General features: G+C 37.9%; 10 protein-coding genes and 1 long non-coding RNA gene across 14 annotated transcripts; 2 read left to right on the top strand and 9 right to left on the bottom strand.

The window, feature by feature from the left end:
- Positions 1 to 2,673: 2,673 nt before the first annotated feature.
- LOC126799292 (coniferyl alcohol acyltransferase-like) lies at positions 2,674 to 4,607 on the bottom strand. The gene is made up of 2 exons (XM_050526464.1): positions 4,191 to 4,607; positions 2,674 to 3,636 (listed from the first exon to the last, which is right to left on the bottom strand). Exons 1-2 carry the CDS (start codon positions 4,605 to 4,607, stop codon positions 2,674 to 2,676), a joined length of 1,380 nt encoding a protein of 459 aa, XP_050382421.1.
- A 49,561-nt stretch (positions 4,608 to 54,168) lies between these two features.
- On the bottom strand, positions 54,169 to 55,497 carry LOC126797208 (uncharacterized). The gene is made up of 3 exons (XM_050523874.1): positions 55,109 to 55,497; positions 54,842 to 54,886; positions 54,169 to 54,287 (listed from the first exon to the last, which is right to left on the bottom strand). Exons 1-3 carry the CDS (start codon positions 55,495 to 55,497, stop codon positions 54,230 to 54,232), a joined length of 492 nt encoding a protein of 163 aa, XP_050379831.1. The 3' UTR covers positions 54,169 to 54,229.
- A 489-nt stretch (positions 55,498 to 55,986) lies between these two features.
- On the bottom strand, positions 55,987 to 60,329 carry LOC126799289 (protein HIGH CHLOROPHYLL FLUORESCENCE PHENOTYPE 173, chloroplastic). Its single transcript, XM_050526460.1, has 13 exons — positions 59,673 to 60,329; positions 59,365 to 59,577; positions 58,991 to 59,195; positions 58,806 to 58,881; positions 58,518 to 58,653; positions 58,317 to 58,421; positions 57,897 to 57,977; positions 57,477 to 57,566; positions 57,314 to 57,379; positions 56,763 to 56,819; positions 56,593 to 56,670; positions 56,473 to 56,520; positions 55,987 to 56,363 (listed from the first exon to the last, which is right to left on the bottom strand). Exons 1-13 carry the CDS (start codon positions 60,282 to 60,284, stop codon positions 56,292 to 56,294), a joined length of 1,839 nt encoding a protein of 612 aa, XP_050382417.1. The 5' UTR covers positions 60,285 to 60,329; the 3' UTR covers positions 55,987 to 56,291.
- Positions 60,330 to 60,681: 352 nt separating this feature from the next.
- On the bottom strand, positions 60,682 to 70,961 carry LOC126799285 (histone acetyltransferase HAC1-like). 2 transcript variants are annotated; one of them, XM_050526455.1, is made up of 17 exons: positions 70,644 to 70,961; positions 69,841 to 70,148; positions 69,528 to 69,636; positions 68,963 to 69,260; positions 68,400 to 68,888; positions 66,472 to 68,213; positions 65,341 to 65,637; positions 64,967 to 65,245; positions 64,457 to 64,585; positions 64,086 to 64,286; positions 63,838 to 63,980; positions 63,430 to 63,742; positions 63,047 to 63,186; positions 62,570 to 62,648; positions 62,085 to 62,477; positions 61,436 to 61,653; positions 60,682 to 61,333 (listed from the first exon to the last, which is right to left on the bottom strand). In XM_050526455.1, exons 2-17 carry the CDS (start codon positions 70,032 to 70,034, stop codon positions 61,222 to 61,224), a joined length of 5,136 nt encoding a protein of 1,711 aa, XP_050382412.1. In that variant the 5' UTR covers positions 70,035 to 70,148; positions 70,644 to 70,961; the 3' UTR covers positions 60,682 to 61,221. The 2 variants fall into 2 exon arrangements, with proteins under 2 accessions (XP_050382412.1, XP_050382413.1); XM_050526456.1 differs by having other exon boundaries at positions 68,984 to 69,260.
- A 6,303-nt stretch (positions 70,962 to 77,264) lies between these two features.
- On the bottom strand, positions 77,265 to 82,125 carry LOC126799290 (uncharacterized). Its single transcript, XM_050526461.1, has 11 exons — positions 81,600 to 82,125; positions 81,390 to 81,492; positions 81,121 to 81,244; positions 80,704 to 80,766; positions 80,425 to 80,463; positions 79,827 to 79,907; positions 79,676 to 79,723; positions 78,759 to 78,809; positions 78,605 to 78,673; positions 78,143 to 78,388; positions 77,265 to 77,905 (listed from the first exon to the last, which is right to left on the bottom strand). Exons 1-11 carry the CDS (start codon positions 81,889 to 81,891, stop codon positions 77,654 to 77,656), a joined length of 1,368 nt encoding a protein of 455 aa, XP_050382418.1. The 5' UTR covers positions 81,892 to 82,125; the 3' UTR covers positions 77,265 to 77,653.
- Positions 82,126 to 82,777: 652 nt separating this feature from the next.
- LOC126799284 (uncharacterized) lies at positions 82,778 to 106,497 on the bottom strand. 3 transcript variants are annotated; one of them, XM_050526453.1, is made up of 47 exons: positions 106,251 to 106,497; positions 106,092 to 106,169; positions 105,542 to 105,654; positions 105,149 to 105,242; positions 104,774 to 104,811; positions 104,503 to 104,571; positions 104,159 to 104,220; positions 103,537 to 103,741; positions 102,860 to 102,928; positions 102,698 to 102,777; positions 102,349 to 102,498; positions 101,565 to 101,628; positions 101,120 to 101,221; positions 100,823 to 100,960; positions 100,611 to 100,738; positions 99,687 to 99,837; positions 99,140 to 99,235; positions 98,892 to 98,993; positions 98,487 to 98,545; positions 98,243 to 98,345; positions 97,451 to 97,624; positions 97,251 to 97,367; positions 96,847 to 97,127; positions 94,651 to 96,203; positions 93,460 to 94,559; positions 92,904 to 93,032; positions 92,679 to 92,828; positions 91,775 to 92,341; positions 91,635 to 91,706; positions 91,066 to 91,506; positions 90,748 to 90,934; positions 89,904 to 90,663; positions 89,701 to 89,817; positions 88,558 to 88,831; positions 87,992 to 88,105; positions 87,833 to 87,916; positions 86,879 to 86,929; positions 86,622 to 86,798; positions 86,218 to 86,534; positions 85,804 to 86,142; positions 85,648 to 85,711; positions 85,034 to 85,180; positions 84,379 to 84,483; positions 84,015 to 84,125; positions 83,829 to 83,933; positions 83,678 to 83,747; positions 82,778 to 83,499 (listed from the first exon to the last, which is right to left on the bottom strand). In XM_050526453.1, exons 1-47 carry the CDS (start codon positions 106,345 to 106,347, stop codon positions 82,796 to 82,798), a joined length of 10,308 nt encoding a protein of 3,435 aa, XP_050382410.1. In that variant the 5' UTR covers positions 106,348 to 106,497; the 3' UTR covers positions 82,778 to 82,795. The 3 variants fall into 3 exon arrangements, 2 of the variants coding, with proteins under 2 accessions (XP_050382410.1, XP_050382411.1); XM_050526454.1 differs by having other exon boundaries at positions 90,748 to 90,931; XR_007672605.1 differs by lacking the exons at positions 82,778 to 83,499; positions 83,678 to 83,747; positions 83,829 to 83,933; positions 84,015 to 84,125; positions 84,379 to 84,483 and having other exon boundaries at positions 85,126 to 85,180; positions 85,648 to 85,727.
- Positions 106,498 to 116,748: 10,251 nt separating this feature from the next.
- Positions 116,749 to 119,057, bottom strand: LOC126799294 (uncharacterized). Its single transcript, XM_050526466.1, has 6 exons — positions 118,958 to 119,057; positions 118,778 to 118,853; positions 118,547 to 118,687; positions 118,393 to 118,466; positions 118,160 to 118,297; positions 116,749 to 117,045 (listed from the first exon to the last, which is right to left on the bottom strand). Exons 2-5 carry the CDS (start codon positions 118,823 to 118,825, stop codon positions 118,162 to 118,164), a joined length of 399 nt encoding a protein of 132 aa, XP_050382423.1. The 5' UTR covers positions 118,826 to 118,853; positions 118,958 to 119,057; the 3' UTR covers positions 116,749 to 117,045; positions 118,160 to 118,161.
- Positions 119,058 to 119,282: 225 nt separating this feature from the next.
- LOC126797207 (uncharacterized) lies at positions 119,283 to 121,879 on the top strand. The gene is made up of 2 exons (XM_050523873.1): positions 119,283 to 119,603; positions 121,550 to 121,879. The coding sequence occupies exons 1-2, from the start codon at positions 119,484 to 119,486 to the stop codon at positions 121,877 to 121,879; spliced, it is 450 nt and encodes a 149-aa protein (XP_050379830.1). The 5' UTR covers positions 119,283 to 119,483.
- On the bottom strand, positions 120,503 to 121,248 carry LOC126799295 (uncharacterized). The gene is made up of 3 exons (XR_007672606.1): positions 121,216 to 121,248; positions 120,924 to 121,069; positions 120,503 to 120,776 (listed from the first exon to the last, which is right to left on the bottom strand). It is a non-coding gene; the product is annotated as an uncharacterized LOC126799295 (long non-coding RNA).
- A 5,014-nt stretch (positions 121,880 to 126,893) lies between the features above and the next one.
- Positions 126,894 to 128,560, top strand: LOC126799293 (mannan endo-1,4-beta-mannosidase 4-like). The gene is made up of 5 exons (XM_050526465.1): positions 126,894 to 127,238; positions 127,361 to 127,555; positions 127,659 to 127,781; positions 127,895 to 128,100; positions 128,176 to 128,560. The coding sequence occupies exons 1-5, from the start codon at positions 126,894 to 126,896 to the stop codon at positions 128,558 to 128,560; spliced, it is 1,254 nt and encodes a 417-aa protein (XP_050382422.1).
- A 177-nt stretch (positions 128,561 to 128,737) lies between these two features.
- Positions 128,738 to 136,426, bottom strand: LOC126799286 (homeobox-DDT domain protein RLT3). Its single transcript, XM_050526458.1, has 17 exons — positions 136,201 to 136,426; positions 135,531 to 135,905; positions 135,283 to 135,341; positions 134,799 to 135,167; positions 134,664 to 134,726; positions 134,371 to 134,584; positions 134,143 to 134,243; positions 133,950 to 134,036; positions 133,739 to 133,870; positions 133,422 to 133,562; positions 132,721 to 132,843; positions 132,159 to 132,617; positions 131,237 to 131,638; positions 130,523 to 131,137; positions 129,887 to 129,991; positions 129,583 to 129,802; positions 128,738 to 129,428 (listed from the first exon to the last, which is right to left on the bottom strand). The coding sequence occupies exons 1-17, from the start codon at positions 136,265 to 136,267 to the stop codon at positions 129,409 to 129,411; spliced, it is 3,552 nt and encodes a 1,183-aa protein (XP_050382415.1). The 5' UTR covers positions 136,268 to 136,426; the 3' UTR covers positions 128,738 to 129,408.
- Positions 136,427 to 141,909: the final 5,483 nt, after the last annotated feature.

The raw sequence follows: 141,909 nt of genomic DNA, 5'->3' as shown, positions 1-141,909 counted from the left end.
AATAAAGGGTATCATAAACGGAATTAGGCAAACCACAATCTAAAATCACAGGGAGAAACCTTAAGACGAGGCAAAACCCAAATACCTGTTCGCCACCGCAAATCGGTTGGAAATAGAAACTCATCAGAGACCCTATCTCTCTCTCTCTCTCTGACACCTTCGAAGGCTTCGATCCTCCTTCCTTCTTCTTCCTCTAGAGCTCATCGCTGAAAACTAAAGTTATGGTATTCGGGGTAGTCTGACGCCGAGAGGCCCCCCAAGGGTGTTGATAAATAATCTCAAAAATACCAAGCGACTCGTAAAATCGCGTGCTTAATCTACTACATCACTCTTCTTAATTCTTACTTCTTAGGGCAGCTATTTTAAGTAGTTAAAAATAATGGCTAAATATCAGTTTTAAGAGGTGTATTTTAGTAAAAACTATATTTAGTTTTTAAATAGTTTTTTCTTCTTTGTCTAGTTAGATTTAGCTATATTATTTAGTTAAAACTATATTTAGCTTTTAAATAGCTATTATGTTTGAGTCCTAAGTTATCCTTTTAAATTTCAATTTTTTTTTTTCAAAATGGCTATATTGTTGGAGATGCCATTACATATAATATATATATATATATATATATAGTTCTTATCCAGAGTGAAGTTCTAATTTTGACACACTTTTCGGTCAAATTTTTTCATCATAAGCGATTCAATATTTAGGTATATTATTCAAGATCATTTCTACAAAATTTCATCCAATTTGACAATGGTTTGAGCTTTCAAAATTGAGATTTACACGAACGGTTCATGTTGAACAGTTTTAATTCACTCATTGATTTGATCAAATTTCAATACCTTAACGATGTCCGAATTAGATAAAATTTTGTATAGATGATTTTGAATAGTATACCTAAATATTGAATCGCTTATGGTGAAAAAATTTGACCGAAAAGTGTGCCAAAATTGGAACTTCACTCCGTAATTTCAGAGTGAAGCTTCACTCTGGATATGGACTGTATATATACAGCCCCTTCGAACAAGAGAGCTTTTTTTTTTGTTTAAAAAAAGGATAGTCCATTCACCAACTTTTCAATTACATTTTCACATCTCTACCGTTCAACTTTTAGAGTCTAATGTGTGGATCACATTTGTAAAATTTCAGCCAAAGTTGTGATCGTTAAGGTATCAAACTAAAGCAATGGAAGCACCAAATCTGTCAAACATAAACCGTTCATGCTTATAAGTTTAAATCTCAATTTTGAATGCCTTAAACATCTCAATTTTAGCTGAAATTGTACATAGGTAATTTTTTTACGCATTAGAATCTAAATGATGAATGGTGTAGATTAGGGGTGGGAGTTGGTATCGAAAAAATAGTACCGAAACCGACTGTTTTGTACTAAATACCGACGGGTCGGGACAAATCGGTAAAATGTCTTCATCATGTACCGAACCTAATACTGACATTTTATAAACGGTACGGTTCGGTATATGTATAATTCGTACCGAATGTATAAAATATATTAAATATATGTATTTTCAAAATTGTTTTTAGTTTTTTAGGTCTACATTGTACTTTTAACGACTTAAAATGTTAATTTATATTAGCTAATAGTTATAAATAGATAGAAATACATGCAAAAGTGTACAATTTTACCAAACCGAACCCATCCCGAATCGATATGTATGGGTTCGGTTCGGTTTAGTATTAAGTTTCAAATTTACGATCCCGAACCGAAATCGAAACTGAAACCGAATAAATTATCAGTATCGGCCGAATCCCGAACCGAACCGTACCGGTCCCAGCCCTAGTGTAGATGTTGAAATGTGATCAAAAAGTTGATCAAGTAAGTTATCCCTTTAAAAGACCTAAAAATTGATCTCTTTGTGGAAGGACCTGATACACACACACACACACACACACACATAAATATCAGTTTTATCATTAACACAATTTATTTTCTTTATACATGTAATTAAAATCAAACTCGAGCCGTACGGCCTATTTAACTTTACAAACTCGAGCCGAATTGGCTAAAAGCGAGCCGAACACGAGCGGCTCGAACCTACGTACAGTCATAATCTTGAGATTTAACTCTAATTAGTATCGATGAGATTTTGATACAGACCTTAAAAATGAGCCGAACTTGAATAATAACTATTCGGCTCATTCGACTCGTTTACCTTAAGAGCAAGCTCGGCTTGTTAAAAGCTCGGCTCGTTTAATTTTACAAACTCGAGCTGAACGGGTTAAAAGCGAGCTGAACACGAATCGAACTCGAGCGGCTCGAACCTACTTACAGTCCTAATCTTGAGATTTAACTCTAATTAGTATCGATGAGAATTTGATACAGTTATATATGGGAGTTTCCACACTTCGGGTCTTACTAATTCCACTACTTGTGACGACTTCATAGTTGGTTCCAAACTATTATTTTGATACACTATTGAACTTACTGGAGTACGTTCGACAGTTTTATTCAGAAGTAAATACAACAAATAATTACATTAGTCTTCTCTAACAATAGTTTTCATATGAGCTGATGAGAAAACAACGGGGAACTCTATCGACGAGGGTCGTACGTTGGAGCCGGAATTCAAATGCCTTACACCTGTCAGGCTAGGGCACCTTATTTTGCGTTGAGTAAAAAGCTGTAAGCTTTATTTTCCTTTTCAAATTATTTTCTTTAGAAATTAATTAAGATAATCAAAAGTCAAGGGCTTGAACACATGACCAGCTTCCTTCTCTATCACATCCAATTGCCCTTTCAACATGTGCATGTAAACAACCCAGTCCCCATTCCCCACCGGACTCGGCATCGGCATCACATACCCGGAACTGCCTCCCCATGGAAAATGGTACGACCCAAACACCGGTGCCCCCCAACCGAAATCCACCTTACTAACCGGAAACCTTTGCCCGGAAGACACCACGAAAGCAGGCCCCTCTTCGATCTCGTTGCAGTATATCTTGGCCAAACCTGGCACCGGGCGGTGAGCCTCCACCCAGTCTAGCACCCCTAAGAAATGTTCTTTTGTCACCGCAAATTTCAGAAACTCGTGAACTTCATCAGCTACCCAATTCAGTGACCTTTCATTGAGCTCTTGTATTTTCTTACCACCGAATGGTATAGACAAGACATTGCCAAAGTAACTAGCCATTGAATCACTGTCATCGGCTAATCTTGTCCGTCCGTCAACTACAATCCCCATCTTGCATAATTTGTCGACATCGTTGCCGCTATGGCTTCCGGCAACCACTTTCCACAAAAATGCAGAAAACGACTCCAGCTTGGACCTTTTGAAACCATTAGAGCTGGCAAGTGCTTGGAGCTCGATAAGGTGTTCGGCTGTGACGTAGTATATGCGACTGACGATGTGGTCCTTAAGATCCTTGGCCTCCATTTTGGGAGGAGGAGGAGGCAGAGATGTGACTGGGACGTACAGGTCATCTAGGGAAGGGTGGAACTGACCGGGACGTCGAGGGTTTAGAAAAGAACGACGGAAAGAGGGGATCTTACTCACGTTAGTGACTGGCGATTTTGGGTTGGCCATCTGCGCCCATGAGACGAGAAACATGTTGGCTGAGTAGGCGTCTGCAATGCGATGGTCAAATGTGCATGCCACCACCATCCCTCCACACGTGAATTCAGTTGTCTGCAAATATTTACATTTCAACAAGAGAAATTTGATCGATTAGGATATTCCTTCAGCGAGAAGAAACTGGACGTGAATACAATATTTTGAGTAACTCTTGGATAGCGATTGCGACACTTCAATATTTGCATGCTTCTCATTGATTGTTTGTGTTCGATCGTATTCGATCTATAATGTATGTCCAAAATAAAGTCCGTTTTAGGTCTTCGTTTAACTATTTTTGGAAGTACACCTTATACCTGGCTATCCCTAGCTACTTTTGAATGCCCTAAAGATTCAGTGTAGAACGGAAATTAATCCTAATTTTTTTTAAAAATTAATTAAGCAACTATATTACTAAATGTAATATGATCGAATAATACTGTCATCAATTTAGTATCTATATTAACACCCTCGTATATATAGTCTGGTCTGTTGGGCTTTTCCGTTGTTATACTATTCTTGTAGCTGGTTGTGCTTTCCTCCTTAATTCTTTGGTCAGTTGCTAGACATACAATGCATTAAAAGAGAATCTTAATTAAAAGGTAATGAGAGGTAACAAGAGTCGGATTAACCTGGACAGCCAGCACTCCACGCTTCATGTTGGTAACCAATTTGCCTTCAATGCTCTCATCCGGGTTATAAAGGTTGAGTTCTTTAAGTTCAAGGTCAGAAAAAGCTTCTGTGAAATCAACCCCACGGTTGTTGCACAAAATCTCAGGCTCCCCAACAGAGTTGGCCACCACCTCACCGGAAAAGGCATAGTATGTCACCAGGGCTTGGGCCAGAGCCTTCTTCAGAACGCTGACCCTGTCCATTGCCACAGAGGGGTCGCTGTGGTTCTTGTAACAGAAGAACACCCCCACATTGAGCGGTGGCAAAAGCAAGTCGAGGTTGGAGAGAGGTAGCCTGTGCTCTTGCAAAGGCAGTGCAGGGGTCACCACGTCTTGATTTCTCGTACTCACCTGGAAGTCTCTGCCTGCATCAACCATGTTTCTTTGTTATCTGCTAGTTACCTTTGGTTGGTTTTGATTAATTTGGTGTGGGAGGAGGACACCAAATTAGCCGTGAATTTATAGACAGCACTTGTAGATTGAGTGGGGAAGTTTCCTGAAAATATAATGCTAAAACTCACACTCACTATCATTGATAAATATATGTACGTACGTGTTCGTTCTTAAATGAATTTGGTGATCACAAAATCACGTTGGTAGCTGTTTGTAATTATATATACTTGTTTAACATAACATATATTTAATTTGATGAACAATTTCTACAATAGAGCAGACATGAATTAGCGTAAATATAATTCCATATTCTGTTTACGATCGAGCAATTAGGGCTAGTTTATTGATAAGCTGGAACCTTTCTTCATGATGTCATTCTAGTTTCATGCGTGTATGAGGGTAAAGCAACCTAATTTTGCCAGAAGTTATGTGAAAACAAGAAAATAGTTAGCTCACTTTGGTTTCACAATGTACCAACTTCTCACCATCAAAAAAGAATTTTGCACCAACTTCTCAAGGATCTCTTATGCCTCTTTGGACAACTTCCCAAATTTAATTTTCTACATCTTACTCGGAGCTAGGCGTGATTACTTGCATTTACAGGGGTTGGTAATCGATCTAGTGATTTGGAACCTCTAATTACTATCTTTATTTTTCATAAAGTTGGTCATGTTTCTTTGTTATTTGCTAATCACGTTTGGTTTGGTTTGTGAGGAGGACACTCACTACAAGAAATATGGACATCGCCCACGTCGTTGGATTTGTGGGTATTGCTCACTTTCCCACGTAATTATGTGGGCATTGGGGTTGCCCCACCGTGCAGCGACATTTTCTGATTCGTCCGTATTACTCCCGTGGTTAATGGCCAATTGTATCACAATATCACATATCCAAAGGAGTCGTGAGATTTCTCCATCAATGGGACCCACCCACTATGCGAGTTCTTTCGTGGCACCATTAATATATTATTTAAAAAAAAACGATTGATTGCCCTGACACCAGAATCACCAGATTTTCATAAACTATATGAAACTATATAACAGTGAAATTCTCATTGAACCCATCAAATATAAATATCATTCATACAAACACAACCTAATTAGCATCAAACGCTCAAACTCTAACCTTGTTAGCTTGTCTACTAACAAATAAGCTAATCCATAAATTCTTGAGAGAGCAGGCCATCAGCTATTGTGGACATACACCAATTTTCTTTCACTCACAAACCATTGATTTCACTTATCTTTTCTGCAAATTTAAACAGAAACATTCATCATGGTATTTATTATTTCTAGTTTGTGGCTGCTTGCAACACATATGAACATCTATTTTAAATTTAACTGTAACTTACATCAATCTTCAAGTGTTATTGATATTTAAAACACTAAAACCGAGCTTAGATGCAAGGACTCACCTGCTATTTCAAGTTCCGATGCTTAAGCTGTTGGCAACTGAATTACTACAAAATTGACAAGCCAGAAAACTCTCTATGTAAGCTGTTACTAATGAACTAGATATTTGGTATACGAGTAAGGTAAATAGAATTACTGATTAAATATAAACCTTTCAAATGTATCTTAATAGGCAATCAGATTAGTTGAAATTTTTTAAAAGAACATAACTATTAATTCACATACAAGTAACTGGAGTAAGCGATCATCAGTGGCAAACTATCATGTTTTTAGTATATATACACCTTTAGTTGAAACATGTGGTCCAAATACCTTTAGTAAAGTCATGTCAACAAACTATGAATTCGCAGCTCCTATCAAGAAAAAAACTATGGATTCAAAGTAAAGTAGAGATGAGTAAATAATTGCAAACTCAAGTCTCTAGATGGTTGTTGAACAATGCAGACCGATTTTACCTCTTATTAACCATTAGAATCACACTTTCAAACTTTACTATCAATAAGTGGTCAATAAGTAGGCATAATTTTATTGACCTGTATAAGGGTATAAAATTTTCACTACCTTGAAGATCATCGGCGAGATTCCCTGGATATATTTCTTTAAGAGATGGCAATATTGCAGGTATACATGTCTGAAAAGCGCCTCAGCAGTTACGTTTTGCCAATGGCGATTTACTTGTATGTGCACGATATCAAGTTGAGATGAAAGTGCGAAAACAGAATTGCCGAAATTTTTGCTCCGTTGAGGCTGTGTAATTGGTTTTTGGGCAGAGAACAAGTGGAGATGAGAGATATATTAATTGATGTATAATATTCTTTTGGTTTAGCCCACTTTTTCCATCAAAATGTGGTCGGATAGTTAAGAAAAAGATTAGCAATCCCATCGAGTTGTCTTACTTTTTATCATTTTCAACTCCCTACGGAAAGATAGTGAAAACCCGGGATAATATTTTGGATGACGATGATTTTTAACATTATGTTTATGTAAAAGCTTTCTATGAAAAAAAAACAATGTCTGAAAAGAAAATTAAGAGATTATAAACTAGAAGCAGGATGACAAAAATACATATTGCATAAAACTGATTTGTACTTATTCTTACTACATAGAAGTAAGAACAGGACACTGAAACAAATTAATCTCAAGTATTATTGGGTAATGGTAAGATTTAGCATGGTAAACACGGCATAACACAGAATCAAAATTTTCACAAGGAACAAAAATGAAAACTATATCATATCTCTCTGATGACTCATTAAAATATGGAAGGTCGTAAACTATAGCGTAAAATTAGAAAGCATGAAGAGGTTAAAGATCCACATAAGCTAGCTATTAGCACTTTAATTCTAGCAAACCACATTACTATAAATTAACCAAGATGACAAGAAAATAAAGCTAAACAGTCTAAAATATTTCCTCCACCTCCTCACTACTTGTTAACACCATAAATAAAATTTGGAATCACCTGAAAGTGGAAGACCACAAGCAAAGTGAGGGCATATGAATTGAATGAACCAAATGTAATACCCTGAAATTTAGTATTTATTATTTAGTACTCTAAGATTATATTAACTTAGAATTAATTAAATTTTTCTTCTAATATTTCTCTTTAGAAACTAATGATGCTAAGGTACATATTTTCAAAGATAGAAAATTTCTTTTTGTAAGTATAAGACCACGATTTGAATACGTTAGCTCACATTCTTGCGTATACTCGATAATCGAGTTTAAGACTAATATTAATAGTATTATCTTTTATGCATTATATTAGTATTAGATAGTGCAAATATATTGAAAACCTTATGAAAAGGAATATAGTAATATACTAAATTTCTTTACTTTTTAGAATAACACATATAAATGTGTTTGTTATATATATATATATATATATATATATATACAGTCTCTATCCAGAGTGAAGCTTCACTTTGAAATTACAGAGTGAAGTTCCAATTTTGGCACACTTTTCGGTCAAATTTTTTCACCATAAGCGATTCAATATTTAGGTATGATATTCAAGATCATCTATACAAAATTTCATTTAATTCAGATATCGTTAATGTATTGAAATTAGATTAAATCAATGAATAAATTAAAACTGTCAAACATGAACTGTTCGTGTACATCTCAATTTTGAAAGCTCAAATCATTGTCAAATTGGATGAAATTTTGTAGAGATGATCTTGAATAGCATACCTAAATATTAAATCGCTTATGGTGAAAACATTTGACCGAAAAGTGTGTCAAAATTGGAACTTCACTCTGTAATTTCAGAGTGAAGCTTCACTCTAGATAGGGATTGTATATATATATATATATATATATATAATCTTTATGCCAACATGTTTTGAACTTAACTGATTTAATTTTATGTTTTACCCCATCACACTTTTTTTTCTTTGCCAACAACCACACTAACTAACTAGATCATCACTCAATATTAATTATTGAGAATGGTATGTGAGAATTGAACTTTTGTGTTCCTTCTTGGCCTATTTATAGTTGTAAACTGCCTCAAGTTTTCTTCACACTTCAAAATCAGAAATCATGTAAGTCTAGAGTTCCTTTAGGTGATAGAAAACTCAACCATCCAATGTTTCTCAAGCTAAAATTCTAACATTCACTCTTTCTCTCTTAAACAAGTTTCTTCTTTACTAAAATAATCCAACTTTGGATCCATATCAAAACTTTCATTTCACCCATGAAACTTCAAGGTGAGTACATCTTGCATTCTTATAATCTTTTGTCTTTTAAGATTTATCAAAGTGCATAGCTAAGGATAAAATGGAAAAGACCATGTTTTGGCAAGAGTTATATTTTCGTATTTTAGAACATCTGAGTTTGTCTAAGGTAAAAATAGCATTAAATTCCTCATGAAAAATGTATCAATTTAGGCTTTTGAATCACTCAAAAAAGTTTAGAAATAAAGAAGTTATGGTTAATCAAAGTTAGAGTTAACAAACTCACTGAAAATCTTTTGTAGCATTTACAATTTTAAAAACTCATATCTTACTCATTTCTTAACCATTTTTCACAAATTTTATATCAAATTAAATTATAAGACATCTACTTTTAATCTGGAAAGTTTCAGAAAAAATTATAATTTTTTTGTTACAAGTAGAATATGTAGACATCTAAGATGATAACTTGATGATCAGTTTCTGCAATACTACTGTGTTTGAACCTTTTAGAGTCAATGACTTTGAACTGGACTGTATGACTTATCATATTGGATTCCTTAAGAAAAATTATTGACCATAGGCTCCTCACTTTCCTAATTTGGACGTTTATTAATTGAGTTATCGATATGGAAAGTTGACGGATTTTAACACTATCATTTGAATGCCAATTTCTACTTTGGACAAAGACTTTCCTTATTATAGGAGAAATTACTACTAATCTTTTGACTACTAACTAATATTATCTAATTACTTTTAATTTAAAGTACATTTACTTTATTTGCATATTTATTTTCAAATTTATTAACTTGTTTATTTCATGCATACATTGAGTTATTGATAAATATTTATATCTTGGTGTAAAATTATATATATATATTTTTTAGTATTTAAATATTGTCTTAATTACTAAACTTTGTGATATTTTATTGACGTTGAGTTGAAGGTGTAAAACCGGGTGATTAGTACCACCTCGTGCTTAAGTGAATTGCTAGTAAAATTGTTTTGTGCTTTGTGAGTTAGCCTTGGGCCCTAGTCCCTACAGATAGTGCACTATTATACTCATAGGAGAATTGACCTTTAGTATACATACTTTGGTGTTGGCCTCGGTATGCTGAGGCTTATCCGTGTTTTTGGTAAACGTGAACTCTAACATGTGACTTTGTGATTAATTACCAGTTTTTTTGAAATTCACACAATTGATTGAATATATTAATGATGATATGTATATCTACATGCATAAGTAAGAATTCGTGTGACCAAATACATCTGGTTCTTGATACATTTTACTTGGTTATTCATATTTGAATTTCTCATTAGCCAAATTATTATAACAATGTATTATGTACTTACTGGGTCTGCGTTACTCATGATGCTACACAATTTTATTTTCAGGTAATGAGTAGATGCTTGGGGAATGAGATGACTCTACTAAATAAAATGATGATTTTTCTTCAATTATTATTTTAAGACAATAAATATGAGACTCATGTATCTTCGCTAAATTTTAGTATTTCTAAATCCGCTGTATTGTAAAATAACTCTGATTCTGTTTCCTAATAAAAGTATTATTCAAACATATATATCTATCAGTTTTATTCAGGAAATTTTATTGGTTTTAAGGTCACACCTCTAAATTCGGGAACCATATTTCCATATAATACTTATCTCGGATTTGGGGGCGTGACACCAAATATGGGATTCTTCATGTTTTGTGATTTGCACATTCTTTTACCTACACAAGCAAGAGTATATCATATAAGAACATTTCAAAGAACATTGAAATCTGATTTGCTACAATACTATCATACCAAGTAATTGAATTATGTCTTGTTTGTATTGGTGAGTGCCCCAATAATTGTATTAAAACTTTCAAGCCGTATGTAATTGGTTTAGCTCACTGTCTGGATAGTATCCTAATCATTGACTACTTAAAAAAATAGCTATGTAGATTACATTGTCTCAAGTCTCAATGCACCATAAGAAATGAAGAAGCAATAAGCAATATGTATGAACATATATACCTTCCATATCTTTATCCACTCTATGGCCAAAGACAACTGCGCCAAAAATGCTTATTTGGAACCTAATTGTCCGGAAATTCCTAAACCACATTTACAATTAGCCACATTTACTCACAACGTTCATAAAAAAGCTATACATTTTTCTTCAAAATAAACAAAACAATAACGAAGTGAAGAGCAATAGCAAAGTTTGCATTTAATTGGGTGCTAACACAATAGAAAAGTTGTTCTATTTTGTGGACCATTACTGTGTTTTCCTGAGAAGACTTTGTGAAGCATGGAAAATGTTGAGTTGTAATAACACTTCCATGTGTCATGATCTTCTTTTGAACAAAGCAGAGACAAAAGTAAACTATTAGCAACTACAACAAGACATAGATGCAATTGGTATGTCAAATATAAACCATAGCAACAGAGAAGGCGAGAAACAACATCAACTTTAAGCTGAGCATCAACCCCATTCTCACAATTTATGAACAATTAACTAAAGTCACTAATTACATCACAAAACAAACCCAATGTGATCAAAACATTCATCTTTTCTCATTGCACATAAACCTTACAATCCACAAAAAACTGAATCCCAAATACAAAACAAGAAACACTCACCTGCCCAGTAATCCTACTTAACCCATTAAAAACCCTGTTTTTTCAATCCGAGTAGAATCAAAATCTGAACAAAACAGAACCAACCGTCCGGCGACGTAGATTGAGGCGAAGGTGGCGAACATTGCGACTAGAAGAGTGGGAGGAGGCGCGTTCGATTGCCGGAGAATTCTTTGTGTTTGCTATCTCCAATAGCAGTATCTAAATTCAAAAAATTGAGCTATTTCTAGGGTTTACGAAGCCATAGAAAGGAGATGTGTAGAAACTGAAAGAGAGAGACTACCTATTTGCAATTTACTAAGGGTTCTTAGCACTCACGAATTCACTGTACAATTGCAACATAAAATTGTAAATATTGCGATGATACCCACATTTTGTCCCAAAACGTGACGATATAAACATTTCAGAGGTGGGGGTTGTATACCCACAGTGCAAAACAGTAATTTCTCTCACGATTCATCTAATATATGTGCCCAAATTGTGGCTTTTGCCAACATTTTTTGTAGTGACTATACGAAGCAGTCAATTCATAGGCAGCATTTACGTACAATCCCATAATTTCTAACAATATAATGCAGAAACTCACTGTATGTAAGCACTCAAAACACAAAAATTGTTCATGCATCGTTCTTACAAATTACTGTAGTTATTAGACTTAATTAAACTAAACGATCAGTCGATCACATATCGTTTGATGAACTATGTTTATAAATTATGATGCAGGCTCTATTAGAATCTAAACAGGGGCTTGGTAGAAAATAGCTAAAACGGAAAGAAACTAAAACCCTTAAGTTAGAAGATTTGAATAAACTGATTTTATTAAACTTCAAAAACTGAGAAACTAACATAAGCTAAAACTTCTTAAATAACCTAAACTCAACTACTCACAATAAATACTCCTAAACTACTAAATCTTTCAGCTAAATACACATAAAATAAAAGATAATAATGACTAACACAAGTCAAGAAAACACATTTAATGTAGTTGGACTCTAGGATACTTTTTAGAAGCCAAGAAAACACACTTAATCTAACTTTTAGACTTTCCAAAGAAATGCCGATTGCTTCATTCTCCCGGGTTGTAGAAAACTCGTCCTCGAGTTCACATGATTTAAGTCGGATTCATCCAAAAGCTCGTAATGTCGCCATCATAACTTCTTGCTTCTCCTTGTTTCCTGTTCATGTTGATAAGTAACATCTTGCTATAGGAGGCACATAACTCAAACCTTTCATGAAACTTTTGTGATGCACTTATATCTTTCGAGAATAAATCCAGCTCCAAAATGTCATATAACCTCTTACTTGCACTTGACTTGTTATTGATTGAAGTTTGTATAAAATGATCCCAAAATAGATCATGATATTGAAATTCAAACATAACAGAGCATGATATTGCTTGTGAAAATCCAATTGTACTTCCATAAACCAAACATGCATTATGATTTATACCTTGTTCATTGGGCAAAACTTTCACACCCAAATCAATTGTTTAGACATCTTGGAGAATAATAGAACTTCTTTTGAAAATTCGAACTCTTGCTTACCATTTTGACATGAATCATCGAAATTGTTGTCATGAAAAGTTTCACCAACAATCACATTGGTTATGTCAAAAACTTCAACATCAAGATATCATCGTAGATGGGTGGAGAATTCCAATCAACTTTAACATCATTTTCATGCTCAATTTCTAACTCAAAAGGAAACCAATGACATACCTTCCCATTTGAATCCAAAATGATTTTCAATATTTTCTTTGACCTCTCCTTTAATCATGAGCTGCATATTCTTGTCCAAACGGCTGTTGGAAGATCGCCTACAGTCGGATGACTTGTGATTTGGCTTTCCACATTTGAAACAACGAAGCTTGGATGCATTGTTATGTCCCTGCTTGACTGGTCTTGAAGGATTTGTACGATTTCCAGTTGTTGCGGGTGAACTTTAAGCTCCAAATTTACCAACTTTTGTAGATCCTTGTCCCTTGTTTGCTGGTTGGTGGATTTCTAGGTTGGTGTTCATCTCCCACCATCGATCGGCCTGAATAGGTGGCTCCCGATGCGGAGCGCGCCCATGAAACAGGCTCTCACACTTGCTTCTTAGCCATCATTCTGTTCAGCAGATCTTGCAGCTTCCAACGCAGTTATTCTTTGAGTTAAAAACTCCACTTGTCTCCTAAGTTGCTCAACTTCAGAAGTTAGCTGCCTACCTTGCCCTCGTCCAGCCATGGGCTCTGATACCGGTTGATGCAGGCCCTGAGATGTTAACTGGGATTTGGTAGAAAATAGCTAAAAGGGAAAGAAACTAAAACCCTTAATTGATTCTATTGAACTTCAAAAACTGAGAAACCAATATAAGCTACAACTTCTTAAATAACCTAGACTCAACTACTCACAATAAATGTTCCTAAACTACTAAATCTTCCAGCTAAATACTAATAAAATAAAAAGATAATAATGACTAACACAAGTCAAGAAAACACATTTAATGTAGCTGGACTCTAAGATACTTTTTAGAAGTCAAGAAAACATACTTAATCTAATATTTAGACTTTCCAAAGAAATACTGACTGCTTCATTTTTCCCGGGTTGTAGAAAACTCGTCCTCGATTTCACATGATTTAAGTCGGATTCATCCAAAAGCTCATAATGTCGCCATCATAACTTCTTGCTTCTCCTTGTTTCTTGCGTCATGTTGACAAGTAACATCTTGCTATAAGAGGCACATAACTCAAACCTTTCATGAAACTTTTGTGATGCACTTATATCTTTCCAGAATAAATCAAGCTCCAAAATGTCATATAATCTCTTCTTTGCACTTGACTTGTTATTGATTGAAGCTTGTATAAAATGATCCCAAAATGGATCATGATATTGAAATTCAAACATAACGGAGCATGATAATGCTTGTGAAAATCCAATTTTACTTCCATAAACCACACATGCATTATGATTCATACCTTGTTCATCGGGAAAATTGGTGCAGACATCTTGGAGAATAATAGAACTTCTTTTGAAAATCCGAACTCTTGCTTACCATTTTGGCATGAATCATCGAAATTGTTGTCATGAAAAGTTTCACCAACAATCTCATTGGTTATGTCAAAAACTTCAACATCAAGATATTCATCGAAAATGGGTGGAGAATTCTAATAAACTTTAACATCATCTTCATGCTCAACTTCTAACTCAAAAGGAAACCAATGACATACCTTCCCATTTGAATCCAAATGATTTTCAATATTTTCATTGACCTCTCCTTCAATCATGAGCTGCTTATTCTTGTCCAAACGGCTATTGGAAGCTCGCCTACCGTCAGATGACTTGTGATTTGGCTTTCCACACTTAAAACAACGAAGCTTGGATGCATTGTTATGTCCCTGCTTGACTGGTCTTAAAGGATTTGTACGATTTTCAACTGCTGTGGGTGAACTTTAAGCCCCAAATTTACTAGCTTTTGCATGTCCCGGAGCGCGCCATGAAACATGTTCTCATAACTTGCTTCTTAGCCTTCATTTTTTTCAGCAGATCTTGCAGCTTCCAACTCAGTTATTCTTTGAGTTAGAAACTCCACTTGTCTCCTGAGTTGCTCAACTTCAGAAGTTGGCTGCCTACCTCGCCCTCGCCCAGCCATGAGCTCTGATACCGGTTGATGCAGGCCCTGAGATGTTAACTGGGGTTTGGTAGAAAATAGCTAAAAATGAAAGAAACTAAAACCCTTAACTGATTCTATTGAACTTCAAAAACTGAGAAACCAACAAAAGCTACAACTTCTTAGATAACCTAGACTCAACTACTCACAATAAATGCTCATAAACTACTAACTCTTCCAGCTAAATACACATAAGATAAAAGATAATAATGACTAACACAAGTTAAGAAAGCACATTTAATATAGCTGGACTCTAGGATACTTTTTAGAAGACAAGAAAACACACTTAATCTAACTTTTAGACTATCCAAAGAAATACTCAATGCTTCATTCTTCCCGGGTTGTAGAAAACTCGTCCTCGAGTTCACATGATATAAGTCGGATTCATCCAAAAGCTCGTAATGTCGCCATCATAACTTCTTGCTTCTCCTTGTTTCCTGCGTCATGTTGACAAGTACATCTTGCTATAAGAGGCACATAACTCAAACCTTTCATGAAACGTTTGTGATGCACTTATATCTTTCGAGAATAAATCAAGCTCCAAAATGTCATATAATCTCTTTTTTGCACTTGACTTGTTATTGATTGAAGCTTGTATAAAATGATCCCAAAATGGATCATGATATTGGAATTCAAACATAACGGAGCATGATAATGCTTGTGAAAACCCAATTTTACTTCCATAAACCAAACATGCATTATGATTCATACCTTGTTCATTGGGCAAATTGGTGTAGACATCTTGGAGAATAATGGAACTTCTTTTGAAAATCCGAACTCTTGCTTACCATTTTTGCATGAATCATCGAAATTGTTATCATGAAAAGTTTCACCAACAATCTCATTGGTTATGTCAAAAACTTCAACATCAAGATATTCATCGTAGATGGGTGGAGAATTCCAATAAACTTTAACATCATCTTCATGCTCAACTTCTAACTCAAAAGGAAACAAATGACATACCTTCCCATTTGAATCCAAATGATTTTCAATATTTTCATTGACCTCTCCTTCAATCATGAGCTGCTTATTCTTGTCCAAACAGCTGTCGAAAGCTCGCCTACAGTCGGATGTGTAATAACCCGAATTTCATTATTAATTTCTTGTAATTTCATGGAGATTAATGAAATGATATTTTGGTTATATCCATATTCTACGTTTTTTTTAAATAGCCTTCATTCGAAGTAGAAATCGGTTCGAGAACCATTAAGTCGTTTTTTTTCGATTTAATGCAGTTGACTCAAGAGTTGGCTTTTTATTTGTCGCTCGTTTCAGGAAACTTCATTCGCAAAAGTTTTAGAGCTCGTCAATACGAGTTTGTAGACACGTGACACGCTTTATTCAGAAGTCGTATGAGCAAGATTTTGTTAATGGAAGGTGTGTTTGGAAAATGGGTATAATGGGAAGAGAAATAACTGAAAATCAGATATTTTCAGTCCCATCTCTTCTTATCCAACCCGAGCCATTCTTCTTTCATTTACTTCTTCATTTGTCTGTTCTCTTCTTCTCCTCCCAAACCGACTCCTTGTCTTCCACATTTGCTGAAGCCTTTATCTATTCCTCTCTGGAAATGGGAATAGATTTTATGGACTTTGTGACATGTTTGCCTAGGACAAGGAAAGGGCATGATGCAGTGTGGGTGATTGTCGATAGACTCACAAAGTCAGCACACTTTCTTCCTGTGTCGATGAAGTACTCAGTAGATGAGTTGGGTAAGCTGTATGTGAATAAGATAGTGAGACTTCATGGTGCACCCGTTTCCATTGTGTCGGATCGAGATGCACGTTTCATTTCTAAGTTCTGGGGTAGTTTACAGAAGGCTTTGGGAACTACCTTGGATTTGAGCACAGCTTTCCACCCACAGACATATGGGCAAACAGAGCAGGTGAATCAGGTGATGGAGGATATGTTGAGAGCTTGTGTTCTTGACTTCAAGGGAAGTTGGGAGGAGCACCTGAAGTTAATTGAGTTTGCTTACAACAACAGTTATCATTCTAGTATCGGTATGGCACCATATGAGGCTCTATATGGTAGACCATGCCGATCGCTTATCTGTTGGGCAGAAGTTGGTGATAGGGGACTCATGGGTCTAGAAACTGTCCAGGAGACTTTGGAGAAGATTTCGATTATTCGAGATAGAATCCGAACTGCACAAAGTCGGCAGAAGAGTTATGCGGATTTAAAGAGGAGACAGGTCGACTTTGAGATTGGTGACCATGTGTTCCTCAAGGTCTCACCGATGAAAGGAGTGGTGAGATTTGGCAAGAAGAGGAAGTTAGTCCCGAGGTATGTTGGGCCATTTGAGATTCTGGAGAAGGTGGGAGATTTGGCATATCGACTTGCCTTACCTCCTAGCATGTCGGGGGTGCACAATGTCTTCCACATCTCTATGTTGAGGAAGTATGTACCGGATGAGTCACATGTGATTGATCACAGCGTCATTAAGGTAAATGAGAATGCCACATTTGTTGTAGAACCGGTACGCATCTTAGATAGATCAACCAAGAAGCTTCGTAGGAAGGAAGTAGAGTTGGTGAAGGTGTTGTGGAGTCACCATGACGAGGGTGATGCCTCTTGGGAGTTAGAGGCAGACATGAAGGCTAAATACCCGCAGTTGTTTGAGGAATAGGTCACGAGAATTTCGGGACGAAATTCCTTTAAGGGGGGGTAGAATGTAATAACCCGAATTTTGTTATTAATTTCTTGTAATTTCATGGAGATTAATGAAATGATATTTTGGTTATATCCATATTCTACGTTTTTTTTAAATAGCCTTCATTCGAAGTAGAAATCGGTTCGAGAACCATTAAGTCGTTTTTTTTTCGATTTAATGCAGTTGACTCAAGAGTTGACTTTTTATTCGTCGCTCGTTTCAGGAAACTTCTTTCGCAAAAGTTTTAGAGCTCGTCAATACGAGTTTGTAGACACGTGGCACGCTTTATTCAGAAGTCGTATGAGCAAGATTTTATTAATGGAAGGTGTGTTTGGAAAAGGGGTATAATGGGAAGAGAAATAACTGAAAATCAGATATTTTCAGTCCCATCTCTTCTTATCCAACCCGAGCCATTCTTCTTTCATTTACTTCTTCATTTGTCTGTTCTTTTTTTCTCCTCCCAAACCGACTCCTTCTCTTCCTCATTTCAGATTTTCTTCTTCTCCCTCAGTCTTCCACTTCCAACCTTGCAGCAACTGTCACTGGGCCTGTGGACATCACAGGACAGAGCTGAGCCACTGCCTTGGAGTTTCAGTAGATCATACAGCCACCTGGGTGGTGTTCCCGGTGAGCCTAAGGCTCAGGTTCACTTGGAATCAGCCTTGGCAGTCCCTGGAGCTGTGCCACTACCTGAAACTTAAGCTTGCAGTTACTCTTTCAAGGGGAAAGATACCATCTGCAACTCCAACAGCTCCTTGCCCTTTTTGGGTAGTCACTGAGGTAAATACCTCTTCCATTTCTTTTATCAATGATTTAGATGTAGTGGTGATGTGGGACTGTGCTGGTTTTGTGTTTAGATAGTGAGAGTTAGAGTCATGTGGTGTTCTTAGTGGTAATGGTGAATTAATTGAAGGGTTTAAGGGAATGCATTAAAGGTGTTTGATGGAATTCCTGTGAGAGATTTTGATATAGTGGAAGTAGTTAGGCCACTGTTTTGGTGTTTTGGGTAGTGAAGGGGTTCTTTTGGGAAGTAAGAGAAGAAAAGGGTGAAGAGGTTGGAGTGGATGCCACTAGTGTGTGGCATGGGTGATCTTAGTAGAATGCTGAAATTTATGAAGTGTTTATTATTTGGGTTGTTTTGGTTCATTTTTACTAAGTGGAGCTTTGTTTAACTTAGGTGCTTGAATTGCAAACAAATGTTTGACTTGTTGAGTTAGAAGTGGAAGCAAGCATTAAGGTGAGTAAACTTCACGTTTGGTCTAGTTACCTTGGCGGTAACTAGACGTGTGAACTTGTAATTTATATATTCTTACTTGTTGTGTGATTGAATATAAATGTGTATATATTTGGTGATTTATATACGTATATCTAAATGGTAATATGATATGCATATATTTATCACTAAGTATATAAAGCTATTATATTTGTGAAATATATTGTGTATTTTTAGTTGGTTTTCATTGAATTGTGGAGGATGGGACCGAGTGGGAATAAAATGTACCTCTCGGTAAATTGGAGGTTTTTGGATGGAATATTTGTATAGTCGAAGTGCTTATATGTTGTGTGACCGGAAGGGAAGAAAATGTACCTTCCGGTATGATTATTGCGTGTGTAGCTTTGTGGGTTGTGGTGTTCTCTTTGTGGCGGCCTTATGAGGCAAAAGACTTTGTGTGAGTTGTTCTGACTTAGTGGCGGCCAGTTTGGCGAAAGAAAATGAATACATATGATTTAGCCTTAGCGGAAGCCCAAGTGGCAAAATGTATTTCAATGTTCTGCATGTGTGGCGGCCTTAGTGGCGTAGGCATATGTCAGAACCACTCCTTGGCCGGTTGTGGGGATGATCATCTAGAGCTCTAGTATTACTGCAAATCTTCTGGGTGCGACTTGAGGGTCGCATTAACCCAGAATGTTCTGCATGTGTTGCGATGTGATTGTGAGTTGTGATTATGCTTGTGTGACAATATGTGGCGTTGTTGTGGCATTGGTTGCGAGTTGACGTTGTTAGCGTTGTGATGATAATGTTGTTTTATATATATTTCGGAGTTTAGAAATATGTTACATTATCCTTGAGTATTTCTTTTAGTTTACTCATACCAGCTTTGTAGCTGACCAGGTTTGTGTTTACAATCATGGTGTACCATTAATGGTGCAGGGGGTAGTACTGCAGGTACTTCGCAGTAGTAGAGGAGGAAGGAGTGAGCAGTGTAATAGCAGGGTGCTGTTTCTACTTCTGTTCATTTTCCTATTTTGGTGACGACTTGTGAGAGTTGACTACTGTACAACTTACAAGTGTATTTACGTTTTGTTACAGTTTGAAATCTAAGTGTTTTGTTAAACTTGGATAAGATATTCAGCTGATGTAACGTAATTTCATTTATTGAAGTTATATCAGAGTGCTAGCATCCACAAATTCGAAATTTTACTGTTTTGAATTTAGGGATGTTACAGGATGAGTTGTGATTTGACCCTCCACACTTGAAACAACGAAGCTTGGATGCATTGTTATGTCCCTGCTTGACTGGTCTTGAAGGATTTGTACGATTTCCAGTTGCTGCGGGTGAACTTTAAGCCCCAAATGTTTACCAGCTTTTGCAGGTCCTTGTCCCTTGTTTGCTGCTAGGTGGATTTCTGGGTTGGTGTTCATCTCCCAACTTCGATCGTCCCGAATAGGTGGCTCCCGATGCGGAGCGCGCCCATGAAATGGGTTCTCATAACTTGCTTCTGAGCCATCATTCTCAGCAGATCTTGCAGCTTCCAACTCAGTTATTCTTTGAGTTAGAAACTCCACTTGTCTCCTGAGTTGCTCAACTTCAAAAGTTGGCTGCCTACCTCGCCCTCGCCTAGCCATGAGCTCTGATACTGGTTGATGCAGGCCCTGATATGTTAACTGGGGTTTGGTAGAAAATAGCTAAAAGGGAAAGAAACTAAAACCCTTAACTAATTCTATTGAATTTCAAAAATTGAGAAACCAACATAAGTTACAACTTCTTAGATAACCTAGACTCAACTACTCACAATAAATGCTCATAAACTACTAAACCTTCCAGCTAAACACATATAAAACACAAGATAATAATGACTAACACAAGTCAAGAAAACGCATTTAATGTAGCTGGACAATATGATACTTTTTAGAAGTCAAGAAAACACATTTAATCTAACTTTTAGACTTTCCAAAGAAATACTAACAGCTTCAAATTATATTTAAACACTCAAAAAATTAGTAAATATATATAAGTAGATAGGCTTGCACTAAAAAAAAATTGAGCAAATGCCACAAAGTACTAATAACATCTTATGGGTCAGCCCGGCATCTATCTTCAGACAAGTTAGGAGAATTATCGCATAACTCAAAAAAAAAAAAAAGGAGAATTAACACAAAGTAGTTCGTGATTTTGAGACAGCTACAATATATGAGCAGGGATAACGAAAATTAATAAGGGTAATTACAATGAACTGAATTCAGTTGCTTTAATTTGTGGGGAAAAAATCTACTTATTACTTACACCCGTTTTGTTACTTATGCATTAACAGGGTTGGTAAACGGTGGTCATGTTGTAATCTCTCTTTTCCTTTTTTCTAGTGATGTAATTTAGTTGGAAAATGCTAACCCCAAACATAATTACATTTTTGCACAGAATTTTAACCCCAAACATAAAACTTTGAGAAAAAGAATCATGAAATACCAACATTTATTTAAATTCCAAGGAATTTGAGACTATCCAAACACACTGTTAATAGTCTAATGCAAATGATGCTTTTTCTTGTTGAAAATGGTGTTGCACTGTCACAACTCTGAAATTTCGAATGATAAAAATTTGAATTGAAGTCATGAAAATTATAAAACAATCTCAAATATATTGAAATCATCTTATAGTAATAATGTATCGAACTGAGTTTACAGTACGACTCAGTCGACTTGAATAATACATAACCAGTTTATACCTCAAGTATTATAGCAAATGAGAATGTAAAATTCACTCAATCCTCACCACAAACAGAAGAAAGAAATCTTCAGCAACCTTCAAAGTAAGCCCTCCAAATCTGCTAATCCCCATCTGCAAAACTATCTCATACATCATCGAATTGGTGCACCGGGATTGTAAACACAAATCCGGTAAGCTTTTCAGCCCGTATGAGTAAACTAACATTATAACATACATCCCATACAAATGAAATATAACATATAACATCCAAAGACAAGTGTACTCATAAGACACTGGACAGCCCATCTGGTTGCCCAATATTATTTATAAATATGTGTACTCATGAGACATTAGGCAACCCATTTGTTACCCAATATCATTGAAAAACATAAGTACTCAGGAGACCCAGGTACCCATCCGTTATCCCTCATGTAGTACACCGGCAGACAGACTAGAGCTATAATTGATCGTAACTGACACCCGCCAAGGCTTGGTTCTGATTTAATGCCAACAACGTATGAAGACCAGAAAACGTTTTAACAAGACTCAATGTTAAAACCACGTACAATATAACAATCAACACATGTTTATGTACTACAACTAAGCGACTCTTGCACAACCATATAAATATAGTCACCACAATATAATCTCATATTTGAAATGAAAACCATAACATTATATAATATAGAAACCCATATATATGTATCATATTTACCATTTTTGTACACATACACAATCCACTATATTTTATAGATGTCACAGTTCACTCTTTTTAAGAAATCGTAATTATGAGTCACGTCAAGGGTAGAATTGTCATAGTGAGATTTACTCACCTTATTTACTGCATGCAACTTCCACGACACCGAGAGCAATTCCCTCAGGTGACGATTCATTACAACTAAATATTGTTCACGAAACATTGTTCACAATTTAATGTCCACGGAGCACTGTTCACGCGTCGCCTCAAACGGCCACGCGTGGGGCTCACGTGCCACCCACAGTAGCCGCGCGTGACCTCACACACAGCCCCCAAACCCAAATTTTTTTCTTCCCTGCACTGTCCTAGGCTGATTGCCTAGCCCCTGCAGCCCTCACCTACCCCCACGCGCCGCCACAGACGGCGGCACGCGCACCACCACCATCTCCGCCCAAACTTCACCAAATCAACAAACATTCAACATCAAAGATGGAGATCATGAGGAGGAGATCACAATCATACCTTTAGTTCGCCTCAATTTGGTCGGAAACCGCCGGAATTACCGCCGCAAGATCCCAGATCGGGGAGAGGAGATCGGAACTGAAATGGCTCGATTCGAGCTTCACCGCTAGTGGATTCATGCCTAGGAGGAGGGAGGACTCGCCGTCACAGCCTTGAGCCCCTGCGTCACCGCTACAATGGGTCGAAGCGTCTCGGCCATGCGATTCTAACGACACCAGTGGTGTCGTGCATGGTGGCCAGAGGAGAGAGATCGGAGAAGAAGAGTTCGACGAAGGAGGGTCAGGTCAGGGAGAGGAGAGAGAAGCTCGGGGGAAATTTTCTGATTTTGGAAAGTTTCCAAAAATATCCTTTTATAGCCTTCTAAGATCGGAAACCAACTTCCGTTGATAATAACTTTCACATACGACATTCGATTAAGGTGTGTCGCGTGTCCACGAACTCGTATCGACGAGCTCTACAATTTCTGTGAATGAAGTTTTCAGAGACGAGCAAAGGAATAAAAGTCAACTCTCAAGCCACAGAAAAGTAGCGTTTTTCAATTTAAATTTCCAAAATCAGTTTCGTTTCGCCTGACATCGACGAGAAGGCGAAAAAATGTGATTTACTCAAATTACCAAGTTTAATAATTTACAAGAATTATACGAATTTAAACCCAAAAATTCAGGGTATTACAAGCACTTTGTTAATCGGTCATAATGTATCATATACTGTATTAGGAAGTAGAAAAGCTTCAGTTGACCATAAGTTAGTCTACAAATCAAATGGCATGGAATTCTTGATTGTTTTTCAATAATAAAGTGCATGCACTATTATATATATATATATATATATATATATATATATATATATATATATATATATATATCTATACGAAAACAATTCTCGTGATACGATTATTAATGAATATAAATTAACCATGTTCTATCAAGACATTCTATGAGAGATCATTAGTTTTGTCAAATTCACTCGCATGTTTTATAAATCTAAACCTCAACTTATTCTTGATTCAGCTAGCTTGTATCAGTAAATCGTATACAGACATAGTAGGAGTGAAAGCGAGGTTTGGCGAGCGCCGCTTATCTCTAGGTTTCCACTCGCATGAGATCTCATGATCATTGGTCTCCAATTTGGTCCTCATTTTGGGAAGAGGAGGCAGAGATGCGACCGGGACGTACAGGCCGGTCATGTAGGGAAGGGTGGATCTTAGCTTCCCGGGACGGCCAGGGTTTAACAATGAACGACGGAAAGATGGGATCATAGTGACTGGAGTGGAGTTTCTTGACCAAAAAAAAAGTGACTGGAGTTGTTGATACAGTTGGCTATTTTTGCCCATGAAACGAGAAACACCTTGGCTGAGTTCCTGAGTAAGCATCTGCGATGCGATGGTCGAATGTGCAAGACCACCATCCCTCCACACTTGAGTTCAGTTGCCTACAAATTTTTACATTTCAACAAGAGAAAATTGATTAGGAAGCTCCACCAATTAATAAGAATACTGAAATGAATAGTTGAATACAATAGTTTCAGTAAGTTTTCCATATCAAGCGTTATTACGACACATAAATCTTACGTGCTCATCGTGTCCTGCATGTGTTGATTATGTGTAATGTAAATATGTCCAGACTAAATATATTAAGTCCGTGAAGTTTTTCAGTTGCTATATAAGCTGCACATGTGGTTCTTAAATACAAAATTTTAAATCATGCTCGTTAGATCGATGAGGACCCGGACAGCCAGAACTCCATGATTGTTCCCAATCTTGCCTTCAATGCTCTCATCAGGATTTAAAGGTTGAGCTCTTCTGGCTCGACGTCCGCAATAAAGCTTCAATAAAATCAACCCCACGGTTGTTGCACAAAATCTCAGACTCCCCATAAGAGTTGGCCACCACGGCAGTGACGGCACCACCTCCACAGAAAAGTCGACGTAGTATTTCACTAGGGATTGGGCCAGGATCTTCTTCAGGATCCATACTCTGGCCGCGGTGACCAAGGGGCTGCAGTGGTTCTTGTAGCAGAAGAACACTCCTACATCGGGCTGCACTGCTCTTGCAATGGCAGTGCTGCGGCCACTACTTCTCGCTTCCTCATACTCAGTACCCACCTGAAATTTTCTGCCTCCAGCCATGTTCCTCTGTTATCTGCTTGTTACGTGTGGTCTATTAGTTTGATTTAGTTTGTGATGAGGACACTGGTCAGCAGCAGTGGCGGAACCATGATTTAGATCTTGGGGGGTTGAGACTCAATATATGTAACGACCCCAAAATTTCGAGCTTAAAAACACCAAATAATCTCAATTAAATCGAAATCATTAAAGCGTAACAGCGGATCACATCTGAGTTTAAAATATAACTCAGTTAAGCCGATTATTACAAACCCAAATGATAATTCAACATATAACAAATGGGATTGTATAATCCTCACAACAACCTCACAAATAAAATCACACCAAATCACACACACAATCCACGCTGGAACCTCACCACGACTGGATGCGATCGACTTCGAGTCCTCGGGTCGTCACTCAATCACCACTACTCAGCACCTGCGGAAGTATCCCCTACACCATTGAAATTGGTGCACCGGGATTGCAACACAAACCCGGTAAGCTTTACAGCTCGTATGAGTAAAATATTAAAATAACTCTCGTCTCATCAAAGACACAACTCCAACAACACAGTAAATGAAAATCATGAGAAAACGAGCAACCCATCTGGTTACTCTAAAACTTTCACAAAATGGTAACTAATGAGCGCTGGTACACGTCCGTTACCCCTCACTTAGTATACCGCTGATGTTGGGTAACCACCCGCCACCCAACATCCAAAACAAGCTGAGTACCCATGATCAGATAACCACCCGTTACCTCATGCAGTACTATGGCAGACAGACTAGAGCTCTAACTGTATCGTAACTTTCGCCCGGCCAAAGGCTAGGTTCCGACTTGCCTCACATGTACAATAATCTCACATCATATTGTACCACACATCACGTCCGAAGACAAATCACAATATTTCACATTTTCCGTGATAAATCATGTACAATAATCACACATCATATTGTACGTTTTAAAACTTTCATGATATATCCACAATAAAAATCATAACAGTATATTATATAGCAAACTATATATATTCGTACTTATTTACCATTTATACAATATATACATAGTCCACTATATCCTATACATGTCATATTTCATAAACACCTGAAAAATTACGTACGATAATCTCACATCATATCGTACCATTTAAATCACATACTCATGCACAATTCTCGTCACTGAAATGACTATTTTCAATGAATTAATAACAGTACGTAATTTAATGAACTATATATATAATATGTACTTATTACCATTATACTATATATATGTAGTCCACTAAATTATATACATGTTATAATTCATTTGATACACACACTTGCAAAATGTTGAATCACCACGAGGGTAGATTCGTAAGTTCAGTGAGATTTTACTCACCTTATTGACTTGAGCGTAATTCCTCAATTTCCGATAATAATCCCTTTCCTCGATTTAGCGATCACCTTAAAAAGATAAAACAAGTATTTAGAATCGCTTCGTAAACCTTTAAATGCCAAAACAGTAATATACTGTTACTGTTCAGCAATTTTGGTTTATACGAAATTACTGTTCACTATTCACGGTTGCTGTACAAATATACGATTTATACGTATTTCTGTACGTATAAATACTATATACGTATTTCTGTACGTATAAATAATATATACGTATTTCTGTACGTATAATTATTATGTACGTATTTCTGTACGTATAAATATTAAATACGTATTTCTGTACGTATAAATAATAATACGTAATTCTGTACGTATAAATATTAATACGTATTTCTGTACGTATAAATATTAATACGTATTTCTGTACGTATAAATATTAATACGTATTTCTGTACGTATACGTACGATTTAAATGTAAACACAATCTCAGTAAATAAAATTTACGAAATTACCCTTTTACAAATTACTTTTTACATTTACTGAAAGTAATTTATAATTACATTTACCGAAGGTAAAAATTAATTACATTTACCGTAGTAAATAAAATTTACATTTACATTTCAGTAAATTACCAAAATACCCCTATCGGAAAACACTGTCGCACCACCGCACGTGGCGGCGCGTGGGGTACACGCGCCACCCGCCGGCAGGCCGCGCGTGGGGCACACGCGCCGAGCCCAGGGACGGCGCGTAACACGCCACCGCCGCCCCATTTCTCTCCCTTTTTCTCCCCTCTTCTCCGCCACGGCCTCACGCCGCCCCTAGACCCTCCCACTTCCTCACACGCGCCGCCTAAGGCGGCGGTACCCCTCCATCCTCTCCGACCTCCGATCTCCACCAAAACTTCACAACAACACACCAAAATTCAACAACAACATCTCATCAACAAACCTAGGCTATCCTCACCTCGATCGGAGCTCGAAAACCACCGGAGTTCGGCTTGACACGGTGGTGGAGAACGCAGAAACTTGGAGCGATCCGTGGAGCTCCGGCACGACTCGAGTGGGTGCGTCCTCCTTGGGGTTGCTTGCAGGGGTAGGCGCGGTGCCTCCTAGGCCGGCGGTGAGGGCCACGTTGCTCGGAAGGCGGCGGATCGGTGAGAGTTTCAAAGGGTAGGGAGAGTCGGGAGAGAGAGAAGAAGAGAGGGTTGCGAGTCTAGAGGGTGAGGGAGGAGCTCGGGGTCGAGAGGGAGAGGGAGGAGAAGGAACCGAGAGAGAGAGATGAGAGGAAGGAAACTCGGGAAGGAAGAAGAAGGAGAAAGAGAAGAGAGAGATCCGAGAGAGAGAGAGGGGGAAAGGAAGGAGGGAGGCGGAAGTGAAGAGAGATAGGGTTTTCTAATTATGGAAACCCTAATCTCCAAAATGTCCTTATATACTTGTTTCCAAAATCGGAAACAACTTCGATCGTTAATAACTTTTACGTACGTCGTCCGATTAGAACGCGTCACATATCCACGAACTCGTATCGACGCGCTCTACAACTTTCGTGAAGGAAGTTTTCGCAACCGATCGACGGAATAAACGTCGATATAAACGTTACGGAAATGTAACGTTTTTAGAATTTAAACGTTCCGAGAACGTTTCCGTTTCTCGTTTAATAACATCGCAACCAAACACATTCATTCTAATTAAAATTCGAAATTTTATAGAGTTCGAATCAAACTAATATTGTTCGTAAAATTGGGGTTATTACAATCTACCCCCCTTAAAGGAATTTCGTCCCGAAATTCAAGCTCACTCAACAAACAACTGTGGATATCTGGTCATCATGTCTGACTCTAGCTCCCAAGATGCATCACTCTCATCATGGTGACTCCACAATACCTTGACTAGCTCCACGTCTTTCCTCCGAAGCTCCTTTGTAGACCTATCCAAAATACGAACCGGTTCGACAACAAATGTAGCATTTTCCTTCACCTCAATGGTGTTATGATCAATCACATGTGACTCATCTGGTACATACTTCCTCAGCATGGAAATGTGGAAGACGTTGTGTACACCTGACATGCTAGTAGGCAAGGCTAGTCGATAAGCTAGTTCGCCCACCTTCTCAAGTATTTCAAAGGGTCCAACGTACCTCGGAGCCAACTTTCCCTTCTTGCCAAATCTCACTACACCTCTCATAGGCGAAACCTTCAAGAACACATGGTCACCGATCTCAACTCCACATGTCTCCTCTTCAGGTCTGCATAGCTCTTCTGTCTACTCTAAGCGGTCCAGATTCTATCTCGAATAATCGAGATCTTCTCCGTGGTTCCTTGAACCACCTCTGGGCCCATCAGTGCCTCATCACCAACTTCGGCCCATCAGATCAGAGGTCGACATGGCCTACCATAAAGTGCCTCATAGGGTACCATGCCGATGCTGGAATGGTAACTGTCGTGCATGATACCCACCCAAGTACCTTATTTGTATCGGCAACACGATAAGGAAATCTTAACTCATCGAGTTCACCACCACCACCACAGAATCACCACCTTGGACTAAGAATTACTCTCAAACAGTTCACCAGAGAATTGACTAATATACGCAAAAGGTTGTAGAAAATTCTACCACCACCACAAGGGAGAGATGCATCACGCATTCTACCCCTCTCATCAAAACTTACCGTCGAAAATTAATTTCAGCTTCTTGCTTCCCTGAGTGGTGTGCCACAATTTACAAGTCAGACCAAGGTGGTATTTATCCCACAACGGTGAAACATGAAAATTAAGCGAATTTACAGCGCAAAATCCTACAAGACCGCGACCGAGATATACTTTACCCCCTGGTTCATACATGCCTCCAATTCATGACATACGGTCCCACACCAACGCCCCAGTGGCATCATCTAACATATTGATTTCCCCCACCGTCGTAGTACTAAAAAGTTCTGCAATTAATTCAACAACAGAAGCTGGTTATTGGGTCTATTGTCTCCTCCAAAATCAACCCAAAAATGGTTGCTACACCACCACTCTAAACAGTTGTTTCTTTACTTTCATTAAGAACTTTCATGGCCGACACATTCGGCCAACATAACTTCTCTGCGAACAGTAATATAATTGATTACTCTTTATCGTAGAATTATCCCCTGTTGAACACTTCAGTCAACTTCACCTTATCCAACAATAAAAATCTGATGCATAGAAGGAAGAAGGGCATCTAAGTCTTCCCATACTAACACCACTTGCACTTGAAAAGAAAATTTAGTCCCCAACCATTTCTTTACCAGTTAGACGGTATTTGTCACGACCAAATCGTTAAAACATCATTAAGCTAAGGTCATCTCATACCTTAACTTCGATAGAGTCACTTCACCGCCATTGCGTCTCATTTGGACCTGTGGCATTGTGAAGTTCCAATCCCCAACACCAAAATATTTAAATCCTGAAAGATCGGCATTCTCAATTAAATGCTCATCTAGCAAAATAATTAATTCATATCGCCACATTGAGATTTCTCCATCACCTTATATTTCTCGCTTAGCCAAGAACAATGCGTAACATCAATTGTCTATAGTCGAACCAAAACAAGTTTGGAATGTCACGTCGACAAAAAGTGAATCTCAATTCAATAATTGTATTACCACTTTATGGACGTATCATACGCCCTACCACTCTGTTACCAATAGCGTTAGAGATGCTAGTCACGAAAATTTTCGTTAACCACCTCCAACCTATGGTCTCCACATCTCTAGATTAGTTGCATAACTAAAATCTAGTCCTCAACATTTAAACACTGAACATCCCTCAACATAGGGTCAACGCTCTCCATCAAGTCTCCTTGACAGTTCTCTGTCCTGATAGGAAACTATATACTCAAACCTGTTAGCATTCCAGTATCTGGATCGCATGTCAAACTCAGAGAGTATTGTAGCCTCTCTAAACTGATCACGCCAGTCATTAAGTCTTTGAATTCATTTGTCCCATCCATACGGCGTCTTCGTTATAGGTGCTATAACACTGTATCTCCGGAAACGTCTCACTTTACTCAGACATCACAACGATGTTTGTGATAGCTACTTCAGATCCCCATACTCAACATATGCTATGACTCAAACTCTCATGGCATTATCCGACTCGAGTCAGAGATACGAAACTCTGGTTTCCTGAGTCTACGAAAGAACCCACCATGTCAAAACAATCAATCACCGCGTATTGCAGCCTCAACCAATCGATTCCTCAGATCACCTTATCACCGAGTACTGCGGCCTCAACCAATCGATCCCTCAGATCACATCACAGTGTGGTCCGGAATCACTATCAAGTAAGCAGAGAACTCTTTACTTCCGATCATAAGAGGATAAGCCTTTCATTGTCTCCAATTTCGAGGAACACTCCAAAAGTGAAATGACACATAAAGAGTTTCCCATAGGCGTAGGAATCACTCCTAACCCCTCCACTGCCAACTGTCAATAAATGAATATGGCTATCATCCTCTTTTCTAACTCAGAGTACTCAATCATCACCACGTAGGTCCCAATACTCCGAACCAATGGTCCGCTACCATATGATCCAAGCGTCATGAAATGGCAGCACTAGCAGCTCACTCATGTCCTTGATCAACCTCAACACACGACTATCGTCTCTAACGATAGCAACAAGATCAACTTGTCTTTCCAGTGGAGCAGCCTACTCAAAAGGTTCTCCACTTTGCGGACTCGGTCTGCAGCCCTAACTCGGCCTCGACCTCTCGTCTGTCCTCGGTCCTGTCCACGGCCATTTTCCAATTTCATCACCATTCAACAATCAACACTCAGTCATACATGTGAAGTCTCGAATTCGACAAAATAGATCCAACCAATATCAATCATGAAATTTCAGAAGAAGGTGAATCATCGGAGTATCGTCACAATACTCTCTACATGACCAAACCATAAGGTATGGCTCCTAACACTCTCGCGTACCCGACAACATATCTATACCGAGGAGCATGTGATGGGAGCCCGCCTGCAGTCGGATCATCGCTCCTGGATGGTATTGATAATCGCCAAATACGCACTTAGGCTCTGATACCAACTGTAACGACCCCAAAATTTCGAGCTTAAAAACACCAAATAATCTCAATTAAATCGAAATCATTAAAGCGTAACAGCGGATCACATCTGAGTTTAAAATATAACTCAGTTAAGCCGATTATTACAAACCCAAATGATAATTCAACATATAACAAATGGGATTGTATAATCCTCACAACAACCTCACAAATAAAATCACACCAAATCACACACACAATCCACGCTGGAACCTCACCACGACTGGATGCGATCGACTTCGAGTCCTCGGGTCGTCACTCAATCACCACTACTCAGCACCTGCGGAAGTATCCCCTACACCATTGAAATTGGTGCACCGGGATTGCAACACAAACCCGGTAAGCTTTACAGCTCGTATGAGTAAAATATTAAAATAACTCTCGTCTCATCAAAGACACAACTCCAACAACACAGTAAATGAAAATCATGAGAAAACGAGCAACCCATCTGGTTACTCTAAAACTTTCACAAAATGGTAACTAATGAGCGCTGGTACACGTCCGTTACCCCTCACTTAGTATACCGCTGATGTTGGGTAACCACCCGCCACCCAACATCCAAAACAAGCTGAGTACCCATGATCAGATAACCACCCGTTACCTCATGCAGTACTATGGCAGACAGACTAGAGCTCTAACTGTATCGTAACTTTCGCCCGGCCAAAGGCTAGGTTCCGACTTGCCTCACATGTACAATAATCTCACATCATATTGTACCACACATCACGTCCGAAGACAAATCACAATATTTCACATTTTCCGTGATAAATCATGTACAATAATCACACATCATATTGTACGTTTTAAAACTTTCATGATATATCCACAATAAAAATCATAACAGTATATTATATAGCAAACTATATATATTCGTACTTATTTACCATTTATACAATATATACATAGTCCACTATATCCTATACATGTCATATTTCATAAACACCTGAAAAATTACGTACGATAATCTCACATCATATCGTACCATTTAAATCACATACTCATGCACAATTCTCGTCACTGAAATGACTATTTTCAATGAATTAATAACAGTACGTAATTTAATGAACTATATATATAATATGTACTTATTACCATTATACTATATATATGTAGTCCACTAAATTATATACATGTTATAATTCATTTGATACACACACTTGCAAAATGTTGAATCACCACGAGGGTAGATTCGTAAGTTCAGTGAGATTTTACTCACCTTATTGACTTGAGCGTAATTCCTCAATTTCCGATAATAATCCCTTTCCTCGATTTAGCGATCACCTTAAAAAGATAAAACAAGTATTTAGAATCGCTTCGTAAACCTTTAAATGCCAAAACAGTAATATACTGTTACTGTTCAGCAATTTTGGTTTATACGAAATTACTGTTCACTATTCACGGTTGCTGTACAAATATACGATTTATACGTATTTCTGTACGTATAAATACTATATACGTATTTCTGTACGTATAAATAATATATACGTATTTCTGTACGTATAATTATTATGTACGTATTTCTGTACGTATAAATATTAAATACGTATTTCTGTACGTATAAATAATAATACGTAATTCTGTACGTATAAATATTAATACGTATTTCTGTACGTATAAATATTAATACGTATTTCTGTACGTATAAATATTAATACGTATTTCTGTACGTATACGTACGATTTAAATGTAAACACAATCTCAGTAAATAAAATTTACGAAATTACCCTTTTACAAATTACTTTTTACATTTACTGAAAGTAATTTATAATTACATTTACCGAAGGTAAAAATTAATTACATTTACCGTAGTAAATAAAATTTACATTTACATTTCAGTAAATTACCAAAATACCCCTATCGGAAAACACTGTCGCACCACCGCACGTGGCGGCGCGTGGGGTACACGCGCCACCCGCCGGCAGGCCGCGCGTGGGGCACACGCGCCGAGCCCAGGGACGGCGCGTAACACGCCACCGCCGCCCCATTTCTCTCCCTTTTTCTCCCCTCTTCTCCGCCACGGCCTCACGCCGCCCCTAGACCCTCCCACTTCCTCACACGCGCCGCCTAAGGCGGCGGTACCCCTCCATCCTCTCCGACCTCCGATCTCCACCAAAACTTCACAACAACACACCAAAATTCAACAACAACATCTCATCAACAAACCTAGGCTATCCTCACCTCGATCGGAGCTCGAAAACCACCGGAGTTCGGCTTGACACGGTGGTGGAGAACGCAGAAACTTGGAGCGATCCGTGGAGCTCCGGCACGACTCGAGTGGGTGCGTCCTCCTTGGGGTTGCTTGCAGGGGTAGGCGCGGTGCCTCCTAGGCCGGCGGTGAGGGCCACGTTGCTCGGAAGGCGGCGGATCGGTGAGAGTTTCAAAGGGTAGGGAGAGTCGGGAGAGAGAGAAGAAGAGAGGGTTGCGAGTCTAGAGGGTGAGGGAGGAGCTCGGGGTCGAGAGGGAGAGGGAGGAGAAGGAACCGAGAGAGAGAGATGAGAGGAAGGAAACTCGGGAAGGAAGAAGAAGGAGAAAGAGAAGAGAGAGATCCGAGAGAGAGAGAGGGGGAAAGGAAGGAGGGAGGCGGAAGTGAAGAGAGATAGGGTTTTCTAATTATGGAAACCCTAATCTCCAAAATGTCCTTATATACTTGTTTCCAAAATCGGAAACAACTTCGATCGTTAATAACTTTTACGTACGTCGTCCGATTAGAACGCGTCACATATCCACGAACTCGTATCGACGCGCTCTACAACTTTCGTGAAGGAAGTTTTCGCAACCGATCGACGGAATAAACGTCGATATAAACGTTACGGAAATGTAACGTTTTTAGAATTTAAACGTTCCGAGAACGTTTCCGTTTCTCGTTTAATAACATCGCAACCAAACACATTCATTCTAATTAAAATTCGAAATTTTATAGAGTTCGAATCAAACTAATATTGTTCGTAAAATTGGGGTTATTACAATATATCATGTTTGATTAGTATCAATCTTAGTAACAATTGACTTCTTTAAAAAAAGAAATTAATAAAACAATTGAATAAATTAGCACTCACTGATAATTAGGATAATTAGTTAGACGATAGCCCTGTTATTGTTAAACTCTGGAACAATTTTGAAAAGAAAGTTCAAACTAGCAACAAGCCTAAGAATCAGGGTGGTTCTACTGACAATTCACACCATGCTGCTTCTGGTGGTCCTTCTCCTGCTAAGTCAAAAGTCATATCCTCAAACTTTGCCAAGGATCATAGAGCTCATGTGAAAGATGTTTTGAATATGTCACGTTATGTTGGCTTTAATATTGCCAAAAAGGGAATCAATGTGAACAAGCAACCAAAGGAAAGATAAGCGTTCTAATTCTCAGTCCAAGCAGATTGACCAAGTTGTTAAGAAGCTTTCCTTTGACAATGTTGGTTCCTCTGGTTTTGGCGATGGAATCGCCGCTATTTTTGGTCATAGTCCTCTTGTACAGGCAGGTGATGATTCCACCTCTTTTAATCCTCTTGTTTCCAATGGTAATGATATTATTACTGATGACACTACTTCTTCTATTGTTGATGCAATTAATCATGCAAATAGACTGGTTGATGATAATGATAAACTACCTTCCCGTGATAAGGAAGGTATGTTTGATGATTAATTGGTTTATGCCAACCTCCTCCCCTCTTATTTATCAATGATGAAGTTCATTTTCTGGAATGCAAGAGGTGCTGGCAGTGAGGGCTTTAAGTCTGCAATTGCGGACATTGTTAAACTTAATTCCATTGATATTCTTGCCATTTGTGAACCTCGTGTTCCTTTCTCTAGATCTTGTGATGCCCTCTTTAAGCTTGATTTTTCTGATGCTAAGATTGTGGAAGCTAATGGTTTTTCTGGAGGTCTTTTTTGGCTTCTATGGGATAAAAACAGGATTTCGGTTAACTTTATAAATAAAACATCTCTGTCCATTTCTGTTCAGATTTCTGCTAATAGAAAGTCTCCTTGGATGTTGAATGTTATTTATGCTAGTCCCACTCACTTTGTAAGAGCCTATTTGTGGTCTTATCTTGAAGAAATCATGGCCTCTACTAATCTTCCTTCTGTGGTTATTGGAGATTTTAACGAGTTAGTCTCTGCTGCTGACAAAAACTATGGTTCTCTTTCTGGTAGATTTGGTGGTCTAAGAGATTGGGTTAATAATAATGCTATGATTGATATGGGTTTTTCTGGTTCTTGTTACACTGGAGTAATAACATGATTAAGGAAAGATTAGATAGAGGCTTTTGCACTTGTGACTGGAGAGCTGCTTTTCCTGAGGCATTCATTCAACATTTGCCTAAAACCAGGTCTGATCATTGTCCCATTTTACTGCAGCTCTCTTCTAATACATGTGTAAATAGAAGACTGTCTCCATTTAGATTTCAGGCCATGTGGTTCAGACATGCTCGATATTCAGATTTTGTGAATTTTACTTGGAAATCTTTGGAAGGTGATTTTCCCTCAAAAGTCAAAAATATTGCTTCTGCTTTGTCTAAATGGAACAAAGAGATTTTTGGTAATATTTTTTTAAGGAAGAAAATGCTTCTTGCTCGAATTGGAGGTATCCAGAAAGCTTTGGATAGATATTCTAATCCTTTCCTAGTCAATCTTGAAGCCGATCTTATAGCTCAGTATGATGCTCTACGTGACCAGGAGAACTTTTTTTGGAAGCAGAAATCCAGGGACAATTGGATTCAAAGTGGGGACAGAAACACTAAATTCTTTCACCTTACAACTTTTGTAAGAAGAAGGAGAAATAAAATTGAGGGTCTTTATGATATTGATGGTAAGTGGAGTTCTGATGCTTCTACTATGAAAAGTATTACAGTTGATTTCTTCCTTCAGCTTTTTTTTCAACCCAGCTCGGAGGATATTAGAGTTACTAATCCTTGGCTTTTTCCATATATCGATCATGAGATGTTTTCTAATATGTGCAAGCCTGTATCCCTTTTGGAAGTCAAGAATGCCCTCTTTGCTATTGGAGGTCTAAAAGCTCCTGGCCATGATGGATTCCCTGCTATCTTCTTTCAACACCATTGGCCTGTTTATTCATATGAGATCTTCAAAATTGTTTGTGATGCTTTTGCTACTTGCTCTATTTTTGCAGATCTTAAACACACAATCATTGCAGCATCTGGTCAGTCCCAATCAGGTAAGCTATGTACCTGGGAGAAACATCTCTGATAATGTTATGGTTGCGCAAGAGATGTTGTTTAAATTCAAGAAATCAGTTGGCCATATGGGTTTTTTTGCTTGGAAAATTGATTTATCTAAAGCTTATGATAAATTGAGTTGGAATTTCATTGAAATGGTCTTATATGAAGCTAGATTTCCTCATTCTCTGGTTAAGTTGATCATGCAATGCATCTCTTCTTCGTTCAAAGCCCAAAGAGGTATTAGGCAAGGTAATCCTCTCTCACCCTACATATTTGTTCTTTGCATGGAAAAACTATCTCACCTTATCCAGTCTTCTGTGGATGAGGGTCATTGGAAACTTGTGAAAGCTTCTCAGTCTGGGCCTTCCATTTCTCACTTGTTTTTTACTGATGATCTTATGTTGTTTGCCGAAGCTTCTGAGCACCAAGCCTTTATTTTGAAATATTGCCTTGATACTTTTTGTTCTTTATCTGGACAAGCTGTGAGTTTTGAAAAATCTCTTATTTATTGTTCTCCTAACACTGGAAAGTTACTTGCCAACTCTATTAGCAAAGCTTGTGGATCTCCTCTTACCAATGATCTCGGGAAATACTTAGGAATGTCTCTTATTCATTTCAGGGTTAATAAGCACACTTATGATGCAATTGTAGACAAAGTGCAGAACAGGCTTGCTAGTTGGAAAAGTAAGGTATTAAATATGATAGGTAGACTAACCCTTGTCCAATCAGTCACTTCTTCAATTCCTAATTATGCTATGCAAACTGCTAAATTTTTTGCCAGCCTTTGTGATGATTTAGACAAGTTAAATAGGAATTTATATGGGGTGATACTGAGGCCAAAAAGAGAATTTACTTGGTCAACTGGGACACTGTTTGTCGACCTAAGTTTTTGGGTGGCTTAGGATTAAAAAAACTCTTGATATGAATAAGGCCATGTTGGCTAAGGTCAGCTGGAGAATGTTTCAGAATGATAGAGGTCTTTGGGGTTCAATGTTTGCTGCTAAATACCTTAAATCTGGTAGCCTGTTTGCAGATGATTTTAAACCTCCTTCAGATTGCTCTCATGTTTGGAGGGGCATTATACATGGGGCTGATTTGCTTAAGAAAAATTAAAAATGGCGTATTGGTGATGGTAAAACTGTTAAATTTTGGACTAATCATTGGTTATCTTTTGATCCTTTGATTAATGTCGCTTTGCATCCTGATAGAGATGATTTAAATGCTTTTGTAACGACCCCAAAATTTCAAGCATAAAAACTCAAAATTTCAAAGTCGTTAAACACCAAACAAGCTTGATGAAATCGAAATCATTTAAAGTGCCACAACGGATCATCTCTGAGTTCCAAATACAACTCAGTCAAACCGATTATTACAAACCAAATTTATAATTCGACATTACAATATGATGGAAAATGTAATAATCCTCACAACTCTCACAAAGCTCATGAATAAATTCACTCAAATTCTCACACAAATCCATGCCAGAATCTCACCACGAACAGGATACGAACAACTTCGAATCTCCGGAGTCGTCACTCAATCTCCGCTAATCAACTCCTGCGGAATTATCCCCTACACCATTGAATTGGTGCACCGGGATTGTAAACACAAACCCGGTAAGCTTATAGCTCGTATGAGTAAAATGACAATACAGTTCGCATATCAATATATACGAAAAATCACAATCAACAATATAAATGCCCTCATGAGTCAATGGACGGCCCATCTGGTTGTCCCAAAGAAATATGAAATAAAACGCTCATGAGAAATTAAGTAACCCTTCTGGTTACCTAAATGCATTTATAATACGGGTACCAAGAACGCTGGTACACATCTGTTACCCCTCTCGTAATACACCGCTGATATTGGATAGCCACCCGCTACCCAACATCCAAAACAATCTGAGTACCCATGAGCAGATAACCACCCGTTACCTCACATGCAGTACTACGCTGATATTGGGTAACCACCCGCTACCCAACATCCAAAACAATCTGAGTACTCATGAGTAGATAACCACCCGTTACCTCACATGAAGTACTATGGCTGACAGACTAGATCTCTAACTGTATCGTAACCTTCGCCCGGCCAAAGGGTAGGTTCCGACTTGCCGAACATGTACAATAATCTCACATCATATTGTACCACACATCACGTCCGAAGACAAATCACAGTATTTAACATTCTCCGTGATAAAATCATGTACAATAATCACACATCATATTGTACGTTTAAAACTTTCACGATATAACCACAATAAAAATCATAACAGTATATTATATAGCAAACTATTTATATTCGTATTTATTTACCATTTATACAATATATACATAGTCCACTATATCCTATACATGTCATATTTCATAAACACCTGAAAATTACGTACAATAATCTCACATCATATTGTACCATTTAAATCACATACACATGCACAATTTTTTGTCACCGAAATGACTATTTTTAATGAATTACTAACAGTATGTAATTTAATAAACTATATATATATATATATATATGTACTTATTACCATTATACTGTATATATGTAGTCCACTAAATTATATACATGTCGTAATTCATTTAATAAACACACTTGCAAAAATGTTGAATCACCACGAGGGTAGATTCGTAATTCAGTGAGATTTTACTCACCTTATTGACTTGAGCGTAATTCAACAATTCCCGAAAATAATTCCTTTCCTCGATTTAACGATCACCTTGAAAAGATAAGAAAAGAATTTAGAATCGTTTCGTCAACCTTTAAATGCCGAAACAGTAATAATCGGATACTGTTCAGCAATTTTCGGTTTTACGAAGTTACTGTTCAGTGTTACTATTCACGGTTACTGTACAAATATACCATTAATACGTATTTCTGTATGTATAAATATTATGTACTTATTTTCTGTACGTATAAATATTATATACGTATTTCTGTACGTATAAATATTATATACGTATTTCTGTTCGTATAAATATTATATATGTATTTCTGTACGTATACGTACTGTTTAAATGTAAATACAATCTCAGTAAATAAAATTTACTAAATTACCCTTTTACAAATTACTTTTTACATTTACTGAAAGTAATTTATATTTACATTTACCGTAGGTAAAATTTAATTACATTTACCGTACGTAAATAAAATTTACATTTACCGTACACAGTAAATTACCAAAATACCCTTCTGTCAAAAACTGTTCACACCGCCGCACGTGGCGGCGCGTGTGGCACACGCGCCGCCTCCGGCAGGCCGCGCGTGGGGCCCACGCGCCGAGGCTAACCACGGCGCGTATCACGCCACCGCCACCACCAAACTTCTTCTCTCTTCCTCCCCTACCTCCCCACTGCCTCACACCGCCCATAGTCCCCTCCACGCTCCCACACGCGCCGCCTAATGCAGCGGTGTTCATAACTCTCCGATCCTCACAAATCCAAACCAAATCCTTCACAAATCATCCACAATCCATCACAACAATCACACAAGGTTAATCCTTACCTCAATCAATGTTTTGGACCGTCGGATTCATCGGAGGAGTTCCAAAAAAAATCATCGTGGGGGCTCGGGTTCAAGGCGAGGCGATCGCTGGCGTCGCCGCTCGAGGCGAGTCTCTCCGTAGGTTGATTCGTGTCGTGGAGGGGGAGAGCGAGCTCGTGGTGGTGGCGTCGGGCTCCTGCGATGCCGGCCACGTCGAAATCGACTAACCCGAGGTCGAGCTGCGTCGGCGTTCCTCGATCCCCGCTCGGGGTGCGTCGCCGATACTACCGGTCGCTGCGTCGTGGTCTCGCGGTCTCCGTGACACCGGCGGTGTCAAACACGGAGGTGGGTGAAGGGAGCTCGTCGGCTTGGAAGGAGAGGGTCGGGGAGAGAGTGAAAGAGGGAGAAGGAGGGAGGCGCGGGGTGAGGAAGGGAGAATAGGGTTTCTGAAAATGGAAACCCTATTCTGATTGATTTGCTTTTATACCCCTTTCCAAATCGGAAACTAACTTCCGACATTAATAACTTTTACGTACGACGTCCGATTCGAACGCGTCACATATCCACGAACTCGTATCGACGAGCTCTACAACTTTCTGAAGGAAGTTTTTGCAAACGATCGACGGAATAAAAGTCGATATATACGTTGCGGAATTGTAACGTTTTTCTTATTAAACGTCCCGAAAACGTTTCCGTTTTTCTTTTCAAAACATCGCAAACAATCACGTTCTTTTTAGATCGAACTTCACAACTTAATAGAATTTAAATTAAGCAAATATTGTTTGGAAATTTAGGGTTGTTACAGCTTTTGTATGTGAGTTTTGGAATGGTGATTGTTGGGATATACCTAAGCTCCTCTCTGTGATTCCTCAAGACATGGTTAATTCAGTCATCAATGTTCCTACTGGTTTTTATGATAGTTCCCAAGATTCTTTGAATTGGGGAGCTACTTCTAATGGTTGTTTTTCTGTGAAGTCAGCCTATTATTCTCTTTTTGCTTCTATCACTCCTAATTCCCAATGGAAGACCATCTGGAAATTCGACATTCCACCTAAGTTGAAAACATTCCTCTAGACCCTTTTTTCACAAGAAAATTCTTACAAATATTCAGAGAGTTGCAAGAAGATTTCTACTAGTGTTCTTTGTCCAGTTTGCCATGCAGCTGATGAATCCCTTTTGCACCTTTTCATGGGAGTGTCCTAATTCAATTAGAATCTGGAGAGCTTTCACTTTGCCTGGTAATGTTTCCAGAACTCTTACTCTTGATTGAGATGCTTGGCTTTTTGCTCACTTACATTGTCAAACTGTTATCAAGGAGAACATTAAGTGGTGTAATATGGTTCATTTTCATCTGCTGGTTCATTTCGAAATGGAGGAATAAGGTTGTCTTTGACACTGCTTTTTCTATGCCTAATTGTTTTGACAAGTTGATTTGGGATTATGCCCTTGAATGGAAAAGAGCTCAAGTTCATTCCAATGTTGATGCCTCTATATCTAATTATTCCATGCTTTCTTGGAAAATGCCTCATACTAGTTATGTAAAATTGAACATAGATGGTACAAGAAATTCCAATTCTGGGAAAATTGGTGCATGTGGTGTGTTTAGAGATCACACTGGTGCTTGGGTGTTTGGATTTCAAGTTATTCTGGTGTTGGCTATATTCTTGATGCTGAAGCTTGGAGTCTTCTTTATGGGCTTAAACTTGCTTCAAAACTTAATATGTCTAAGCTGCAAATTGAGTCTGACTCTGCTATCCATGTTAATCTGTTGCAAAGCCAGAGTCTCCATCTACACCCTCTTGGCTCTTTGCTTAATGGCTGCATGAATATTATGGCTAAAATGGATGATACTAGCCTTATTCACATTTTCAGGGAATCCAACATGACTGCAGACTCTCTTGCGAAATTTAGTATCAGTCATGAACTCGGTATTATCACCTTTGAAGATCCTCGTGCTCATGCTGCTCAAGCCTTTCTTGATGACCTGTGTGCTACTATTCTCTCCAAAAGATCTAGCGCCTGCTATAGCTTCTAGTTTGCTTTTCCTTTTTGCTTGTGTCTCTTAGACACCGATTGTAACAAAAAAAATCCATAATTTGAGCAAGATTTATGTATTTCTTTCTATGAATCTGGCGTAGTTATTACACATTAAGTACTATTTGTTCTAAATTATCATCTTTAATTATTCCTTCCAAGTTATTTGGCTTTGATTAGGGGGCTTAGTAAGGGAATTAACATAACTTTCATCAATTGTATAAGGTATATACCCCTTCAAGCTTGTATGTAGTTCTGCCACTGCTAGCCAGAGTACTGAATTTATAGGCAGCAGTTAACTAGTTGAGCGAGAGTGGAAAAATAGTTCTAACAATATAAGGCTAAAACTCACACTCACTGTCATTCAGGGTTTTGTGTATAGTCACCTACCTGCATCAGCTCTATTCCCGCTGCTCTCCCCGTGGTGTGGCATGCAAGTCCATCGTCGGGCTGAGGCGTGCAGTGGAGGGGTTTTTTGCAAGTTCACTATGGCGTCTTGTGTCGATTTGCGGCGGGGTGCAAAGATGTCTTGAAGCGGCTTGGTTTTCCAAGTCGGAGAAGTGGTGACTGGTTTTCGGTGGGACTGATGGAATCGGTTTTCAGCGAGGCTACCTTTCATCGGTTTCGCTTCCTGCACTAGTTGGAAAAGTAGGGCGGCGTCGGACCTAGGCGTGGCCAAATCAACCCGGGCTCTCCAAGTAGTGGCCTCTTGATTAAGGTTTGTTTTTCGCTATGGTGGAAGGGCGGGTTCGTCTGCCAGAATTGATGCAACTTTGATTATGGTCGGCGGAGGATCTCAGCGGACCTTATGGCGGGTCTGGGTGTAGTATGGTGGTTGAGGCTATGGGCCAGCCTATTGGGCTTTTCTCTAAAACCTAATAGATTGGTTTCATTCTTATCCCCTCATATTTCACTTGGCCTTAGCACAACTTTGTCATCCTATGATTCTAGTTTTGAAAAACATCCAATTTCGAGTATCCAATTGCTGTCATAGGCTCGAGTTGGGTGCTTTGACAATTCTAGGGTTCATAGAGTCTATTGTTGTTTTATTTTTGCATTTATTTGCTAGTTATGTTCGCTTGTTTTGGACGTTTTAGTTTTCTCGAATTCTAGTTATTGCGCTAGGTACTTTGTTTATTTTCCTTAGTTGGTTAATTAGATTTGGTGTGGCATGTCACATCAATTGCTTGACCCTGTGGTTATATGGCTTTTACCAAATGAACTTGATTGATTCTCCTTAAAAAAAACAATCATTCATTAATTTCTCTCAGAACATCTTCCTTAGAGGGTCCCTTAATTAAATGTACGTGTTCACCGAATCACACTTGTAGAAGTTTGTAGTTCTATTTAGTTACTAATTGTTACAAGTAATTAGATCTTCCATTAGTTCCATGGGTTGATATTTGTTTAATTAAGATGATTGGACAAGCTATCTCTTGATACATAAATTTTAAAATGGACCAGAAACTATTTTCCTATATATATATATATATTAATATTTGTAATTCACGAACTATTCTAGGAAATGGATGTTCAACTCATGGTACAAGATATCATCGAAAAGAAACTCATTGGTACAACAAGTATATCATAATGTTACTAATGTCGAGTTCACCGTTGTATGAATGCTAGCAATCGGGAATATATCAGGCATTGCATTTTTCGTAGACCACACAATGGTTTCTAAACGAACGTACTTTTCTTCTTATTTAATTACTCGATCTCTTACAAAAGATTTGAAATTAACTGGTCATCAAAACTAAATACGTGATTAATCACTCTCACACAACGGAACATATTCTAAATCAGCTCGACTGTTTAACCATTCGCATCCAATTCCGTACGTGCATGCATGGCGGGCATGGCTTGACATATTAAGCTCGAGTAACTGAAATATTAACGAGTGCCTAGGTAAGTCATTCCACTATCAATCGTGTGTTCCATTTTGTGGTGTAATGTATCGAACAATATCTACAATTAATAGAACATGAATTAGCGTAAATTTTATGTTTACGAGCAATTAAGGGTTAATAAGCTAGCTGGATCATAATTTCTTTAGGATGTAATTCTGCTGCCATATATGATAGATGCAGGTTAGAGAAACCTTTTATCATAAGTGAAAAGGAGCTAGCCAACTACTTTACCTGCTTGCACAAAGGTGATAAGGACCTGGTTTCGCAACCCGCCTGCCTCCCTTTGATGCTGCTTCGCCTCTGATGACTGGGACTATTCTTTTATATATGCTTCGACTGTTTTGCTCCATCTCTTGTTCTCGGAGCTCTATTTTTACTTTCTGGTCATGCGTGCTGGATCAGTGGATCTGTCTCTTTTGTTTTAGGCTTTTAGCCCTTTGAGTTTGTTAGCTCCTATCTTGCTTATTTCTATTTTTGCTTTGTTGGCTTGAATATTCCAAAACAGCTACCTAAATTGTTTACATATTAACTATGGACTGGTCATCATCACAATGTAGCAGCTGGACTTCGAATTTTCCTTCAGATGTTTCTAAAGCTATTTAATTTGATAATGCTGGTTCAGACTGTATTAGAGGCTTTCAGTTGTACGTGTTGTAGTAATTTTTCCATCGAAGAAAAACAAAAACTACGGACTGGTTTCGCAATCTGCCTGCCTCCCTTTTGAATTTTTTTCTATAATTGCCGCGTCCCCTCCCACAAACTTGGACTTGTCTTTTATGCTAATTTGAAAGTATATATGAATGTTTTAGTCTCTCTTGTTCGCTTAGCTCTGTTCCAACTTTGTTTTGTTGGTTTTGATTATTTCAAATCAACTACCCAAAACGTTTAAATATCAATTAACATAGTTAAACTGTTTGTAATAGCAACTTTGATTTAATATAGAATTATAGACTAAATTACGGGACAAAATGACGCAATGCAGGGTCCATATTCCATAAGCATGGCATAATTACACTTAATTTCACCTCACTTATTTGGTCTACAATTCTCGAAACCTATTTCAACAACAGAGATAATTATAGCATCTTCAAAAACACAAAATCATAGGTCAGAAGAACAGAAGTAGTCGGCTTCTAGGGTTGTTTTTTCCTAAACCTAAATTGAAGGACTGTAACTTTTTTTTTCGATGGGCAAGGACTGGAACTTGGTGAGTATGGATGATGCATATGTCAATGCATTTGAACCTACGTATGTAGCTAGGTGGTCAGCGAAATGAAGTCCCAAGCGTCGGAGAGGCAAGACATAAGACACGTGTTTATCATCTGGTGATAACAGACATGCAATATTAATCTCGATCACTAGCTTATATGCGCCAGTCAGTCCAACCACAAATTGAGGGCGAACGCAGTCACGAACTGGCCTGGATCGCAAAAGCATCAAAGGAATTGATGATATGGGCAAAACTGAAAGCTCAAGGGGAGGTCAAGGAGAACTATACTCCCCAGGAAGTGCAATCAAAGTGATCGGCGAAAAAAAAACAATGGAATTGATGGAAGTTTCATGGACGTAGGTCAAGGAGTTGTACTCCCCGGCTTACGCAATCAAAGTGAGCAGTAACGGAGAAAACCAAGACGAGAAATCGTCGTCGGAGCGACCAATGAAGACCGTCAGAGACGGAGATGGGAGTGGTAGAAGCAACAAAGGAAGTGGATAAGATACTGGAGAAGCTTGCGGCACACGCACCCGGGTGTTCCTGCTGATGCTTTGGACAATGCGCGGGAGTTCTTGGAGAGTGTTGTCAAGGACGCGACCGGGGCGGCGCGTGGTAGCACCACGGAAGCATTGCACCGCATCAAAACTCAACTTGGTGACATGCTGCCCCAATCCTCTCCGGAAGCCACCAAGAAGGTCGACTCCTGTTAACACCTCTTCTTGAGGGGACATTTCCCAGCGAAATCTCCTCTCATTCCGGTTGTCGGACCAGCAGGAGGGGACCAAACTGGCATGACCTGCCACATACTTTCTAGCTTAAGCGTGGTTGTCGGCGCGGTCCAAAATAGCTCGCTAGACCAGTAAATGCACAGTGTTCATACACGTTTTTCCACATCGGGAATAGAAAATTTTACTTTGACCAATGCACCTATAAAGACCCGCCAGAAATCTCTTAAAAATTGTAACGTATTCCTAAGTCTTTAACTCTCGAATTTAAATTTTGTATCGGATACTAACTTAAGCTTCAGAGGGTCAAAGACCGGCACACCGCTGACCTTTTGACTTGACATTTTGTGTGTGCAGATCACACTGAGTTGAAACATTAGAATACAGACTATGAGTGCAGGATTCCCGAATTTAGCACCCGTAACAACTCCCTCTTGATTGATAACTTTCTCTATATTCATGTGTTGTTTCGATATGCTTCCCCAGTCATTTATACTCCAAATTCAGTAATTGGTTGTTTTTTTTTTCAAGTCGTAAACCGACTTCGTACATCGAGGCTTTGACGAGCAAGCAGGTTATCAAAACAAATCGTCAAGGCTTTGACAATGTTGTATTCTATTTTACTAGGGATTGAGGCCTCACATTGCTGCGGCTTTGTGTTAATGTCAATGTTCATATTGGAATACGTTATTAGGTAAAAAGCATACAAGTTGCAGCGGAGTTTTTGAACATAATATATGGTATTGTAAAATTAAGCTTCATACATATTTACCGGAAATATATGTATAAGTGAAGTATGTAATAAGCATTGATATTCGATTCCAGTAAATATATCTATGCGGTAACTTGAAACATATATCTTCTACTTTTTGAACCATCATTAAACATAGAAAAGGGGCGCGACATTCCTTAAAAAAAACAGAGAGAAGAGATGCAACACTCATACACATCGATTTCATATTTGATGATTTTGATCTAACATGTATATATTTGAGAGTATGCAAGAAAGGAGCAGAAAACTAAAACTTCCCAGCAACGTCAAAGTAAATAAAAGAAATGTGAAATTGTAATTGGGCACCAAATTTGGTAACTAATAGTGGGGGCAAAATGGAAAATACAATGTTTCCAAATGAAGTAGATGGCTGAGGAAGAAACCCAGATTGACATGGAAGCTCCAAGATGGAGAGCAAAGTAGTTAGAGCAAGAGCCGAAAAAATTTATGACGCGTGTTCATCATTACCGAATTTATACATAGGTCAGTGACAAGTATGTGATTAAAATCAAAATAAGGATAAAATTGTAATTTCACATAAAGGTTATAAACAATAACATAAATAGTGTTTGTCAAATTAATATATAGTAAATTTATTTTCAATTAGGATGTTGTATTCTATATCCCATCCACCAATCTCTACTTATCTCGCTTGTTACCAAGACTTGCAATTTTTTTTCTCTTTTCCCTTTTATTGGTTTTGAACTTCTGATCAGTACGTCGGCAGAACCTAAATCACTGTTACTTGAATAATCAGTAGACATACTAAATTACTAATGCAAATAAGCATTATATCTACCAAAAGATTTTCTAAGTCATATGAATCATTTGTGAATCAAATATCTACTGTATCAGTACCTAATAAAGTGCAGGATGCATTGAGAGACCCAAAATGGAGGAAAACAATGGAGGAAGAGATGGAAGCATTACAAAAGAACAATACTTTGGAGCTTGTATCTCTACCGCATGGCAAGAAAACTGTGGGATATCGTTGGGTGTTTACAGTGAAGCATAATCCAGATGGGTCAGTGAGACGGTATAAAGCACGCCTAGTAGTAAAAGGGTTCACCCAGACATATGGCATAGACTATGATAAGACATTTGTGCCTGTTGCAAAAATAAACACTATTCGGGTATTGCTCTCCTGTGCTGCTAGCTTAAACTGGCCACTTAGACAGTTTGAAGTTAAGAATGCATTCCTTCATGGAGAACTTACAGAAGAAGTGTACATGGATCTTCCGCCGGGGTAAGCGGCCGCTTCTCCAAGTAACTTTGTATGCAGATTGAGAAAATCTTTGTATGGTCTTAAACAGTCACCTCATGCTTGGTTTGGAAGATTCTCACAATTCATGAAGAGAATTGGCTACAAACAGAGTAATTTAGACCACACATTATTTCTCAGACATCAACAAGGGAAGGTAACAGCCCTAATTATATACGTTGATGATATGGTAGTTACTGGGAATGATACTGTTGAGCTGGATAGATTACAAAAACAACTAGCCACAGAGTTTGAGATGAAAGACCTAGGTACACTCAAGTACTTCTTGGGTATTGAGGTAGCCCGGAGAAGTGATGGTATCTATCTGTGTCAGAGGAAGTACATCCTTGATCTACTAACAGAGACCGGTATGCTGGATTGCACTCCCATTGATACTCCTATTGAGCAGAACCATCGGTTAGCAGAATATCCAGATGTGCTTACTGAAAAACCTCGTTATCAGAGGTTAGTTGGACGTCTGATTTATTTATCACATACCAGACCAGATGTTGCGTATGCAGTAAGTGTAGTGAGTCAGTTCATGCATAATCCCAGTGTGGACCACATGGATGTTGTTGTAAGTTCATGGTACTTAAAGTCAGCTCTAGGGAGAGCAGTAATATTCTCTAATCACAATAATATTCTTGAGGTTTGTGGCTTCACGGATGCAGATTGGGCTGGAAATATAACGGATCGGAGATCTACATCAGGGTACTTTACTTTTGTTGGGGGTAATCTTGTTACAAGGAAGAGTAAAATACTTTTCCTCTTGGTATCAGAGCAGTGCTCTGTTTTTCTGGGTTCGGTTTTTGTCAAAACCCCAAAATTTCGAGCATGAAACTCAAATTTCGATGTCGTGAAAAACACTAAAACAATCTCAATGAATCGAAATCATTTTAAATGCCACAGCAGATCATCTCTAATTTCAAAATACAACTCAGTTAAACCGATTATTACAAACCAAATTATCATTCGACATTATAACAAATGGAAATGTATAATCCTCACAAAAACCTCACAAGAAAGTCACACAAAATCCTCACACAAGTTGGAACTGAATATCTTCAAGTCCTCTGAGCGGTCCGTCAATTCCCGCTAATCCACACATGCGGAGTTATCCACTACACCATCGAATTGGTGCACTGGGATTGTAAACACAAACCCGGTAAGCTTTACAGCTCGTATGAGTAAAAACAACAATAAAACTCGCATATCAATATATACGGAAATCCACAAAAACATCAAATATAAATGCACTCATGAGTCAATGAATGGCCCATCTGGTTGTCCAAAATATGAAAATGAAAGTGCTCATGAGAAATTAGGCAACCCCTCTGTTTACCCAAATGCATTTATAATACGAGTACTAATGAACGCTGGTACACCTCTGTTACCCCTCACGTAGTACACCGCCGACATTGGGCAACCTCCTGCTACCCAACATCCAAAAAATATGAGTACTCATGAGCCGATAACTCATCTGTTACCTCACATGCAGTACTCCGCCAGACAGACTAGAGCTTAAACTGTATCATAACTTTCGCCGGCCAAAGGCTAGGTTCCGACATGCCAAACACGTCCGAAGACATAAACACGTCCGAAAACAAAACTCGTCCGAAGACATCAAATCACGTCCGAAGACGAAACGTTTTAACAAAACCATGTTAAAACCACATACAATAATCATCACCTCATATTGTACCAATTAACTCGACATGCTCAATATATAATTCTCGTCATCAAAATGACATATTCATAATGAAATCATAACAGTATATAATATAGAAAACTATATATATATATATATTCCATCATATCATATACATGTCGTAAATATGTGAGATTTTACTCACCTTAACAACTCGAGCGTAATTCCACAATTTCCGAAGGTAATTCCTTTCCTTGATTTACCGATCACCTTGAAAAGATAAGAAAAGAATTTAGAAGCGTTTCGTAAACCTTAAATGTCGAAACAGTAATAATAAGTTACTGTTCATAATAATCTGGTTTTATGAAATCACTGTTCACGGAGTACTATTCACGTATTTACTATTCATGTATTACTGTATAAATACACATCCATTACGTATTCATGTACGAGTACATACTGTTTACGTATTTCTGTACGTATGAATACTATTCAAATATAAATACTGTCTCAGTAAATAATAATTACTGAATTACCCTTCTGAAATTACTTTTTACATTTACTAAAAGTAATTTACATTTACATTTACCGTACGTAAAATAAATTTACATTTACAGTACGTAAATCACATTTTTACATTCAGCGTCGTAAAAATAAATTTACAAATTTACAGTGTTGAATCACTGTACACGCGCCGCCGCACGTGGCGGCTTGTGGGGTACACGCGCCACTCGCCGGCGACCGCGCGTGGCGCTCACGCGCCACTCACTGTGGCAGCGCGTGGGGCCCACGCGCCGATCCTAAAGTCGGCACTTAGTACGCCACCGCCGCCCCCAAAACCTTCCACTCCTCCTCTTCTTCCTTCCCACGGCCTCATGCCGTCTCCTACCTCCTCCACGCACCCACACGCGCCGCCTAAGGCGGCGGCATCTCCGCCAAATCCCTCTGATCTCCTCAAATTCGAAACCAAACAACCACAAATCAACAACCAAACATCACAACAACCTAATTAAGCTAACCCTCACCTCAATCAAGCTTGAAAATCACCGGAGATGGCTTGGGTGCGGCGGAGGAAAAATGCAGAAATTGGAGGCGTTGGTGGAGCTCCGGCGCGGCGTGAGAGAGTGCGTCGACCTCGGGGTCGCCTGCGGGGGGGGGGGGGGGTGGTGCGATGCCTCTTAGGCCGGCGGTGAGGGCCACGTCTCCCTGAGGAGGGAGATCGGTGGTGAAGCCGAGAGGGAGAGGAAGAAGTTTCGGGGAGAGAGAAGAGAGGGAGGCGGGGAGAGAAGAGAGAGAAAGGGTTTCTAATTATGGAAACCCTAATCTCAAAAATGCCCTTTTATACTCGTTTCCAAAATCGGAAACTACCGACGTTAATAACTTTCACGTCCGCCGTCTGATTCGAACGCGTGATGTGTCCACAAACTCGTATCGACGAGTTCTACAACTTTCATGAAGGAAGTTTTCGCAAACAAGCGACAGAATAAAAGTCGATACTCACGTCGCGGAAACGTAACGTTTTTCTAAATAAACGTTTCGATAACGTTTCCGCTTTCATTTCTCTACGTCGCAAGTAACTAGATGTCGTTTAAATGAATTTCACAAATTTATAAACTAAAAAAAAAGACAATTCCATAAACGTTCCAAAAAATCGGGTTATTACAGTTTTGCAGTTTGTTTTTCCGGTGGGTGAACTAGAGGAAGCCAAGCTTGCTGCCACCCTCCCTAGAGCTCGTCGGCGACGTTAGCAAGCCACAGGCCTTGCGGTTCGGCGACATCAGCAAGCCGGTTGCACCGCTGCAAGCAAATTCAGTTGGTATATCTGACTCGTCCCCTGGCCATGCTCCCTGCTCGTCCAGGCTCCTTCCCGGTCTTCCCCGCCGTGCTCTTCCTCGTGGGACTGCTCACCTGACCTCCCGACGTGCTACTCCTCGCGGGACTGCTCTGATCTCCTCGCCGCCTCGATCTTTTCCTCGCGGGACTGCTCCTGCTCACACCGGTGACAGCTCGCTCCACCCGAGATCTCCTCTCGTTTCCGCCGATGCGAGCGTTCCACCGGCGCCATCTCTATACTCCACCAGAGCCGCCGCGTCCATCTCTCCACCAGCGCCGCCACATCAAGCCGCTGCATTCGCCGGTGAAATCAGCGCTGCCGAGCTCCAGATTCGGATCCGATACGCTCGGTCCGGCCCAGCATCAACCTGCCCGGCCTGGCCCAAATTAGACCCGGCCCAAATCTGACCCGACCCGGATTCTAGACGAACCGGACCCGACCCGGCCCAAAATTGGTATTCTTGATTGTCAGTGTAGGTTCACCGATAGTGCACGTGCACCCAAGATAGGTTTATATCAGTTTTTTGGTAATTCCGCTGTATAATTCCTGATCTTTTCAAATTTCTTTTCAATGAGCTCTGAAGACGCAACTGAAGTTCCGAAATTTGAAGTATTTGTCAAAATTGGTATGGCTTTAAATATTTCTAACTTTGTTGGTTTTGATACATGGATTATTGATTCGAGTGCGTCTGATCATATGACTTATGACAAATCTTATTTTACTGTATTGTCTCCTCCACCAGTACCCTATGTTACTAATGCTAATGGTGAGGCATTTCCCGTATTAGAGAAATGGTCAGTTCGTATTACTCCCACAATAGAGCTTCACAATGTGCTTTATGTACTTGTTTTATCTCATCATTTGATATCTGTTCCCCAATTGAACGCTGACGCTAAGTGATCTGTGACATTTTTTCCTATGTATGTGATATTTCAGGATCTTCTCACCAGAGAGTTAATTGGTCGGTGGTATCTAAGGGGCCGGTTGTTTCATCTGGATCAGACATATGTGGCGGAGAAACCAGGGGCACAGTCTCGGACCGCTTTAATCTCCACTTCTGACAAGTTAAGTGAAGTTTGGTTATGGCATTGTCGCTTAGGGCATCCATCTTTTAGTGTTATGAAAAAATCTATGCCATCTTTGTTCATTAGTGTGGATGAGTCACTTTTACTTTGTGAAACATGTGTTTTGGGCAAGAGTCATCAATCTAGTTATTCCCCTAGTACTTCTAATAAACATATTATTCCTTTTCGAATTAATTCATTCTGATGTTTGGGGACCCTCCAAAGAGTCTATTGTGTCAGAGATGCAGTATTATGTGTCATTTATTGATGATTGCACCCGTCTTTTATGGATTGTTCTCCTGAAAACTAAAGATGATGTTTTTCCCGCTTTTCAAGCCTTCTATACCACTGTCCAAACACAATATAATGCCACTGTTAGAGTTCTTCGTTCTGATAATGGGGGGGAATATGTGAATCATGTCTTTCAGGAGTTCCTTAACACACATGGAATTGTTCATCAAACAACGTGTCCTTATACACCTGAGCAGAATGAAGTTTCTGAAAGGAAAAATCGTCACTTACTTGACATGGCTCGGTGTATTCTTTTTAGTGCCCATATACCCAAATACTTTTAGGGTGATGCTGTCATAATTTCCGCCCACCTCATTAATCGTCTTCCCTCTCGTGTCCTTCAGGAAAACGTTCCATATGAGGTGCTTGCATCTCATGTCTCCTTACCCTCTTTTCATAATCTTCCTGCTCGTGTTTTCGGTTGTGTTGCTTTTGTCCATCTTCCAAAACACCAGAGATCTAAGTTGGATACCGAGGCCTTTGGTGATTAAAACTCAACACTTGTGAGGTGGCTAAGTTAGGACAATATCGGTACAGTTGGTCCACGGGCCACACTTGTCGCTGGTATCAGAGCGGGTCCCTCTCCAGTCGCGCTTCCAATCTGTTGTGGGCCCGAGTTGGGTGCCACTTTGTCATGGGCCCAAGATGGGTGTCATTATCATGTCATCGGAGAGTTTCCGATTGGATGGTCACCAAGTGTCGTTGGTTACTGGACCTTGGTTTATTTCGTCCCAGTATGTGGGATGTTAATCTGTCACGTGTAGATCTAAAAATTAGGTTGCACGTGAGGAGGCGTGTTTGAGAGAAGAGATCTCACATCTAAGAAGTGATAAAGAAAATAAAGCTTATAAGTGAGTGGATAATACCCAATTGTACCGAGACCTTTTGTGATAAAAACTCAACACCTGTGAGGTGGCTAAGTTGGGACAATATCGGTACAGTTTGTCTACGGGCCACACTTGTCGCTGTTTAACAGTCCTCTCCATAGTCCAGACATACATGATGGAATGAATATTTCAGCGGCTATAAGCTATTGTTGAGAAAAACTTATCGTGGATAGAAGAGACTTATATATACTGTAGTTTGTCTTGTTTATTTTTACCATGTCACTGATGTCAATGGTTATAGCCATTAGGCCAAGATGAGAGGGCACAGTCTGGCCACCGGGCACGGCGCATGTATATAAACAGGTTTACCCCGTCTTAGGCGACACGGGTACCCTTACGATGTATATCAAGCAGTCACCCGCTCAACGAATGAAATGATTTTTTTTCAAGCATTTCAAGCTACTATTAACTAGATGAAGGAGCGCAAAGAGTGAACTTTTGGAATGTTGCATGAAGCGAATGACAGTGTTTGAACTTCGAGTAGTAATCTAGACATTCTCAAAGGATGAGATATAAGATATCGCGTCTTCCGAACATAAAAAGAATGGTTATACCACTATACAGTTGCTAGCTGCTTACAAAAAATTGTGGTTTCGATCAAGGCCCATCATCACCATCTCGAATCAGATTACAGATATCTGAGCACTCCACCAAACTGCGGAAAATAACAAATAAATTCAGTCTCACATAGCTATGGCCAAAATGGTAAGGGAAAGTTATGTAACACCGACACCGACACGGCGCGACACCGCGACACGGCAAATCTAAAAAATTTATATTCCGACACGGCGTCGACACGGCAATTTATATATAATTTAATATATTTATTAATCCAAAAAATATATATATATATATATAACACAGGAAATAATGCATAAAAGATTTAAGTTCATTCTATTGCATAACAATTCAAAAGAAATAAATCTAAGGAAAGAATAAAGGGAAAACGATGAGGTTGAAATAAAACTTGGGTTAATTCTGTTTTTTTAATGTTTTTTTAATCTAAAATGATGATGTGGCGTGTCGGTCAAAGTATCGGAGAAGTGTCAGAAAAGTCAATATTATTGACACGCCATGTGGCGTGTCGGAGAAGTGTCGGAGTGTCGGGAAGTGTCGGACACTCCGACACTCCGGCCTTAGAAGTGTCGGTGCTACATAGAGGGAAAGTAACCGCTATGCGATTTGAAGCTAGAGAAAACATATACATACCAGTATTGACGGCTTCGGAAGCCTTGCTTGAAAACAACTATAGGTCTGCACCAAAGAATGACAATCATACTCTTAGATGTAAACTAAGAACGTGAGTAAAGCAAGGTGAAATTGTACTCGAATCAAATCAGACGATGGAAGGTTAAAAAGAATCTTGAATCCTACAATGCCATTTTACAATACTTGACATTTTGCATTAGTAAATTGAAGGTATGTAGAAATTTCGAGCTGGCTCATAAGATTTGTGAACCTTTTAGGAATGTGTACCTTCTGACATTGAAGGGGCCTTCACCTGGTGACCCCTCGCCTCCCCTGATACAAGTAGTAACGCATTTGCTTGTGCAAGACTCCGCTTTTCTTGATTTCGGCTTTTGAATTCGAGCTTTCTTGCAATCCTGTGGCAAAGTGCAGTCACTGGATAATGTCTGCGGTATGTTGGCTAGTGTATCACCTTGTTCAGGGGACTCGATTGCAAGACCTACTGTTGCTGCTGAAGCTAATACTGCAGTAGCTGCAAGGAACCCTGCTGTTGCTACAATGCAACTTCTGCTTGCTCTTGTAAGCTGAGATGAGCTTCTGATGATGATGCCATTGGCCCTCTTGTTGGTGTTGATTGTATTAAGAAAAATTGGACTAGTTGAGCCATAAATTAGCATTCTTTTGCTGTATGATTCTAAAACTCAGCTTTGTTGGGTGCATTTCAAGGAAAGGAAATCCTGCCTACAGTTCTCTCAGATTTTTCCTTATCCTTTTACATGTGACATGGGGTCCTTGGCCATGAATTGCTTCTTTTGTGCTCTTCTACGTGTCCACTCTAGTGCCCTTAAAATTTATTCAATCCAATTATCCTAGTATGCATCCAAGGGAGGACATTCTATATTTCTGATGCCTGTGTTCTAGTTTGGAATTTTGGTAGAAGTACTGGTACAAAACTTTACGGTCAAAACTTGGAGAAAAGTACACACCTAATATCGACTTTTGAGACGATTGGTTTGCGAATGGTTGCAGGTATTCAGGGGAACTTACCTTGATACTTCGCATCTGATGAAGTTTAATTTTCCTGTGTACCAAGTTATACTCTTCCTCTTTTTATTCCCCATCCCATCCTCAATGTTCATATCATAGAAAAAGACTTGATCTGTTGATGATTAGTTGCAAGTTGCCTTGTATATCATTAAAGTGTAACTTTTACAGGAATGAATAAAGACTGTAACTTCCTTTTGTTCTGCTTATCGCTCAAGATCAGAAACAAAGCCTTGTAAGGACGTCATTGTAGTGCTTGATATTTACAATTTGACCTGATTCATAACGTTGAAGGCATCTACACATGAATTTACAGCAAGAACAAGTTGACATGAGCTAGAGGATGATCAGATGTGTCGATCATCCATACCAGATCATATGTTGCTCTGTATGTATCTTTACAATTGTATTCTCATGCTGGGGATGCTCAGGTGTTCTTCTCTAGAGCCGATAGTGCTGGTGTCAGATAATTATTAGCTTTGTCCGGCAAATGGGCAACCTGCAGAAGAATATGCATATAGTACAATCAAAGTGGTTGGCCTATACTTAAAAAGGTGTTTTCCTTTTTGAAATAGAGGGACTACAAATCGAGTTTCCTTGGTCCTTACCAGCTCATAGAGTTCCTTCCCTTGATCAGCCACATATTCGTAACATACCTGGACAATTGAAAAAATCACTTTAGCATTTCCTCACTTGAAAGTACTACAATGACAGACATGGCTACTCACATCAAAGCTTTTGTTCCTTGCAGTTGAATCATGCAATGCCTTCACACAGATATCAGCTACATCAGCACAGCTGATCCCCTAAATTCAGAGATGGTAGTTGAGATTAGAATGCTGATTTTAATTATTAGCCAAAACTTGGTCTTTTCTCTATACTAAAAGTTCAGTCTCACCTGAGAGATTCTATTTCCCTGATCAAATATGAGAGCACGTTGGCCACCAGGTTCTTCCTGCATATGCTAAACATTAGTAAGTAGTCTTGGTTTACAGCACATTGGAACAAAAACTCAATGCTGAAGTATGCCAATTCGGATTTGCCACATAAACGACGAAATATGCTTTAAACACAAGCTGGATGTGCATTTTTGTGTATTGCAATCATGCAATACCACAATACATTCATATCAGAATCCACTATCATTAATAAGCACATCCTCTTTTTCTTTTCTTTTTTTTGGAATAAAAAATAAGCAAAATAAGGTGTAGAAACAGAAAGCACTTACTCTTGAAACTGAGTTGTTAAGTGCTTTTATTACTTCAGTAATTTAGTACCTCATTCCTCATTTCTAACTTAGCAAAAACTTGCAATATAAACCTCAAGTGCAGCTAACATGCGAAAAGGATTCAGGATGTTAAATTTTACTGTACTTAAGTCATGATTACAATATTACGCAAACCCCTAGATAAGCCGATAAAAGTTATTATTTTAGCATAAGAACTCCACCTTTAGGGGGCCAGGTCGAATAATTGTGTATCCAACCCCTGATCTTCGCAATGAATCTTCCCCAGCCTGGGGAAATTTAACAATAATAGCATTAGCAATTTGAAATATGTAAACATGAAAAGATCCTTCTAGCAGTCAAATGGGAATAACAAAAGGTAACAACCCTCTTAGCTTTAAGAACTTGCTCCCTTCTGTTAGGTTCTATTCCTGATCCGGTACATGAAACTAGAATGAAGTCAGTTTCTTGACCAGCCTGTCAAGATGTAAGAGAAATATTTATCCTCTAAATAATTATATTTGAAGACCACTTAAATAAATTTCATACATTTCTGGAAATGCACACGTTGTTCCTTCTCATTTTTCAGACTTTAAACACAGTTTCATAATCTTCAACAACAGCTCTTAATGAGGATGCAATTGTGACATATCATGGTTACTGATGAATATAAGTTATCTCAATATGATATCGTTGTCAGACATTATGAAAGGTTTGAGAGAGAGACAGACCATCTTAACACATAATAACTCAAAAATATAACACAGTTGACAGAGAAAGCAGCATCAATACAAATGAAAGGCTTACAGGTAAAGCTTTGATGTACTCCAGTATAAGCTTAAAGCTTCTGGGGTCTTGCTTCTCTCCCGGACGTGCTTCAACAGCTTTCTGTGCCCAAATAATGTGTGGATTTATCAAGAATATGTATAAATTCATTTGATCAAAATAAGAGAAGAAAAGAAGAATATGACGTGGTTTTATTCGTAGATTTTAATAAGAGATGACAATCAGACTATTTCAACACTAGACCAAAAAAAAAAAGTTGAGATCAGTATGACAGAAAATTCAATGCAAGTAGAAAATAAATAAATTTAAAAGATTCTCAATGCCCTTTTTCTGTATTGATTATGATCTTCATGTTTCGTTTAGAAAAATCAATCAAGTACACCAAGGGCAGAACAGAAAATCAATATACTTTTTGATCTAACAATCAGGAATCTGACCAACCTGTCTTCTAGGCTCAAAACGTATTGTTAATGTATGTACAAGGAATGGATCCAGTGGTGGATCTTCTGGTTTCACCGGCCTGAAGGATGAAAATGGTACCCTGACCTGCCAGATTCATATATCAAGATTTAGGGAGATTAAATTGTGAAAATTATCCATTTAACACAAAAGGCATAGTTACAAAGAAAAAAGAGCACTTACCCTACAAAATCCTGCTTTTGTGTTAAATCTTGCAAAATATAGCTTACTTTGAGATGTATCTGCTGAAGGGCCGGCTTCCAGAATTAATATATAAGCTCTTCCATTCCCACCAACAGAAAGAACTAGACCTTCATACCTGTACATTACGATATTTTTTTTATAGAAGACTTAAGACGCCTTTGAAGTTCAGTAATCATGTTTGATATTGTTCCAGAGTTCTGTTACTAACTTACTATACTAGCTTCTTTGGGCCTAGATTCATTATTCGAGAATGCAACCACAGCATACCTGTCAAGAGTGCGGCCCAAAGGAAGTGAAAGCTTTGTTGACAGCTCAACATACCCTCCCCTAGTGAAAACATATCCTAGAATGGAGCAAAACAGAAGATTCCAGAGGCTTAGTATCTGTATGCAGTTGAATAGTTATGATACAGAATCTATGTTGGGTACCAAAACCCACAAGAGCTTGGTTACCTGAGAAAACCGCATCTCCAGTAAAGGTGAATTCAAATTTAGCATCCATGCCTCCATCATACTTAGAAGCAACCACGTCCTGGAAATAAGTCCCTTTATAAACTTCCCATCCGTTTACTGACTCTGGATTCTTGAACTTAGCAAGCGTAAGCTTGCTCTTACTACTTTTTCCTGCTCGTAATTGCGCAAGTTTGTTGTTATAGTCCTGCAATTCATAAACACATCAGCTTGAGCTTCACAAACCACTCCCTAAGGCCAATTCACATCACCAGCTGACAATGTGATGCAAAAAAATAACCAACCTAACCGTAATAGTCACACATAAAGCTCCAATCTTTATAGAGTAAAAGCATTACAAGGAAATGGGGTTAGACCTGAAATGCTTTGGTGAGGTTGTAGACTCCTCTATTATCAACCCTGTAGAGGTCTCCACTAATAGTAGACCTTGCAGTAGCACAGTATATGATCTTGTTGCAACCCTGTACGGCGGCTCTTAGACTATCCGGCTCACCCACATCCCCAATCACAATCTCCACCGACCTCGGCAACATCTCCACCACTTCCTGATCCGCCTTCCTCACCAGAGCCTAGTTTCATCATTTTCCAGAACACCAAACTTCGTCACTCAAACAAAACTGAAAACCAAATAAGTTAGTGACCAAAACAAAAACAAACATCAGACCTTAACAGTGTAGCCTCTGAGCATGAGCTTCCGGACAACTATCCGGCCGATCTTAGACGTAGCTCCGACGACCAAAACGGTGGTGTTTTGAGCTCCGGGAATAATAAACTCACACATGGGACCTTCTTTAATGAGAAGGGCATCAAGGGCGTCTCTTTCATCCGGTAAGCTAGTCCTTGAGATCTGTCCAAGTCCAGAAAACTTGCGCCACACTTCATCAAAAAGCTGACGTGATCTCCGGCCAAGCCCAACGGGGTTGACGTCTTCCAGCTCCAGCCTCCTCTGCTGCTTCTGCTTCTGCTCTTTCTCCGTCAGCACTTCACTAACAACCTCACTCTTCTCCTCATCAGAAGAATTACTACTGCTGCCAATTGTTTTGGTCTTGGTATTGGTCTTCTTGCTTCCACCACTTTCCGGCTCCGGCGAGGAATCCCCCGTGGCTCTAGGAATCAGGGAAGAAGACCGATTCCTGGTGGTGATTGTCAAGTTCTGGCAACTGGGTTTTGGGATTGGCAGTGAAATGGATCTCCATGATGTCTGACTGCACCAATGGTAATGATTAGGAGTGTTGCTCAAGCTGTTGCTACTGATGGCTGTAGTGGCAGTAGTCATGGTGATACTAACGCCAAGAACCAAACCAAACTGAACAAAGCAGTTCAGTATATTCTGTCTGCGATTTTGGATAATTGAGTTTTCTTAATGAATAAATGTAAATTAGGAAAGCAAAAGATGAATGGTGGGTGCAGTTCAGACATCCAAGTCATAGAGAGGGATGGAGATCTTTCTTCCAGCGCATACCACATCCACAAGGACACAATTTGAGGTTTGAAACAAGTGAGGGTCCCTGAGAAGAAACAAGCCACGTAGTGCTTCACTTTTCCTTTCATTTCTAGAACGACTGCCATGTAGATAGATACAAGGCCACAATTGGTTTGGAGTTGTGCAAATCAGATTCACCATACTTACAAGGAAAAGAGGGAGAGAAACAAGAGGCTTTGCAGCCAGTTGATATGGAAATACTGTGGACTATATATATTAACATATGAGAACAATGTCAATGAGAACTAACTGAGAGACGGTACTTATTCCTTAAATTAACACAAAGCTACAGAGGGGGAGGGAAGCGGAAAAACATTGACCTGAAGCTAGCCTTCCCCCCACCCCCACATTTCTTTGTAAGACATGATATAGTACATATGCCGAATGGCATTTGATAAACTACAAGAAGACAGAATTAAAGAATCACTGAACTTTGCCAGACAGAGGAACGTCTCACTTCAACAGGGCATTGTTGTCAGCTGTTTTGAAAAGGGCAAGCTCGAGTTGATCTTTGTTGCATGTCTTCTCTTGGGGACTATTTAAGTCATGGAGATGAGAACCAAATAATTGTTCCCTAAAAAGTGAGTATAAACCGATATGCTGTTTGGAAAATGCTCCCCTTTAGTCTTCTATGAGTGCTTCTTCAAGTGTCCCCTCCTCCAAGTAGTTTAGGAAGTAGCAGAAAATTGTTCTTCCTCCAAGACTTTTCAATCTTTTATTTACAATCTTATTACCCAGAATTGTTTATCTCGGCAGCTCTCTGTCTCATCATCTCCATCACAGCAGCTCGTCGCCTTGAATCAGACTGTTGCTGCAGCCTCCTCAGATGTTCTTTTAGATCTCTGAGAAAACATACATCCTTCATTACAATCTATTCTATAATAGGAGAGATTGTCCAAAAGAGGCAACTGTAAGATTCAAGATGAAAAAAAGCATTGACAAACCTGCAACGAGGTACATGGCACTCTGATACTTTGCATGCTCGAGCATGAAGTTGCAGGAGGTACCACATTTTTTTACAAAGAACACAACCTCCAGATGCACGAACTTTACACTGAATTCCATGGCGGAAAAGTCCCTTGACCTTGCGGCAATTGGGATACATACATTGGGCAGAACGACATTGTGAGGCATGAACCAGAAGATCAAGCATTCTCCGAAGCTGCAAAAAGTAAAAGATATAATAAATGTTAGTTACAATATCTTGACCACTCAAGGATACTTCCTAACCTTTCCCAAGAAAATCTGTCCATGTTCAGACTAATTAATCAGCAAAAAGCTATTTAATAAATAATAATTAATTAAATCTGGAAAGGTATAAATAAAGACCGAGGATAGCATGTTCTCAAGAATTTTTTCTGCCGGAATGGTTTCACTGAGAACTACAACTATATGCACTTGCTCTTTCCCCTCAAAAAGTTTTTGTTCTCACAGAAACCACAAATGCAAAAGAGATTCATTGATCCTAACTATAAGTGTCCTCCACATTTCAGAGGGGAAAAAATATTTTATTTGAGTACCACTTTGACCAGTTCCACTAATACGTTACAATTAATCACGCTAATATATATAATATATATATATATGAAGTACCTGTACAACTCGCATTTGCCGAGCTTCCTTATTCTGTGCATCACGCTCAGCAATGGATGGATGATTTGTCAATTTATGATGATGATCCACACCACCATCCTTCTGATAACAACTATTGCATACATCATATTCAGGGCAAACTTCACAACGCCAGCCTTGACCTGCTTCAATGTCAAGATGACATATATTGCATGTTGTCACAAATGCAGGAGCAGTTGGATTATGGAGATGGTAGAGGACCATCATAGAGGAATGTTTGGCCCTCCGTAAAGTATCATACTGATAATGATTTCCTTGACAAAGACTCAGAAACGCCTGTCTGGTGTCAAAGAATTCACTCTCAAGGATCTCATCTCTGTCCTTTGTATCCACTGGTACATCAATGATGTCAAACTGCAGTACAAAATCACAGCAGAATTGAGCATCGGGAATGGATGAAATAAAGACGATTTTTCACAAGAAAATCATATGAACAATTCACATACAGGACGAAAATCATGTTTATCTCTCATATTCATAGGATGTCTGTCTCTATCTTCCCGTTTCTGCTCTGTTTCATAACACCTGGGAATGATGTAAGTGGAACAAAATCAAGACAAGTTAAATAACATATCACATCTTCAACGGGAGTGTAAAAGCAGAAGAAATTATATTATAAAAAAAGGTTATGTATCAAGCATGCTGTAAATGTGAAGTCCATCCAACCATGATCTCGGTAATCACTAATCAGTAATACCAGGACCTGAACTATTCTTCAACAAACTTTCACTTTTACTGCACTGATTTTGCAGAGAAAAGAACCCACTACAATGATGGCTGGGAAGTATAAACTATAAACAACAACCTAAGAAAAGAAGATTGTAAACACTACTCAACTCATAAATGAGAAGAAAGAAGCAGTGTAATAGGAAACATTCACTAATATAAATATCAAACAACAATGCAAGATTCAAAATTCTTACTTATCACATAGCTGAAAATATCTGCATTGGTTACAAGCCCAACGTTTTCCAGAAACCATTAGCACACAGCAGTGAGAGCACGCGTGCTGCAAATGAACCATGATGAAATCTTCCTTCATCGGGCTTATAGTTTCACCAAGCTGGGAAACGAACACACATATCAGCAAAAGGAAAAAAAACAGACAACAGCCAAGTTAAATTGAACAGGAGGGACACTAGTTCTAGTAAAATCACTTTGAAGGAAAAAAAGAAAATAATTAATCTAGTATAATCTATTGGCAGTCCAGACTTGTTAGATGTTAAAACTCTGAGTAACATTAACTAATATCGAGAACCACAAAGAGTCAAACAACTTATTGAGTTTGAGAATATGAAGTAATTACTTTGTGCATTAGGAGCAGGTCCTTTGACGCGTTACCAGAGAGATCAGTCTGCCCAGATGCTTTAAGAGCCCTTTTTGTTATAGTCTTTTTGGTGGATCCCTTCTTATTCTGTTTTCTCCCATCCTCATCTTGACGCATTTGAAAAATGAGATCCTCAGCAGCACCAGGCCAATAGTCACCATCAAAGTACGGCAGCCTAGCAGCAGTAACCTTAGCCTTGCCTTCACCATTACTTACAAAGAAATGATCGTATAAATTAGTGAGCTCAACGACAATACTTTCCTTAGAGGCTTTCCTAAGCATTGCCAAATACCTGAACCAAAACAGGGAGGAAACAAGAAAAAAAAATATGAGACCAGATATCTGAAGCCAACTCTGAATACAATTCACTCAACTCAGCAGACCAACCATTCACGGAGCTTATCAGATTTTGGTGTTTTCTGAATTTCCGGATGACAGTATAAAATATAATCTTCACCCTTCAATGGAGGACATGCCCAAATGTAGCAGCTTGTAAACCCTCGTAGTTTGCAATATTCAAGGTATCCAATCTGGGAATGGAATCAAATTATTAGGCCAATAATCCAAAATGAATTTAATAAGATAAAGATTGCAAAGAGATAATGTAGAAAAATCAGAAAACCCTTGAAACTCACAAGAATTTCATGGTAAACAAAAGTACGGAGAGCTTCTCCAGTTACTGCCTTAACCTCAGGCCTGAAATACTTAACAGAATCCAAATACGATAGATATACACGACGCTGATTTGGAAATTGACATTCAGCTCCAAATTCTTGAACATACATGCCGAATAAGCATACTTCTACACCTTCAATTTTCTGGAACAGTAGCACAACCTAGAGGAGAAGAATTTTGTTAGCATACTACAACCAAACCTATAGGATTGTTGTCTTTCCGATATATTTCTAGAGGTATGTTACAACTATGTTCGTTGATTTTCTGGAGAGTATATTATAACCAGTATAGTTTAATTCAGTTTCAGTCAAAGCTTGGATATCTTCTGGACCTTGGATTTATATGGGAACTCTGTAGGATAATTGTCTTCTTGGAATATTTCCAGAAACCGCTGTTTCACTTCCAATTTTTTGTCGACAGATGAAACAACCCTTATAACAAGTGATTCTGCTCCAGGAACCTAGTAACAACAGTTCAAAAAGAATTAGCCAATCACTACATCCAGGCAGAAGGAACAGAAACAGAAGCAGTCCATGCAGAAAAGATATAATCAACACAGAGATAGAAATGAAATCAATCTTTATAAGTTATTACGACCAGCCACTTATTTGGTAAGTTTCCATCTATAACGGGGAAAAGTTTTGGCTAGTTCAGAGCTACTAAACATTAGTACACTACTTCTCTTTTTTTCTTTAAGGAATGTTATTATTGATTTATTTTAACAAAAAAAACCTTTTTACTGATTATTTGCGGTAGATTTAAGCCAGAAGAAAAACAATTCAAGCATCATATATTGATACACCCCCATAAGCATTTTGGATAACACAATATGGTATCTCACCTCATCATAACTTTTCCCCTGCTGTCTTGCCCTCTCTTGTCTTTCCACCTTTAGTTTCTTAAATAGCCGTTGCTCTATGTGGTCGCTGAGTATTGTCCTCGGTAAGTCTTTGGCTCCCAAAACAGCACTCTGTGGTAATGGTTTACGCTCTCCCCTTTCAACCTCTTTTATATAGCAATTAGGGCAAGTGTACTCAGCTTGCCCACCATCATTTCTTCGGCCATTGAACAAAGCACAGATTTGATGCTGCCAAGCTTCACATTTGTCACATTGGACCCACTGTAACAAATTTAGACATAGAAAATATAAGAATAACCATCTTGAATCAGACTATAGAACCAACAAAAACAAAAAGAGTTGCAGAAAACACATACCCATTCTTCTGTTTCCTCATCATTTTTCTTCTTCTCTAGCCTTGCCTTTGGAATGGCAGTCCCATCAACAACTATTGTATCTCCACGAGCATCATTATAGCATGGAATGCAGAAATAATGCCGTGTATCACCAGCCCCCATTGTATAGTACATAGAATTGCGCTTTATACGAGCACCACAAGGTGTGCAATACATAGGCGGTGGTTCAAATGTAAGCTTCTCTACTGCACACAACTGACAGGAGTTCTCACTCATTGAATGCTCCATTGCTTGATTCTTCTCTGCCTTTGCTTTGCTCTGTGAAAAACAAAAAGTAAAAAGAAAATAAAAATCAGCAACTGATGGAGTTTCAAACAAATAATATAAGTTCTCAGAAATTGAACCTGCAACAATGGCAATAACAAGAGCACTGTCAGAGACATAATTAAATTAATAAGAGCACTTCCCAACTCCAATTTCGTAAAATAAAAACGATTTAGTTGTCCTTCCATCAAAGTTGTTAAACATTTTATTACAGAATAAAAGCATAAGCTCAAATGCCTGCCACTACATCCCTTTGAAATAAGCTGCACCTCCACAAGTTGGGATCTAGTGTTAATGAGGGAGGATAGAAAATAAAACAATTGTTGGAATCACCCTGGGTCTACGTTTTTTTCCAATTCAATGCGACACCATAGTTCTCCAACCCCAAACCCAAAAGTTAACAGCAGGGGAAAAACACCAATATAATTTGATCAACTGGTTGATAAGAAAAACCACGTACATAAAAAAGAACAATCTAAAAGATTGCTATGCACAGGAAACACCAAAACAAAGACAGGCAAGGGGTCACGCACGAGTAAAAGAACTTTAAGGTAGATTATTTGCCAGAACTCCCCCAAAAGTAAGAAGCATGCATAAATTTTTTACAGGAGACCTTGACAAGAGGAAGGAAGTGCTAGAAAATTGATTAGGGTAATTTGTGCACCTAATCCTCCACTACCTGGTGCCAGTTTCTTCTATAAATCAATTTCACATGCTTCACCAAATTAAACATGTTCTCTATTGATGTTTCAATTGCCAGCTTAATCACATCTGTGTACAATAATGAAACAAACAATCATAAAGTAGTACGTGAGAAAGAGTACAAACCTGGCCAACCCACTGTCTGAGACCCGTAATGTGTGCATTAACTTGCTCCGGTGTAAACAATTCCGTCAACGATACACCCTTTATTTTAGGCTTCCCGGATTTGGTTCCAGCTGGGTTTTCCACAGTCTGCATAGCATTTTCTTGCTTAGCTGGATCAGTTTCTTTCTCAAGTTTGATACTTTCTTGCTTAGCTAAACCAGGAGGATCATTATAAGGGGCAGGCACACCATCCTGTCTTTGTTTGCAGTTCTCCTCAAGACTATCTTTCATCTCATCAAGATTCCCTTGTCCAGAACTTATAGGACCTTCCATTCTCACTTCCGTGAACTCAGATTTAATTGGCATAGAAATTTCACTTTGTTGGTAATCCTGAATCTGTATATCCTGGGATAGATGGGGTTCTTTAATCGCAGAATTTGTTACTGCATTACTCACAGGATCAGGAACAACAGATTGAGAGGACTGCTCTATCTTCAAGCGTTTAATAGATGGTTGTGGATCTTCAGATGTTTCACTAATTGAGGGCGTCTTAGACATCAATCTAGTGGAAGAGTCAACACTTTCAAAGGCTTTAGAAGATCCATTTATTGTTTTCTGCACACCAGATTCAGGAACAAGACGGATCTGCTCATTATGTGTCTGAATATAATTCCTGACAGCAGGACAAACCGGGCAAGCTGAATCCACACAACTCTTGTGATGGTTAACCAACTTCTTGGTGCGAAGACAGTTATGATCAGGGCATTGCAAGTCAGTGCATTGACCAATATGTTTCAACAATTTTTGCGCTGCTAAACAACGAAATTCTTTGCATTTCCCTTCAGGAGAAGGGCATTTACGAGCATGTCTCAAGAACAAAAGCCATTTCTGTTGATTTCTGAACCGAATATCATTTTGGGAATGAGATGTGCTTCTAGTAGCAACAGTTTGGCTACTGTTAGGTCCTTCTGAAGAAAGATTATTACACTGCGCTTCATCTTGCCCAGATATTCTCTGATGAAAATTTTCTTGGACATTCTGCTCCTGTGACATGTGAACCTGCCGGTTACTCCCATCTTGCAATTGAGAACGCCATTGACCCTGAAGTGCTGATTCTGATTGAGCTCCAACAGAAAGAGAACTGAAATCATTTCGAGTCTCTGCAATCAATTGGTGAGCATGCAACATTTGTTGCATTTGCTGAGACGTTTGGGACAACGAAGAGGAGACATCATGCTGACCAGATGAGTTATGCTGAGCATTTCTCAAGCGATCTTCAGCAGACTGCTGCTGGTATTGATTATGCATCTCCGACATTTGGAACTGTTCTGTTTGTGAGTGCATAACTTCATTATCACGCTTTGCTTGACTGCTTAGATCAGATGTCATTGGAGACTGAACAAAAGCATCACTACTTGACAAATGCTGGGCTTGCTGATTCTGCTGCTTCTGTTGTCTTTGATGGTGAGCTAACTGCTGCTGCTGAAATTGCTGGTGCTGATGAGACTGAAGCACGTTGTCTCTTGAAGAATTCTGGAAACTCATCTTTTCTGATTGATCAGGTTGAGGCTTCACGTGGACACTTTGTTGTTGGCCATGCATATTGGACTGATTACTTATAAGTGGAGAGCTGGTCTTGGATATAGGTGTCATACTAACTGAATTCATATTATGAGGATTCATCATTGACCCAACAGAAGCTGCTCCATCATAGTAATTTCCAGACCCAAAAGAATCAGCATTGTTTATGCTGTAGCCATCACCTGCATATAAACCGTTCATTGGTCAAATAAGTACTATGTTTTGGTAAAGTTCTCAACTACTGAGTAACGTAGAACCTGCAATTTTATAGATATATGGTGGAATCATGTTCTCTGGATAAATAGTTAAATACTATACACGTGCACACACAAACACACACACGGAATGAAACAGGAAAGAAAGCATACCTTGCGTTACAGGCCACTGATGTGGATCAAAGTGTTGCTGTAAGGGTTTGGAGGAATTGGCATAAGCTGAGGAAGTGTTCAAATAGCTATCAGAAATGCCAGTTTCATTAACAATTGGTAAATTGTTTGCAATCATTCCCATTCCACCATTTATAGCCCCATTTGACACCCCATATGATTTCTGCGGCAAGCCCGACCTCATTACACTAGCCCCTTGGCTTCCAAGGTTGTGAAGCATACGGCTGTTTTGACCACCAAGATGCTGTTTTTGCAATTGTGGCTGAGTTGCCATTTTAGAATCAACAGTAGAGAACCCACCACTGTTGTTAGAGGATTCCAAATTCATGTAAGACTGATTACTATTGTTGTTAAACCCAGGAGTAGGAATCATTTGGCTTGCAATTCTTTGTGCACCCATTGACGACAAGTTTCCTCCAGAGCCAATGGAGAAATTGACAGGAGATTGCCGATATCCGTTAGACATAGAACCTACAAAAGAAGATTTAATCACAGTAGTTTGAAGATTGACTTAATCAGGGGGGAAATGATCAAATTAAGTTTACCATCAGCTCTACTGAACGAACCATGTAAGCCACCACCTGGCAACATGTTTCCTGTGCTGACTGGTGTGGACGATATGCTAGTAGTTCCACCAGTATTAATCATCGAAGCATCCATGGAAGAAGTAACCATCATATTTGAGTTCCCACTATGTGACATGCCAGGGGTTGGTATCATTGTACCAACAGGAGAGGCATTATTAACAAGCTGTGGATACTGTTGGCTCTGATTGGTCTGAGGTGCACGCTTGATCAAATTATGCAAACGGCTCTCTAAAGTGTCCAGGTTCATATAATCTTCCTGAGATAGTTAAAAAAATTCAAGGGCATAAGAAAACACAGACAAGAAGCTATCATAAGTTTCTTTTGCCTAACCAAAACAAACTTTCTAACAAGCAGGGATCACTCATTCTCCAAAAAAAAAAAACAGGGAACACGTAGGATGAGAACAATTTAAAAATACTCAAACAGCCGACCTAAAGAATTATTTCTGAACATGGCTCTATACCAATAAATAGTCTAAATGGGAAGTGACTAGAACATATAAGAAAAAAGAAAATGAAGAAACCTTGGTGACAGCTGATCTAAACAAACCCTCCTCCAAGCGTTTGACAATATCCCTAAACTTCCTTTCATTCATTGGCTGTGGAAGTTGGCGCTGCTGTATAACATGACAGCTGGAAAAGAGGATGGTAACATCAGTACTAATCTAAATTTTACTTAAACATTAAAAGCAGAATCCAACCAAGGAAAAAGAAGAATGAGGAACAGTATAAAACATGCTAAGAAAGAGTCCAAAATGTAGATATAAATATAACATAATAACAATTACAGAAAAATAAAAGGCACATTAAATGAGAAACCAAAGTAAATAATCTTACATCTTCTCCTGCATAAAATGGCGTGCTCTCATAAGCTCAGGATCCATATTGGACATACCACGAGGAGGCCCGCCTACATTTTGCATTTGGGAAGGAACATTTCCGTTATGTTGGGGTTGCACAGGCAACTGAGAACCTGCCTGATTGGGCACCTGCCCAGATATTTGTCCCGACATATGTGCCTGTGCGTTCATCTTCTTTATCCTTCACGATGCTGACTCTAAGTATCAAGTACCACATCACTTAGAAAGAAAACCTTTATAATTGCCCCGCCTACACATCTTTAGCTACCATAGACACCCTCCATACTGTAAACACAGTCGCAAACGAGCATATCACACAACTCAATCAACTAAAACACAGAGCACTTCTCTATTTGTAACATAACAGCAAAAACGAAACGAACACAATACAGATATCAATAAAAAACCAGTGACATTGCAACTGAATACATAAAGTTTAGTCCTTCACTATTAAATCTTCAGCATTGCAAGTGATCGAAAAACACATTGACACGTGACTAATTACTATACCAAGAACAAAACTTTACAATCAGTATTGAATCCATTACACTCATTTGCAACTTCCACCAGCTCAATAAACACAATGAGATACTCAATTTTGAATCAATCAGCAAAATCAAACAGATTGGGGGCAAACGATCGTAATCAGAACCAACACAATCAAAAGGGCTAATAAAGTAATTTCAATGCTCAGCTAATTCCCAATTCGATTCCAATAAGTAACCCAAAAACATTGAATCAAATCGAATCACCAGAAAACCCTAGAAAATGCAAACGAACCTGAAATCAATCGATGCAGCGATCGGAGCTCGGAATTGATAGAGGGCTTCGAAAACCCACGACGGCAATCAGCTACGGCGATCGGCGATTGCAGAAATTACAGAGGCAAAGGGAATGAAGAGGTGGGATGGTACCGTATCGGAAAATGGCCTCTTCGCCACAATAACGCACGTGCGGAATTGACACGAAGCAGAGAGAGTCTGAAATCGAAGAGAGAAGAAATAGGAAGAAGAATGAAAGATGGGTCCGAGAAGAAGAGGGTCAGAATTGTTTCCGACTTTGGGTTTTTGGGGCTTCTTCAAATCTCTATTGGCTCAATTTGGGGATTAATCGGAAAGAATACTGTAATTGGGAAAATTATTATTATTTTTTTTATCTGTTTATAATTTTAATTTTGGGTTTTATTTACTAAGCAGTAAGCAAAAATTTAATTGGAAAAAAATGGATTAATACACGCACAGTGACGACAAGAGGACGCAGATAGATCTTATGAGGTGATTCTTCCTTAGTCCACTGTCCGCACCATGTAACATGCCTATCAATTTACCAATATGCCCCTGATTATATCGAAAATTTTGTTTTATTTCACTGAAGTAACATATTTCCGTCACTTGTTTTTTGTTGAAAAAAAATAGTTTTGAAAAAAAAAATACATCAAATTTACAAATAAACGACAAGAGAGATTGCAAACTCGCATAAAATCTCATAAATACGCAGATTTTCTTCATTCGGTTACATATAATTAAAAACATTTTAAAAATTTAAGGTAATAAAAAAATATAACTAAACCTTTAAGTGCGCAAATAAGCTCTTCTAGTTAGGAGTGCAACCTTGTCTGCATCAAATGGGAGAGCAAGAGCAGCATCAGGAGAAGGGGAAACTAGAGTAGAGGTGGCTCCATGGCTCCATGTGACCAACTATTTATACTGAAGTTTGGATGCAATGTACATTTATTTTTTATGGAAGAAAAAATGAAAAATTAAATGTAATAAAACTCAAAGGGCAAGTCTTGGTAGGAATTGAAAATGGTATATTTTTTTGAAAATTGTGGTCAGATTTCCCTCATTATTACATTTATTCAATTTTTCTACTTTTATAAGATTTCTATATAGTCTAGATTCAAATTGAACAGTAGTTCGGCTTAGTTAAATTTACAAGAACTTGTCGTAAGTTCTAGCTTTAATAAAGCGCTAGGGGATAACGAATGCATCTTTTCAAACGAAAAACTTCTAAAATAACTATCAAGTATTACTAAAGAGTATCAATTGAGAATTGACAGTATGATCAAACTGCACCTTAACCCAATGCCTTCTTTACGTACTCGAGTTTCTTTTAAATTGTGACACGTTTGCTTACCTAGATTTGATTATGGAATGATGCAATTAACACGACCTCATATGAGAATGAAAGTAGGATAATCATAACCTCCGATGACTACAACTTTTGCATATTCCATAAAATATATGATCAGCTAATCCATCAATGCGCTCACAGAGTATTGCAATGACTTCCTTTTTGTGTGTTGTGGAGCAAGATTTGGAGTCTACCCACAATGCTTCATGCTATTTATGGATAAACAAGGTATATCATGTACCGAAAAATGTACGGAAAAATTTCCTTGGTGATTAACAACTGTCGTTATATTTGGACCCAAAAACATAAGCACATTCATATTTCAATTAGCAAGAACTTTGGTAATGTAGGAATCGAAGTCTGAATTGAAGCATAAACAATTAGAAGTCCTGCGTGGTCCATCGCTGAGCTTACCTAGATTGTTAAACAATCTAAGCAACAAATCTTCGTTTTGAGTAGACAGAAAATGCGGTGATGATTGGAATATGAGGTCTCTATGTGTGGAGTAGCATATGGAAACCTCACATTCCAATCATATTTGAATTCCCTCAACCAATCATCAGAATAAATAAAAACATCAGTAAATACCAAACAAGTGTCTCCGCCATCCCGAATAGAAAACACAAGTATAGGTGACATTCGGTTCAAACAGTTCGGTTTTGGGCTTAAACTGTAAACCGAACTGAAATTAAACTTCGGTTCGGTTCAGTTCGGTTCACGGTTCTCTAATATGCCAAACTGAAAACCGAACCGAACAGTTCGGTTCGGTTCGTTTTTTTTTAATTTGGATTTTTTTTAATTCTAGTTTTAAAATATTGTCGATCGACACCAATAAATGTGATCGATATATATATTTAGAGACCATGTAAAAATTTCATCCATTTTGAACATGGTTTGACCGTCCGTACTAACGGTTAACCAAAAAAGTGGTGTTTTCACATAATAAAACCTCATTAACCGGGGCTTTGTCAAATGAGTTTCCTTGTTGCGACAACGCATGATCGATGACAAAAATTATGTGATTTCAAATATGTAAATAAATTTTCTCATTCGCATCTTGGTAATGGGTCCTCCCTTAGGGTATATTAGTATTGTTTTTGGTTTACCGGAAATTCCGATGGTCAAATGAGGTCCGAATTGGATGAAATTTTAAAATGATCACTAAATATATATACTGATCACATCGGATGATGTCGATCAATTCCGAGAAGTTTCCTTCATATAGTCGCTTCATAATGTGGTAGTTTTATTATAACCCTAATATAAAGGTTATGATGCATTAGTGGACACTTCGGCGATCGACAACTCCAGTCCAGTTCGAAATATGGTCGATCGACACCAGTAGATGTGATCGGTATATATATTTAGGGAACCCGTAAAAATTTCGTCCGTTTTGAACATGGTTTGACCGTCCATACCAACAGTAAACCAAAAAACAGACGTTTTCACATAATAAAAACCACACACGATAGGTAAGAAAAGTTAGATGATTTCAGATATGCAAATGGTTTAATTTTGGCGTTCGCATATTTTTAATAGGTCATTCCTTATGGCATATTAGTGGTATTTTCGATTTACCGAAAATTCCGACAGTCAAACAAGATCCAAATTGAATGAAATTTTTATATGGTCACTAAATATATATACCAATCATATCGGCTAGTTTCGATCAATCCCGAGAAGTTTCCTTCATATAGCCGTTTTATAATGCGATAGTTTTATTTTAAACCTAATATAAAAGGTTATGATACATTAGTTGACACTTAGGTAATCACAAACTCTAGTTCAAAATATGGTCGATCGACACCAGCATATGTGATCTGTATATATATTTAGGGACCCCGTAAAAATTTTGTTCGTTTTGGACATAGTTTGACCGTTCGAACCAACGGTCAACTAAAAAAGAGGCGTTTTGACATATTAAAATCCTCATTGACCGGGGTTTTGCCAAATGGGTTTCTTTGGTGCGGCCGCACACAATTGGTGATAAAAATTAGGTGATTTCAGATATGCAAACGACTTTTTGTGTTTGTATTTTGGTAATGGGTCTTCCCTTATGACATATTAGTATTGTTTTCGGTTTACCGGAAATTCCAACGGTTAAACGAGGTCCGAATTTGATGAATTTTTTACAGGGTCACTATATATATATATATATATCAATCATATCGACTGTTGTCGATCGATCCCGGGAAATTTCCTTCATATAGTTGCTTCATATTGAGGCGGATTTAGTAATTACACATCCGCTTATATATATATATATGTTTGTTTTAGCAAACTTATTTGAAACATACATATATGGGCATACATATAAAACATAGATGATTATATATATATATAACACTACAAAAGAGAAACATATAATTATATATAAATATAAACCTAAAATCACATTAATCAAATCACTTGTTCTTTGTTACCTCTTATTTAGTTGTTTTAGGTTCATATTTGTCATTTGTATGTTTAGGTAGAGTAATGCCGATGATGATAGTTTTGATGATGAAATTGTGTGAAGTGTTAGAAATCCTTATTGAGCTATGATTCCTTACTCGACTAGGATTCTACTTTACTATTTTTATTCTTTGTTATTCCTTATTTGTCGATTATTTTCAGGAAAGAAAAATCCTATATGGATAAGGAGTAGTGGAGCCGTGATGCATTCTTATTTGGACAAAGAGATCAAATCCGAGTTGGATAAGGAGAGAAGAGAGGCCGGTGTAGCATTTCCTAATTCAACATGGAGAGTTGCCGTGCAACCCTTAGTTGTCTCTCATTTGGTAATATAAACGTAAAACGACATTATTTTATGAATAATTCAGTTTTTCGGTCCGGTTCGGTTTCTTATGTGCCCAAACCGGTTCGATTTTCTAAAATTTCAGTTCTATTTGTGTTCTATTCGGTTTTTTTCAGTTTCAATCCGGTTTTTTCGGTTCGGTTTTCAATTTTTCAGTCTTAAGTGCCACCCCTACCGCCAAGACTTGATGATGACTAGATTAGTCTTTTCTCCTGTAAAACTCAAGTAAGTACATTTGCCCTTAGAGATATCAGATAATATAAAGTCGAGGACCGAGAACTTCGATCACTAATAACTTTTAGTGTAGGAATATATATATTTTTCTTTCTGAACGTAAGGTAACCTGTTTTAATATGACAGTGCATCATAGTGCCCACCAGCAGATGGTCAAAGAGAGGAAACTCCATATATATGTACTACTCCTATAAAGGTGTGTAGTTGTAGGCTTGTAGTGGACTGGTGAGGTGAAATTACATAACAAGATTTGATTAGAAGTTGTCTAACCTTTGTATAACTTTATCTATGTTTATAAACAAATATGCAAAATAAGACAATCCAGGTTATTCAAAGACTGGCAGTGCAACTTTGAAGTTTCAGATTTATAAACCAGCGAGCAGATTTCTCGTTTGCATTATTTTCAGGCCGGTTGTCAAATGTGCGAGATTTTTCCTTTTGCTTTAGTGCTCATCACTTCTTTCTCATAGCTAAAGCATACCACCTTTTAAGGTTTTCAGTAAGTTGACCTTTAAGAGTGATGATTTTATATTTACTTGAACATGGCAGCCACAATTGGTGGCAATTTCAAATTTCGTGACATTTGCTAATCCTAATGTATCCACGTCTTTCTCAAGGGAAGTCTTGGAATGAAGTGAGTTTTATGTTGAATAGAAGGTCCCTTTGTTTCATCTTACTAGGTGTGGAACTTCTTCTAGTCGCTGGATATTAGCTTGTTTACTGCTATTTGATTGATAAGCAAGCATACTTGATGCTTTTTTACAAAACCCATGAGCATCATTAACATCCGGCTGCCCATGATGTAAATTAATGGCTGCTCGCAAATTTTTCCCAATTCAAATGAATTATTTTCTCTTTTGTTGTTGTTTTTTTATTTATTAGATGTGCTATCAGATATATTATAACAATGTTATCAACACAAAATATCAAACTTCTCATCAGAAAAAAAATCCTCTTAGAGCTAACCTATAGAAGAAATAGTATTAACAAAAGCATTAAAGAAAAATATAAGAAAAAAAAAGACAAAAGACATTGTTGTCTACAAAATAGCAAAACTATAGACTAGCTACAGATGGGCATGTAGAGATGTTGGATTGGTAATGAGTGAGGTCAAGTAGAGATGGTTGTAGCGGCTGGGTGCTGTCAAACTCTCAAACTACATAAAAGCTTTCAACCCAACCTATGCTTTCGGCTTCTGCTCCATGTAAAACCTCCAAATAGCCTCTACTTCCTCCGGTTGATGATATTCATGAACATTAGTCACGGCTCGGGTAGTTCAATTAAGCTGTCTCTTATCGCATTGCTATGTTCCTCTCGAGTAGTTAATGTCCTCCAACGAACAACTGAGCAATGATCGTTCCCATAAAAGTACAAAAGGCTGTATCAGAATCCTTAATAGAATAATTGTTCATCATCTCAAACACCTTCTTCTCAGACACATTGCCTTGAATCAAGAGAGTGAGAGGGAGTCAATGAGAGAGTGAGGTGTTGTTTCATAGAGAGGCGAGAGACAGTTGATGAGAGAGTCAAGTGTGCTTTTGGTTAATGAGAAAATAAAATAATTAGATATGTTAGTTGGAAATTATACAATTGAAAATGATGACATGATATGTGCCACATATGATGTCACGTTATTTGGTATCACTTTTTTGTAAAAAAAATTGGTGCATGTAGCACTAAATACAAAAATACGAATAACAAAATTGCCTCAGAGTAATACACTCCGATTGGGAACAATACGTTTTTTCATCGATGCATCACACAGAGAACTAAGAGACCATGTTTTGTGGTCCTCAGAAGTCAGAATGCAATTCAACGAGACTGGTTCCACATACCAATTGCATATCATGAACAAGCTTCACCGGTTGTTATCATAAGGGACATACATTACTCGACCCAGAGGTCCTAGTGGAAACTCGATCTCCACCATATTTTGGTCCCTCGTTGAGACTAGTTTTGAGCTCGAAATGGATGCTATAGTCGGTCTTGTTAATCTAATCCATAGGGGGTGTCATGTTTCTGTGTTTCAATCTTTTACAACATCGTAATGCTTGTGTTTAGATGAGTTAAATGCTAATAGCAATATGCTCCACCTTGGGGATCCTTTCTATCAATTCTCATCGCCACCATGGCCAACAATCCCATAGTGGATCTTACTGATTAAGCCCTTTGGGCTATTGTTTGGCAGTTTCTTTCTCCGTTCAAACGCAAAAACATTTGGTAGTTTTGTTTCAGAAGATTTAGGAAACTAGACAATGAGGCTGAGAGCACCTGCACCCAAATGGCTGTTCTAATAGAGAATACAGAGACACGTTACGTTTATACCAAATGAATCGATAATGAGCTTTACATGGAAAAAAAACATTGGGAAATACAATTCAGCATTACACCAACCCTTCGTTCATCCACAATTACCCCTAAATCATCAAATCTCCAATAAAAGTTCCAAGACAACCACTGATCCCATCCACACCGACATCCAGGCACAAGCAAAGGTTAGTTCAAGAGTTCAACTTAGGCATAAGCAAAGGATGGTTCAACCGCTCAATAATCCTAGGTCACTCAGGATTTTCCAAATAGTTAATCTGCACCCCTTTCCAATTCTGTCACAGCAGGGGTAGAAAGTTCAATTATATGTTGTTGGTCGAGGTTTAGGAGGTATGTAATATGAACTCCCCAAGTCAATTGGAGTGTGCATCAGCGGGTTCCATCTATCAAATATTAATCGGCCCCCTCGGCCAATTCTTCCGCGGAATTTAAGAGGTGCTGTGGATGCTCCAGATTTAGTTGAAGTATCTGATGGTGGTACAATGCCTGCAGCTGCCAACTTTTCTGGAACTAGAGGTTTTGTAAATAACAGAACTGGCTCAAGGGGATCCTACATGAAGCCCATGCAAACAAATTATTCACTAACAAACATTCTGACGGATAAAAGCAAACTTAAGTAACAATACAACTCCCTGATGGTAACCATGCTACAATATCTACATGGTAGCTATTGCAGTCATGACAATCGGAACTATCAGCTGTGACTAAAAGATATATCTAACAGCATCATCAGGAAATAAGAACAGAAGAATAATATGAAAGATCTGTCCGAAGATAAACAATGTACCATTTTATGAAGCCACCCTTGTGGTGCATGCCGACGCCTAAATTCTTGCTTCATGGTTCCTGTCGGAACCATGATTAAATTGGGGTCCTGTAAAGGTGGATTAGGCATTGCACAAGGTCGTGTACGGGGCCGACTGTTTTCAAAGTCATCTGAATCAATAAGTTCATCCTCACTGGAAACAAACTTTGAAGACATTGGCGGAAAGCCAGGAAGGATTAAACTATCTTCGAGGAGCACAGTCTCATGCTGAAAATACACAAGAAAGCCATACAGAGACAAAGATAAAAAGAATCGTCAACAGATCTAATGCTAAACATTTCTAGTTTACCATAATTTTCTCTCATCTTTTGGGTGGGGTACATCTCTACATTTTTTATATTTATTTTTCCATCTTCTGGCTGGGGTAGGGGTTTCACTGTCAAGACAAAACAGAAAATTAACAGAGGAACCAAAAAGAGATACCTTGTACTTCATTTGGTTTACTTGAAGCTCAACTTCAGCCTCCATGACTGCTCTCTTTTTTTCTTCTCTCTGCAATACACATAAGCAATAAGCAGTAATGAAGACAAAGTTCATCACTTTTAACACTACTCAGTTCACATTTCAATAACAGCACCTTGATTAAAGCCTCCACAATGGTCTTGGCTTGTTCCAGGTTGCGCCTAACCTGAGAACAGTCAATATAAGTAGCATTGTCATTATGACTATCAGATATAGGCAGTTAATATCCATATAATATATTGCTTAGGAACTTCATTCTAACTTCACCATTCGCATTTTGGCTATTATATTGCATGTATACATTATTGATTTTATGTATATATGCGTGTGTACACATTATTTAGATCTACAAAGATGCACCTGGGGTAAAAAAAAAAAAGATGGATGCAATCATGAGGTGCCTTACTCAGATGGAAGTTCTGTGCATTAGCTTTCACAATCAACCCCCATATAACTGAGGCAATAAATATCAACAAAAAGACAAACACTGGTCTCTGAACCAAAAAGATTCATCAAAGGACTATTGGTCAAGAAATGGGAGTTGGAATCAAACGCTACCCTATATTGTCAGGTTTGTTGGTCACCATCATCCCACCCTGAATTATCTACATGTTATCACAATCCTTCTTCCATGACAATAAATGCATTTTTCTCTGCCTTGGGATGATAGAATGGCAAATATATATATATATATATATATATATATATATATATATATATATTTAAGAAATGGCTAATTTTCAAAAAGGACCCTTTTGTTCTGGAAGTTTTATATCGTGGGATCTGTGAGGTTGGTTTCTTATTATAGCAACCTCAGATCTGTCTTTAGTGATACAGGAAGAATCGCCTCAAAACCTAAAAATATTTCAAGACACAGGAGAAAAATATGGATAACAAACTGACCATGTCCTCATGCTCAAGATCTAAGAACTAAACTATTTGAGCACCCAAACACTCATACCATGCCCATCCTTAAGGCCAAAGTAAGAAGAAGAATCAGAAAAGAAGAAGATATTGAAAAAGCAGACTAACCTGGCGAAGCTTTTCAAATGATTGCACATTGTTTTCCCTTCTTTGCATCTGAAAACAAGATCAGTACTAAGCAAAACTAAACTGTTTTCAGAATAACTAACAGACTCTTCACCCAAGGAAAAAGTAACAAAAAAACATGTTTGCCACGTACCCTTCTTGTGTGCAGTCTGTGGGTTTTCTCCCTCGGCCTAAAGACATTATATGGGTTGGTATCATTAACCGGTGGGGGTGGCTGCACATAAAGTAGGTGAGAATCAAGATGCTAATAGCTAATTTATACAATCAAGTGGCTAATTATTTCATGCAGGTTTATCTGCAAGCACACACAGCCATGTAGGTATCAACTCTTTGCTACATGAGCTAAACTTGAACAAAGGTTCCAATTTCCTCCCAACATAGTTGTATAGACTACTAGAAACATAACAACTAGCATTTAGTCACTGCATAAATTACCCACCTAGCTCCCTAGTCCCTTAAGTATTCTTTTGTCAGATACCCATGCTGCCAGCACAATATCATCTGAACTACTAAATAATCAAAGGCAGCAGGACAAAAGAAAGCTATCTGTGGCAGATCAAACTTGGCTCTTGACAGCTAGATGATCAAGATCAATCACTTTTGCGGTGCACTATATATCTAACTAGATGATCATGATAACTTTATGACAAAATATATCACTTTTCTATATATGGTGCAGCATCTATCCATAGAATGTGACAATAAGCATAGATTTAAGTCAGTACACTAACCTGCAGCCGACGCAAAATAGGCTTCTGCCATCTTTCACGCTGCCAAAATTAAATGAAAAGAATCTAAGTGAAAGCACAATTGTTGACAAAATTTGTAGTAAAACTCAGTTTAGAGTTTAGAGTCTATGACAACTATGGAAAATTACCAACTGGTTTTCCTTTTGGGGTAATATATCCACAGTTGGTCTTAGACTCTAAACTCAATGTAGAATATATTACAAAAATGGTAGTCCGGAAGAGGATGGTAGCTGTAAGAAAGCATCAGGGTAATTTATGTACCTTGTCTTTCCAATACTCATAAACTGACCGGATTACAGCATATCTGAGGGGACCTTGTAAAGCCTATGACCAAAGAAGAAGAACAAAGCACCAAAGGTGATTCAATTGGATTGCAGATTGAAAAATAAGCATCAAAACACAGATGGATAGATCTCTGAATACCAAAAGAAAAATTAATGGAACTGCTTGAGAAGAAAAAAAAGAGAGGCTTCCGTAAACAGGGGAATAGCAAGTTTGCCACTTCTAAGGAAAACAAGACTAGGTACATCAAGCCTCATTTAAGACCTAACTAGAAAACTAGTTTGACAAGTATAATCAAGATGCAGCCACGGAATCAACAACACTATCCAGCATTGACAACGCTAATCAAAGTCGTCAAGTAAAAAAGAGAGAGAGAGAAGTTAAAACGCACATCACCTCAGTTACGACATCCAGTTGTAGAAGCACAGGGATTGGTGAAGCAAGAGTAGGAGTTATAACTCCTGCCCTCTCCCGAGCCTTGTGATCCAAAACCTCCAACTTGAATATAAGAGTCTCAAGCCTGGTGCACACACATTGACAATAACACAAATACATTTCAATAAATGAACTAACTCTCTCACTCCTACTGCTACACTGGATTTACTTAATGTGCAAAACATGCAATGTGATATGCATTATAGTGAGTCGGTTTGGTGTTTGCTTACTTTTCAGCAGCGAGAATATCGTCATCGCCGTTGAACTCCTCAAGCCAGTCCTCGTCCTCATTGTCCAAATCATACTCCACAAACTCGCCGAGCTCGGCCCGGGCTGCAAAACAACACAAGACAACACACACAAAAAAACAAGTCAGCACCACTCGAAAATGGCAAGCTAAAATCCATCAGGGCATTGTTGCTGTGAAGTAAAGAGGCTACCTCCTCTAGCTCGGAGGTAAGAATTGGGCTGAGCAAAAGTGCGAGAGTAGTCTCGCTCATAAGTATCAACAACGACGAACTGAGGAGTTGGGATTTCAGGGGCTAGCTTCTTGGCCGGAGGGGGGTGGACCTCGATTTCGGTGGCGGAGGAGTCGACGGCGGAGAGACGGAAGAGCTGAGAGTTGCGGGTGGAGGACGGGGTTTCATCGTCTTCGAAGTCCTTGAAAGACTTGACGACGGGGAGCCTCTTGTGGATATCGAGCGGGCGTGGCCGGAATGAAAGCCTACTCATCTCTTCTTCTGTTCATACCGCAGAAGACTCGCTTTCAATTTTGAATTTTGCCCCCAAATTAAGCCGGTTAGGGTTTCTGAATTTTGAATTTGGGAAATTGGGGTTTGGGGATTTCGAATTGGGAGTTGGGGTTTTGGATATGAGTGGGTGGGGGAGAGAGAGAATTAGAAGCAGAATCAGTGAAGCCCTAATGTGGGAGTGTGGGAGAGACAGAGAGCAGAGAGGAGTAGGGTCCAGGTTGTGTTGGAAGGCCCAAAGTAGTACTTTCACATTTAATTCACCCTAAATCCTTTTCTTTATTTATTTATATATTTTTATACTTTCATTTTCTGGTGGTGGTATGTGAATCACCCTTTGGAACTTGGGACCTTTTTGAGACCCTGGCTCTCCTGTGCATGCTTCTATCAATGCTGTGTTATGCGTGGGGCCATACATGTATGCAATACGTACACGTATAACATACGTCCCGTAAGTAACTCTTTCTGATAACCTTTTCTAACAAAGTTTAAGATGAAATTTGAGGCAGCATTGTAACTAGCCTCTTCACCTGTGCATTCTTAGGGGGAAATCGACGTATGCATGTCTATATAAACCGCTTCTGTGCTACAAAATTGCACACAGCTAATGTGTGCTGCTTACACATCAAAAGCCTCGGTGTGGTTATTTACAAGTTGTGATCAGGAAATGATAGCTAACCTACATCTTTTGGGCTAATAGCCTACAACTTAAAACTGTACAGAGTTTCTGGCTTCAGTAACTAATTATCTGCTATTTACAAGTATGGGTACTACGTCTGTACAAGCAACTCCAAAGGGGAAAGGCCTTGCTGATAGACTTCTAGCAACATAGTATGCTGTCTCGAAGGACATTTCTTTTCCCAAGCTAGTCCCCCCTCCATAGTCCTTCAAAAATCTCTGCCCCATTTAATATTACTTCGGTGCAGAATATTCCTACAACCCCAACCTTGTTTTTTTCCCAGTTCAATTGTAGACAACAAAATCTGTAACAAGTGCTCTGCATCTTCTTTGTGTTCCAGTTCTAAGTTGGTCTGTATGAGGGGAACAGTAGGATTGTTCCAACGCACGGTTCTTGCACCACTGCTGCTTTTTGCTACCTGGTTTTGACGCATAGGCATATTTGAGCTGCTGCCGACTATATGCACTACTCCTTGATCGCAGTCAGCATGTATTGCACTCTCCAAATGAATTTCTGATTCAATCACCCATTTGAGATCAGAAGGAACACCACGAAATTCAGGCTTACCAAAGTCCACCAAACTCGGGCAGCTTACAATCAAAACCAGTCTCTCTGTGATGATGACAAATTTACAAGCTTCTTTAAGTTTCTTGCAGGTGACAAAAATTTCATCCTTAAGCCTTAAACTACCATCTGTCTCAACAAGTACTGATGTTCCAACAGCTTCTTCCCAACAGTAAGGTCTCAAGGGATATTCTCGGCTTAGAGGCCTTGGAAGACGGACCCTAAAGCGCTGCTGTCTCGTTTGATAGATCCTACTCCGGTTTCTAATGCTCTGTGCAGTTTTTCCAGTAACTTCAAGAATACTAGCAGCTGGTTTGGCCACAAGTCCCGTAATACCTAAAGCTATGCCTGCATGATAGTTACTAGAACATGAATACATTGTCGAAAAGTCCGAAATCTATACCAATCATCACTGTGTTTTAGACTTTTAGGTGATTAAATTGATTAACCGGGAATATATATATATATATATATATATATATAAGACAGAGATGATAAGCTTATGATTTTCCGAGCAATAACTTACCTGAGAGCACACCAGGAAGACCATGCTTCTCAGCTCCATTGATCGGTGATTGAAGAAGACCAGTGAGTCCCTGGAAATCGATCAAGCGTAAACAGTTAAATTAATGCAGCATCTAAATAATTAATCAGAAACTAATACACTAAGTACGTACCTCAAATACTTCATTGATAACGCCTTTAGAATGAGATTCTACACCAGTCTGTTGCTGTTGCACTCCTGAAACTGCCTGGTCATCAAACGTAAATGCCACAATTCCCTACACATAAAAACCAATTAATATTATAAAATAGAAAAACAATTGTATGAACTGCATAAATAGTATTAAACAAGCACTTACCTTGTGGGCAGCTTTACTGAATTGGGTGGCAGCATCACTTATAGCATAGACGGTATTGCTTAGGAGACTCGTCGTGCCTTGTGCCATGCCAGTAATTAATCCAGTAGGGCTCTATCACACGTAAAAAAAAAAATTAATATCTCTACTTCGGCCTCTTGGCTTCAACAAATTTGAACTTAGTCTTCCCTTTGTTGTTGGTAAATGACATGTGAAAGGTAAACCGGCAGTAATGAACAATTTAACAGTTACTTCTGATGTGAACAATGGGCATCGTTTTCTCTAGCTGTTGTTTATTCATATGAAGATAGGGCGTTTAAGGGAAAATACTGATACGAGGAAAGGTCAAACAGAACAAGAAACTTACCTGAAAAATGCTTCTGGCAGGTACTGACAAGAAGTCTCTAATGCCAAGCCCTACACTCCTTGCAAATCCCATGGGATTGCCAATAACACCGGCTGAACCAAACACCTGTATATTCAAAAAATTATGGGGCCATTATTGCACTTTCAGATGGAGGTAAGACCGAACTCCTTAAACCCTCTATAAAGTCAAATATTTTCATGGATTTAGAAAGTAACAAGCTCTAAAATTGACTGAAGATGAACAGATGCTCAAGTATCATACAATTGAATAGACAAATTTTGACTTATCTAGTGTCTTTGACACACAGATCGAACAAGAGCCACAACTTTGGTGAGAACTCTTACCAAAAAGTGGAAGAGAATGATATACCAAGGAATATAAAGGTCTTTCTAGTTTTAGGTTAATATTACAGTATTATTTCCTTTATTATTTTTATAAACTCACAAGTGAATTTGCCATTGACAACCTGACATCTTGTAAACAAAACTTTCAATAACACAAACTTGATATAAATTCCCATCTTACAGTAGAGTCTACATACTAAATCCACAGAGCAGTAAGAACATTGACAATAACACTTAGCTCACTGAAATCTTGATGAGACAACTTAATCAGAATCAATGTGATTAAACAGAAGATAACTTTTAACATGTACCTTATACATCTCATGAAGAAGTTGCCGAGTATAATGCCTCATAAGGATCTCCTGTAGAGACTCTACGCTAGCAAGTTGGTGTGCAATTGTTAATTGCTTCAGATGAATTCGTGCACCCTCCACATCAGCAAGAGCCATCAGACCTCTCTGTAATAAAGAACTAGTGTAAGTTTGAATTACAATTCACATTTGACACCCTAAAATTATAATAGATAACATAAAAAATATATAAATAAGGCACCATTTTCATTATAGATTACTAGTGCAAGTCTGAATTACAATTCACATTTGACACCCTAATCTTAGCTACCATTTTCTTAATACAGGACAAGAAGTCCCCAACTAACCTAACAGAACTCATTCTTAACAAGAGAGAGAAAAGACATTGAGATGGCAACATTAACAAAGCACTGCACCTTCCATAACAATTGTGAATAATGTCTAACAAGAAAGAAAAAAATTCAACAGTTGATAGTGGATAATGTTTTAAAAGTTGACTTGATATTTCTTCACATACACTATTTCACGGTGTGCCTGTTCCACACAATCTTTTGAACTCAATTTTTGCAGTTATTGCATTAAATAATACAAGAGAGAACAGTCATACTACTTACATGAATAACAGATTCTCCTGCTGCAAGAATCCCATTTCTAAGCATCCATGGAGTGCTGGAAAAGCTATGCAAATAAACACCTAACATGTCAAGTGGCAATTTTAAGATAAAACAAAGTATTCCAGAAATATTTCTCCTTATAGTTTCCTAACTCACCTGAGGGTCACCTTGATGGGGCACAATTCAAACATTTCTACATAGATCTTTTTTTGTCTTCTAGCCAAAAGGTAAATTTGCTGCCAAGGAGCTCCAATCGGAACTATTGAAGGCAGTGAGAGTCTCTGCTTGTGGTGTTCATTAAACAGAGGAACATACATCAAGTGAAGTTGGTTATCAGTTGCATACAGATCCATTGAACCTGCATCATTAGAAGGGTGCAGGAACGGATCTGATAATGGCAAGACTCTACTCTGAAACCTTGAAGATACACTTCTTATGAACCCAAATAGGCTTAATATCAATTCTTGTTCAAGCTCAAGACAAACATCTGCAACCCTGCAAGCATAGAATGAGAAAGTTAGTGCTTTAAGCGTAGAATAATCAAGCTATTCTAAAAGCAACCAGTTATACCTTAAGCTTATGTATTCAAATGAAACCAACGAGACATCTTTCTTCCTCCATTTAGATACAGCTAGGCAGAATACAGGTTCATAATTGGGAGAAACCTTTTGCAATATCCTTTCACTTGGTTTCATGTCATCGTCCCTAATCACACGGGCAGCTGGATTGTTTTTGTGCTCACGATCAAAAGACAACATAACAGGATATGGGGAAGATCGAAGCTGATTGTCAATTTGCAATGATGAGATTTGGAATGAAAGTTTTTGTTGATCCAAACTCTGTACCAGATCAGCTGTAATGTTCTTTGCACATATAAAAAGCAACTCCTACAAAAGAAATACCAGATGAAAAATATTTCACAAAAGATTAAAGACCCCCGACTATTCCCCACGTATATATAGATTTCCACCTACCTGAGGGTGAATAGTGATCACAGAGATACCAATCTGCTGAATGAACACTGAAATTCTTTCCATAAAACCAATGAACTTGTCCTGTTTCTGTTCATATTTTCCTTTGTCTTTTGAGTGAGGACGGTTACTTTTGTTGTCATTCAAAACATGGTAACTTGAATCAATAACATGGAGAACCTACAAAGGGAAAGCTATCAGTAAGCTGATAAAATTAAGTATCAGTTTTTTACTGCACGACCCAAGTGTAAGAAATGTACCTTTGTTGCTCCCTCAACATGGATGGATATATGCAATGTTCTCTCAGGTTTCTGTTACCAGTAATCAGCACAAATCAATACATTTGCTAAACAACATGGAACAACCATGGATAAGATGTAAATGAAACTTAATTGCGTAAAAATTGATAATGTGTGTGTGTGTGTTTCAGTGTTGCCTTTACAATGAACTTTTACATGTTGCACATGATCCAGAGCTAATGCATTTTAGGTCATTTTATAACAAAGCAAGAGCAAATCAACCTAAAACAACGTATAAAAACTCATTACAATATAAGAAAAAATATAAACAGCCAAAGAGTAGGGGGGGGGAAGTACTTTTAACACTTGAGACAATGTCATTTCACATCTCAGGCCAAAAGGTCTTTCACCAACAGTTAAAAAAAACAACAAATGCAGGAATTAATTGCATGTCACAGGATTGCTGTAGTTCATCAAACAGTTTGGTTTATTAATATGTATGCAAATTTAATATACCCAATTGATGATACACAACAAAATTTAGAAGCCACTTTTAGAATATATATATATACACCTTCAGCTCAACAGAAATACTTTGGTTTACTGTATACTAAAGATACGCCTGTAGAGCACTATACTGCTAGCTAAACAGTTATCTGTTAAGGAAACAGAACAATTTACTCCTGAACCTTAAAAAAAAAAGGAGAAAAAAGTATATTGATGCATTATGTTGTATATTCATGCATGCTTTCATGAAAAGTAAAACATAAAACAAACTTTTTAGTTAAAGTACCACCCAATAAAGACACATTAAGCTTTTAAATGAGAAAAAGCACAGTAAGTACAAATATTCTTTAAAAATTATTTAGGAGCATTCAAACATGCACAGGATAAGTGAGATAATATGAAACCAACAGACATCTCCAAGACCACAGACATAACTTGTTATAAAAATTTTGGATGTGGAAGAATCACCTCGGGAGATGATGGTAATTGCACCGGATTGTATTCTTTTACATCATCAAGCGCATATGATCCTAAAACACGCTTACCAGGTACCTGACATTGACATAATTTATTTTGTAAAGATAGTGTCCAAACAGTGTCATAGTTAACAACAAAGAAGGCATGTACCTCCACGATTAGACGATGCGGATAGCATGGTTCATCCCAGGCATAAGGGCAAGAAGTGTAGGACTGAACAACAGTTTCAAAGGTTTCACACTTTTGTTGGTATATCCTTAGCTTCTGTAATGGATAAGTAAAGAAAAATTAGTAGTCAATGGTATGGTAACTTGGTAAGATAGGGTTGAAATGCAAAAGTGAGACCATAAGCCTTAGGTCTTTAGCAGACAAGTTTTACTGAACATGATACATACAGACTGTCAGAAATGCATTAGTAACTTGTGTTTCACAATAACCGGGAAATAAAAAGTAAAAATAAAATCTCCTTTACGTGATGGTTAACAAGTATTGATATAATGTTGACACAGTACGCAATACTTTGATAGAGGTTGAAACAAAAAAATTATAGAAACAGACAAACTATTTTATATAGCTGGACGAAGAGCAGAGAAAAGTATAGCTAGAGGGAAATAAAAAAAGAAATCAAAAGTGCTAGTAAGGAACTAAATGATATTGAAAGAAACTATGTTACAATCTAGAGTAGTTCGTAAAAAAACTTGATTGTTATTACCAACCTCATTTGAAAAATTATCAACCCTGTAGGGCATATAACCAGTCTCATCATCTGATACAAGAATCAAGTTGGTCCCAGAATTTCCATGGAAGCTTCCAACAATCTTTTCATCTCCCACAGATACGTCAGCGTTTTGCACTTCAACCCGTATCATATTTAAGGAACCAGACAGATAATTCCGCATTTTAACTTGAGTGTCACCAAGATGGTCTGGCAAGAAGCCACCTGACCATTGCCATCCAGGCTCATTATAACGAACGGAGACGAGCAACTCCCTGGAAACAGGATAGCAAATGAATAAGCAAGAATAAAGGGAAAATTAGAGGAACACAGAAGACTAACTACCAAGATCCCAATGAAATGGAGGAAATATGTGAGCACACAGGATCAGCATGAAAATTCCTTGTTTGGAGGAGGGAAGATGAGAAAAGGTAGCCACACCTTATTAATATGTAGCTAAGTTACGCATCTGTTTAATTCTACTTTTTTTTTTGGTCTTTTTCTCCTTATAGGAGCCAATTTTCATGTCTTGGAAAGACTACAGTTTGATATTATATACCCAAAAGCTCTTCATCACTAAGCCATATGGTCAGGGAAGAAACCATATTGGTAGTTTGGTACTGGCAGCAGCGTCTTCATCATTAAATCAGTTCAATAACATTCCAAATAGACTTGCAGAAATGGATGGACAATGGTCCGTCTAGGTAACTATAGAACACAATTCAAAATAAAACAAATAAAGCCACATACCGAAACAGAATTACAGTCCAGTCAAGTATCAGAAAAATCAAGATCTTTGTTTTCCCTAACTCACTCTTTTGATTAAAAAAAAAGGCACACTTCTTAGTTCTTACGAGGTGGTCTGTGGAAAACATAACCTACCTTTCAACAACTAAAGTCAACACAGTATACAGTACTAATACAGAACATCACATGCAAATTCTCGGACACTGCAATCCAAATAATAACAGATATAACTAGTACCTAAATTCAGAGAAAACCAAAACCCATAAAGATAACTGATGCAAAACTCTCTACCGCATTTGATCCACCTCCCACCCTCTAACATATAGAAGATCCTCTTTACTTCTTTCATAGAAAGTCAGAAAAATCAAGATGATCCAATGTATATATGGCAATTTACCTAGTCGTATCCATCCAGTGAAGATGAGAATGTTCCCCTGTACCCAATTGAAAAGAGAAGTCAGTTCCTTTCTGCTTATAGCATAAGCTCCTACTGCATGCATTGCTGATGATGTACCTGCAAATAAGGAAAATTTAACAATACTCCGACCAATAAACTAAGCGTCTGAACTAATAACAGACGGCTACAATAATTTTCATCACCTTGGTTGGAAAGTAATGGCACTTGTCCTCCCAGCAAATGGTGCGGCAACTGCACCGGACGTGATGGACATCATAAAGGCCTGATTTGATGATGCTTGAGGAACAAGGACAGTAGTTGAACCACTAGGTGGGATCAGGGAAAATGAACTTGACCATAAAGAATTTGGCATCTTTTCTGTCACATGCTCAGGCATACACCTACTCACCCTAACCATCACTTCACCAGCAGAGGAAGTTGGTTTAGGGGAGAACATGCATGCCCTTACTCTGCCACGGTCATAACCACTAGAGTTTAAATCTTTTGAGGTCAACTGACTGCTTGAACTTGATCTACTCTGTAAACTGTTGGAAACCGAGTTTTCCCTGTCTATATTACAGTTGCTTAAAAGCTCATTAAAATTCTCTTCAGAGTACAGAGGTTTGCTAGAACTTATTCCTTTGTGAGTCTCAGCACTGTCTCTAATTGAAACAATATGAACACTTGAGGAAGAACTTCTGGTTGTATGCGACTCTCTAGCATTAGGATTAGAGGTAGAAGATACCAGACCAAGACCATCCTTGTTTCCTAGAAGTACTTCTTGTTCAGCCATATGATAGCAAGAAGGCACAATGCAGCTACCACCTATCACTTCACTGGCAGATTCAGAAATGATCAGTGGAAACCCAGTGCAATTATACAACAGAAAGGGAACAGAGATGAAGAGTTCCCTGGCTCCAGAAAATGCATCCATCACCTTTTCCACTGTGACATACAGTGGACCTGAAATAAAGACACCAAGATCATTATTAATTCTACCAAATATTTCGTGATTTTTGGCAAAAGATTCAATAAAACAAGGAATACCATTTATGGAGTCTCTGTCGAATGTCACAACTTCAGAAAGTGAAAACTTTGTCCCCCCAAACTTAGCTTTTTTACAGAATATTTCAGTACGTGGAAAGTCCAAAATAGCTGTTTTAAACCCATGCATATGGATCTCCAATCTCAGGTGATGAGAAGGATCAACATTATGAAAAGAAGTTTCCACCTGCTAAAATTTAAAAATACAAAAAGATTATAAACAAACCATCTTGATTTATATCAAGGAACCAGCAAAAGTGAAAGTAGCAAAGATTCCTTAATCAGTCAAATATATGTACTTAGCAACATCTAATCACAAACCTCTGAAAGAAATGTGGTTCGGGTAATCCCACCGCTTTCTATGGTCAATGTCACAGCGTCAGGTAGATAATTATTGACTACTAAAGGGATACTGAGGACTACTTGGTGAATAAATTGGTTTTTCGCCTCATCCTTGTGCAATATTTGACCACCACCTGCAACTGTTTGCTTTAAAGAGCTCTTTCTTGACATAACAGGCGAAGGTAAACTGATGTTTTTAACTGAGATACAACAGCGAAATGGATCACTATTGGGATGGGCTGGATAGCAAGCAAAAGACTTGAGAAATCCAATTTTTCCCTCCTGAGAAAGCAGGTTTGACAGGTTATAAACTTCACTCCAGAGATGAGAATCTCCGACTGGACGCCATCTAATCCTACCAGCTTCAGCCAAGTGTAGAGGCAGTGGTAGCTCTTGACCAGGATATATTGGATCTAAGATCTGAAATAGTAGCATAGTAAGAAAAAAGTATTACTGGATAACGACATAGAAAGAACTACCTATCGTGACAGACCAAATCAGATATCTAAGATCATAAATCATAACTGAGAAATGAATATATGAGCTACCTTTGGGGCCACACCAAATGGAATATCAAATCGCAGTTCCAGTGGCATTGAAGTCGCATTTGAAAGTATAACCTGAAAGTAAAAGTGTAAGAAATTTCCAATAAACATAAATTCATACCATAACTGAGTTTGTGCAGTACCGTTGAGTATAATCGGATTAACTTGCTGTACCGCTGCACTGAAACATCAAATACAACCGGAACAACAAAACCAGCATTGGCATTTGATCTATGGTTTTCCATATTGTCATTGTAAGACATAGAAAAGTCAACCTCGAAGTAGGTAAGTCCTACGAGATCCATTGAAATCGGTTCAGATGGCACTGATCCATCAACTTGAATGGTAATATACTGATGACGAACCCCATTTGCCTTCTGGTCAAATATTCTCTCAGAGAAGTGTGCTGGCTTAACATGAATAAGTTGTTTTTCAGGAGTATCATTGATATATATTGGAATAGATGATCCTGGTTGCACAAATTTTTTATTCATTTCTGAGGCATTAAACTCATCAGGACTAATTGGGCCTTGATAAACATGATATGCTAGAGGCAGCGATGTCAAGTTTTGGAGTACATAAGGAGCATATTTTCCTGCATATGTGTACTCGGAAAATGGGGAATGTAATAACTTTTGGCTTTCAGGAAAATCATTTGGACTCACTACAAGCCAAGCATCCTTAATCATCTCAAATGTCCTGAAAACACACTGTGAAGAACAAAAATCAGATCTGTGCTAGACATGACAGGTCAATAGAGAAAGGCAATCACCATACAAAATATAACCCAGCCACTGTATATTTCTGATATTAACCTACATGTTAGTCTATACCTATGAGGCATCTTTACATTTCATGTTATAATGTTATCAACAATATACTGTAGGTATCCAAAGTTGAACTTACACCCATTGTTAAAGTCAATGATGTACTAGTGATAAACTTCAAAACCTTTTGGTCAACGAAAAAAAAAAGAACAAAAAAAAAGAGGGAGGGGGGGGAATGTTTAAAGGACATGGCAGGCTAAGGGATCAGTGAAGCTCTCACCTCTACAAGGGATTCAGTGAAGTTCACATTAAGGTGTGCAGATGATGTGAGATGGATGTCTGTCAAATTGGAGCTGCTGAGACTCATCTCTTCTTTTCTAATGACATTGACCTCACACTGCCAAGGCTCAATAAAAGGCTCCCAGAACACCTTTAAACAGATAAGAGAGCTATTAGAATAACATTTACGACAAATTAGATGTGGAAGTAGAAGTTTATAGTATACCTTGTGAATGTTATTGTAGTTCACTTGAAGTTGACCAGAAACTAAACATTCAAGTTTATTATCAGTCGCATTAACAAGCAAGAGGATGTTCCCCATAAGAATCTGAAAAAGGGGTCCACTACAACTCCACTGTGTCAAAGAAAACAGACATCGTTACCCAGGAAACTTCAAAAATTGAGAATGGCAAGATATTTAGAAATCAAACAAGCTAGACCAAAATGACCAAAACACATAGTTCCTTCTTCAAAAGTAGCATGACAGATACACATATATTATATAGTTCAACTTTGAAAGAATAGAAATAAAAAGATTAAGAAAAAGTAAAACTGTCATGTTAGATTTTTTTTTTTTAATATAGTGATAACTCACTTTGCATTAAAAAATGCATGCCAAAATGGCCATAACATACCCACCCACCATCTGCCATGCTGAATTGAGTCTTAAAAACTCTTTAATAGTAAGAACGCACAAGCATTATTTCCTTGCAACAAAAATAAGGACCTATGAAATTGGCCAAATGACATTACAACTTTGAAAGTGAAAAAGGTCAACATACCCTTCCATCACTTAGCAGAAAAGAAACCTTCCCAAGATGGACTTTAGCATCAATTTTACCAAAAGATAATTGAGAATGCCCTCCTTCAGCAACACTAAATTGTACACAGTGACAGAAGTAGAGAATGCTGTGTGAAACCCATACATCTAATTGATCACACTGAACATCCACTTCAACGTGCACAATGTCCATCCAGTTATTTACATCAGCTAGCAAGAGGACCTGAGATATTTGGAAAAAGGGCGTAGACTGAACACTTTCATCCTGACTTACCAATACCATGCCCTCCAGTTTTTCTATGTCAGACTTCACTTTCACATTTCTTCCATCAACAAAAAGTTCACTACTTCGACTGCACAAAGTAACTGCAATGGACCTAAAGACTTTTGCTTCAACTATCTCAGATAAATCATTTGTAGAGGCATCTCCATCGCATTCCTCTCCCTGATATTCCCCAGAAACTCGGTCAGCTATCCAAAAAGGATAGTGGAATGTAATATAAATCTGTTCTGACCTCATGATGAGAGAATCAGTTTCCTGCTCTAAGTTGTCTGGCAGACTTGTGGATGATTGTCCAGCATAAGATTTAAAGAAGTCAATAACCTCAGTCCAGTAAGACAAATGTAACCACACTTCAACAGAAGGCAAAGAAATATGAACTTCATTTGAACCGCTTTTTTCTTTGTTAAGAGAAAAATCAAGAACTGATGAGGTTGAGCTTGTGGACTTGCATCTTGCCAATACAATAGAATTGCGTAATGAACTTAATTCTAGGGAAGAAAAACTTAGAGCTAGACTTGAGAGAGTATCATTTCTCAGTGATGCAGAGCAGATTAATTTCATTTCAGCAGTGGCAAGAGGGTCTTGAGAGACTCTTTGGCACGGATCCAACAGTATCGATAATGAATTGATAAAGCATCTAACTTCGGTATAATTAATGCTTGAAACTACGGGTGGAGCTGCATTTTCCTGTGCTAGGGACCTTTTTGACTGAAGGAACTGTAGAACATCAGACTTGAAACATTCAGATAGATCAGAAACTATGGAAAATCGATTGATGATATCAATTAGCCCCTGAAATCCGTGAAAAAAGTGATCATCTGCAAGAACAAAAGAGAACAGATCAAGAAATTTATACAATATGAAAAGAGATGATTTTGGTTAACCTGAATACGAAAGATGAACTCCTACCCTCGGGCTTAAGCTGACAGTTTCCGACTTTAATCATGACACAAGTGTTTGAGGGAGAACTTTCACATGCGGATTCATTTTCACAAGGTATTTCGACCCACACGTCAGCACAAAGAGGAGCAATTAACGGAACATCGACAAAGGAACTGTATTGGTTGTCCTTGAAACATAGGAATGAAAGAATCAAGTCTTGTCCGAACAAATTTAAAGAATGATTTCTTTTAGCAAGTTTATCAGCATGGACCCAACATTCATGAGGAATGTCCTTCAGTACGTCAGTTAAATTCCTTTGAATAAATGTACAGTAGAACTGCTGGAGTTCACTCTTTAGAAACTGACCCTCGTTGCTTTCCACAGGCACAATCAAAACAGAGTCCAATATCTCAATCTTGTAAACAAAGGGACATTCATATTCACTTTCAGTATCTTCATGCCCTATGGTGACAAGCTGGTCATTAGTGTCTGAACTCCAATCAGATAAGGAGCAGTAACCAATTATTATGGCCAGATATTCAGGAGGTAAAATGCAATAGACATGCTGTATGCTGAAGCATAGTTCAACACGTGAACCCAATGGCCCACATTCTTTCTTCACACGTACATTTAAAATAGGAGACATGTTTGACACTGAGGGGCCCCATAGATTCTCACGTAGATTATGTGATGACCAAGACGAACTGAGAAGTAACCCCTCCATAGAACACAATATATCGAAGCATTTTTCATAAATTGATACTGAAGAGTTGGACCTAGAAAGGGTGATTGTTCCAACAATGCATTTGGAATCATGAAAATGCACTCTGATTCCACAGAGATTGACATCAATCACAAGAAGACTACTAGTGGTAGCAGAATTTCCACACACAGCAGAAGCTTCAACCACAGATGGGGACTTCAACGCTGGGGCATGAAACATTTTAGATACCTCCTTTATGCTAGATTCTGGGCTGCTGACTCTGCAGTCCCTTAGACTGAAGTACTTTCTCCACTGGGGACTGCCATAAGCCAAAGAGCTTTCAAGGTTACCAAGGGAACCAGCATTGGATAGCATTACAAATGGAAATCGATCTAAAGGTATGCTGGCATACTCAGAGGACCCAGTTTCTACGAAGTTGGAGAAACCAAACCTTTGAAACCCAAAACCAGGAACACTTTTTGGATACCTAGAATCCATAGATGAGCTCAAGGTGTCCTTACCAGGACTAGATGCACCATATGCAGATAGTCTATCAAAAAATGCAATCAGAAGCTGGATTACAGATGGGTAGCAGTGGAGATCGCCATTATTTAAGCATATTCTACATTCTTGAGGAACTGTGTCTTTCGGATGAGATGCATATTGTAAAGTAAAGCATGCTTCATTATTACCCGCGTTGTTGGCAATACAATCATTTATATTGTCAATCACAATTTCCTGTGGCTGTAAAGCATCAGATGATTGATTTCCAGATGAATACAAAATCCGACCATCACTTTTACCAGCCAATTTAGAAGTGGCGATACTCAATGTGTTCACTAAAATCCAGCATTCCTCATGTTTTGAAAAGGAATAGCTGCACATTGAAAAACAGAGCATCAATTTCTTCTCTCTCTTTCTCTCTCTTCTTCAGGAGGGATAAGATAACTGTGAAATGTCCAGCAGAAAATAAAGCAACAAACAACAAGAAACTCCCACTAATAAAAAAAAATTGTCTTCCTTTTCAATTGGAAGAGAAATAGAAAATAATGTAGTAAAAATGGACAATACTGGTGCAGCAAACATACAATGAAGATGAGGCAACCAATCAAATTAAATTTTGATTGTTAAACAGTATTTTCTTCTTACAGAATAATATCAGACTTCAACCAAAACAGAATAATATTTAATGCAACAACAATATCAGCAACAATTCTTACGATTAAATGCTCCATCAAGCAAAAATAATTTTGACATATGCCGTTAAGTGTAAAAGAAAGAAAAATTTTAATGGTAGGATGAATAAGCCCATGAATGCCAGACCTACACTTCTCAAGCCAAAAGATGAACAATCAAGAATTAAAGTTATGGTCTAGCATATGTGGCATGAAATCATGTTAAATTTACAAAATCTATTGAATGGTAAAAGTTGTAGGTGTGTTTAAAAGTCAGATTTTAAGAGTGATTCTATCAAGAGAAGTCCAAATGTATGCACAAACAAAATTGAGAAAGCTAAATACCCGATATCCAATTGTTGGAATTTGAGCATGAATGACGAGCTATTTTCTTGCTCATTTTCCAGTTCGACTTCAATCTTCATCATCTCCAGTTTAAAATTGGTAGAGAAACCAAAAACCGGAGTCTTAAATCCATTTGATGCAGCATTTAGTGAACCAGTATTTTCGAAGGGTAGAGATTCAAATTTCAATTGCACAGCACCTATATATGCTATCAGTCCCATAATTGCAGCATATATTGATGGAGAAAAATGTGCGTGAACTGATGATATGATGACAGAAGCCTGTGATCAAAAGAAAAACTGAGAAACACAGAATTGACACATATCACCTTATGCATCCGACATTTCAAATTTGTTAAGTGGCAGGTAAGAGGAGTACTAAGTTATTACTTACAGTTGTCTTACCTCCAACTGTTTCAATATCGACTCATCTTGGATCAAGCAAGATGCAAAGGTGACAGAAGCACTAAGTTTCTCCAAGATATAAATCGGAGATGAATGAGAAGGTAATGTTACCGTCAACTGCAGGTAACTTCAGCATTACTTGTTTGATCATCAGAAATCTAAGAAAACATAAAACGGTACAGTCTCTGACAGAACCTAACCTCAAGATCATTTATCTTGACCTCATAGTGATCATAGAGATCTTGTATTTGGACACGTGGAGAAATATTACAGCTTGAAGTTAGGAAGTTCTTTAGAGTTTGTTCCTCATCATCTGATGGCTGAGACCTCACATCACATTTAGTCCTAAAGCGAACAGAGCCTGCTTCAAAAACCTGTCAAAATTTTGCATTAAAAGGCAGGAACAACCAAGCTTATAATAAAATTAAAGACATCAACTATCTAACATCATTTTCACAAGGCACATGCATGGATAACAACTAGGCGAAAGATTATATGGACATTCCTCAATCAAAGTTTTCGTTTTGTTTATTCTGTATTGGTTTTTGTGCAAATAATTGCTTATGAACTTATGAGAGGAGAATGCAAGACTGAGTTCGCAGTTGGCCCCCATAGTCTTGTTCCTCATCTAGCTCCATGTTTGAAAGGCTAAGTACTTGGCAAGTTTGTTGTAACTCGGATCAATGCTGATGACAGGGCCGTTGCATATGATGTGGTTTAAAAAAAAAACATTTGTTTGCAATTTTCCTCACTAGCCTATTCTTAGTGGAAATAAGGCTTAAAGTCGTAAAGATTTATTTTTTACCTAGTCTAATCACATTAGAAATGAGGAGGATGGTGCTTAGAGAAGCTGGATTGGATTGGGTTATCCCATAATAGTGTGAATTATGTTACTAATATTTACATCATGTTAATAAATTAAGCTCGTGACAAAAAAAAGACCAAATATACATGTGAAATCTTGACAATGTTTTGTTAATCAACAAGATTACCAAGTTATGTGGATCGGATATTGCATCTCCCAAAGGAACATTTATGATGATATGGAAAATAGTAACATCCCACACCACTTTCCCATGACGTGATAAAATGTATCTGCAAGCAACAAAGCATTGAGTAACAAATCATAAGCTAATAACGTATATGAGTTTGCACAGCTAAACACAATCATGGGAGAAAACAAGCTTGGAGGGTCGAGACGTATAGCACATTGCAAGTTGCAATAAGAAAACCTACTCAGCTTTCGACAACAGTCGACCATCAACATTGTCTATCCCATTTAGCGAAAGAAGGACCTGCAGCAGATGATATTATCAGGTACAGGAACTGTGGACAAGTTCAGGACAGAAAAGAACTTGGATAAAACGTCATTAAATAAAAATCAGTGACGCGAACACTAGCAAAGCAGACACAAAGCCTAAAATATCTGCTACAGCTGTCATCCAGACTTCGAGAACTAGGGATCAATATCTGAAATCTTTAAACAAAAAAGAAATGCATATCGACTCTTACCATCCACAAAAAAGAAAAGAAAAACGCAATGTGCATATACAGTCACAAAACAGTGGGTCATAAATAAGCAAGACAAAACCGAAAAAGACAAAACAAAAACTCTGGGAAATTATAGAAAGCAACTCTTACCCTTCCATGCTGACTTTCAAAGGATTTAAACACCCCAAGAAAATCCATCAACTTTAAAAAAAAATCTGCATCGATGGTAACTTCTAATGGTTGAAGCATCCCCTGTGTAGAAGTGTTCCATTAAGCAATTATCGATAAAAAATTCCCTTGAATGATGATACTTGTAACCACCAAACTTTATACATATACCCAAGAGACGGATCATTAGACAATATTTGGTATGTCAGAGAAATAGAGGAAAATAGTACCTTAATGGACAATTCAGCGTCGAGATTTGATGAAACATCTACTTGCAATCTAAAGGAAGGATTATCGTTTTCCAATTCGTTCTTCTCATTATTAGGCTGAAAATAATAAAAGGTCACTCACAGACTGACCCTATACAGTTACCTTTACTAAAAATTAACTTCAAAAGGTAAATTAATCTCTCAATCAATGACCAAGGCTAGTTGAGCTACATTGTCAAACGAAAGGCCAGCCAGTCAAGCATCTCAGTGACGGTTTGGACATTAAAACCCTCAAAACACATAAATTTATGCTACAATAAACACTAACAACCTAAGATCTGATTTTGAAAGCAAATTGCATGCAAAGTCATATTTCTAACTATTTGGTGGTACTAAAGACCATTGAATATTCTGTGGGTTTCACAAAATCACTTAATACCTAACTTAACAGATCATTTACTGCTAAAAATCATACAGTCCCATAAGAGCATGTCTGCTTGTTCTCCATACGGAAAAGGAAGAGATATCAACTTATATATCAAAAATGATGAATAAATATAAACTAAACCTTTTGTAGCTGCAAAATGATTTTCTTGTTACACGGATAAACCATCTCCCCTGACTTCACAATGGCAACAACAGCTGCAGATTCTTCCCTGAATTTGCACTCTATAGTCACCCCATTCAACATCAACTCTGAAATTTCTTGGCCATACTTCCTGAAAATTTAAACCACCAAATAACTAAATTATGTTAGAAGCAAAAGAAGTAGAGGCAGAAAGATGAAGGCAGCAACACCACAAGCAATTTCATTCGTCAACTTAAAATCTGTGATCCAGAGAATTATGAGAGCACTAATGTTAGATATAAACAAGTAATTCATAATCAGTTCCACTCGTTTAGAGTAGTATGCCTAAGGGCCAGTAGCTACCAGTTCAAATTGACTGCATGACACTTATTTAATTTCATTTTTTTGGATAATTCATTTATACAACTAAATGACAAAATAACTGACAATCGCACTGTTCATCGGGAAAAAAAGGGACAATCACATAATATGGTACCCAACAGTTTGGTTTGAGATGACATGAATAGGGTAGTGTTCTTTTGCCAGGAAATACTATAAGATAGTTTGTCAATTTGAACCACATACTATAAGTCAGACTGTCTAGCAACAGAACACTTCCCTACACAATTAGGGATATTACTAGTTAATTCACCTACTAATTTTTGGTTCGCCAATTAAGATAGAGTTTTCATTTTGACGGGAGAAATCTAAGTTTCAGATTAGTAAGGTTATGAGAAAAGCACATGTGGTAATAACAGCCAACTCTATCCAGCTTCACCTCAGTTCTTTCAAGCTCTTCTGGAGCTTCACTCATGCCAAGCTCAAGAAAAATGCAGAACCGAACTCTATCAGCCAGTTATTTAACCATTTAGTCACATGGATCTCATTTTAGCCATATGAAGTACCGAAAATAGGCATGCATACATGTTACGCAGTGTTGCAGAAATTCGACTAATGCTGAACTGGAGTGCGCATATATCAATCTTATCATTTGTTGGAGCATCAACATTAGATAAAATAGGAGGATTGAACTCTGTCGCCTCATATATATCCTGTATACATAACAAGAGGATAGTTTTATCAATTTAGAGATAAATTTTGTTTTCCACTACCTGATTGGTTGATTTGAGAAGTACCTTAATAACTGCATCAGAAAGAGAAACGGCCCCAGAAAATTGACCCAAATCATCAGTTCCTCCAGCACCAAGCATGCCAAGAGATAGCCAGTTCAGCCATCCACGGGATTTTCCAGTTGAAGAATTCACCAGAAACTCCTGCAGCCACATTAAATTTGAACATCTAACCTTACTGACTGACAACAAAATTCATGACCTTTTTCACAACACTAAAGAAGGCTAGATGCAATGGAATGTGATATTACTGATATAGTACACTCAAATGTATCCTAACCTGCACAAGAATAAAACTCATACCTGCAACTCACATTCTGCAGCCGACCTGTAACTTAAAATATCATCTAAATCTAATTCTTTCTCCATCTGCTCCAATTCCCATCGTGTACTTTCATCAATTGGCTGATTAAAAATATAGGTGTTACTAACTAGAGAAATTCCATACTACATTCATCAAAGAAATAATAATTAACATACAAAACCAATACAGAGAAAAGGAACAGAGTCGGAATGAAAAAAAAATTACAATTTCTGGTGTGCAGGATATTACTATATATCAGACAAGCAAACTACTCTCCCAATACAATCTTGTTAAAGTTTATTATTTATTACAAGTTGCAAACATAATCAGAGTGGGACATGAAAAGGAGAAGGTTGCATAAATCTGTTTCTATCTAAGTTCTGCTACCACAAGTGCACAGATTTTTTTAAAGGAAACCAAGAGTGGAACCAGCATAACACTTACCTGATCATGCCGAAGAAGATCCAACTTAATTTTATATAGGTTAACATACTTCCGACAAGAGCTTCTGCAATTAGGATTGTACGGTGCATCATTAAATCCAGAAATGTATGCCCACAAAATAATTACTGTTAACAATTTTTCAAAAAAAAAAATCAAAGTAAAACATAATGTTGTTTGATTCCAGCCTCAACAATGACTAGAGAGGAAACTAAAAGATAGCACACAACTTATGAGTTCTTTGGGCCCTAAACTTCAGCTGGTCAGATGAAATAGTAAAATTGTAAAAAGAAGAAAGAGACATTATTAGTGAAAGGGGTCTGTATCTCACACACTATTGCTTAAAAAAAATACTAGATCATTTAACAGAAGGAGGGTTGATAAGAAACAAGGACTTCCTACTATCAAATTATTTGTCTGTCCAGGAACCCCTACAGAGAGATTTCTAAACTTGTTGGGAACACTGACCAAAGCAACAGTTTTTGTCCTTATCAATTAAATGTTTCCAAGAAAGCATCCTTATTGGGACATCCAGAGATTGTCTAAACTTGTTGGGAAATATGTACATGCCTGTGCAAGCTGAGTAAAATATTGCTTGTTGATGTTTGAAAAGAAAAAAAAGATACTTTTTGTCCATATCAAGAAATTGTTTCCAAGAAAAGCATCCTTAATGGGAATTCTAGAGATTGTCTAAACTTGTTTGGAATATATTTGCATGACTGTGCAAGCTGCATAATTGTTTGCTTTACTGAATTAAATCGTGCAGGAATATAGAAACTCAACATACAGTCTCTGTCCAAAATGTCTCCATGATGTTTTCTTTAATCGCTTCCGCACATCTGATAAGACAGATTCTTGCGCATAATGCCACCACAACATTTTCCAACCCTTCACCTTTCTTGATAACGGACTACTCCAGGGACGATAACGCCCATACCTTCACAAATCACAATTCAACACCAGAGATCAATCAAACACCACTTGAACTTCATATTTTAACTGAGAACCCAAATATATCAAGATTATAACAGCTTTTCGCAATTGAGGGAGGAATAACCAAGAATACATGATACTTAAGCAATTCTGACCACTGTTAATTTAATAGCTGAAAGTAGTACGAGAAAAAAAAAACTTACTTGTTTCTCAATTCACACATACAAAAATAATCCCAAAGAAATAAAATCTGTTGCAACTGAACCTCATCTATGGACATCAACTGGCAGGACATCATGAAAATATATGAGAAGCTAGTAAACCAATAAATTAGATTAACATCCACTTCAGAGACGATTACAAACCAAGTCAGTTATCTCAGCGGTGATCGAGTACTGCGGAGTTTTGCTATCAATCTCTCCTGATCTGTTGACCTGCATAAGAGACCATTTTTTTCTCAACTTCAGAATAACTGAGAGGCATGTTACAAACAACCAATTTTATTCTTTTGGAACTAATATACAAAACCTATCACCATTCAAAAGTCTTTCCTGAAAATATATGGTGTGTTACTCATATTGTTTCTGTTTTTCACCACAGATACCAAGACAGAGTGAAAAGATTACTGAGGTACAGATGAAACTTCAGGTTATTTTATACACAGCACTCCAAATTTCAAGATCTCAATATTTTTATTTATGAATCAAGAACCACTTTACAAATTTGGTAAACTGAGCAGCATAGAGTCTGATCTGTATTACTTTCTTTCCGCATTTTCTACAAATCTGGTGGTTTAATCTGACAGTTAATATCCTATATCTTGGAGGAACTTACAGATTAATGCTAGCGTTAAAATTTCTTAAGCTTTTAAATGGCAAGGAAACAGAAGTTTCTTTCTTTACAATTCCAACGCCTAAAAATGTCATATGTTGATAAATTAGTGTCCAGAGAGAGAGAGAGAGAGAGAGAGAGAGAGAGAGAGCTAAAGTAAAACAACAGCAAGTCCAACGACTTAAACCAAAACTGTGTCATACACTCATACCAAAAGGGACATGGACACATCACATGGTGACAGTATAGAGTTATATCTTTTCTCATCCCATCTTGGATCTTGCCATACTGTGGAGTCCCTGCCATTGTTCATAGTCATCAAGTCCACTGTCCCATCAAGTGTGCCACAGTAAAACTCCAAACCGATAATCTCCACAGTTTTGTTAACTTGGCCCCCTCTTCCCTTTGCAACTGACCTGAGATATCAGAAAATAACAAAACCAAAATGAAATTAGTAATACAGCAATCAAAGAACATAAAAACATAACACTTCCCTCCACAATCATGGACACAAATATGTATACGAGCAAAAGTTTCTTTTAAAAAATTATATACATAACACGAGAATAATCGTTAATTCACAGAATCAATGAAAGATAATGCAACAAAGGGTGGCCGATAAGTCCGCACAACTCACTTAGGGAGATAGTATGACAAAGAAAAAGTGGAATCAAAAGAATATACACACTTCATCACACATAGCACAAATCAATCAGTCAGCTATAGGGAACATTCATCTTCAGAATCAGCCGATCCTAACCAATTTAAAATTTGATGAATGATTAGTACGAAAAGTAATGTGAATACCACTATATACAGGAACGGTAAATTACCAGGAAGGATTTTGTTTCATAGTCCTCAAGCTGGAAAACTTCAAACCAAAAATATTACATGCCTGAAAGAAAAATAGGCAACACAATGTAATAGCATCAGTTTCTTTACTGTTCAAGAAAATCAATGTTTTGCACAATATATATTACTTCCAAAATACCAATATGCAAGTAGAGAATTTGATTTATATAATAAATAGGTTCTTTAAAAAAAAAAGACAAAGGACAGATTCACTTTTGTGTCTGGAGACTGCTTGTCCACATATCATAATGCTTCTTGAATAAACCCTTTCCTTCTCAAAAATAAAAACAAAAAATATACATTTTTTACTTGGTAAGAAATTTACCGAGCCACTCAGTTTGTCGTGGTACAAGATATGGAAATCTCTAATTGACACTTGGATGCTGTCAACAACCTGTGGGCAAAACAATGAACATCAGTAGCGTTCAGCATTTCAACAATACTCATGTCCCTGAAAATTCTTACTTGTGTTCATCAATACTGAGATTAGAATAAACCTTTCCATTTTACATACTTAAATGAACGATATACATGCCTATGATTAGGTGAAATCACTACTGCAATTCAAAAATATTATAGAAGTTTAGTAATGTCACCTTTGCAGTAATAATCGATAAAAACCCAGCCTGATTTTCTGCAGAATAGAAAATAATAATAATTAAGTATATAGAAAAACAAAACAACAAAAGTAAAGCAGAAACATACAATAATCAAACGATTATAATCTTATTCAGGAAAAAAAGCACTTGTTCATTCTGTAATGAAAATTTAATCCCCTCCCAAGTTTAAATTCTGCAGTATGGGAATCCTCACTCTATAGGCATATTACATATATGGTCAACAACTATACTTCATTCATAAATTGCAATTAAGTATCTTCTCAGAAAGAAGGATAAGTTTGGATATCTTTTCAAAAAAGGTAAAGTCAGATACAAGAGCCTACCCTTATTTTCTTCAAGAAAGAAGCTTACCGCATACACGTTTCGATAATTTGGCCAGCTCTGCTGCTGCAAGTTTGGCCTTTTTCCCAGCAAACTCTCGCTTTTCAACTTCATCCAAACTCCACTGCAAATTAAGAACAGAGTTTCAAATTAAATTATCCCTTTTTGGCCTTCTAGGCCTCATTCTCACCAGAAATATATATATATATATATATATCTTTTTACTTACTTTCTTAATATTGACATCCTGAATTTTATATCTATAGGATTCATTTGCGTAATCTAAATGTGAAATCAGACCCAGGCCTTACAGCTTTTTTATTTCATAATTTTCAGATAGATCTTTTGATGTACTATCTCTTTCCCATATAATGCCGAAGACTTGGTCTAAAAAATCCAAAAGATATCAGAGACTGAAATTACCTCTTCATCGTCTCGCTGGGATGCACATAGATACACGTTTTCCAAACTAATTACAAAGGGGTCCCAACCAAGCTTTTTCCATGGAATTTTGATGCTTATCTTTCCAATCCGACCTATCAATAAAATCCATTATCAGAATCGGTGACCACTGTACAAGCACACAATAATAAATTCGCATTCCTATCAACCAATGCACCCGTGAATCAAAATTTATCATGCAGACCAGCACAATAACAACAAAGCACATTCCGTCAAGCTCTCGACGAAATGCCTTTAAGACGGCAGCAAAAAATGGCAGAATCAAACCTAAAAAGTATCCAAATTCCGGAAGGCACAAGTGCCGGCGACAGTGACAAATTGTTCAATTGTCAAACAAAAACACACATGTAAAAAATGTACACTACATACAAAATGCTCAACCAAATCCATCAAAACCTCAATTCCTTCAACACTTACATGCAAAAAGTAGTTTTATCAATACATCAACATACACACCATACGAATTCCAGTACATTCAGACCTAAACAACTCTCTCGAGTGAAACCAGTACCTTGTTTGAGAGCGAAAGGCAACTGTAGATACTCAAACGCTTCGAGACTAAGCTCCACGTCCTCCAAGAACACTTCCTCTGCAATTCAACCACGAAATTCTCAACATTAAGAAATTCAATTCACGAAACCAGAAAATCGTTGGTGAATACGAAACGTACCATTCCAGATGGTGATCTTGAGCTGGTGCTTGTGGAAATCCTTGACGTAGCGACCTAGGTATCCGTGGAGAACCTGAGTGACGACGCGTTCGAACATTCTGGACTCTCCGTGGCGACTCACTCCGCCGCGCGGCGCATTCCGATTGCAGCCGGAAGTCTGCGTGTGGATGTAGTAGTAGACTGAGAGCCGGGAGGAGAGTCTAGAGTAGGACGAGGGAGACGACGGCGAGGGCGTTGAAAAGGAGGAAGAAGAAGAGGAAGAGGAGCGCCGCCGTAGTGGTAGCGCACAGCCGAGAGAGTGAAAGAACTAAAGCCTTGGATCGAGTCATGAAATATTGAAATTGGCACAAGCGTATTTACACCTGTTTTTTATTTACTTTTTTTACTTGGGGCGCGGTGCAATTTTTTCCTTGGGTAGATAAGAAAAGGAAGAAAGGGTTGCTCAAACATAAATCTCTATAAATTAATAAAATAGGATTGAGAAAATTTATTATTAATTTATTGATTAATTAATAATTTAGTAATTTATCGATTAATTAATAATTTATTAATTTATAAAGGTATAATATATATTTTTTTTCACATTTTAAAAAAAAAGTTATACTTTTTGTTTATGCACCACATTATTAGATTTATCACAGCTATCGTTATTTAAAATATGGATTTCTTATAAAAAAGTCACTTTTAATATATGTATTTATAAAAAGATCAAGTAAGTTTGAAAATTATAAAAAAAGTTAATTTTCTCAATCTCTTATATCGTTGCCATTGATGTTTGAAATATTTACAAAATGCCATCGAATTTTTTCATCACTCAAACTACAGATCTCGTCGGAAGAGCCATCTTCTTCCTCTCATTTGTAATTCTGATCTAACAAAGGCTGGCCTCTCCTTCCTCCTTCTCCAGCCAGAGACTCCAACAATCACCTCTATTTTCCTGCAAATTTGCTACCTACGTCTCTTTTTCGGCCTTGTTCCCTAGCAGTTTGTTGACGTCGTCGAGAGTCCAAATCGATCTCAATTTCAACAAAGTCGTCGACAACGACCATGGAAGTCTCCTTCATCGACGATCCAACCTAACTACAACCTAGAGCCCCAAGGCCTTGATCTATAACCCATCACCGACGAAATATGGCCGGAACCGCTGCAATTTCTTCCACATGATCAACGATGACAGCTTTGACGACGAGCTCAACTTCTTTGGCGCTGGCACTATTGGAAGCGCTCAACATCGGAGGACGAGGTCCTCGAGATTCTTAGAGATAGCAGCTAGAGTCGATTGGAGAGAGCAATGTGTGTGACAGTGGTTGTGACAGTAGATGTGACAGTGGGTGTGACTGTTAGTGTAAATAGATAGTGTGACAGCTTCTGTGACAGTGGGTGTGATAGGAGCTGTGACAGGAGGTGTGACAGTTAGTGTAATAGGTAGTGTGATAGTGGTTGTGACATGTAGTGTGACAGAGGTTGTGACAGTGGGTGTAAATAGATAGTGTGATAGCGGTTGTGACAGTAGGTGTGACAGTGTCTGTGACAGCGTCTGTAACATGCCGAGAGGAAATGTGGAAATATGTGAAATTTTGTTAAAATTGATTGGTAATATGTAGTGTGATAGTGGTTGTGACAGGTAATGTGACAGTGGGTGTAAATAGATAGTGTGATAGCAGTTGTGACAGGAAGTGTGACGATGTCTGTGACAGCGTTTGTGACATGCCGAGAGGAAATGTGAAAATATGTGAAATTTTGTTAAAATTCAAATGAGATTGGTAATAGGTAGTGTGATAGTGGCTGTGACAGGTAGTGTGACAGTGAGTGTAAATAAATAATGTGATAGCGGTTGTGACAGTATGTGACAGCGTATGTGACATGCCGAGAGGAAATGTGGAAATATGTGAAATTTTGTTAAAATTCAAATGAGATTGGTAATAGATAGTGTGATAGTGATTGTGACAGGTAGTGTGACAGAGGTTGTGACAGTGGGTGTAAATAGATAGTGTGATAGCGGTTGTGACAGGAGGTGTGACAGTGTATGTGACAACGTCTGTGACATGCCGAGAGGAAATATGTGAAATTTTGTTAAAATTCAAATGAGATTGGTATAAGTATGCTCAGAATGAAGAAAATATCAGGAATTAGAGAACTTTGAGCTTCGGTTTCGCCGGAATTGCTTGAAGCACCACCATCGATGGCGGCAACTCTTTTGTGATGGTTGTTGCGCCTTGTACGGTTAGTCGATTCGGAGTGAGTAGTATATCAAATGAAAGAGGAGAGTAAGATCTTTCTAACGATATCAATTTCGTCAAAATCTATCGCCGGACGAAAAAGTTATGGCCGAAATTAGAAAAGGAAAATAAAAACAGTAAAAAATGGCAAAATAGTCTATAAAATATTTTTAAAATGATTTTTTTCTAATTTTATTGACTTTTTTATAATTTTCACTTCAATGTGATAACTTTTTTATAATTAATTCATAAGTAGTGACTTTTTTTTAATATAAGTTAGGAGATAATACTTTTTTATAATATGCCCTTAAAATATTATGTTGTCTGATGTATTGTATTATTTTATTTGATGATAATTAAATCAATAAAATTATTTAATAAAATCCTCATAAATATAAAAATTATTATACAAATGATGTCATTATTAATTTATATATTCGATGGAATCTATATAATTTATTTGATTTCTATTATCTTACAAATTTAGCGATATATTAATTTAGTACGTTAGCCTCGAATCGAGACCGTAAAATTTATTATTTTAGCGAAATTATTAATTAATCGGATATGAATTTAATGAGATTCTACTGTAGTACCAAACTTAGTTGAAGCATGCTCCTATGCTACTTAGGAGGTGGACGGAACTCTACCCATAAGTGCACATTTGCTTGTGGAGATTAAATAAGACTGTATAAAGAGTCAAGTTTGGTATGTACCACGTTTGGTGTTACTTGGTATAAAAATAAATGAGTTTACATAATACGTTATTTTCATTTCGGTTTTCCTTAGATTATGGTGAGTATTCAAATTGGTGTTTTTTAGATAACATCTTGTTTCATAACTTTAATTAAACCAAGCAAATTACTTTCTAATACCGTGCAACACCAAACATGGGTATGTATTAATACAACTTCGGACAACCTACATGAGTACATGATTAACTCCTAAGAGTTAAAGCATAAGAATGTCGCCGCCACCGCCGCTTCCCCATCCGAGCTTTACCCACCAATGGATCAACGGCGGCGCCATAACACGTCGCTAAAAGTGAGCTATGGAAACCCAAAACCTGCAAAAGAATTGATACCCTTTAGAGATCCACCACCAACAACGGCCAAGCCTGGTCACTGACTGACCCACCACACCTCTTGTCCGGTAGCAGCATCAACGGATGCGCAGTTCGACAGACACAAAATATGTTTATTTTTTCTTAAAACTCTAGAGCAATTTTAGCTTTCATGAAGCTCACATGGACATCTTGACCTGGTGTAGGCTTTTTTTTTTACAAATATATATATATATATATATATATTCATTAAATAGAAAATCTGATAATATTTTTGCTCATGTCATTCTTGATATATATAAGGATTCATAATTATAATTACTATATACATATATATGGAGAAATAACTCCCTACATAGGGAAACATGTTAAATTGCAATTTGGATGGACCTTACAAATGATCTTTTGGTGATACAGGTACAGATTTCGCCTATTCGAACCTAGTTACTGAAAATTACATCTTAGAAAAGTGTCATACCTAAATTGCACCGAAATCAATGTTTTTTTTTGGTAATGAATAAACGTCATCAAGAGACCCGCCCAAAGAAAAGCCCAATACACAGGCAAATACAAGAAAATAAAAAACAAGATCACAAATCAACTATCCCGAAAGCAAACTAGCAACATACAGCTATCTTGAAGCAAAAAAACTGAGATTCCAAACACTGTTAGAATCAGAGACTAAGCACCGGGAGGGCAGGGGAGGCCATCATTTCGGAGAACGTGAGTCAAGGATAGTGGTGGCTAATTAGCCCAACGCAGAGGAACCACCGATCTTGCACCAATCGTCGCTGCTATATGAGCCGCACGGTTGGCCTCTCTAGGAATCCATTCCCATTTGATATCAGCAAAGCGAGAAGCACTGGCTCTGATCTGCTGAATCACCAATTGAGTCTGCCAATCCACTTTATTGTGATTCAATGTCAATTCCTCAATCACATCAAGGGAGTCGGATTCAATGATGATGTTGTGAAAAGGAAGATGATGAGCAGTGGTAATCCCAGCCAATATTGCAGAAGCCTCTGCCTCTAGGATTGAACCCTTCACAACAAAAAAATAGGTACCAATAACAACACATCTCAAATTGTTTCTGATAATTACCCCAATACCTGTACGATCTGGTCTCCAAGCAGCATCACAATTGATAAAATTTGCAGGTGGAGGGAACCATGTAGTTAAGGACTTATTTGGGATTAGTGAAAGCTTATCAGCTAAGAAATATGACACGAAAGAAATGGCAGACTTCATGGTATGCAGTGGTGCAAGAGCTTTCATTTGGTAGACAAACAAGCACCTGCTCTTCCAAATAAACCAGCATAGGGAACTGACAATAGTAAGAACATACTGTCTATCACTTCTTTTGCTGTTGGCAATAATATCCTATAGCCATACATCAAAAGTAGTGATGTGTTATTTGTTGATCATAAGACCAAGTGGGGAAGAGAACCATACTAGTTCTACCCATGGGCAAAGAAGAAGTATGTGTTCGAATGTTTCCTCCAAAACACCACAAATGGGACAACTAGGACTAGATAAAATACGCCGAGAGAAGAGGTTCTGCATAATAGGTGCAGCCCCTGCCAGAACCCTCCACATAAAAATCCTGATCTTAGGAATGGTGTTTATACCCCAAATAGCCTTCCAAATTGAAGGATGAATAACATGAGAATGACCAGTAGTTGGAGATGGGGACTGATTGGTTTGACTATGAAGCCAATGATAGACATATGTCACAGTATACAAGCCATTCTTGTTATAAGACCAAAGAAAACGATTCATTTCACCCTGTACCTCAATATGTATAACAGAGATGCGAATAATATTCAGGGGGTGAATGAAAGCAGCCACATACCTTAGATCCCAGGTAGCACTATCCCAATTGATAAGAGAATCCACATTAGTAGGCACAGTAGGAGGAATATGGGAAATAGTACAAATACAAGATGGATCATGTGGGGGTAGTCAATTATCCTTCTAAATATTAATATCCCTCCCACCATTAACCTACCAAAAACCTTCTTTAAAAAAACAGTCTCTAGCCTCAATGAGACTAGACCAACCCCAAGATGCTATGTACCCCTTGACAGCCTCCATGAAAGAGCAATCCGGAAAATATCTTCCCTTGAGTATCTTAACCTAATAAGAATCAGGTTCCTGTATTATTCTCCAGCATTGTTTGGAAATAAGTGCAAGATTAAAATGACCAATGTCTCTAAAGGCCATACCACCATTATCCTTAGAAAAGACACATGTGATCCCAATTTCTCCAATGAATCTTGTTCCCATTATTGCTCTTACCCCACCAAAAATTACTAAGGATAGAATTTAGTTCACGACAAGTGGAGACAAGGAGCTTAAAATAACTCATAGTATAAGTAGGCACAGCAAGAGCAACAGACTTAATCAAAGTCTCCTTTCCAGCCATAGATAGGGTTTTTTGTTTCCATCCCTCAACCTTCCTCAATATACCCTCCTTGATATAGGATAAAACAACACGTTTAGATCTACACCACTGAGAGGGAAGCCCCAAATAAATGCTCGGATTAAAAACTTCTTTGAAATAGAGAAGCTCACACATGAGCCTAGCCATCTGCCTTGGAGTATTGGGGGAAAAGTAGATACTAGATTATCCATATTAATGAGCTGACCAGATGCCACAAAATACTCATTAAAATAGAACAAGAATCTACTACAATTCAATAAAGTACCCTTGAGGAAATAAAGAGCATCATCAGCAAAAAGGAGATGAGAGAGGATAGGGCAGCCCCTACTAAGTCTCACACCATTAAGATGCTTATCCTTCACTGCCTTAGTGATATGACAAGATAAAACTTCACTCACCAAGAGAAAAAGATAAGGGGAGAGGGGATCCCCTTGCCTTAGACCCCTAGTAGGCTGAAAAAACTTCCTTGGCTTGCCATTTAGAACTATAGAGAAAGACACAGTCCTCACACATGTCATCACCAATAGGATCCATTTGTGATCAAAGCCAAAGTGATAGAGAGTAGCTTCCAAAAAATCTCATTCCACCCTATCATATGCTTTATTCATGTCCAGCTTTAAGCCAAATTCATGATTACCTCCATCCATCTTTAACTTTAAATAATGATAAGGCTCATGGGCAAGGAGGAGGTTATCCTGAATCAGACGACCAGTCACAAAAGCATTTTGGTTAGCAGATATCAAGGAGGGAATAATGATCTTCAATATGTTAGCTAGTACTTTAGAGAGTAGCTTGTAGGAATTGTTGCACAAACTGATAGGGTGGAAATGCCCAGCGAGTTCAGGAGAGGGAATCTTCAGGATCAAAACTATATGAGTCTTGTTGAGTTCATTAAGAGCAGCAAAGCCAATAATAAAATCATGAGATGTACACCAAACAAGAGACTTGACAATATCCCAGTACTTATGGTAGAAAATACCTGGAAAACCATTCGGGCCCAGAGCCTTTAGTGCTCCAAGTTGGTGTGCCGCAGCACTGACCTCCTCAATAGAAATATCCGCAATAAGATCGGAATTCATCTCATGTATTACCTGTTGAGTGATACCTGATAAAGCCTGACCCTAGCTTATGTTTCCATATGAAGAAAAAATAGCTTTGAACTGATTCTCAAACTCCAAGCGGACCCCATCATTCCCACTGATCCATACCCCATCACAGTTCAGTATTTTCAAAATTTTGTTCCTTTGTCTGCGCTCGATTGTAGAGAGATGAAAAAATCTAGAATTTGAATCCCCCAAATTTAACCATTGAACTCTAGATCTTTGATGCCAATACTTCTCCTCCCTAATCCATAAAGTACTGATAGTAGACTCTAGTTACATCTGCCGTTCATTGGAATTAAAAGGAGAAAGGGTTTGTATCTCATCTAATTCAAGAAGGCATTCCCTGATTAAAACTCTGTTGCACTTGAGATACTTCCTCTTACTCCAATTTATGAAGCTAGATATGCATCTCTTTAAGTTGGTGACCCAATTTGAGGTGTTAGAGAGATTGGGTATAATACCCCAGCAGTCCTCAAGCTAAATCTGCATCTCTTTAAGTTGGTGAGAGTAGAATCTGGCCATCTCAATAGCCATTCTTCATTAACCAATGCCCGGTCAAGTCTCTCTTGGAGAACAATAACATCATTTTCTTTTCGAGCCCAGGTGAAAGCTTGGCCCTTATAACCCACATCAAACAAGTGACCCGCGTCAATGAGTTCTTGGAGATAATTGCGGTGATAAGAAGGCAGTTGGCTGCCCCCTTCACGCTCGTGTAAAAATTGAATCTCGTTCAGATCCCCAACAAGTAACCAACAACCAGTACGAACTTGTGCCACTCTAGACCAATGTTCCCAAAAGGAGGCCTTGTCATCATGATAAGGTGGTCCATAAAGCCAACTTATGCTCACACCATGATCACAATCAGGATCATAGAGAATGGTATCAATATGATGCTTTGATTGAGAGACAAAGTTCACCATATAATCAACATTCCACCACAAACATATACCACCAGCTGTAAAAATAGGATCAATATAAAAAGAGAAAGAGAACCCCATCTGTTCACGAATATCCTCCAAATAATCTTTCTGTTGATGAGTCTCCGAGAGGAAAACAACCACGGGTCGATGCGAGATAACCAACTCTCGCAATGTCTGAACTGTCAAGTCTCTACCTATACCTTGACAGTTCCAAGAAAGTATCCTCATGACTGCCTTGCGGCTGTTTTAGGCCAGCCGCCACCGCCTTGGGGGTGGGAAAAGTCCCCCTCACCTTCAACGATTGTAGACCCAGTACCAACATTCAGTAGTTGAGTCAAACTCCCATCACAACAAACATTATCAGAAGGAAAAGCGACTCTACCTCCTCTTCTACCACGACCTCCCCTACTTCCCCTACTTTTTCCTCTTCCTCTACCACTACCACAAGATGCAGATAAACGAAGACTAGTGCCCAGCTGTCTAGGTTTCTTCACCGTAGTGTCACCCTCAAATACTATCTTTGGCTGGCGTTTACATTTATAGACTGAAGTAGTTTGTGTTGATGGCAAAGGTGGGGTAATAGCTGGAACATACATAATTTCCTCAAAACTAATACTCATCGAGCCCGCATCATATTCAGAATTTGAATAGTCAATTCTATGTGGAGGAGAGGGGGTAAAATGATAAGAAGGCAGAGAAGGTAAAGAAGGGATGGGGAAGAAATGGTTCTTCCTAAAATACTCACATCTGAATTTAAAAGCCTAAAGGGGAATTACCTCATAATCGGCCCAATTCTCATTCTGCCATCCGAGTCCATCAAATGCTTGTCTAAGGCTCCCATTCCTATATAAGGCCCCATGTGCCTCTGGGTCGAACTGACTTGGTCCCCCGAGAAGTGGTTTAGGTTTAGGAATGACAACAGTTGTTATTTTTGACTTTCCATGTGCTTGGCCCCGCAAAGTTTTGCACCGAAATCAATGTAGCAGTGAGCTAAACCAATTATAAAAATACAGACCGATTCAACGAGTCAAGTTCGTCAATCTGTGCGTGGACATATAAAATGACTCTCTTTTGGTAGGGGAGGTTCGCCTCTTTGATCCCTTCGTTAAGAGCCGAGAAAACAAATAGCTACTTTCTTCATCCCATGCAATGATCTTCGATTCTTCGATCATCATTCATCAACACCTAGCTCCCTCATCCCATCTCCCCAGATTTCTCATTATCTAAGTTGATCTTACTCGGTAGGCATATATATCTGCTTGTAGAAGAAATGAGCCTGCTCAAGGCATTCAGTTTTTGCAACCTTGCTCTCTTGGCGGTGTGGTTGCTCTGTATTGACACCGCCAATGCCGGCCGAATCGACTACGGCGCCTTGCAATCTGACCTGCCATCATGTAAGGGGAGAAACCCCTGCATGCCTCCACCAAGCAACGAGTATAACAGAGGTTGTGAGCCGTTGACACGGTGCAGGAGTAGCCTGATCCCGGCAACAACACGCATGGGCAGCCGTAGCCTTGATGGCAGTAAGTAGAGAAGGACGTTGTTTGTTCATTTTTAAGTTGGAAGACTGTCTGTGAGTTTATAAGTTATTCACTCCTTGCGTTTCATCATATATAGTTGTACATTCCTTTCAAAATATATGATACAACATTACAACACTAGTAGGTGCTTCTCTTTTGGGAAGTCGATGATCCCAACTATATCTGAAACAAAGTTACTACTATCCTTGTCAAAACATACAGGACAAGGTTTGGGCGAGCAAGACCTACATAAGAATGTCAAAACTATTAACGTTGAAATTGAACCGCCGTAACTGACCGTAAAATCATTTTCAAATTTAGCCAATGTTTTCGAGCTACACCAATAACCAAAAATAGACCAGTTTAAAGTTTAAACGTTCAAATCAAATGTGTTAGGAGCCTAAAGTTCGTTCAGATGGGCATATAAATAGCAATTGAATTTCTGCGGTAATGAGGTTTGGTCCCAAAATTCCCTTGCGTTTTGAGCCAAACAGAGAACAGCAACTATTTTTATCTATTTTAATCCCATGATCATCATCATTTAACACCCCCTCATCCTACCTCTCACCAGATTTTCTCATCATCCATTTCAGTTGACTGAGTTGAGCTTTTGTTTTGTTGAAGAAATGGCTATGTTTAAGGCATTCGGTTTTTGCGTCATTGCTCTCTTGGTGTGTTCGGTCTGTATTGACACGGCCAATGCTGGCGAAATCAACTATGGCGATCTAAGACCAGACCAGCCTTCATGTAAGGGGAAAAACCCCTGCATGCCTCCACCAGCCAACCAGTATAACAGAGGTTGTGAGAAGGAGACAGACTGCAGGGGCGGGTAGCCACGATCCCGGTAAGGACACGGTGCATGGGTGCCCCCAAATGACGGAAACTACAAAATATTCACCACCAATGGAGCCTGCAACAGAAGTCAATTTAATTCCAAACCCCCCTGGGGGTGTGGGTATGTATCTATTGAGAAGGACGTTGATCATGTTAGTTACTAAATAAGCAGATATGATCATAACTATACTGCCAACATAATGTAGAATCCTGTAAATAATTATATATTGCAATCTTACATCATGCATTCCTCTTCTCTAATCAATGGCAGCGAATATACAGGCAGATTGAAGGAACTGCTTGCTTATACATACCTGTATATACCAACATATACCATTCATCATACGCAAACATCAACCACATGTAATCAAATTCATACACCATCAACTCTCAGATGAAGGAAATGGTTTCATACGTATATACTGAATTACTGATCAAGTCTTTAACAGATGTAAGACTCGCTGGGAAGACAGAATTTACTGATCAGGTTTCTTACACTGGTATTTCTTAGATGAATGCCAACACATACCATTGCAACATGTTACGGAAATTCATTTATACATGAGAAGGCAGCAATTAGTTGAACTTATATACTTAGCAGTGGGTCCTTAGGTTGTCATTCCCTCCTTCAATGGCAACATGGGTCTTCGATTTGAAACTTACTTCAATAATGAAACGCTTTGGCTTTGAAACCTGCACAGTAGTATCTGAATTAGTTCCAACCTGTTTATATGCTTAGTGCTTCTCCATACTTCCTTATGAATAGACAGCTAGTACAATTTTCAGGGAAGAAACAAAGCTCATATCTAAATGCACTCATTCTGGTATACAGTATCTGTTGGAAATTTTAAAATTCAAATCAAAATCCTATTTATATGTACTATCTGGTTCACACTTTGATATGAAAATTTCACTGTTATAAGTAATGAGGCTGAGGTAAGTGGCACAACATTAGCAAATTTTCTTAACCCCACCATGATCATCACCTCCTCTTGTCCTATCTCTCCCATACTTTAAAGAAACAAGTCTATATTAGTACACTTACACACTTCTAAGTTTGTTGAAGACATGGCCATGTCTCAACTCTCAATTATACATCAAATTCCTCTTATTGTGATCATTTGCATTAGAACTACGAATGCCAAAACATATTGGTTGTGGCAGATGCAATGATGCAGGTGCTGAGTGTCATTCTGTATTCCTACACCAAAAATCTCTTAATAACAGATGTTGTGAGAACCTCAAACAATGCAGGGCTGGCCCAGGTGGATTTAAACTAAATTGGGGCATTAAGGGCTAGAAAATAAATGACCTTAAAAGAAAAAGAAGATTACCTCTACACCATTACCAAGGACTACAAAAGGAAGTCAGTTCTTATATGATATGTCTAATCTAAAAACATAGATTCACCTAGTTAGGCACTAGGACAAGTATAACCCCTCCATATTTGGAACTATCCAAACTAAACCCATATGCCCCGCAGTACCTTAAAGGATATGCAACCAAAGTTATGGTGCATTTGCTAAAAGCATGCAGCTCAAATTTGTTATCTTCATAAATGTGATAGCAAAAGTCCAAACTGTTCGTCCTAAATGAAAACTAACTCATTGTTAACAATGCTAAAGACTTTTCGTTGAGAATAAAGGTAACCCTCAAAATCTATCAGATCCAAGCTAAATTATATCCATGAACCTATTGGGCCAGACAATCATTACATAATCAACATCAGGATTCTCAATTTGCAGGAGCATGTGATACACATATGCAGTAAAATAAACACATGACCAGCAAATATAGGTGTCTCTACCTTCAAGAATCTACATGAGGATTCTGAAGCAAATACGCAGCATTATGCAGCACGGCACTAGCCTCCTCATTCGAAGCATCAATCACGCGCAGCTCTCTGATCTCCTCCTGCCACTTCTCCATCTGCTCCTTGTGAATCCTGCACACAAACAACAATTTCACTCAGCCATTAACACAAACACCTTCCGTGCACTACCAAAACACATTTCCCCTTCCTTTGTTTCGAAAACTAACATGATCAGTCTCTCCTCATACTCATCACTCATCTTCTTAAACATCACCTTCCCCGAGTCAAGCAGCTCCGAAATCTACGAAACAAAATCCATACATTTTACACGAAAGGCAGCAAAATCAAAATCACAGATCCACAGGAAACAGAAAAGCTCACCATCTCAGTGAAGCGGTCGATCTTCTCGAGAATGTGACTGATCGAAAGCTCCACCTCTTCAGATCCGGCCACGCTCGTCTCGTACTCTTCCCTCTGCGCCATCTCCGAGTCCGACGCGCCTCCCTCGCCTTCTTCTCGGCTCTGATAATCAAAATTCACCAAAAATCAAACAGATCTCAAACAAAATACGAAGCATAAATTGAAATCGGAGATCGCTTAAAGGCCACATACATCAGGCTTCATGCGTTTTCTGGTCGATTCGACTCCTTCGATCTCCATTGAATCGGTTAGGGTTTTGGAAATTCAACTAAGCAAACGGAGAAAATAGTGAAGCGAATTCGTACGGTTATAGAAGTTTTGAGCTAAATTGAAGTGAGCGGTGAAGTAGTAAAGACTGAAATGAAAGCGTACCTTGGGTCTCGGCGGGAGCGATTCCAGTCAAGAGTGAAAGGGTGGGTTTAAGTTTCCCGCGAGTCTTTTGGCCGCTTAAAAATTTCAGACTTGGGGCGAGCGAGTTATCTGAGGTAGGCCCCGACCTTGGGATAAAAAAATATAATTATATATATATATATATATATATATTTAAACTTAATATTTGATAAAATATATTATTATTTTTATGTTATCAGTTTTATACTTTTTTTTATAATTTTTTTTTTCATTTGAGAAAAACAATTTTAGTGTGTGCGCGTTTGGGGAAGCTTATAAGCTCCTTAGCTTATAAGATGAGGAGAATACACGTTTGGTAAAAGCATAAAGAACTTACTTATCTTAAAAGCCTAAGTCATTTATGAGGAATAAGCAAAAGTGAGTGACTCCTTCCTTATGATTATAAGTCACCGCGTTTTCGTTTCGGGAATTAAGTGAACTTCAAAAATGACATTGGGTACCCTTGACTATAGCTGAAAATTACTAACTTACCAATATAAAAGCTCAGATGAACAGAAAACTTACCTGCAGAGCGCCTCCATTTCTCTTTTATTTCGTGGTAGTCTCCTGGTGTGCCTCCATTTTTCAGTTCTCCTTTCCATCTTTGAGGTTTGCAGCTGCTCAAGAGGTAAACAACTTATTTCTCCCCCTTGTTCCTCATTTCTTCTCTTTTTGTTTCTGGGTTTTGATTAGTGATTGAAATTATATATGTGTGAGATCTAGTGTTTCTGTCTTTGAAATTGAATTTCTTTACAAGTGTACTACTCTATTGTATATCATTCTTGAAAATGATACAAAATAATTCCATCAGATGTACTCTATAATATAGTCAAGAAGTTTGTAATTGTAATGGTGATTGTATATAGATTCATATCTACTCTAATTGATTCCTCTACTTGTCCTCTTTTTTTTAGGCATCATAGAATTCTAGGTTATAGGATCATCATCAGCAAGTTTAATCCTCTTACATTTCAGCTTGTACAGTTGAACATATAAACATGGCAACACACACACACACAAATAAGAAATGAGAGCTAACTTTTCACCAATTTGGAGAGGAACCAGCTGCTCTATAATATACTATTAATAAATTGTTATTCTGCTGTGGAATTTGGTTTGTACTACTTCCAATAGTGAATAGAGAGAGAAAGAGAGAGAGAGAGAGAGTAGAAACAATGTAAACATTGGCATTACAGTTTGTTGTGTTCAACTAGAAGATTACCAGAAATTGTATGTTTAGTTTGTTTAGAGCAACTCTAATAGAGAGGTCAAATTTTGTTGTTACTAAAGTTTACTAGAGGTAGTAAACTTCTACTGGGGGTATTAAACTTGAAAAACAGTATTTCTAAAGGCCATAACACACCTTAAAACGGAGAAAAATCAACTTAGATGCAAAAAAATAAAGTTTACTGGGGTTAGTAAAAATTTTACTAAAGTTTACTAGAGGTAGTAAACTTCTACTGGGGGTATTAAACTTGAAAAACAGTATTTATAAAGGCCATAACACACCTTAAAATGGAGAAAATCAACTTAGATGCAAAAAAAATAAAGTTTACTGGGGTTAGTAAAAATTTTACTAAAGTTTACTAGAGGTAGTAAACTTCTACTGGGGGTATTAAACTTGAAAAACAGTATTTCTAAAGGCCATAACACACCTTAAAACGGAGAAAAATCAACTTAGATGCAAAAAAATAAAGTTTACTGGGGTTAGTAAAAATTTTACTAAAGTTTACTAGAGGTAGTAAACTTCTACTGGGGGTATTAAACTTGAAAAACAGTATTTCTAAAGGCCATAACACACCTTAAAATAGAGAAAATCAACTTAGATGCAAAAAAAAATAAAGTTTACTGGGGTTAGTAAAAATTTTACTAAAGTTTACTAGAGGTAGTAAACTTCTACTGGGGGTATTAAACTTGAAAAACAGTATTTCTAAATGCCATAACACACCTTAAAACGGAGAAAAATCAACTTAGATGCAAAAAAATAAAGTTTACTGGGGTTAGTAAAATTTTTACTAAAGTTTACTAGAGGTAGTAAACTTCTACTGGGGGTATTAAACTTGAAAAACAGTATTTCTAAAGGCCATAACACACCTTAAAATGGAGAAAAATCAACTTAGATGCAAAAAAATAAAGTTTACTGGGGTTAGTAAAAAATTTACTAAAGTTTACTAGAGGTGGTAAACTTCTACTGGGGGTATTAAACTTGAAAAACAGTATCTCTAAAGGCCATAACACACCTTAAAACGGAGAAAAATCAACTTAGATGCAAAAAATTAAAGTTTACTAGGGGTAGTAATCAGCTCCATGGTCCACTTAATCAGCTCCATGGTCCACTTAATTACTAGAGTTTTGGCTGTTTCATAATATAAGAACACTAATATAGATCATCATAGTTCATATGTGCTATGCATATTTGTGTACTATATAAGAACAACTAACGTACTGGACCAAAATGAAGAACACTAAGATACTTGAACATCAACCATGTACAAATTAGATATATACATGTACAAATTTATATATGTTTGTATGTTTCATGTTAATTTATGTCAATCCTCATGTGTTATATAGATGGGATCAGCCGTATGGAATCCGGTATTAGTAGACCTACTTTGTGACTTAGTTATCAAGGAGGTGGAGGCTAATAATCAACCAAATAGTCATTTGAGCAAAGAAGTGAAGATTGTTATTGCAACCATGACTCTTCATAATTATATAAGAAGACATGCAAATCGTGATGCCCATTTTGTTCGTTGGGCAGAAATGGTGGTTGACATACCAAATGATGAGGTAGAGATGGATCATGATGGAGGGGAAAATGAGCATGGTCATGATGCACGGGAAATTGAAGCAATAAGAAATGAAATCACTCAAAGTTTGATGAGTGCGCGTATAATTTGAAATTATTTGATGCAAATGAAATATATATATATTGTTATTTGGTTTTGTAATTTAGTTGAATGTGTTAAGATATTTTTAATATTATTTGTGTCAATGACAAATGTGTTTTGTTATTAAGTATAAGAAAACATAGAACATTTATTAATTTTACTTGAAGTCAATGAGAAAGTAAAAATTAAAATACTAATGTAAAAGGGTAGTGATAGATAAAAAAAGAAGTTAAAAATTCATATTGTATTTGCAAAGAATCAAGAAAGAAAATATACTCTTGGAAAATAAAAAAAATATTTTAAATTATTTGGTGTCCAAAATTGTCATTATACAAATACAAAGCATAAGCCAGTTTAAGTTTGCCAAACACTCTGCACAACTTATGCCACTAAAAGTCACTTAAAAAAGCCAGTTTACCAAACAGTCAGCTACTTAACTTATCAGAAACTTATTCTCAGAAATAAGTATAAGTCAACTTATCTTATAAGTCACAGCTGCGCCAAACACACCCTGTAGCATACCTCCCACGAATTCGTTATTCCTAAACGAGTCATGAAGGGTATAATGAACATACCCTGTCTCTATCTCTTAACTATACTCCTCACTCTAACGGCACATTCGTTACATGGTATTGCCATAGTCACCTTTAAATTCTACAAGGGTCTAGCACACGCCAAATTAGAGGTGGTAAATTGGCCAAAAAGTCCAAGCCCAGCATGGGCCCGACCTGTTAAAAGTCGGCCCCCAGTTAGCGGTCCGGCCTAATCCAATTCTGTTATTATAATGGGCCAAGCCAGCCCCGAGTTTGTTTTGAGCCTGGCACGGTCCGAGCACAATAATTTCATGCACCGACCCGTTAAACACATAATTTTATATTATTATATAAATACTTTAACAATGATCACTATTAGACTTGAATATTATAACTTTTAAATTAAAATCTCTCGATTATTTCATTATTTTAACTACAATATTTCACAAATATAATCAAAGTAGTGAAAAAAACGTTATTGTTTTGACATAGGTAATATTTTACAAATAAAATTATGAAACATGTTGTAGTATTTTATTTATTTTTATTATTCTAAATTTTTATATAAAATAAATATTCTAATTACATAATATTTTTTATTCTAATTGTGTGTTATAATGCTAATGGGTCAGGTCAACCGGCTTCTTGGCGCGGCCCGAGCCTAGCCCGACATAGGCTTGGGTCGGGCTTGATGTTTAAACAAATGGGTTGGCCCAAGTCGAGCACGAAAAATAAATAGGCTGGCACGAGCATGATTTTGGCCCGTTTAAAATGGATCGGGTCAGCCTAACCTGGCATGTTTGCCACGTCTATGCCAAATCAAACTTATTCTTACAGTATTCATAACCCATGTATGGTAGTGGCATGTCTTAATCAACAATAACACCATCCATAAGGAAGAACATGGACTCATGGAGCAAATCTAGAATCCCAATTCACAAATCATAAAAGAAAACCAAATCTGTCTAATTTTGAAGAAATGTCACCTCGATTGCTTTTGGTGACAAATGAAAACTTCTATGGAGGAAACCAATTGCAACCAGAGCTAACCTATTTACTGGAAAAATAAAACCAAATTAATATTTCTTCATTGTTCATTTACATCTTCAACATGAGAAGAAAACCAAATTCATTCATAATTCATTACTCTTAGAAAATCTTCATCAATTCATAGAAGAAAATGTGAAACAGATGAATATGTATCTAAGCTACCTAACCGTCTTGGTAGCTCCTCATTTCCCAATTTTGTATCAAAGCCCAGCTCTTGGGTTGCAAATTACAAGCTCATATTGTCGGAAAATCAACCCGATCTTGTGCCAAAACACCACCTATATGTAAATCGTCATCGGCACCCAAGCTCAACAAGGAGGAGCCCGACAAGATTGCGAGGAGAGGGATCAGACAAAAAGATAGGTTTGGACGTTTGATATGTGGGTCTTTCCCAGAATTGGGAGAAATTGAACTTGTTTCACATATTGAAGAAGAATTGTAAGAAATGATGGATGGATATACCAATAATAGATAAGAATAGCATACATAGGTGAAAAGAAAGAAGAAAGAGATTTTGGCGTTGGATAGTCCGATGATTTTTAGTGTAGTTGTGTAAGAATGGTTTTTTGGGATTCCTCAAGCTCACCTAGCAGAGTCCCTAGACCCTAGTGGCACCAAACATGGATTTATTTACTTTGGACTGACCAAGGCTCCAAGGCTATCTTATGCAGCACAATCCCATGTAACAAACACCCCCCAATTTTTTAGTGTAGCAAGAAACGAAGTATTGTTAAGTTTCAAGGTCATCAACACAAGCAAAATAAAAGAGCATTATGAGCAGGTTTTAATGCTACTGCATTTGATAAGGGATTTTCATGTTATGGTACGTTGCTGATATTCTTACATTATATTGTGCATGATAACATCTCAGCTTTAGTTCTTGCGACAAATGCCTTGCATGTGTATCATTCCATGCTGAAGCACCTTGCGGTTGATAAGAATCATGTCAAAGCGTGTTCTACGTACAGACGGTACAGTCATAATTTTAAATTGCAGTCCTGGATGCATGTTGTAGCTCTTGCAAACTTATATAGTCACCATTGGTCTTTTAGCTGTTGGCTTGACTTTAATTTAGAGAAGCTAGGTCTGAAACGAGCTTTAATTAAGGACGATATGATCATACTGTTTAGGTATATATGTATGTGCGAAAAGTAGTAGTGTTATTTCAATTCACACGATGAAAAAGTCTCCACAGATATGAGTCGATCATGACTCGCATATATACCAGCTGTGAAAACTTGAGCGAGAAATTGATTCAATCCTCCCTAGCTTGATCTAGTAAACAAGCCGACCAGTTAGCTAGAATCAGACTGAGATTCGTAACTAACTTGAGCTGGTACAACTCAATGTTAGTACTTAATCAATTTCCTGAATCTTTCCCTATATATAGACATACAGAAGCAGACTCTAATTAAGTATCTGATTAGTTTAGATTCTTCGAATCGAAACATGGTAGTGAACGTGGCTGTGTGACAAAAGCGAAGCACAATGCTCTGCACTGTCTGCAGTCATGGCACCTTCAACGATAGATATTGGCAGACATATATGCATTACCCGTGTACGCCAGAAAATAACAGAATGGCGTTGTCTTGTAACGGAGGCATCTTCACAGTTTGATAGAAACGGGATCATCCATCTATCTATGATCCAGTAGTATATTCGAAAAGGGTTTCAATATTTATCAAATCGGTCAACTTGAAATTCTTTATGGCACACATACAAGCCACTCTTCTGAATGCTATAAATTAATAAGTACTGTCTGATGCAGTCCAAACGGTTGTTGTTGATCAGATACATAATGCACTAGCTTTTACGTAAATATTGTTTTACTCGATATCTTTGGAAACCTAAAAACCATACATTCATAAATCTAATGGTTTTTCGCCTTGTCGTGTCATATATTGAAGTGAAATGATACCGCGGTGACGAATAGTAGTGCATGCTTCTTATATATATGGAGCTAGCTGGCGTGGTGATGACAATGAGAAATGATGTGTGGATATGGGCATTATGGTGGAGCTTATTATTGGTCGTTGTTGTGTATGTTATATGCATATAGGTATTTGCCTCACGCGACGGCAGTACTCCAATTTAACCAAATGGAGTTTTGACACGATCGACCGGCCATCCCCTCGATCATTTTCACATATAGCATGCATGCAACAACAAAGCTAGCTCCCTACAGAAAATTCCGTGACGCCTAAATTCTCTACCAAAATAGCCATGGCCTCCAAACCCTAGCTACGTAAGCTAAGTTTCTACACGATGGATGTGGCACTAAAACAGGTGCATTTGTATATAAGTTTCTTACTTTCATTTATCATCGTCTGCGTGTATATAACGACTATGTATTCAGTGAAATATCGACGACCCATACCCTTCTAGAAAAACCCTCTTTAGGTATGGACGGTTGGCTAGGGAAGGTGCTAGAGTGAGAAAGCAGATTGGAGCGACAACTGTAGCTCTAATTGTAGCACTAATTAGGTATGGATGTTTAATCACGGCGCGCGGAGGTGCAATTATCTTGCTCATCTCATTCTATTGAAGAAACCATGCATCGAGTGATCGAATCACGTAATCTTTAAACGAAGCAAAGATGAACATGCGCGCATGCACAACATATTGTGACTATTGTGATATATCAATACTCATAATAATATAAAAAATGATATACATGCAAGTAAATCAAGTTTAACTAGAGTGTGGATGCAATTGTTGGAATGAGTTTGTAACCAAAATAGCCATATATGTGAGGACATCTACATTGAAGATGCTTAGTAAGATAATGTAATGTTTGATGTACGTTCTGAGAATTGAAGAGTCCTCACAAGCCAAACAACATGGACAATGAACATTCAATATTAAAAGTCTATACTCCATTGATTCGAGTCATAATGCATTGCCAATAAATTAGTTATTAGCTTGAACTTTGATTTCATACGTATACTCTCTCAATCGATTCTTTGCCAGAATAGATCCAACATTTCATCTCTCAAGAACAACAATGAAATGTACGATTTTATTATACACATTCCACTCACATTTACTTTGCAGTTCTAACTTCTAAGCTATATAGCTGCTTAATGATTTGCTTCCTTTATCAAAGGTGGTAGCTTAATTACCCCTATAGAGAATTTTTTCACTCCTCCACAATATTCAAGGTCCTCTAATCCAATTACATTTTAACACGTATTATTTAAACATAAAAATCATATTTATATTATTTTATATATGCAGACCCCAGTTAGTGGGCTGACGGTACATGCCAACATATACCATCCACACCACACCTTCCTTGTAATTTTCATCGTCCCCAATTTTCTAACTCTCCCATTAATTACATTAATTTTAGAGAAGAAATTTACATGAACCAACAGAACTCTGTATTTATACTCGGTGACTTGTTGGGTATTGAGTCAGATATTACAACCACAACCAACCATGGGTTTGTTCCGTACCTGTATTCTTTTATGTTCATTAGTGTTCTTCAATATCCAGAAGGGAAGTTATTGCAGAGGTGAAACCCAGGCTGCCTCTAGTAGTTTTGCTAAAACAAATGGAAACCATTTTGTTATGGATGGGAGATCATTCTACTTAAATGGTTTCAATGCATACTGGATGATGTACATGGCAGCTGACCCCTCGACAAGAGCCAAGGTCACTTCTGCATTCCAACAAGCCTCAAGCTATGGTATGAACATTGCCAGAACTTGGGCTTTTAGCGATGGCGGCAGCTACAGACCTCTTCAGTCTTCTCCTGGCCGCTATAACGAAGACATGTTCAAGGTACGTACGTTGCCTTGGTGAGAATTATATTCTCGCCAACTAATCTGTCTAACATGTTATATATGTTGTCGCGATCGAACGATCATTTTGAGCCAAGAATATGACAGTTTGATGCTGTACAGGGATTAGACTTTGTAATCTCAGAAGCTGGAAATCATGGTGTGCATGTGATACTGAGCTTGGTGAACAACTTCGACGATTATGGCGGAAGAAAGCAATATGTGCAGTGGGCAAAGGAACGTGGCCAAGCCATCAACAACGAAGACGACTTCTATAACAATACTGTTGTCAAAGGCTACTATAAAGATCACATTAGGGTAAGGTGATCGACATGTTTAAGTTTAACAGTTGCAGATGAATATTAAATCCAAACCTTAATTTCTTCCTCTAATTTTTTAATTCTTTTTTGAATTTTTACAGACTGTGCTCACGAGAATCAACTCCATTACTGGGGTGGCTTACAAGGATGACTCAACCATTTTTGCTTGGGAATTAATGAACGAACCTCGTTGTCAACTTGATCAATCTGGAATCCTTCTCCAGGTCCCTATCTCATTTTAATTGTTTCTGTATGTTGTTGTCACCAATATTAATGGAAATATAAGGTGATTTGATGTGATGGTTTGAACTTTGAACATTCAATATCATTGTTACAGCAATGGGTGAAAGAAATGGCTGCTCATGTTAAGTCCATTGATAGTAACCATTTACTGGAGATAGGGCTTGAAGGATTCTATGGTGGAACAACCCCGGAAAAGAAGCAGTTCAATCCTAGTAATCAAGAATATGGCTCTGATTTCGTAGCCAACAACTTGATTCCCGAGATCGACTTTGCCTCGATTCATATATACGCCGAGCAATGGTACGTTTTATCATGGTAATATTCAAGAAAATATAACATATAACATCATATTAAAGTGATCAAGTATCCTATTAGGTTACCAGGGGCAAGTGAAGACGAACAAGCTAATTTTGTGGACAAATGGGTTGGAGTACACATTGAAGACTGTAACTCGGTGGTTAATAAACCACTAGTTATGGGGGAGTTTGGCAAATCTTACAAATTGCCAGGGTACACCATAGAAAAGAGGAATGCTTACTTTGAAAAACTATACGATGTCGTTTTCCACAGCGCAAGCAGTGACGGAGCCTGCGCCGGCGGACTTTTCTGGCAGCTGCTTGCTCAAGGAATGGACAACTTCAGAGACGGATACGATGTCGTTCTGGAGGAGAGCCCTTCCACGGCTAGTGTGATTGCTCAACAGTCTCATAAGCTAACTGGGTTAACTAGGCAAGATAGTAATGTTACACAGAGTACATAAACCCGGAAACTAGAAAGTAGAGCTGATGTTCGTCAATAAATTCTATCTGCTTAACCAGAATCAGAAAAGATACATGGAAGCAAATGGAGGAACTTTTCAAACTCTCACCAATTTGGGTAACTTCATATCCATTTGTTCTAGCATTTACATGGAAGGGTAAATGCCTTCCACTAATGCAATCTAGTTTTGGTCCGTGTAAGTGTGAAACATATATACAACTGTACTAATTCACTCCTACAATCCATGGACCTATTTTGGATTTGCTACAAATTACACCTTGAAACTAATCCTCCAAATTTCTCACCTCTCAATGTTAGCAGACAAGTCTGAGAGCCACCGATCTGCTTTATAATAGATGATACAACATAAAAGCAATGATAACTATCAACTTTACCAAACTTCAGCAAGAACAAAACAATTATCTGTTTTCTTTACATCATATACATTTGGTAACAACTTATTCCTCTCTTCTCAATACTAGAACAAAGAATGCATTGACCAGGTCTGAATCCTCCATTTCTGGAAACAGTAAGGGGCTATGTTGTCCTTACAAGAGAATAAGGATAAAAGGTTTGGCATTGCTCTGAGCGCGCTTCACTGATATTTGTATGTACTTAACGTCCAACTTTCCTCAAAAGGCTCTAATTCTAATTCTCAATAGCCTTATACGGAACCCTCTAAAGAGGAAAAGAAACTAAGGTCAAACAAACTACCGCCATTTCAAGGCCTGCAAAAATTCACTGATCTGGCCGTAGTAGTACTAGGGTGAGTACAGTGGACGTATAATGGTCAATCCATCAACAAAAAGAATGCGCAATTGAGTTCACGTATCTCCAGAGAAGGTGGGGCTATTGCCTTGGATGCTTACCTGAAGTATCAATATGAAGAATATTAGGATATGATAAATTTGATACACTTGTCAGCAGCATGAATTATAAATCCAACAAGATAAATGCCATTATGAAGAATTATATGACTCATGCCCATGGACGATCTATATTTCAAACCAGCATGAATATTACCTCTAATACAGCTCTCTTGCCTTTTCTGAGAACAAGATCTTCTGATATAAGGAGCAATCAAGCCATCCAACTTTACCAACCAAAGTGCAACTGCAGATGTTGTATGAGGCATCGATGCAAACAAAGATATTATATCGTCACCATGATTGCAAGAACCTTGCACAATTTTGCATTTATACAGCCAGTCCTCATTTATGGCTTTGACAAAATCAGTAAGAACCTGCAAGATAAAACAAAATCAGATACTGGTTTAAGACTTGAAACATGAAGATAAAATATGATCTGCAATGAGAAGATACAGAACCTGCAAAAGCTCTGATAAAGAAGAAGTTCGTCTAAGGCGTTTCACCCATAGCTTATGAGCAGATTTTTTCCAAGCACCCAACAAAGCATCTTCAGGCATAACCAACTGCATGGAGATCAAATTACTGTAACTTACAAGTTTTCGGGCAATTAATAATATCTCGTGAAAATTATAATCTGCTTTAAATATCAACAGTGACTTTTGTTCAGGGGCCTGAGGCCACCCATACATACCCTATTAATTATCCATCAGAAGGGAAGAAGGAACACGCTTCAGCATTCTGATCTATTTCGAGTGGTATACACTTTACTATATCAACAAGTCGTGTCTAAGTTACACAGATCAGATACAAATCTTGGCCTATCTGAACAATTAATATATAAGTTACACAGGTCATATACGTATCTTGGCCTACTTTTCCCTCCAGCGCTTCCTCTAAATAATATATTGCAGTTTAGGGTAAAAAAATTTGATTGCACATTATATTCAGTAAAAAAAAACTAAAAAACTTGTGCCATCAGTAATTAACTTATTTCCGATTCACCTCTAAATGAAGCTCCTTTTAATCTCTAGTCCAAGATAACATGATAAACACATAGCAGCAAATGCAAAGCTAAATTCTAAATGACATCTTACCTCAATTGCATGAATCGCAGCTTTTAGAGATTGGATTTGTGATGAGAGAACCTTATGCTTAGGAAATACAGTATTTGTTTCCTTCTCACTACATGTGGCTACATGGATGGCGAACATTTCTTCCAAATCAAAATGAAGCTCAAATGTTGTATGGCAAAGCCTGCAGTGCTTCTCATCCCTCCAATACAAATCGTGACAGCTTTCGCATCTGCTAAGTGTATCAAAAAATGACCGTTTACCATGTTTAACGGCGTTTAGATCTAGGTAAAACGAATTCCATAACCACGAATCAAATGCTTGGATTCGATTCCATTTCTGTTTCAGTTCTTCTCCTTTCTTTCGAACTTCAGGAACTGCAGTTCCATTCAAAGGCACAGAATCATTTGCAGTCTCAAAAGAGTTGTTATCCACATCAGACACTGGTGAATAAGTATCTTCTCTTGCATTGTCTAGTTCTGAGATATTAAACTGCATCAAATTCTCGCTTCCATCACTACTTTCCGTTCTATTTGACATTGCTTCACACAGAAATGTTAGCCGTTTCTCCAAAGATTCAATAAGGAAAGCCTCTCTTTTACCCCTATCATCCAAAATAGACAACAAGGCACATAATGCCTGCAGTCCATTGAATAGAAAGCAAGATAATATCAGTACTTTTAAAAGGTCAAGCAGTACAATCATGTTAAAGCATATAAGAAAAGCTATGAAAAATACCTCCTCGGTATCAATAACCTCCCAGTGACCATCTTCTGAAGATTCAAAATAAACCCTTCTATGGCCTGGGTCATCTGCATTACACGGGCCCAAGAAAAGCCAGTATCTACTGTACCTACGATCCGATCCCAAAAACACAGATTGCATTGGGTGTAAGTCAGAGCCATAATCTTTTCCTTTTGTAGAGTATCTCTCTTCATAGTATTTTGAGATTGATGTGGATGAATCTATAGGGTGGAAATTTGAACGTATATGATCTTCATATACCCCATCCATATTTCCAGCATGGACCCACGATGACCTGGGCACACTATGTTGTTTAGCTGATAACCTCTTAATTTTCGCTCCAGAACCAGAATGAATGCTATTAGGAATACATTCAGCAACAGTATTTGCAGGATCCTAGAAAGGAATAATCATACTGAGCTTAGAACACCACATATATACTGTATATATATATATATATATTAAAGAACAGTGAATTTTCAATTAAGGAGAGTGTAATCTGCTGAAAGCCTCAATCCTATACTTAAATACGCAGCATGATTGAAACCTGTTGGAATCTATAGTTGATATAGTGGCACACTGATAGGCTAGATACATATTGCATGACATTAGTAATTCAACAAAAACCTAGCAGTTAGAGAAGTTGGCATTCATAAACCTGTAAAATTATAATTTTCAGCCAGTAAGGGACATTAAATTCGGAAGCAAAACACGACCCAAACCTATTACAATGCAGTAAACTACATACTCATTGTAAATTCCTAGATCTCATTGTAAACTTAAGTCCTTACTCCCCATAACATTCGTAACTCCAATGTCCTATGCAAATGTTGGCATGTGTTAATTTAACATGAAAAATTCATTGCAGGTGAAAATAAATATCAAATTTCACGCAAAGATTAATTATTTACTGTACCTCCATTCTCATGTTGGATCCAGCATGAAGAAGATCAATTAGAGCCACTATTGCGTTCATTTTTTCTTCAATGCTTAAATCTGAATATTCACCTTCCATCAATCCTAACAACCATACTTCTCCTGAATGGCTCTCATCAATTTCAGTGTGCACTTTTAGCATGTTAGTTTTACTTCTACGACGGTTGGTATTAGTCAATTTTCTGATATTGGAATTTCCCGAATTGCACCCAGAATCATCATCACTGCTACATATGCCACTATCATTGAGGTCATCATCAACTGCACTAGAGTCTTCAGTATCAGACTGGAGCTCCTCGACTTCGTCTTCAGAAGGATTAATTCGCACACGGTATGTGGAGGTTGAAATCTTTTCAAACAATGTAATATCACTTGAAAGAGTTGAACTAATTAAAGACTCCAGATCCTCTCTTCTGCTGGAAACATTCAATTCAGCAATCTTAAAGAAAAAACAAAGTCCATCAGTAATTCATTCATACAGTGCTTGCGTTGTATCAGCTTAATAAAAGGAGAGAGAATCATAACATGTTCAAGAAGCTTACCTGCAATGACTTCGCCAAGTCGGAAACTTTCAAACCATTAATTCCTTGCTCTAATAGAACTCTAAACAATTCACCCTTCAAAGTACCAGAACTCAAACCGTATTTCACCATAAGGCTCATTTCCTATACATAGACAAAAAATTAATGTTGGAGTCCAAATATAAGTAAACAAGACTGAAAAAAAATTATGTGCACTAAATGAAACCCTCCTGCACTTTTCTGGTCATTAATTCAGATGTGCAATTAGCATGCAGCGACAATATGATTCTAAACTAATTATACATTAGCTTACAGATACACAAAAGCTTAGCTTTACCTCTTATATGTGTAAGGTCAAGTTCTAAATGGTCCTCGAGTATGGCCATTGCTATGAAACTACAGTTCTGGTCTAGCAGGGATTGTTTTGGGGTGGTCATGACATATCTTAAGTTCTCCTTCTACGATAAAGTTACTACTGAAGGGATTGTTTGAGTTTGTCACTATTGCTTGAATCCTCAACAGTAAGGAACATATAGGGTATGTAATTACTAGAATATGCTGATGTGTTGACATGGTAATTGTTTTTTGTTTGGGTTTTCAATAGAAGGTTGTTTTTTGGGGGAAAAAAGTAGAAGAAAAAAAAGTACACAAAGAACATAAGGACTCCAACATTGCAGCTAAGCTAAATCAAATGCAAATAATATATGAATAGTTGAGAACACCTTGCTAAGGACTTCCTTCCGCATCGCACACTGCTTTGAACCAAAACCAGCTGCAACCAGTACTTGACGCAGTACTTCTGTCCATGTTAAGGGGTTCAGAGATCTCACCCAGAATTCTAGAGTAAATTCTTGATTTTCAAGCTGCCAAATGATCAAGAAATATTGTACTTTAATTGTTCAGTAATTCCATTCAATAGTCAGACTCATTATAAAATAAAATAAAAATAGTTCATTTAGAAGATGACACTTGAAATTGTATATGTTTGCAATCTGCACCACTATATATGACTATATTTTCTTCCTTGTTTATAACTTACCGAGTGGATAAACGCAAGAAAATTGCAAGATTTGCTCAAGTGAGGCATAGATCCAGAGGAAAGCTCCGCTTGAACATGGGATAATAGAAGTTTTAAGAGAGCCACATGTATCTTTCCAAGTAACAGGGAATCCTAAAACACATGTACAAAACAAAAAAATTAAGCAGCAAGACCCAATACATCTAATGTTGGATCAGAGGTCAGGTATAACCTTCTCATGAAATGCTTGAGCAAACTCATCCAGAGTAAAGGAGGATAGATCTACCATAACCGCATAAGTATAAAGGAAATGAAAAACCTGCCCAAGAAAGTCACCATTAAGAATAATGAAATGCAGAATATATGTCACATTATCCTATGCCTAAGCAAAATTGGGGGTCACAAGAAGTATGGAATCTATGCACCTTAAACAGTTTCTTGGTAATCTCCGGCGAACAATCCCAAGGTTGCCTATGAAAAGGCGGCTTCATCTTGACAGAACTAGGAGGAAACTTAACCAGCGAATCTGAAATTACAAGACTTCCTAATCAAGAACACGACAGTATAGAAATTTACATATTCACTAACAGGAACGACTTAGAGCAATCAAATTATAATGCCAAAAGTTTGTTAAATTCTGCCTTCAAAGTAACCTTTGCAAAGTGAACAATCATGATCATTAGTAGTAAAATGATTCAAGCACCCCAGTGAAAGTGGTCTCCCTTGTAATTCTTTAAGCTCAAGCTCTTCATCATCCACAAGCATTGCGATCTTATCTGAGAGATCTTCCGAACCTATTCCTTCCAAAGATAGTTCACATTTTTCTTTGGTAGGCAGCTTCTGGTTTGATACTTCAATAGATTCCACCTGGCATACAAAAGGAAAACCAATGTTGCTACAGCAGCTAAGTTACACAACAATTTAGCAGAGCAAATCTGTCAATTACCTCTCTTCTTTTGACATAACGCTTCCTCTTTTCTTGTAATTTACTTTGTAACCTTCCCTGTTTCTAAATAGGCAACACAGTGTCAGAACACCTTCCAGAGGCAAGTACTAAGAAGGATCTTAATATTATACTTACTGGAACATTTTTTTTTTGTTGCAATCTTCTGCTCCGAGTTTGTAGTTTCCGTGATACACGAGTAACTTCACCATTCGCTAAACCCATGTCAACGAGAAAGTCTCTAGCATCAGCATCAGGATTGGTTGCCCGCCAGACTGTCATTAAACCTTTACCACCACCATGCTTTTTCATTGTCATCAAGTCTTTCCCACAACCATATTGTTTCATTTTCATCAAGTCTTTCCCACCATTAAGCCGTTTCACTGTCATCAAGTCTTTCCCAGCACCGTGTTTTCTCATAGTCATCAAGCCTTTTCCAGCACCATATCTTTCCCTTGGAGCACTTCTATTCAACTCCTCAACACTAGTTACAGAACTCCTTGTAACCTAATATAAGATAAAAGTAGAAATATACATGAGCCTGGGTAAAGGGACTTTAGATAGAATTGTAGAAACAAAAACATCAAGAAGGATGATGGATTAAAAAGATTTAATCAACTACCATTCCCCTTTTAGGTTCTGTTTGCTTCTCTTTGCACATGGGAGGACCATTTTGGGAATCTAGATAGAAATGAAAAACAAAATAGTGAGCCAAACCATATTCAAAATATGCAATAAAGTGAGAGGAAATCTGCAATTAATCAGATCACTGATCCAAAACATCCAAATAAAAATCCTGTTCTATGCTAGTTTACTTGTCAAACCGGGTCTACCATTTCTGCTACACCCGAGAGTTTCTCATTTGCGTACCTGTAGACTTCCAAAGTGCTCTAGAAGGCAGAGCGTCAAACTCTGCACCAAGCGTGGGGCCGTCCTTGCGGAAAACTCTCTTAAGAAGGTAGTCCGGATTCCGCAATCTCTGAACACTCGCTTTCATCTCCTTCTTCTTGCATCTTGACCCCGAAGCAGCAGCAGCAGCTTTTGTACTCTGACTCAAGTCACGGCGTTTATCCACCCTTGTAGCAGCAACTCCCAACCCATTTCTCCCACTCAACAACTCACTAGCCGTACGCTTCCTCTTCTCCCTCCTCCTCCTCTCAACAAACCAACCCCGAACCTGCTTGTAAGTCAAGCCGAACACAGTGGCATGGCATTCCATGGCAGTTCGACTCGGATACTTATCCTCTATACATAAAATCAACAAAAGTACATATAAAAATCAGTATGAAGCTTGATTCTCTTGTATCTCTAACACTAACTTGTTTTTCAACTTGATTAGAATAACCTAACTGGGTTATGACCCCGTGATTCACTGCCTAAAACGGCAAAACCAAAATAGTTGCTGCTTAATCTCATACTTCCAATTACATATTAAACTTGGTAACTCGATTCTGGACCCAATTGAACAAACAGAGCAATATATACAGAGAAATCTTCATCAAATTAAAGCTGGAGATAGAGATAGAGGGACTGGGAGTACCTTCATAGAAGCTTTCGAGGGCTTGGAGTTGCAATCGAGTCTTCTTCTGAGAAAAGCTGGGCATCATTTCCGCGTGAGTAGTAAGAGGCGGTGAGGAATGATGGGGGTGTCAGAAGGGAGAGGCGGAGTGACGGCGGCGATGGGGCTGAGAGCGGTGGAGGAGAGTGAGCTGTGGAGACTGGTGCATGCTTAATTGAAATGAGAGAGATAATGAAAATGGGGGGCAGGGAAGTAGGGTTTTGGGTTTAGCCTAAATTATCTTTATCGATATTTTTTTTCAGGCCAAAACTTTTTATGAAATTTTATTTTGGGGTAATTAACGAATTAGGTTAGTTCTGGTAAGTTGTAACCCCACACCTCTCTCGTATTTTTTTCGACAACATTATATTACGACTAATGGTACAACTCATGGGTTAGCTTGGATCTTGATTCTTGACCCACAAACTTGTCACAACTCCACTTTTTTGTCTAATATAAATGATATTGAGCATGCATGCATAAAGACTTATTACTGTCATTCTTCTAACAAAGACTTACTATCATTCTTCCAATCTACTATTTTTGTAAGAATGTCGGGTGCGACTGCGCATTATTTAATGAAACCATAGAATACAAAAGGACATAAAGCCTAAATCCCATAATATAAGAATATTCTGAAATAATATGCATCCTCACAAACACCATTTAGCAAATAGTGCATCATTGGCTACTCTATTTGCCTTGACAAATCAGTGATACGACAAAAAGACAATTGCACTAATAGTACTATATTGCCGCACATAAATATATTCGGCAACCTTCTGTTTCATCTTGCCATTAGGAGTTTGCGACCATTTGACGAAATAAGAAACTCGCCGCCTGACTAGTACAAACCAAGCACGCAAGGTGCCAACACCGGGATGACGCCCACTTCTTCTTATTGAAAAGATAAAATAACAAGCAATAAAAAAAACTAAACGAAAAACACATAAAAATAAAGATAGGGAAACCCAAAGTGGGCCCAACTGTTGAAAGCAGGCCCAACTACCACAAAGCCCAAAGCCAAGTTCAGTGCAGCAAATGCTGATGCCAAACAACCCCATATGCACCACCCTCGTCATCCACCCGCCGACAACGACATTTCCATTAGTCTCCATCCCATTGTCAGATCCTGGAACTCCATCCCACATCTGATTTTTTTTTTTAACAAAGCAACGCAGATCCTCAAGTCCCAAACTAGATCGAACCTTAGAATCCAAAACCAAACAAGATCTTACATCCCCGACCTAGATCATAGCTATGTTTCCACCACCATACCACTTCCACGAAGATCCTGCCTCGAGATCCCCACCACCTCCCTTGGACCTCAAATGAGGCACCAATGCCGTCAACTTTACCATCCCCGTTAGCCTTGGTTTGCATCGCGAGATCCCTACGTCCATAAAGAACACATCACCCCATATGAGACAAAGACTCGTCCGGCCACATCCGCTGCTCATCGACGAGACCACAGGCCTACGCCGACTCGGATGATCGCCAGATGAGCAAACTTGAAAAACAATGAAGAGTTGTACACGCACACGTTCTTTTAGCAAATAGGTTTTTTTTCATTGTTCCAATCTACTATATAGTCATAAAGAAGTTGTAGCTATATCTTTGCCATGACATACAAGATGACAACGCGGCATAACTTGAAGGGTTTGATTATCAACATTATTTTTTTGTTATAGTACAAAATTTTAGGTGTTGAGTACGACATCCACAATACTCGGGGTGCGAGAAATCATGGATTCATGATAATAAGCTTCCAACCCCAATTAAGCATTTCATCAGCTTCGACGTCGTTGATTCGAGATCTAACATGTTATTGTAGAAGTCAAATTCATTTTCTTGAATATGAGCATTGATTTACACAATTCTATTATGTTATATGATTCCTATCACGACCCTAAGGTAGATAATTAGTACAAATTTGTTCTACAAAAAGTTGAATTCAGGTTCCCTCGATAACTTGTTGGAATACAATGAGCACTTTATTGTCTGCCTTTTCGGGTGACTCAGTTTTAACCAACGGTAGCTAATCGTTGAAAGTAAGATAAATTTTCTGCAAGACTAGAACAGATGGAAGCATGGAACTGACCATTGAATTCGATTGAGTTACCTTAATCGAGTGAAAACATAAATCACACCCGTTCACCCTGTTAGGACTAATGATATATAATCTTAGATTGTATTGGGCCAGCATGTTTATTTACCTAGATGGGCTTCCAGTAAGACTCGGATCGGGTCATATTGAAAATGAGTATCTACTATCTAGCATAAGTCGGAGAGACTACTATATAAAATAAATTAGCCTCAATTGTAAAATCTATCAATGAAATGAATATGAAATATATTTAATTATTTCATTTTTCTTGCATTTTACTTAGAGTTTTCTTCAATTTCTTTTGTTCCAATTCCATGTATGAATTTTGATCCTAACACACCGCTAACATATTTGTAGTTTTTGAGAGTGTCGACGAGAGTATAAGCGACCCAATTAGGAGTTGTTTGAGGCAGATTAACCAAGACACCAAAGTGGTTTTCCTGAATATCATCGTCTTTGAACCATGTCATTACAAAAAGAGTATTAGATGATTGCAATCTAGGTCATTATTACCTAGTAGAGAGATCAATCACATAATCTATTCATACTCGAGTAATTCACACTCTTACCTTACTCTCCCAAATTTGTAATGGACAATAATTATATAGATTGTTCGCCCTTAAAATCTAGAATAGAAAAAAAAATCACAATTTACCTAGTAAGAGTAGATGCACATATCCAAATAATTTAAACCTTATGCCACATTTCACCATCCAAACAAAAGTTAGTGAATTGTCTAGTTTCTACTGATCTTCTTTATGGGACATTTACAAGTATATGATCACATAATGGATCATTAATCTGAAGTATATGCATATGGTTACATATAGTTAAAATTCGTCAATTATCATCAATTTGTTGTTTGTGAATTGCATCAACAAAATATAAACTCTTATTATGATTGACATTCATTTGAGGAAACATTGTAACGGTACATGAAATTTGAGCAGCTCCAAAAAATGGTCTTAAAATTGACACATCAATTTTTCTTCATTGCATCTTATGCACAAAAGCTATGGATGAAACATTATAAGAAAAAAATGGTATATAACAATATTAATTTTTTAAGTTTACAATGACTGAATGTGTATTATCAAATTAAAACCTACAACCATTTGTCAAAAAATTGGTTCGAAATGTTCTATCATAGCTATAAGCCGTGGTACTACAATACTTGACACCACATCATGACTTATATCATGTAAATCACCACATACATAGAGTTACATAATATTGTGTGGGCATCTCTTCTCATTTTCTCATAAATGACTTCAATGACTCAAAAAACTTCTTGCACCTAGTAGTTGTATTGAATACTACCCGATGTAGGTGGTATTCACTTTCCAATTTTGGTGAAGGATGACCTTATTTAAAAACTCCTCTTAGATTGCTACGAATTAAAATTTTAAAGGAAAGTTATTTATAATGTACAAAATGTGTAAAAATAGATGTTCAAAATGTACCCATTTTTATATTTTGCGAGGTGGGTATATGTAGCTTCTATGCTCCTTTACAAGATCTTTCACTTCAAGTTGTAAATGAAAAATACTGCTAGGGTGTCTAATGTTGCGAAAGATCTATTGTTTTTGGGAGGCAAATGTTATGTTGTATGGTAAAGTGCCATATAGATATTTAGTAGATCAGTCGTGAGCTCGATATGTATTCCATCCTTATCAACACGAATCATTATTAACATTAAAAGATGTGAATATTATTATCTTTTAGAAAAAAATGTCTAAACATAATGATAATGAATTAAAATGACAATTTTACTTAAGTAAAATTAAGAATGCATAAATTTCATTCAATAATGCACCTTGTCATATACCTCAATCCACCTTTTGTTGTGCGAATTTTACATTATAGAACAATTACATCTTTGTTTAATTCCCAATTTTTTTGTTTAGTCATATCTGTTTTCATTATTCATTCATCTAATATTATGTCAACATTTTTGTTTGCTTAATAGGTAATGACACTTTGCGATAAGGCTAAGGAGATATTGACAAAAATGTTCAGATTAGTTTTTTTATAGTTTTTTTTTTCAATTGAATTTAAATATAAATAAGTACTAGGGGTTCACATTTTTAACCAAGTGTAGTAGTAGTGCTATCATAGAGGTGAACTATTTGGCATGATTACAAATACAACGGAGCTGCAAATACAATCACGCACTAATCTTATGTCTTATGACTCTTATCATATGTAATAAATGTATTACACATAAAAAAATTATGATTATTTAATAAGAAAGTTATAATTACTAAAAAGATTATTCATAACAAGATAATATTAAAATAAAATAAATTATAACATAGCCGAATAAAAGAATAAGGACAACAATATAGAAAACTTGAACAAAAATAAGATGCAAAGCTGCTCAGCTAATGCAAACCAGTACCTCTTGGAAGGGGAAAAGACGCCTAACCACTAGGGCACCAAGGTTACTTGTGACCTAATTAAACATGATAACATTTGTGTGTAAAGTTCAATGGGGCACGTGACCGACTATGTCCCTAAGTGGCTCTGCCTCTCAACTATAGAGTGTGCTAATCATCTTGTTATGTGGAGAAAGAGTCATATCCATCATAATTCTACCATATGTGACACTTTCCGGATGTAAAATATCAACATAAGCACAAATCCAACCAGAAGAAACAAAATAACCATAACTTAACTAACAGTCCGAGCAACAACAAACTATAGCTACAATAAAAGCACACAATCAATTTGCTGAAATTCTTCATAAACCAAATTCAAGTAATACACACCATTTATAATGAAATACCAACTCTTTCGTATGCGACACTTTCTAGAAGCACAAATGCACAAATTTTTTTTTATCAAAGTGAAATTTCATTCAATAAGTTGCATCTACAGAATAATTACAGCACCCAACAAGAGATTACAACTACCGAAGATAATCTCCAAACTCTAACGACTACTAATCCTCACTCCGAAGAGGAGGGACTGACATGTCAATGGATCCAATAAATGCCGAACCGAGTAACTAGCCGTGTTAGCTTGACCAAAATAGTAGCAATTACTGGGACAAGATCTAGCCGCAATGGAAAACCATTGGGTTGACCATCCCAAGATCTCCCGGAATCCTCAACACAGGCTATAAATACAACTCAGGGCCAATGGCCGGCGAAACACTGGGTTCTTGTAACAACGACCCAACTACCCAAGTCCAAATACTCAATAGGATCTACGAAGAAAACCCTGACTCGAAAAGAGTAAGGACTTATTTGTGATCTTATAGGTAGATCCAAACACTAAAACAAACATAACTACAACAAAAATTACAAAAACTGACCCAAGAGCCCAACTCCTTGGCCCATAAACAAAAACCCGGCCCAACCCCCAATCAAGACTCAACGCCCACAACTAGATTTGCTGTCGACGTACATCGGAGATACCACAACATCTCACCTCACATCCATGCCACCATACTGCACCGCTCCACCACCATCTGGAAAGAAGACGAGATCTAACCACAGATCGAAGAGGAACCATATCAACTTCATACCTGCAATCAAATCTGATCTCCAACTATAATCCCAACTAGGGAGCCAATGTGA

This window comes from Argentina anserina, chromosome 6 (genome assembly GCF_933775445.1).
Source record: "Argentina anserina chromosome 6, drPotAnse1.1, whole genome shotgun sequence".
Classification (NCBI taxonomy): domain Eukaryota; kingdom Viridiplantae; phylum Streptophyta; class Magnoliopsida; order Rosales; family Rosaceae; genus Argentina; species Argentina anserina.
Note: the sequence above shows the minus strand (reverse complement) of the source record. Positions and strands in the feature narration are given on the sequence as shown.

What these genes read in the sequence shown, in the direction of transcription:
- LOC126799285 (XM_050526455.1), bottom strand. Translation starts at nt 70,034, where the DNA reads ATGAACGCACAGGCACATATGTCGGGACAAATATCTGGGCAGGTGCCC. An exon ending in ATGAGGAAACAGAAGAATGG is followed by an intron (nt 65,246 to 65,340) that starts GTATGTGTTTTC and finishes AATTTGTTACAG; the next exon opens with TGGGTCCAATGTGACAAATG. An exon ending in TTGTTTACCATGAAATTCTT is followed by an intron (nt 63,981 to 64,085) that starts GTGAGTTTCAAG and finishes TTCCATTCCCAG; the next exon opens with ATTGGATACCTTGAATATTG.
- LOC126799293 (XM_050526465.1), top strand. Translation starts at nt 126,894, where the DNA reads ATGGGTTTGTTCCGTACCTGTATTCTTTTATGTTCATTAGTGTTCTTC. An exon ending in AATCTGGAATCCTTCTCCAG is followed by an intron (nt 127,782 to 127,894) that starts GTCCCTATCTCA and finishes TCATTGTTACAG; the next exon opens with CAATGGGTGAAAGAAATGGC. An exon ending in CATATATACGCCGAGCAATG is followed by an intron (nt 128,101 to 128,175) that starts GTACGTTTTATC and finishes GTATCCTATTAG; the next exon opens with GTTACCAGGGGCAAGTGAAG.
- LOC126799292 (XM_050526464.1), bottom strand. Translation starts at nt 4,607, where the DNA reads ATGGTTGATGCAGGCAGAGACTTCCAGGTGAGTACGAGAAATCAAGAC. An exon ending in GTGGAGTGCTGGCTGTCCAG is followed by an intron (nt 3,637 to 4,190) that starts GTTAATCCGACT and finishes AAATATTTGCAG; the next exon opens with ACAACTGAATTCACGTGTGG.
- LOC126799289 (XM_050526460.1), bottom strand. Translation starts at nt 60,284, where the DNA reads ATGACTACTGCCACTACAGCCATCAGTAGCAACAGCTTGAGCAACACT. An exon ending in TTCGACCTGGCCCCCTAAAG is followed by an intron (nt 56,820 to 57,313) that starts GTGGAGTTCTTA and finishes TAGCATATGCAG; the next exon opens with GAAGAACCTGGTGGCCAACG. An exon ending in CAAGGAACAAAAGCTTTGAT is followed by an intron (nt 56,521 to 56,592) that starts GTGAGTAGCCAT and finishes TCAATTGTCCAG; the next exon opens with GTATGTTACGAATATGTGGC.
- LOC126799286 (XM_050526458.1), bottom strand. Translation starts at nt 136,267, where the DNA reads ATGATGCCCAGCTTTTCTCAGAAGAAGACTCGATTGCAACTCCAAGCC. An exon ending in AACAAAAAAAAAATGTTCCA is followed by an intron (nt 134,727 to 134,798) that starts GTAAGTATAATA and finishes TTGCCTATTTAG; the next exon opens with AAACAGGGAAGGTTACAAAG. An exon ending in AGGTTATTGATACCGAGGAG is followed by an intron (nt 131,138 to 131,236) that starts GTATTTTTCATA and finishes AATGGACTGCAG; the next exon opens with GCATTATGTGCCTTGTTGTC.
- LOC126799290 (XM_050526461.1), bottom strand. Translation starts at nt 81,891, where the DNA reads ATGAGTAGGCTTTCATTCCGGCCACGCCCGCTCGATATCCACAAGAGG. An exon ending in CTATTTTGCGTCGGCTGCAG is followed by an intron (nt 79,908 to 80,424) that starts GTTAGTGTACTG and finishes CTTTATGTGCAG; the next exon opens with CCACCCCCACCGGTTAATGA. An exon ending in TTGTGGAGGCTTTAATCAAG is followed by an intron (nt 78,674 to 78,758) that starts GTGCTGTTATTG and finishes TGTGTATTGCAG; the next exon opens with AGAGAAGAAAAAAAGAGAGC.
- LOC126799294 (XM_050526466.1), bottom strand. Translation starts at nt 118,825, where the DNA reads ATGGAGATCGAAGGAGTCGAATCGACCAGAAAACGCATGAAGCCTGAT. An exon ending in GAAAACGCATGAAGCCTGAT is followed by an intron (nt 118,688 to 118,777) that starts GTATGTGGCCTT and finishes TTTGATTATCAG; the next exon opens with AGCCGAGAAGAAGGCGAGGG. An exon ending in TCGACCGCTTCACTGAGATG is followed by an intron (nt 118,467 to 118,546) that starts GTGAGCTTTTCT and finishes TTTGTTTCGTAG; the next exon opens with ATTTCGGAGCTGCTTGACTC.
- LOC126797207 (XM_050523873.1), top strand. Translation starts at nt 119,484, where the DNA reads ATGAACAGAAAACTTACCTGCAGAGCGCCTCCATTTCTCTTTTATTTC. An exon ending in GGTTTGCAGCTGCTCAAGAG is followed by an intron (nt 119,604 to 121,549) that starts GTAAACAACTTA and finishes TGTGTTATATAG; the next exon opens with ATGGGATCAGCCGTATGGAA.
- LOC126799284 (XM_050526453.1), bottom strand. Translation starts at nt 106,347, where the DNA reads ATGTTCGAACGCGTCGTCACTCAGGTTCTCCACGGATACCTAGGTCGC. An exon ending in AGACATTTTGGACAGAGACT is followed by an intron (nt 101,629 to 102,348) that starts GTATGTTGAGTT and finishes TCCTAATTGCAG; the next exon opens with AAGCTCTTGTCGGAAGTATG. An exon ending in CTGTCAGCTTAAGCCCGAGG is followed by an intron (nt 94,560 to 94,650) that starts GTAGGAGTTCAT and finishes TTGTTCTTGCAG; the next exon opens with ATGATCACTTTTTTCACGGA.
- LOC126797208 (XM_050523874.1), bottom strand. Translation starts at nt 55,497, where the DNA reads ATGCTAATTTATGGCTCAACTAGTCCAATTTTTCTTAATACAATCAAC. An exon ending in GGCCCCTTCAATGTCAGAAG is followed by an intron (nt 54,887 to 55,108) that starts GTACACATTCCT and finishes TCTTTGGTGCAG; the next exon opens with ACCTATAGTTGTTTTCAAGC. An exon ending in TTCCGAAGCCGTCAATACTG is followed by an intron (nt 54,288 to 54,841) that starts GTATGTATATGT and finishes TATTTTCCGCAG; the next exon opens with TTTGGTGGAGTGCTCAGATA.